The sequence below is a fragment of the Poromitra crassiceps genome (genome assembly GCF_964638095.1).
Source record: "Poromitra crassiceps genome assembly, chromosome: 1".
Lineage (NCBI taxonomy): Eukaryota > Metazoa > Chordata > Actinopteri > Beryciformes > Melamphaidae > Poromitra > Poromitra crassiceps.
In genome coordinates this window covers 117,382,046-117,502,826 of record NC_139623.1, presented here as the reverse complement: position 1 = coordinate 117,502,826, position 120,781 = coordinate 117,382,046, and the positions used below count along the sequence as shown (strand labels likewise).

The 120,781-nt window shown below is 45.0% G+C and overlaps 1 protein-coding gene across 1 annotated transcript; it reads right to left on the bottom strand.

Moving 5' to 3' along the window:
* Positions 1-9,158: 9,158 nt before the first annotated feature.
* On the bottom strand, positions 9,159-96,904 carry LOC310782241 (aldehyde dehydrogenase, mitochondrial-like). Its single transcript, XM_083642922.1, has 13 exons — positions 96,704-96,904; positions 87,200-87,304; positions 86,923-87,063; positions 82,716-82,795; positions 80,827-80,938; positions 64,704-64,832; positions 62,892-63,005; positions 39,279-39,381; positions 34,303-34,487; positions 20,390-20,554; positions 16,078-16,235; positions 14,910-15,024; positions 9,159-9,746 (listed from the first exon to the last, which is right to left on the bottom strand). The coding sequence occupies exons 1-13, from the start codon at positions 96,818-96,820 to the stop codon at positions 9,714-9,716; spliced, it is 1,557 nt and encodes a 518-aa protein (XP_083499048.1). The 5' UTR covers positions 96,821-96,904; the 3' UTR covers positions 9,159-9,713.
* Positions 96,905-120,781: the final 23,877 nt, after the last annotated feature.

Genomic DNA, 120,781 nt, shown 5'->3' with positions numbered 1-120,781 from the left:
GACTTCGTGAAAATCACAAAGAACACCGTGACCAACTTCCCAGAGAGAGAGGAGGTGATTGTGTGCAGGGCCGTAGCTAGCTATGAGATGGGGGAGGTCCGGACCTCCCCTAATATTTCAGCCTGCCAAAAAAAAAAAAAAAAAAAAATTTTTTTTTTTTTTTTTTTTTTTTGCAGGCCAGGCCAGGCCACTCACTGAACAGCAGGCCAGGCGCCGCCTACTGGTTTACTAGTGGTTTTATTACTTTATTCAGGTTTAAAGTGGGTGCATCTCATTGTAAAATTGGACTTGGCCCAAATTGGGCTTCAAATGGCCCAAATCAGGCTTCAAACGGCCCAAATCTGGCTTTAAACGACCCAAATAGGGCTTCAAACGGCCCAAATCTGGCTTCAAACGGCCCAAATTGGGCTTCAAACGGCCCAAATTGAGCTTCAAACGCCCCAAATGAGAGCTGAGCAGGTGGTGACATGAAAGAGAATATACTGAATAATGACATCACAACAGTATAATCCTAATGTTGATTTAAAATGATATATTACTCTAAATATGGCTTAAAAAGGGGGAAAAAAAAGCTCAATTTTTTTTCGGCGGGGCCCTAACGGGCGCCGCCGAATCCGCCTCCCCTTGCTGGACCTCCCCTATTTCGGAACCCTGGCTACGGCCCTGATTGTGTGGTTGTGTGTCGTTATATGCGGCTGCAGTTACATCTTGCCTCTTGGGTTCACTGACAGCATTCCCTCTCTTGCCTGTCTGCACTGCACTATTTCTCTGCCTCCCTCTGTCTCTAGCATCACGTGACCGTTGCGCCGCGGAGAGAAGCATAAATGCAGCAGCATGAGCGACACTTTATTTTTCGTCTGCGACCATGTGCTGAGCGACACTTTCTAATAAGTATAAATTAAGCTTTACTTGACACTGACTACAATGCCCAGTTGGGTGCTTCCCTATTCAACTAAGTGTTCCATTTAAGTTGCTGTGACCAATTCTCAATCTACTTATAACTCTCTGTTCAATCCTATTAGTCCCCCTAGACGGGGGCGGGTCTTCTGTCTTCCTGCCTGAGAGAGCCTGGTGACGCGACATAGAGTGCGAAAGTCCACCATTCATTTTTCTATAGGCATTTCGTAAAATGCTTTATAAAATAGTTTTACTTGGGCAAACAAAGCGATTTAGCTATACATATTATATGTAAAGCCCTCTGAGACATGCTTGTGAATTAGGGCTATCTTAGTTAGTTACATGTGGCTAAGTGGGTGGGATCTGTGGGCTCGGTGTGTGTCCGTCATGATTTGTGACGGAAGTGATGTCACTTGAGCAATTGTCATCAGTCATGTCACTCGAGCAACTGTGATTTGCCAACTGTGATGTCACTCAGGCAGTTGTGATGTCATCAGTGATGTCACTCAAGCAACTGTGATGTAGTATTTAACTGCAGCCACACAGCGCATCATCTCCAGAATCTCCACCCTAGGAATGCGATTCATAGTAGCCCACAAATAAACTTGACTTGAATGTCCACCTGTGTTGGAATGACCTGCCTGCACCTCAGAGAGGCAGCATACTTTTCTTCTTAAAACTTGGTAGTAAGGTGTTTTTATAACTTTTTTGTAGATTTTGTTTTGCACAGATAAGTCTTTGGACATAGGCCCAAAGCCATCTGGCTTCGGCTCACACAAACACACTCTTCAAATGTTTGTCCTTCATGCTGCAAGCAAGGTTATTTTTAAGCCAGGGAAATGTTGATACAAGCTGGGCACAGACCCAGGGACAGGGAGTGGGGATACACAGGAATAGAAAACATGTAGCTTGGTTAGTGTTTCCACACAAGTAATTTTGCTACTATATCCTTTTTGGGTCAAATTAGACAGTACATTGTCATATAAAACAATTTATAGGGAGACCTCTGCCAGTCGAGATGTACCCTTAGCCATAAATTATCCTGAGGTGACTTGAAATGCATTTATTGATTCCAGCCCCCCCCCCCCCCCCCCCACACACACACTTCCAAGAGACCTTCCAAGCCCACCCCACCCCCCTTCCAAGAGACCTTCCTGTGTATCAGTGATCTTCAGTTGCCTGTGTTGTGAATCAGATTTTTTTTTTATCTATGTATCCATATATCCTGTACATAAATGTTACTCTAAAAGACATTCCACTACGGTACTCATGACTGAATTTATGTTCAATGATACTAATGTACACTAATGTATAGATACTTCTTAGTATCACCTTATAGGTCTTCAATATTTTCCCCATCAGACATTCAATTAGCATGCCTACTGTGTTCATTACCTGTTTATTTGTTTATTTAAAAGGATCCCCATTAGCTGCCGCCTAAACGACCGCTAGTCTTCCTGGGGTCCAAACACAATACATTACAGCAATTGTAACTGTAGACAGTAAAGTTCAGTTGTAAAATAACATAGTAAAAAAAAAAAAAATAGTAAAATGCAGTGCAATACAGGAGAATCACAGAGTAAAAACCAGTATAAAATAGGAAAAAAACAACAATAGTTTGGTCAGCTAGTTATGTAGCTGGCCAGCTACATTAGATCAGCTGATCTAAAAAGACACTGTTCTAAGACATACTATTAAAAGAAAAACATAACAAGAGGAGTAAAGTTGTGTGCCAAGATTCAAAGTGTGTTTGCTCGTGTTAGTGAGTGCAGATGGGATGTTAGTTTCCGTTTAAAACCTACCCTCCCCTGGATGGAGGAAATATTTACTGGCAGACAATTCCAGGACATTATAGATCTGTATGTGACAGTTTTCTTCATAAAGTTAGTTTTGGGTCTAGGCAAAGTCAACTGACCGCTGCTCGCCCCTCTGGTGGAGTGTGTGTGAGTACATGAGCTATAAATTATGCTGTCGAAGAGAAAGCCAGGAGTTTGGGTATGAATAACTTTGTGAAAATGTACAAGTAGGAGGGATGATAGTTTCTGCTCAACAGTAAGCCATATGAGACGTGTATGCATTTCAGCTACGCGAGACCTAGGGGAGCACCCAAGGACCAGCCTAGCTGCTTTGTTTTGTGCAACTTGTAATTTTTCAAGAAGACCTTTAGCTGCGGATGACCATACCACAGAGCAGTAGTCCAAATGACACAGAACCAATGAGGAAACAATTTGGCGAAGTGCAGATGATGTAACAAATAATGCACATTTCCTAGTAATTGCAACAGCTCTGCCCATTTTCGCGACCACTTTATTGATGTGATCAGACCATGACAATGTGCAGTCCAGCCAGAGTCCTAGAAGTTTTACTGTTTTTACTTGCTTTATAATTTGATCATCTATCAGTATGTTAATTTTAGGATTCTGTGATAATCTATAATTAGAGCCAAAAATTATGCACATTGTTTTTGATATATTGAATATAAGTTTATTTGCCTTTATCCAGTTACGATAAAAAAACGGAAGCCCGTCTTTATTGTCACACAAACACTACAACACATGCATGCGGCCACAACACACACTCATGCTGACGGTGGCCGGTGAAATATGTCCTCTGCATTTGACCCATCCAGGCTTGTCCTTTCCTCCAGGGGGCAGGCCAGGAGCAGTGGTCGCTTTTTCTTTCCAGCGCCCGGGGACCAACTTCAGATGTTGTCGTCACTGGTCGGATGACGATCTTCTGCATGTTTTTAGTGGGAGTTATGTACGGAGGAACCCCCTGTTATAACCCCCAGTTATATATAATACTTAGCTCGCTAGACAGAACATGGTTAAGTTCAGTACATGTGTGAGCCGCATAATAAATAGTAGAATCGTCTGCATACAGTCAAACTTGCCTTACTGATTGCATAGGGCCATGGCCGTAACTAGCTATGAGGACGGGGAGGTCCGGACCTCCCCTAATATTTCAGCCTGCAAAAAAAAAAAAAAAAAAAAATTTTTTTTTTTTTTTTTGCAGGCCAGGCCAGGCCAGGCCACTCACTGAACAGCAGGCCAGGCGCCGCCTACTGGTTTACTAGTGGTTTTATTACTTTATTCAGGTTTAAAGTGGGTGCATCTCATTGTAATCATGCATGATGCCAATTGCCAAGCTCCCGAAGTCAGGTATGCAGGTGGCTATATGCATGGTTTCAGTTTCATGACCCAATAAGTAACAAAAAGAGGTGGTGTAAAGTTAAAAACAACATAATATATTTTATTTTATTTTTCAATCGTTCCTATCAGGAATAAATAAATGTCCCTCTGTATGTTTTTTTTATTATCGATGATGACTTTGTGTGTTGTGTACGGCTTGGGTTGTGTACCTGTGTTTGTAGGTGTCATTTTGATATGAATTTGGCTAAAACAGTTTGTGTTTGTTAGTTACAATTATGTTGACAGGAGAGCTGAGCAGGTGGTGACATGAAAGAGAATATACTGAATAATGACATCACAACAGTATAATCCTAATGTTGATTTAAAATGATATATTACTCTAAATATGGCTAAAAAAGGGGGGGGGGAAAACTCAAATTTTTATCCGCCTCCCCTTGCTGGACCTCCCCTATTTCGGAACCCTGGTTACGGCCCTGCATAGGGCATATCATTTGTGAAGATGTAGAAGAGGAGAGGGCCAAGACAACTCCCTTGTGGGACCCCGCAGTTCAGGTTCCTACTGCTAGATAGTGCCCCATTAAAATAGACTCTGTGACCTGGCCGACAGGTAGCTCTTGACCCACTGAATTGCAGATGATTTAAATCCATAACACATAAGTTTAGATGTTAAAATTTCATGGTCGATCACATCAAATGCTGCGCTGAAATCAAGTAGAACAGAACCAACGAGCTTTGAGTTGTCAATAGAGGTTAGCCAACTATCACACATCTGAGTCATGGCGGTACAGGTGGAATGACCAGGTTTATATGCGTGTTGGAACACAGTTGTTAATTCATTGGCAGAAAAATAACATTGAATTTGCTCATAAACATTTTTTTCTAGCAATTTGCTCAATACTGGTAAAATGCTGATGGGCCTGCTGTTTGGACCGCAGAAGGTAGTTTTTGTATCTTTAGGAATAGGAATAATCTTACCCTCCTTCCACAGCTGTGGGCATACGCCGCTGATCAGACATCTATTAAAAATGTGACAAATAGGATGAGAGACATGTGCAGCGGAAATCTTTAACAACTTGCTATGAAGCTGGTCCGTTCCAGCAGCCCCATCAACAGGCAGTGAGCTCAGCAACATTTCTACCTTTCCCACACTGACCAGATGAAAATCAAAGGTGCAAATCTTATTTTTCATGATGTATTTTTTTAGAAGTTCTTCAGAATTAGACTTGATAGTGTTGTCCATGTTTTCTCTGAGTTTGGAGACCTTCTTCACAAAATATTCATTAAAATAATTAGAAATATCAAGTGGTTTAGTCAAGTAGACACCGTCCGATTCAACAAAAGACGTGCGGGCGGTCTTCTTACCCATACTTTTATTCAGCACGCCCCATAATTTTTTGCTGTTATCGCCACTGTCAGATATCTTCTGCTGATAGTAAGCTCTCTTATTAACTTTGTTCATTTTAGTTACCTGATTTCTTAACGCACAATAGAGCTTTCTGTCAATAGAAGAACCCGAGAGAGCAGCAACCTTTTTGGCATCGTCCCTTTGAGACATAAGGTTCTTCAATGGGATGTCAATCCAAGGCGCGCTTCTGGCTTTAACTGGGAATTTCTTTAAAGGAGCATGTTTGTTAACAATTTTCATCAAGTAATCCATAAACAAACTCAGAGAGATCTCATCATCAATTGTGCATACGTCAGACCATTTAGTATTCTTGAGATCACTAATAAAATCATCTTCCTTAAATTTCCTATACGATCTAGAAATAATAACTTTGGGACAGGCCCTAAGTAGTTTAGTTATCCTTGAAACAGCCACAAAATCATGGTCACTGAAGCCAACTGGGATCACGACAGATTTAGAGCACATATTAGGAGTGTTGGTGTAAATATGATCAATACATTTTGAAGTGTTGATGCCAATATTGTTTACAGAACTTCTTGTTGGTTGGGAGACTAATTGCGATAATCCACATGTGTCAGTTATGGTCTTAAGCCTGTTCTTCAACGGACAGTTTTCAGAAAGCCAGTTAATGTTAAAATCCCCGAGACAGTACAATTCTCTATTTTCTTTTGTGGCCTTATCCAACATATCACACAGACTGCTTAAATATTGTAGGTTGGCACTAGGTGCTCTGTAGCAGCATCCCACAAGTATGGGCTTAAGATGTGGGAGCTGAACTTGGAGCCATAGCTTCAATGTCACTAGTCATTAGATCCTGTCTAATTTTCACAGGGAGATGCTCACGGATAAAAATAGTAACTCCACCACCAAACCTGTTTCGATCATGTCTGAAGATTGAAAAACCAAAAATGTCAACTTCAGCATCCTCAAAAGAGCTGTCCAGATGAGTTTCAGAAACTGCCAGAATATGAACTGTGTTTGATTGCAAAAATAAGGCGAGGTCATGAGTTTTGTTTCTCAAGCTACATGAGCCAGTACTAGGCCCTTATGCAGGTTGACTATGGTATCCATAATAAACTGTTAATATAATAATAGTGAATTATATAATATATTGCAGTATATATTGCAATAGATAATAGTAAAATAGTGAAGTTATATAATAAGAATATAGCAATGTCTATTTATAAGAAACATTATATAAATATATGATGTGAGGTCTCCAGACCTTTCAAGCAGAAGGCCAGTCATGCATAATCCGATCATCCCCTGACGTCAGTCAAGTTCTAGCATAACGTGGTCAGTCAAAGTCCTAGTATGACATGACATCAGTTAATCCTCATATATATAGCAAGGGTTCTACGCCACCTCTCTCTCTCTGGCCGATCATAGCAGCAGCTAGCTTCACGGCAGTCCATCTCCCTTGAAGCCGTCCTCCGAAGCGTTGTTTTGCCCCACCCACCTCCCCAGGCCGCCACCAACGAGTCTTGACTCCTGATCGACCACGGGGGGGGGGGGATCTCCTAGCCTATGCAGATGCCCTCCTCTTGCCTCAAGAGCAGCGCCACTGGCCAATGGAGTCATGCGCCAAAGTATTTGCCATGCATGCCGATTGCTAAATAAAGTTTGTCAAATCCTACCAACTGGCCTCTCATGATTGAAATAAATATATGCATAGGTGATATATACTATCATGGTTCACAAAAAGTGAAGTATGGTACATGTACATATATACATAAACACATAAAAAAAAATATATGTATATATACACACACACACTCATTATGCACATTCCCAAACATATCTACAAACAATATAGTCCTAGTCAAACCTATCTAATCCAGGTCCAGGCTACCAATGTACAGTCCCTTTGTGTTCTCAGGTGCACCCATGGGTTTAATGAAAACTTTACAATTAGCAGTCCATGTCGACTGAATTTTCCCCTGCTTCCAAAGTTGCCTAGATTTCCACCTGTGTATACTGTAGGGGAGAGTGGGGTGAGTTGTGCCACTTTTTACTTGAGGTGTCTTTAAAGTGAGGGCATGACAGTAATGCCTCCAACTACAATATGTAAATATATTTCAGGATGTTGTGCACCACTGGGAACACTCCCTTTGGATCTTAAATAAACTGTTAAAAAAATATGGCTATTCTTAAAAAAGTGGTCTCTTGGCACAACTTGCCCCCGGTGCGGGGTAAGTTGTGCCTTTGGAGAGAATACGTTGGGGTAAATTGTGCCATTGATTACTGAAGTAAAACAGAACATTTTCATCTCATATACTGTAATGCTATATCAAAGCAAGACAAAATAAAGATAACACTAAAGTCCAGTGTACTATAACAGGGTTAAACAAGGCTAAACGGTAGCAGCAGTTGACCTACATATTTAACATTTTCAGAAATAAAAATTATGTTCAAAATGAACAAAATCAACTATCACAGAGCCAGGCTACACTTGCCAATACTGCAATATTCTTCAACAAGGTCTATTTAAACATTTAAGAACAAAATGAAATAAAATTTCACTAAATCAACTGCAACTGCACTGGCACAACTTAACCCAGGCCTTTTGGCACAAATCACCCCATCCCCACCATTTTAACAAACTTGTATCATATAGCTGGTTTGGAGCTAACATCATGCTAACAGTATAGCCTCATATTGTAGCTTACTAAAACACTAACACATGTGTGAAATGTTCTCAAGCTTGTCTATAATTGTTCAGACACAACAATCAATAAACCTTGATCATAAAAAATTTACTTTGAGAGGCAAAAAAGTTTTTTGAACTTAAATGTGCTTAGCTCTTGTGCAATCTGCCTCCCTTCTTTGCAGAGTGAGTAAAATGGATGCCTCTTCAAAAATGTGTGGTCACATGACCAATTTCTTCTATGGTTTTCTAGATACAAGGGGTGGCACAACTTCCCCACTGGCACAACTCACCCCACTCTCCCCTATGTATTTATTATTCATACTAAGAATTTAATATACCTTTGCACAAAATTAATGATACTAAACAAGGAAATCTGTATGAAGATGTCTTATTTAAATGAAGCAGAAGCGGGGGGGGACCATAGCGACATTAAGTTCAACTCCATTCTCTCTTAATTCAGTAGGAAATCACAAGTGTGGACCAAAGCAGCTCAAAAGGCAATTAGTATACAAAGTGAAAAAAACTGACTTGTGCCACGTATGCATTATACACAGGTGCGGCGGCCGACACCAGCTAACACTGCCTGAGGAAGACCTGCGTGGTTGAAACGCGTTGTGTTTTGTTTGCCTGTAGTAGATTGAAGATATATTCTGTTTTGTAGCTGCTTGTACACAGATATATTACTTATTAAATATTGCCTAAAAACTCCAAGTAGCTCCCCTTTTTTTCTCTTAATTCAGTATCCACAGTGAAACTGTATAATCCATAAAAAAAGACTTATTCCTTCAACTCTCAAATGGTGCTTATTCCTTTTTAAAGCTCTTAGCTGATGAAGACTGATGCACAGTTCATCATAAGTTGATTTGGAGAAAAGTGTCTGCTAAATGACATTAGTAATGTTGAGAGAAGAAACATAACTTTAAAAATGGTAATAAGTGATAGGATTACATCCAGTAGATATTATCTTGTATATATTTAAGAATAGTACAAGTTCACAAACATTTCCTAAATGGTCAGAGATGAAGAGGACTACAGAACAGAGAGAGCTGTGGAGCATCACTGCCTTGCATGAATTTATTACACAAAATTATATTTTAATTCCCAAAGCTCACAGATCAGAGTACAAATATAGACATATGCATATCTGGGACAGAGACAAATCACAGCAATCAAGTGCAAATACCTTTGCAAATGAAAGGTTCTCATTTAAATTCATGAACAACAGCAAAAACAAGGGAGTGGAGTACGGTCATGAACAATAAGAGTGATTATGTAGCAAACACCCAAGTCTGACTAATGGTAACAACTCTGCTCACTCCATCTCATTAATTCCATTTCCACAGCAACAGAAAATATAGTTTTAAATCAATACTTGTCAAAGCTGTCCAATCAGGAACAATCTAATTCTGTTGGATTTCTCACTATTTAGAAGGCCAATGCGAAAATCAGATCTGCAGTACAAACAATGAGATCTTCTGCAAAGCTGTGTGTAAAGACAACAGTAGCACTACAAGTGGAAATGGCAGTAGCAGTATCTGAAGCTTCGGTCTGCTCTCGCGGCTTGCTGAGTTTACAACAGTCCACCTTTGTCAGGCATCACAGCAGAAGTCTAGGAGTTCTTCTGAGGCACCTTGATGGTCACCTGACAGGAAATATGAAGAAAAGAAGATCATTTTCAAGATTTGAAGATGTTAACACATTGACTGCCAGCCGTTTTTTTCTTGCTGTAGGTAGCTTCTGCCAAGCCGTTTTTTGAGGATTGTGGCTCATTTTACAAGAGCCGAGGATTATTTTCTGCTTGGAGTTTGTGAACATACAATATCTCAAAAGTACTAATAGAATGTGTACTTTCTCTGTCTAAAAGAGTTAGTTTGTAGAGTTAGTAGTTATGTAAGCATTAGCAGTTGAATACAGCATGGTTTTAGCGTCAGAAAAAATATTCAGAGATAAACGGCTTTTTGTGAAATTCGATAGAAATGTCACTTTAACCATTCATTTTTGGCTCTCTCTCTCTCTCTCTCCCTCTCTCGCTCTCTCTCTCTCTCTCTCCCTTCCTCTCGCTCTCCCTCCCTCTCTCTCTCTCTCTCTCTCCCTCCCTCTCGCTCTCCCTCCCTCTCTCTCTCTCTCCCTCCCTCTCGGGAGGGAGACGCACTAGGTTTAATCCTAGTGAGAGGGGGAGAGGGAGAGAGAGAGAGAGAGAGAGAGCGAGAGAGAGAGAGAGAGAGGGAGAGAGCGAGAGGGAGAGTTGCTTCAACTCCTCCCTCCGTGGGCGTTCTTCTTGGCTGCAGCGGCCGTCACAAGCTTGTCACCAGTCTGAGTGCTTTGCTGCTGTCCTGTGCCTGTCGGCATGGACTCGCTCGCTTCTTGGAGTTTTGGTTGAGAGAAGCTTTTGCGATTCTGGTCATATTTATGCTGCGTGTTTCAAAGTGTGTTCCACCTGTAATGTATTATGTAAATTTGCAATCCCGCATCGCCAGCAATCAGCGCGAAAACGAGAGCGTTTTCCCCCATCCATTTTCATGAGAATGGCTGGGGTGAGAATGGGGTGACAAGTTAAAAAAATGCTTGCCTTCCTCTAGAGAGCACTGTTGCCACTTAGTGGGTCGGTGGAATGGGTTGTAAACGTTCGGTGGCTCCAATAAGTATATAAGAGATGTAAAAGGGTTAGATGCACATCCCACGGTCAAAAAAAACAAACATTTTTTTGACGAGTCAAGTCGTCGCTGGCAGTGAACAGCTGGATTGTGTTTGACGACTACACTCGTCGTTGGCAGTCAAGGTGTTAATATTGAAAACTACGGTGGTCGAGAGGTGTCGAAAGAACTGCATATCCAAAACGCTTTGCAAATTCGAAAAACACAAGTGCATTAACGGAAAACAAAAATGCAAAAGCCACAACACAAATGCAAAAACCACAACATGAATGGGAAAGCCACAACGAAAGTGAGCAACAATTGAGGCCTATACCACGAAGCAAGATTAGTGGCTTAGCGAGGTAACTTCAGGTTTAACCCTGGGGCTGGCCGTGCTACGACGCTAGTTCACTTCTTACTGAGATAGATCATCATGGCAACTTATGCTGTACGGCTAACCTGGTCTGGAGCAAGGTTCAGAGGATAAGATCAAAACCCAGGAAGACCCACCTTCTGACCAATCAGTTCTCTGGAAACAGCGAGTTGCCATTCATATATAGTATGAAAAATACATTGCATTCAAATGAAAATCACACAAAAAAAACTCCATGAAGGGCTCCTGTTGAATTGAGGACTGAAGTGTTACACTTGTTGTACTTGTTGTGTCTGAGGAAGGGCTTTGCCCGAAACGTTATCCCGGGACAAGTCTGAGGAAGGGCGTTGCCCGAAACGTCACACTTTTCGTGGTTTCCAATTAAATATTTGGGAGCAGCTGCCAGTGTGCGGACTCTATTTTTTATTACTTACTTGCACTTCGGTCCTGCACCTGGTTTTAACCCTTCACTGGATGTGCGTGCCTTTTTGTACTTTTTACATAATTAAATTAAGCCTACTTACCACTTTGGAATATGTTTTTATATTTATACATTTTTATTTGCTCCCAAGCAGCTACGTTTGACCCTGCCGATTGCAGCTGAATGCTGCATGGAGAAATATCACTAATTCACCGCTGTAAAAAGGTTACTATAAATGTCTCCAAAGCACACTAAGGTGCTCCGTGTGCAACAGAGCTGCTATTTTTATAGGCTATTTATATCAATGAAAACGGAAGTTTTAAAGTAAACTGAAGTTCATTGAAATTAGCGAGGCCCTTTTAGGCTTCACTGATTGGATATATCCCCACACGACAGCGTAAGACTGAAGACTTTTATCATATTTGGCGCCATTAACCACTGACACGCCCCTTGAGGTGTTCCTCGATTAGGTCCGTAGGCGGGGTATAAAACCCTGCCTGCCCTTTCATCTGCTCCCAATAGCAATCTTCACTATTGGGGCGCAGTGTGCCACGACCTAAAAGGCCCTCGCTAGGGTTTAGTATTTTTCCCGAAAGTGAGGCATACCGGGGGAAAAAACATGTAAATTTCTTACCGCAACGATTTTATTTTCCATGGAGTAAAAAGAGAAAAATCCCAAGAATAAGAATGGGGGCAATTTTATTGCACGCTCCAGATATTCTTTCCTGGGGAGCGTCTTTCTCGAGAGGCTCCTGTTCACTTACCCCAGTTGTTCCCAAACTTCGGGTCGCAACCCTAAGTGGGGTCGCCTGGAACCCAATCTAAAGGGAACATCACTGTTGTACATATTATGTATAATAAATAATCAAAACGAGGAGGAAAAAATTTTGACTTCATTTTTAGCCTAAGTATTGTCTTGGCTGAACAACATTCCAATCACAGCCACAGCACAGTAAATAGGATGTTAATGTGGTGGTGGGGGGGTTTGCTTGCGGTCCACCCCCCCACCACAACCACAACAACTCAAAAACACTGCAATGGCAATATTGCGGGATCTCTTGTGTGCGTGTGTGTGTGCGTGCACAGTACAGTACAGTATATAGACGGTTTCAACTCGACAACATAAACATCCTACATTTCCCCCAGCTGTTCCTATTGCAGTATTTGCTAGTACAATAACTGATGTGACAGGACATAAGCTAGGTTCCAAACCGTTGCCTAGCAATCTATAGATGGTTTCAATTCGACAACATAAACATTATAAATTGCCTCAGCTTACTTCCTGTTGCAGTGTTTGCTGATCGAAACTGTTGTCTATTAAATGTTGCTTATGGGAGCAGAAGAAAATCTGTTGCGAGCCCTTCTTTTCATTTGAATCTCTTATGCACGCCCACTGAAAATTTGCATGGAGGCAGGTTATGATCTGGGGGCGGTTGTGGGCAGGTTGTAAAGTCCTGGAAGCACCTGGAAAACACCTCACGCCAACACCCCAGCTCGGATTGGGCTGAAATTTGGCATGGCGGTCGGTTATGATCTGGGGATGGTCATGGGCAGGTCATCAAGTCCTGGAACAACCTGGAAGGCCCTGGAAAACACCTCACACACACACCCTGTGTAGGATTGGGCTGAAAATGTGCACGGCAGTGGGTTATGATCTGGGGAAGGTCATGGGCAGGTTGTAAAGTCCTGGGGCTGTGTGGAAAGTCCTGGAAACCACCTGGAATCCACCTCACGTCCACAACCCAGGTCAGATTGGGCTGAACATTTCCATGGCGGGGGTTATGATCTGGGGAAGGTCATGGGCAGGTCATCAAGTCTGGAACCACCTGGAAAATCCTGGAAACCACCCACACCCCACGTCGGATTGGGCTGAAAATGTGCATGGCGGTGGGCTAAGACCGGGGACGGTCATAGACAGATTGTATAGTCCTAGAAACCATCTGGACACCACCATAATTTCTGGTCAAGCAAAAGATACAGTTGTTGCTTTGTGCCTATTTAACATAAGCAAAGCCGGGTATATACACACACACACATATGCACCTCAGTAAAAAAGGTAGGGGCGGTCGCCCCCAAACTTCCCAACCCACTTTGCTGTGGTTGTACCAGCTGTAGTCTCCAGGGGCCGGTTGCACCAACTGGTCTTACACTGGTCTTAAGCTAAGTTGGTCGTAACTTTACGACCTAACAGCTACGCCGGTTGCACCAAGATGGCTTAAGCCTTATTTTCACTACGACCAGGCGTAACTCCTACGCCTGGTCAGGAGGAGGCGTAGAGCCTGCCTGTAACAGAGATCTCCGCGGAGACCTTTTTGACCGTCATCGTCGTAACACCGCCAGTTCGCCGTCTTTGAAAGCACGACGTTAGATTATAACTAACTAGTTGTGTGGCTTAGCCTTCCAAAATGTTGCCGTTAATTTTTTAGAATGTAATACATAGAATTGGGAACGTTACATTCAATTTCATTCAGACTGTCTTTCTGGCTCAATCACCGCCATTTTTCCCCCGGAGCGAGGGAGGGTGGGAGGAGGGAGGGTGTTTTACAGTAGTGGCTGAGAGAGCGTAGTGGCACAGTGTGCTCCAAGCAGGTCGCGAGGCACATTTTTTGCAACATCATCCAATCAGGGTGCATTCCCTGGCAATTCACATGGACGCGCATTGCTACGACCAGCATAGTTAAGACCAGACATAAGCCGTGTTGGTGCAACAGGCGTAAGTCCATGGTCTTAACTAAGACCGACGTAGGAGTTACGACCAGGCATAGTTAAGACCAGTTGGTGCAACCGGCCCCAGATCAATAAGTATAGTCAGTGGCGTAACATGATTGCCATGGGCCCCGGTGCAAATATTTGCTCTGGGCCCTACCTAACAATTATAGAAAATATGGACTCACCTATTATTTTTTTCGTCAGGCAGATTGTTAGCCGTCTATTGTGCGTCAGGACCCCCAAAGTGTAAACAAGAGGGCCGGCTACGCTACGTGAAGGGATATTCCTCATCTCTTGCTCCAACTCCATATATGGTCAATGATGTCACCAGAACCTCACAGGAGACTCCGCTGAGTACACGTTGGAAAGAGAACGCTTTTTCTATTTTCCCATACGGTGACGCCAATCCACTGAATCCAGTAAACTAAACTTACTGTAAAGCTAATAGCATTCGTTAGCCTAGTAAGCTACATGAAGGCAAGTGCTGACTGCATAAACAGCATGGAAGTTTATTTGGAGTGGGACTGCAGCAGAAACCGTAAGTACGTTACGTCTCCCCAAAGCGAGACTCGCTCTTCATGGGCCCTTGACAGCTCTGGGCCCCGGTGCACCGCACGCACCGTCGATCCTTACGCCAGTGAGTATAGTATATGAGTGTTTTATTCATACCGTTTTGACCTCTGTGTAGTTGTCCAGGCCATACTCTCCCAGCTCCCGGCCGTTTCCTGAAGCTTTGTAACCTCCAAATGGAGCCTGGGCCCCAAACACGTCATAGCAGTTAATCCTGCAGATTACACACGCATGTACACACGCACACGCACACACACGCACGCACGCACACGCACGCACACGCACACACACACACACAATTTTGATTATGAACAAAATTTGAAAAGTACAGATGAGCAACATTAGTGTTTACTGCACCAAGGCTTTTATTCAGAGTTGCGGCACGTGTTCTTCAGCCAAAACAAAAAAGCCTACGTGAGATCAGACCCGCATAGCTCTGAGCTGACGAGGTGCAGGAGAGAATATTTAAATGAGTCCTCTCTCACACCTGCCCACTGTGTCTAGCCAGGTTTCTCACAAGGTGCTGAACTAGGGATGTTCATCAGTTATCGGAAATCGATAATTGATCGTTAAGGAATGGAATCGATCATGTGGAATTCTTATCGATTTTGTTATTATTTTTTTATTTTTTTTGCGGACTAGGTTTGGGTGGAATTCGTTCCTCCTCGCCCCACTCCATTGCACAGCCGACTAACGTGAGGTGGAGCTTCATATAGTCTCTAGTTTTCTGGCTGGGCACGGGCCTTTGTGCCAACAAAACTGTTTTAAACATGGGGAATTCCCACCGGCATGCGCCGGGGACAGCAGAGTGTTGGAGAGGAGACACATTGAAATAAAGAGTTCATTGAGGAGAACACGTTGTCTTTCGTATTTTCTGCCATAGTCATTCATTTTGTAAAAAAAAAATATATATATATATATATATATATATATATATATATATATATATATATATATAAAAAAAATATTATTATTAATATGATCGATAATAGATATTTGATCGTTAATTTTCCCCAATTTTCGATTATGGAAATTTTTCAAAATGAACATCCCTAGTGCTGACTGGTACTCTCATTGGGTCAGCCTCCTTCACTTTGAGAAAATTACTTGCATTTAATTTTGAGAAAGTGAAAATAGGTCTATAGAGAAACATGGCATAGATTAAACAGGCCGTGACATACAGTATTTGCTATATTTTGATAGCCCTTTATTAAAGGATAATTAAACAACAATCACATAATAATTGTAGAAATAATAATAATCCTACCAGACTGTGCCAGCACGGAGCCCGTTGGAGAAATAGTTGGCCTTGTCGAGGTCTTTAGTGAAGACAGCTGCTGCGAGACCATATTTAGTGTCATTAGCTCTGTCCATGACCTCCTCCAATGTTTTAAACTTCAGGATTTGCATCACTGGGCCAAAGATCTGGAGAGAGCAGGAGAGAACACATGATGGAAGAGAAAGAAAGTGGTATCTGGAGAGAGCAGGAGAGGAGCAAACATGATGGAAGAGAAAGAAAGTGGTTTGGTAATGGTTTTAACATTGGCGGATCTTAATCAAACTTAAAGAAAAAAGTATTCATATTAAAATATAATTTTAACATGAAAATAATATTTTAACTCATTGAGTGCCAGCCACTTTTGGAGAACGGACGCTCCCAGTGCCAGAGTTTCAGAGCGTTTTCAGTGATTTCTCGAGGCCCACAGAATATTGTGTGATATTACTATGTAAACACCGAACACGCACAAAGAACGATGAGACTCTATTGTATCAGCAGCAAAAAAAAGTTTATTGATATCATTTTCCGTTCTTTAGTTATCAGCCGGAGAAGATAGGTCAAAAACAGAAAAAATTGGCGTTTCCATCTAGAAGCTGAGATATTGAGCCTTTTGTGAAATATAGCATTTCAAGCAAATCACTGACTCTGAAGCTAATATTTTCTGACCTGAAACATCTGAACAGTAATTTCCTTCAATATAACAGCACCCCCACCCCCCGTTACTGAAAACTCCTCCTCCGTGGGTGTGTCTCTGGTGGCTCTGCTCGCTCTGAGTGCTGCTTGTGTCAGGCGAGTCTCTGCTGCCTGGATGGCGGCCGCTCGTCGCGGCAGTCTGGATCGGGCTCGCTCGTTTCTGGGGTTTCGGTTGTGAGCTGGGATTAAGCTGCGTCCGATTCTGGGCTTTCTGCTGCCCTGCGTGCCCCACCCCCCTCCTCCTCCTCCGTGGGAGTGTCTCTGGGGCTCTGCTGCGTTTGCTCTCGCTCTGCTTTTGCTCTGCACTGAAAAGTGCACTGCATCCCCCCGCTTTTTCACAGCCTGTCGCCAGCTCCCAGCTGAGAATAATGTAACTTTTCAGAAAGACGCTGGTGTCGGCAACTAAATCATATGGAGGGGCTATCGCAGCGGAGACGGAGGGGCAGCAGATTGGCAGCAGATTGACTGCTGTTCACAGGCACAGCTAACGTTATGCTTCATGCATATCGATGCGATTTCCGTTTCCTCATGACTTCTTATCTCTTTTCTCCTGGCCTTTCTCTAATCTGGAGAGCACTGTCGCCACCTAATGGGTCGGTAAAATAGGTTATACACATTCAACATACCCCAAAATTTTACAGGAGATGGATCTGGCTTTGATCCACGTCCCACTGTCAAAAAACGTAATTGACGACTTTAGTCGTCATTGGCACTCAACGTTACTAAAGCAATTGACGACTAAAGTCGTCATTGGCACTCAATGAGTTAAAGTTGCCTGTGAGTGAGTGCGCTTATACTGCATAAGCAAACATAATTGCCTCCTAGCCTCTGCAGCATAAAAACAGACACCCTTAATATCCGACAAACCAGGCAAATAAACTGATAACGGACAGATGCACGCTCCTCCATAATGTAAGGTCCAATATAACGCATTTAAAACTGCACTTACACAGCAGATTACCCCTGTTCAAGTCATCAGCCTATCAGAACAATTTTAGCTTACTAAAGCAACAGATACCAACCAATGATAGGGAAAGATCAGCATCTTTTTGAGAAGATCAGAGAATTCTGTTCTGATGAAGCACATGACATCACATGCCCTCCACCTGCATGTCTACAGGCTGGGAGGCTTCGCTAACCAGCCTGAAAAATCCCTCTCACTCCACTTGACTCGTTCAAGGCCCTAGCAATAGACACTGCAGCCCTTTTTATTGGGCACCCCTTCTTATTGGATTAGATTTAGCTAGACTTTGAGAGGTTGAAACAAAGTTGGAAAATAAATAAGCAGTTATTTTGACATTTTTTTACTTTACTTTTTTCCCTCACAACTATTGGTTTGGTTTGTTATATTAAATGCCTTTTGTTATAATAAATGCCTTTTAGGATAATTATATTTTTGTCGTTTCTTTTCACTGTTCATTTTGAACAGTTCATTATCATATTATTCATTACTAGCTCGATTCCTAGCGCGGCCTCGCCCGTCCTGCAGCTCGCTGAGCTGCCCCTGCAGCTCGCCAAGCTGGCCCTGCAGCTCGCATTCGCAACTCGGCTGCTGTGTGGCCAATGAGACCAGCATCACTGATGATGTCAGATTTATGACATCACTGATGATGTCATCAGTGGGATTTATGACATCACTGATTATGTCACAGTGGTATTTATGACATCACTGATGATGTCACAGTGGTATTTATGACATCACTGATGATGTCACAGTGGTATTTATGACATCACTGATGATGTCAGTGGGATTTATGACATCACTGATGATGTCACCATGGGATTAATGACATCATGGTTGATGTCACAGTGGGACAATCACAGTGGGACAGACAGAGCCTGAGCTCCCATTTATGTTGGGGATTACTTGTTTAAAGCGTGATGGTGAATTAAGTCACGTATGCATGATTAAGTCCATGCATTCAAAATCTTACTCTAGCCAGGTTAGGTACCCGAAGTTGGCAACGCTGATTTAAAAAGCTTTTAATGTGAAGCAGTAAAGCAGGACATTTTTCTTCACCGGCAGTAACTTAACAAAAGTGATACCGGAAATCTGGCCAATCAGAATAGAGTGGGCTCTCTCAGAAGTGGGGGCCTTATAGAGACAGGAGCTAAAACAGCCTGTATTCAGACAGAGGATGAACAGAGGGGCTGCATAAAGAGACAGTACAATATAAATAAGGAGTCTTTTCAACTGTGGCTCATGCAAACCTAGTCTAGTGGAGCTAGAAATTAACCTAACAGGTCCCCTAAGCTAGCTGGCAAGCTCTAGTTCGAGAAATGTAAACTGTCAATCAAGCTAGCACGCATACGTATGACTCTGTATGAGACATTTTTATTTATTGGTGTTTGACGCTTGGGACAAAAAAGGACATTGATATACCACCCATGTATATCTTAAAAGCATAAATAAGGGGATGCAAGACCGTAACACGTTCACTGCCATTGGCGAGTCAACTCGTCAAGCAGAAACCAACGGTTGACTGCCAATGGCGAGTCAACTCGTCCAAAAAAAAAAAAAAAAAAAAAAATTTGACGGTGGGACGTTGATCTAACCCTTTTACATCTGCTATATAAATATGGGAGCCACCGAACGTGTACAACCCATTCCACCGACCCACTAAGTGGCGACAGTGCTCTCCAGACTAGAAAAAGCCGAGCCAAAACTGCAGGGGAACACGCGAGGAAACCATTCTCATACTGTAAAATGGATTGGCGAAAACGCTTTCGCTTTCGCGCATTATCGCGCTGGGAGCTGGCGGTGGGGGATTGCAAATTTGCATAATAGATTATGGGTGCAACACACTTTGAAACACCGGCAGAAAGCCCACAATCGCACGCAGCTTCATTCCAGCTGAGCTCACAACCGAAACGAACGAGCCCCATGCAGACTCGCCCAAAGAGCAGCCGCCAGCAGCCAGGCAGCACAGACAGGCAGAGCCTCGCTTGTACCGCTGCAGCCACGGAGGGAGGAGAACATACACGGAGGGAGGAGTTTGAAGGAGAGGGGGGTTTCCTGCTGCTATGGAGGAAATTACTGTTCAAAACTATTGTTTAGATGTCTGACGTCTTACGCCAAAAATAAATGGTTAAAGTGACTGTTCTATCGAATTTCACAAAAAGCCATTTATCTCAGCTTAAATTTTCAGACGCTGAAACCATGCTGTATTCTACTGCTAATGCCTACATAACTACTAACTCTACAAACTAACTCTTTTAGACAGAGAAAGCACACATTCTATTAGTTCTTTTGAGATAATTTGTGTTCACAAAATCTTAGCAGAAAAGAATCCTCGGCTCTTGAAAGATGAGCCAGAATCCTCAAAAAAAAACCTTGGCAGAAGCTACCTACAGTATTGAAAAAACGGCTGGCAGTGAATGTGTTAAAAGCTAAGAGAATAATAATAATAATAATGAAAAAGGCTAAAATTAACAGGCAGCCAGTGTTTCAAAACATGAGTTATGTGTCTCCTCCTAGTTAAAAGACTGGTTTGATTGTGGACATTGGGAGACAAGAGAGTAGGCCAGTATAGTAATCAAGTGTACTAGTGATACAAGTTTATATAGTGACACAACTTTAAGCCATATTTCTGCTAAGCTAACCTACCTCCTCTCTGGCAATGGTCATGTTGTCCTGGACATCTCCAAAGACGGTTGGCTGTATAAAGTATCCTCTGTCAGCAGCCACTCCTCCTCCACACATCAGTTTGGCTCCCTCTCTCTTGCCAGTGCTGATGTAGCCCAGAATCTTGTTAAACTGCTCCTGATCCACCTGTCAAGTCAAGGCAGAGGGGAGAGGTCAACTAGGTGTGTGTGGTGTAGTTTAAGTTAAGACTGTCCATCTAGTTTCAGTGTCTCAGTTTCACACACAAGGCTTTGGGTGCTTTCACAATGTTTTCTCCCACTGTTGTAATTTCCCAGTTGAATGTCTTGGAGCCTAGAGAAGCTATCTAAAGCGATGGATTTTTCAATAAAAAACATGCAGAGGCTGCGCAACCTCAGCCATCAAAGGCAACTCATGACCTAGCTGAGCTACCTGAGAAGTGGGAAAATCAAAGGGGGCTTCACATTATGACATTATGCCAACCACAAAGGTGCATGATAACACCATCTTAAGGCAGATTTCAAACTAGTGTCAAATATTCAGTTATCAAGACAAAATTCTGATAATTTGCATACTTCATCTAGACAACAGCCTGTATTTTATTTTTTAACAAAGATTGATTTCCATAAGTGGAAAAACTGATGTTTTAAGATGCTCTATTTCCATTGGCTGCAATAGTTTACATGAGGGTGCAACAGTCTCTAACACAGGGAACAACTGTTGCCAAAAAACTCATTCTGAAGGAATGGAAGTCCCCCTCTTCATCTTCTTTTCAATTGTGGTTGATGGACATGACCTCTGTTATACGGATGGAGAGACTTAGGTTCCTGAGGACCAACTCACTTAAAGGCCCATTCCGTTGGTTTTGGCGAGAAATAAATGTGCACAAAGTGTTTATTATTGGCACTGAGTGAATGCGCCTTGACGTAACTTAAAAATGGCGACCAGGGGCGTTTCTCTCAGACCAGCCGTTCAGAAGATACATTGAAAAACCGCAGTTTCGAAGTGGATAGCATCTCCCGCCACAGCTAGAGGATGTGACGTCTCGCGCGTTCACGTCGAGCTTGTCTCTTGTCTGACGCTAACAGGAAATGGCTGAAGTAGCTTTTAACGTTACGGTCGTCGCTAGCTAAAAAGGAAACAACAACACAGACTCCAGAAAAAGTCCAGACTAAATAAATAAATATTTATCTAATGAAGCCCGTCTGGCCAGACAGCAGCAATGTGACCGACATCGGGGGGAAACTAGAGTTCAGGACTGTGTTTTCGGTTCATGAAGGAAACTTGCTGCTTGTAGCTACTGTCACGAACCGGGTGTAGTCAGTGACAAAAGGGAGTCCACACATGAGTTTAAATACCAAAAAGTAATTTATTGTAAACTAAATAAGTCAAAATAACCCCAAAACCAACCCAAACCAAAGTATCAGTATTGGAAAATGGTAAGAATCAGTCATGTTTGCAGTGTATGGATGAGTGAAGTATAGTGTGTGTGAGTGTATGGATGTATGAATGTAAAAGTAAAGTATAATAATGGCAGGACCCTGAGACCTGGGATCAGCAGCTCAGATGAGGAGGAGAGAGAGAGAAATGTCAGGTAAGACACGTTAACACATTCAGTGCCACGGGGTTTGCCAAAAGGTTGCTATAAAGTGCCACATAGGCTCCAATGCATTTTAAAACAGTCATATAATTTCTTTAATAATTACTATGTAAACACTGAACACGCACAAATAACGATGAGACTCTCTTCTATCACCTGCAAAAAAAAGTTTATTGATCCTATTTTCCGTTCTTTAGTTATGAGCCGGAGAAGATAGCTTGATTTGACCAAAAACAGCAATTTTTTCTAGAAACCTGAGATATTCAGCCTTTTGTGAAAGGAAGCATTTCAAGCACATCATTGACTCATTGCTAATATTTTCTGATGTAATGACACCTCAAAAATAATTTCCTTCAATAAAAGTGTGAAAACAAAGGAATTTTGTTTGGCCAAATAATATTTTTTAGCTGCAACCAGCAGCGCTGGCCCCTGCGTGCGCAGACCCTACACCTTCTTGCTGGTCTTGATTTACTGCTGGTGGGCATCAGATAGCCTATTCTAGCTTGTTTGCTCTCTGTGCATCGAGCCTGCTGCAGCTGCCTGGGTCTGTTGTATGCTGTAGTGCCCTGCGTGCCCCCCCCCCCCCCCCCTCCTTCTCCCCCGTTGTGGGAGGAGTGTCTCTCTGGGCTCTGCTGTGAGTGCGTTTGCTCTGCGTGTGCTCTGCACTGAAAAGTCCGCTACATCCAGCTTTTTTACAGCCGCGTGTATTTGTCACCAGCTCCCATGCTTCCAGTTGAGAATAATAACAACTCCACATGCGGATGGGCTGTAGCAGCGGACACGGAGGTGCTCAATTGTGACAGCAGATTGGCTGCTGCAGGGGCACAGCTAACGTTATGCTTCAATGAAGCAGCTGCATACGGACGGATGCGATGCGATTTCCTTTTCCCCAACGACTTCTTCTGTGTGTTTTACTCCACGTTCTCTCATCTGGAGAGCGCTGTCGCCACCTAAGGGTTCTGTAAAATAGGTTAGACACATTCAATAGCTCTCATATTGTAAGAGGCGATGTAAGAGGCTTAGATCGACACCCCCCCGTCAAAAAAACAATTTGGAGTTATTGACGCCATTTGGCGTCGCTGGCACTCTACGGTAAATTTCTCTTGACGCCATATGGCGTCGCTGGCACTCAATGTGTTAAGTAGCCTGCCTCTCTAACCAAGCCCAGGTGAGGAATATTAGGCTGACGACCTGCCCCACTCTGCCAATCACCTCCACTGATGGGAGGTGTCAGCCACAAACAGGCAGAGGGGGAGGGCCGTCACACCCCCCTCCTAAAGAATGTGGTTCCACCACATAATCTAAGAAAAAAAGAAAAACAAATCAATTAGACTTCATATTAAAAGTTAAGTCAATGTAATATAAACATTCAACTTGACACCAATTATTTTAGTGAACATGTTTAAATTTTGCCCCCTGCAGCTAAAAAGCTACACAACATTACCCCCAATATTCTAATAAACAAAAAAAATACCATAATTAACTCCCAAAAGCCAAAACGACTGCCCAGCATAACATTAGCAAGATCCCCAGTAATACCTCTAGTCTCCTCCACCACACCACCCCGCTGCCCCTCTATCAGCAACCTTGGATCCTAAGGAGCAAATTAAGAGAGAAGGAAGACAGGACAGATTAACAGAGTAGAAAAATAGACACTAAGAGAACAAGCAAATAGAACTAGGGCATACGCGAAAGTGCATCCGCTATCACGTTCTCTTTACCTTTGATATGACGGATATCTAAATGAAAAGGCTGCAAAAATAATGCCCACCTCATGAGTCTCTGATTGGGATTTTGGAGTGACCGCAAAAATGTAAGGGGATTGTGATCTGTGTACACAACTAATGGAGTTACCCCTGACCCCAAGTACACGTCGAAATGCTGCAAACCCCATATGAGTGCTAGGGCCTCCTTCTCGATAACAGAATAATTAAGTTGGTAAGTATTAAACTTTCTTGAGAAGAACGCAACCGGCTTTTCGACCCCCTGCTCTCCTGTCTGCAAGAGGACGGCACCTGCCCCCACATTGGAAGCATCCACCTGCAAGGTAAATGGATCATTCAACCTTGGAGCAGCCAACACTGGTGCTGAACACAAGAGAGCCTTTACATTTGCAAACGCCTGTTGACATCTGTCAGACCAGATGTACTTGGACTCTTTTTTCAATAGAGCAGTCAACGGTTCCACCACGGTTGAGAAATTTCTACAGAAGACTCGATAATATCCTACCATGCCCAAAAAGCTCAATAGCTCTTTTTTTGTGGCTGGACGTGGATATTTGAGGACTGCTTCAACCTTAGCCTGTGACATACGCACAGTACCCTGGCCGACCACTCTGCCCAAATATGTGACTGTGGCCCTCGCAAATTCACATTTTGCCAAATTAATGGTCAACCGTGCCCAGACTAGTTTGTCAAAGAGTGCTTGAATACGCTGAACGTGCTCACACCATGTATCACTGTAAATGACGACGTCATCAAGGTAAACCGCACATCCCTCCAGACCAAACACAACCCGGTTCATTAAGCGCTGAAATGTCGCGGGCGCGTTTCGTAGGCCAAAAGGCATCACAGTATAGTTGTACAGACCAGATGGCGTAATGAATGCACAAATCTCCTGTGCTCTTTGAGACAGTGGGACCTGCCAGTAACCTTTTAGTAGGTCAAATTTACTGACAAACTTCGCCGAGCCCACTTGGTCTATACAGTCTTCCATGCGAGGAAGAGGATACGCATCTGGCTTCATAACGTTATTAACTTTACGAAAGTCAGTACACGGTCTATACGTATGGTCAGGTTTCTTGACCAACAGACAAGGTGACGCCCAGCTTGAGCAAGATGGTTCAGCCATGTGGTTATCCAACATGTACCGTAAATTCCGGACTATAAGCCGCGGCTTTTTTCCCGTTTTTTGGGCTTTTTTGGCCCCTGCGGCTTATATAACGGTGCGGCTTATCTATGGATTTTTTCCCAAAAAAAAAAAAAATCTCTCTTTTTTAGCACTCTTTCTAACTATAAATCCACTTCTGTTTTAATTTCCTCTCTTGCCCTCTTTTAACAACATAACATAACATAACATAACATAACACAACACAGGTAAGCAGAAAGAAAAAGACGAAAGAAAGAAAGAAGCAATCACCGCCATGAATGAGGAAATGACTCACCTGCTGGAGGCTGGAGATACACGGCTTGGGCTAAACTTTTACTCCGTGAAACACTATCGATTAAGTCCGACATCGCTCAGAGGTTTGAGCAGCTTGAAAACAAGTTTGAAAACGTGCAGAAGTCCATCCACTCACTCACTAAAGAAAATAATGCAACCGTGAACAGAGTTTCTAAAAAAAGCGCATCAGCGCACTGGAGGACAAAAACAACACAGTGAGTCCGAAAGTGGATAAAATGCAAAAACATCGAAACGCTGCACACGCAGGTTGATGACTTAATCAGCAGGAGTAAAAGAAATAACATTCGCCTGATCAATGTAAAAGAGGGAGCTGAGATTGGTGACATGGACGCTTTCGTGGCAAAATCCTGTGTTACATCCTGGACCTGAAGGAAGGCGAGAAACCACCAGAGGTGGACAGGGCACACCGGGCGCCTCGGCCACGTCCAGACCCCGGCCTGCCACCGAGGGCCATCTTCATCTGCCTACTCCGCTGGCCCGACCGTCAACTCATCCTCCAGGCTGCGGGGAAGAAGCCCCTCACCTGGGAGGGTACGCGCTTTTTCGTCGACAGGACCTCTCCGCGTTGGTGCAACAGAAACGCGCAACATACAACAGCATCATCGAAAAGGTTAAAGTCAATGGATATCGCTTTGGCGTACTGTACCCAGCGAGACTCGTCATAACCATTGATGGACAGCGGCGGAACAAGAGCTCAAAGTGAAACTGCCGAATATCTTTTGAGTTGGACTGGTCAATAGTACTGTGAGTAACTAAAATAAAAAAATAAAAAACGGAATTCTCTCTTCTTTAGCACTCTTTCTAACTATAAATCCACTTCTGTTTTAATTTCCTCTCTTGCCCTCTTTTCACCACACCGCGGACACTGTGTGCACTGTAAAAAAAACAAAAAATACCATTAAAACACCCGCGGCTTATAGTCCGGTGCGGCTTATATAAGAAAAAAATAGTCACCTTTGAAGGTGCGGCTTATAGACCGGTGCGCCTTATAGTCCGGAATTTACGGTAATTCACTTCTTGATCAAAATGTTTGCGCTTGTCAGGCGAAATACGATAAAAGCGCTGCTTTATCGGTACCGCACCCTCCACATCCACGTCATGTTCAATAAGATGTGTGCGAGAGGGTACGTCCGAAAACAGTGAAGGATAACTTTTGACAAGAGCACTCAACTCTGCACGTTTAGAATCATCCAAATAAGATAATACGTGACTCAAATTTTCCAAGGTCTCAGAATTTTTCAACCGACCTTGCAACACCCCATCAGGAATGGAGCCCTCCACGGTACTGTCCTCAAACAGACCCTCCGGTGAGGAAGCCAATGAAACTGTAGCGGTGCAGAGAGAAGGATTAACATCACTCTCATTTCCCCCCTCATCATCTGTTAAACGTGAATAATAAGGTTTCAGCAGATTTACATGACATAACTTTGTCTTTTTCTACTTTTTGGCGTTGCAATGCTGTAATTCTCACCAGACACCTGTCGCACCACAGTGTAAGGACCAGAGAATTTAGCTTCAAAAGGAGAAGTGACAATAGGTTTAAGAAGCAAAACCTGATCACCAGGCATAAACTGTCTAGGCTCTGCCCGCCTATCATACAGACTTTTCATCCTTTCCTCTGATTTACCCAACTTCTCTTTTGCCTTTTCAACACCCAAAAACAACCTCTGTCTGAAACTATTCACATAATCCAGAAGATTTTGAGGGGGTACTGTCATTTCCCAACTGTCCTTTAAGACAGCCATGGGACCACGAACCTTGTGACCAAACACCAACTCATTTGGGCTGAAACCCGTGCTTTCCTGCACCACCTCTCTGGCTGCTAATAGCAACCAGGGAAGTCCCTCCTCCCAGTCGCCGCCCAGCTCTGTACAATAAGAATGCAACAAGGACTTCAACGTTTGATGGAAACGTTCTAGCGCTCCCTGAGATTGTGCATGATACGCTGAAGCCTTGTTATGCTTAATTTTAAGCTGCTGGAGGATTTCCGCGAACATTCGAGAGGTGAAATTAGACCCTTGGTCGCTCTGAAGTATTTTTGGAACCCCAAACACAGAAATAAACTGTGTCAAAGCTTTTACCACGGACTTGGTAGTTATTGTTCGGAGTGGATACGCCGCTGGGTACCTGGTTACTTGGCACATGACTGTAAGCAAATACTTGTGTCCCTGCTTTGAACAGGGCAACGGACCAACACAGTCAATAATCAAATGCTCGAACGGTTGATCAACCGCAGGAATTGGACAAAGTGGAGCTGGTTTGATTGACTGGTTCGGCTTGCCGGTCAGCTGGCAAGTATGACACGATTTGATGTATGCAGAAATGTCACGCTTTAAACGGGGCCAAAAACAATGGCGCAGCACACGATCGTATGTCTTTTTTACGCCCAAATGCCCAGCCAGACTGTCATGACTAGTCTGCAAAACCAAGTCCCGAAACTTAGATGGCACAACAAATTGAAAAACAGGATCGCCGACAAACGTTTCTGCATGAGGCACCCACTTCCGAAATAACATACCATCATGGAGGAAATAACCATGCGCAGAGCTATTTATTACACTAAGTGGCGACACTTTGTCAAACAGCTCTGTCAAACCAGAATCATTTTTCTGCTCCGCAACCAAATCAGCATGTGACATTGACTGGAACTGCTCAGGCAAAGTCAAATTTCCATGGGCAATCTCAGTATCTGCCCCCTGGGTGATATTTGGCACAGCACTAGCCAGGGTCATGGCACGCGTAACTGCACAGGCTGGATACACAACGACGCCATCGTCAACACTTTCCAACTGTAATGGAGTTACAGATAAGTTAACTTATCATTAGAACCGACGAGCCCCCATTTGTCACGAACCGGGTGTAGTCAGTGACAAAATGAGTCCACACATGAGTTTAAATACCAAAAAGTAATTTATTGTAAACTAAATAAGTCAAAATAACCCCAAAACCAACCCAAACCAAAGTATCAGTATTGGAAAATGGTAAGAATCAGTCATGTTTGCAGTGTATGGATGAGTGAAGTATAGTGTGTGTGAGTGTATGGATGTATGAATGTAAAAGTAAAGTATAATAATGGCAGGACCCTGAGACCTGGGATCAGCAGCTCAGATGAGGAGGAGAGAGAGAGAAATGTCAGGTAAGACACGTTAAGTAGCCTGCCTCTCTAACCAAGCCCAGGTGAGGAATATTAGGCTGACGACCTGCCCCACTCTGCCAATCACCTCCACTGATGGGAGGTGTCAGCCACAAACAGGCAGAGGGGGAGGGCCGTCACACTACTGTAATGTGGTTTTCACCAGATAACGTTAGCTGCTTTGCTAATGGATTTTCAAGATTCAAGATTTTTACTGTCACTCCGTAGTACAAGTATCTGACCACCTGGTCAGAAACTCTGCTAACATTACCGTCTTGTGTGAAGTAATGCAACCCTAACGTTACTACCGTTATGCTTATGGTCATTGAACATTATTGTTTGACTGTAGTTAGCTGCGGTTGTGAGTCTGCCTATTAGACCCATAGTAACGTTAGCTTGATGCTATACGCGGCTAACTAATAGATTTAGCTATATTTCTAGAAATTACCACCAGCCCCACTAATAACGTTACTGTCTTGTGTTGATAATTAATCTAACAGTCGGAAATATGCCTAACGTTAGCCTACTGTCTGTTATGTTTACGGTACATTGTTTGACTGTACATACAGGGGGAGCAGGCTATTTCCTGGCTTGTGCTAACATGAGTATCCACTTCCCGCAGCCAGCAGGCTCTGACTGGTTGGCTGCAGTGGGACTGCACATAGTTAACGTTAGCTTGATGCTAATCGCGGCTAACTAATATTAATTTACATTTATAGAAATTACCACCAGCCCCACTAATAACGTTACCGTCTTGTGTGGATAATGAATGTAACAGTCGTAAATATGCCTAACGTTACTGTTATGCTTATGAAACATTGTTTGATTGTTCAGTTTGGTGAACTCCAGGCATTACAGGGTAACATACATACAGGGGGAGCAGGCTATTTCCTGGCTTGTGCTAACATGAGTATCGACTTGCCCGCAGCCAACGCAAGCCAAAACACGACCAAACATGCCACAATAACGTCCCCTAATTCATCCAGAATCCTTCCTGGGCATCTCGAGGCTGATCTGACCGATAAATTGTCCAGTTTGCTGTTTTCAAGTGACTTTTATGAGTTAACGTTACAAAGCAACGAACAGCTCTGCTGTTGCCAGGCAACTGCTTGTGCGCGTGCGAGTATGGTGCCCGCGCGTCAGCTCGTTCACACGCTGCCTGCAGTTACACTAACGGCCACCGGCGTCAGTAATAGTGAGTTTTGACGGATTGGGCCTTTAAGAGGTTTTCGGCTGGCTGGGACCCGTTTCTAGCCTACCTCGATGAGGTTAGGGGCGACAGGTGACCCACCTGGCTGGTTTCTCATGGACCCCTTGTGTGGGATCCCATGCATAATATCTCTTACAAGCACATAAACACCTTATGTGGCTAGTAGCACCACGTTGTAATATTGAATGTCGAATATATATGTATTTATTATAGGGGTGGGAATCACCAGATGCCCACGATACGATACTAAAACGATACTTGAGTCACGATACGATAGTATTGCGATATCGCCGATATTGCGATATATTGAATATTGCGATATATTGAATATTGCGATATTTCGATATATTACGATTTCTTACTTTTTCAACTGCAAATGATGTCACCAAAGGAATACTTTGTCAACATCTGGTTTATATAAGAACAATTTTCCAGTCTGTACATCTGACTTCAACCATTTTATTGCAGCAACATTGTCAAGTAGACAGACCAACAACTTTCATAAAGTCATGTCATAGTTGCATGCACCTGACAAACTGAACTGTTTGTTACAGTCTACTTACAGTCCACACACATCCACACTGGATGTGTGTGTGTGGACTACTGTACTTAGGTAGTTTTTGAACAATGCAACTTCACTTACACAAAACATCTTGTGCAGCCCATTCAGTAACTGGGGAATTTGTAAATTACTGTTATGACAAAACTGTTACTGTTAAAACAAAATGAAAATATGCTACCGTTTGTTTACTGCTGGCCTTGGAACTAAAGTTTATAGTAGCCCGGTGGCCTGGCATGGCCTGCAAATATATATATTTTTTTTTTTGCAATATCGATACTTGGCGTCCAAATATCGATGCAATATCGCCAGGCAAAATATCGCGATACTATGGTGTATCGATTTTTTCCCCTACCCTTAATTTATTAGTAGTGGCCGGGCCAGCGAAGCAGCAGGGGCACTTATTGTATTTGCCTGTATTATTATAAAAAAAAAATCCGGGGAAGTTGGACTTCCCATGCATGAAAATAAACCAAACTTTGCACAAAGGTCCAGTCCCATGCCAAACGTCTTTGACGCAAATTTGGCCCCAATAGTCCTAATGGCGGCACTACAGCGACCGTCTAAAGTTTCAAAATTTCGAAATGTGGGCCCAAATGAGGAGAAACTTTTGTACACTGCAACCTATGGCCAATTATGAAGTCTAAAGACCGCAAAACTGCAAAAACTGTAAAACTAATTAAACCCTACTCCTCCCACATTGTTTCTTCGAACTGCCTGCACTGCCTAAAGAGCATCTTAATTGCCCTAATTACCTAGGGCAATTAGGTTGTATTTGTGATGTCATCAGTCACTCGAGCAATTGTGATGCCATCAGTGATGTCACTCGAGCAATTGTGATGTCATCAGTGATGTCCTAAATACCTTCCTGGCTCACCCTATATAAGTGGAAGCAGTGTGTGTTTTTACACGCAAGCATCCAGTCCCATAAAACACCACCAGCAAGCATCCAGTCTGCAATGGGTTGTGCCCAGCCACGACCCCATTACTGCGCGCAGCTATAATTTGTTTATTTACTTTTCCTTTTCTTGTGTCTGAGCCTGTTCATCTGTCCTGTTTGTGTATTTTTTTTTTATAATATATTGAAGAAGAAAAAAGTTTACATGAGGACAGAATTCAAAGTGCTGTTAAAAAATCTGTCTAAAGTTTTTGAGATACAATTCTGAAATGTTACACAGTTCAGTGTACAGCAAAATGCTTGCGCCTCGCGCATGCACAGTGTTATTCGGCCATTGGCAAGCTCACGGACTGTCTGCTCTGGGAGGATACGCAAGCATTGCCAGGCAGCAGGCTAGTGTGGCTTCACCCTGCCCAGTGGTTTGTAAAAAAAAGTGAGGAGGATGTTGGACTGAGTGGTAAGTTCTGAAAATAGGTGCTCAGGGAATATGAAGTGCTTTGAATGTGGAGATAGTCACAAGTGGTTTGCTTGCCCACACAGGCAACATGAAGTCATGAGTCTGTGTGGCGACTCCAGAGCCATTGATTTTATAGAAATTTTTATGGAAATAAAAGATGTACAATTCAAATATTTTGCAGTATAATGTGAAGATTTTGTCATGAATCCATCAACCACACTAGTCAACTCTCATATACATTGGTTTTCAGTTGAAAAAAGTGTTTTTATGGTTTAGTTACAATTTTGAAGGATACAAATTACTAAAATGTGACTAAAACTAATAAGCATTTTAGTCTAAAGACTAAGACTAAAAGTAAATCTAAAATAGCTGCCAAAATTAACACTGATGGGAGAGTATAGGCCATAGCTATCAAACTGGTAACGAATCCGGATATTACACAAGTAAAAGTGTTAAGAGTTAAATGTTGCTTCACAAATTTCAACATGGTAAATGGTAAATGGCCTGCATTTATATAGCGCTTTTATCCAAAGCGCTTTACAGTCAGTAGGTACATTCACCCATTCACACACCGATGGCGGCAGGTTACCACGCAGGGTGCTTGCACACCAACGGGAGCAATTTGGGGTTCAGTGTCTTGCCCAAGGACACTTCGACATGCAGACTGGAGGAGCCGGGAATCAAACCACCGACCTCTTTTATCCAAAGCGATTAGTGGACGACCCGCTCTACCTCCTGAGCTACAGCCGCCCCCCAACACTTGATACAACCTGTCAACTTTGATTCCAATGCCTGTAATGACTTTTCGTCGACTAAAACGGACTACAACTTTTTGCGTTGTCGTCAACTAAAATTAGACAAACTATCAGGGATAGAAATTATTAAAATGTGACTAAGTGTACATTCACACCATACGGCAATCCCACGCCAAAGCCACGCAGTTTTATTTCAGCGTCGTTGTTAACAGGCGACGCCAAACGCCACGAACCGATAGATTGAGCTTCTGTTTTTATTTTCCAAGCATGCTGCGTGCTGATCCCGAGCTGCCAGGCAGGCAGTCAATGCAATTTGTGAGGGGTGGGAGTGGAGTAAAGTAAAAAGTAAAAAGCTCATGCTAAGCTATTCCAGCACTACACACAGTGTCGCATAGGCTTCCACGTCCGTCACGTCACCACAGCCAAATTCATCCTGTTAGAGTGTTGTTACTGTGAGCTGACAGAGAGCAGTGTGTGGGACCATTGCAAGATCACTTTATAGTTGGTAACACTGTCAAACAGCTCCACACGTGTGACAAACTATCTTGCTAGTATTGTTCGTCTTTAACTGCTTCTGATTGGTCAGTGTAGAGGTACTTCACGTTTCTCTAAAATGCTATTGGCTAATGGGGCGGCTGGGCGGTACTGAGTGTTGGGGTCTCCTGAGTGAGAGCCTGGTAACGCGAGGTTAGGTGACAGGAGTTTGTGATAATCATGTGTCAGTGTGTGCGCTGCTGTGCACTGATATAGCGTGTGTGTTTTACTAATACATCTAGTTTGAAAGAGCGAGTGGGCAATAGCTGCGTGACTGAACCGACTGAACCCGGGCTGAACCAGTGAGGCGAGGGAAAGAGAATTTCCGTGTTCGTCCTTTGGCGTGATGACATTATTGACGTATAATCAGAGGTGTAGTGCTATTTAGAGAAGTGGGGGAACGCACCTATATGGGGAACCCATATATGTTTCCTTCTTTCTTCAAGCCGCGAGTTGATGCTGTGTGAATAATTCAGCCCACCTTAAATATAGGACGAATGACAACGTTGCCAAGTTTCACTCGTTTTATTGGCTCGACATGCACACACACACTGACACACACAAAACACCCCTTGGAGAAGTATGGGAACGCCGTTCCCCCGCGTTCTACCGGCACTACACCTATGCGTATAATATCCCCGTCGACTCAGTGTAGTCTCATTTAGCCTCATCTCATTTGCTAGCTAGCCGCCCTTTTAACGGCATGTAAAAGCTTCAGAACTCATAAAAGTGGTCCTCATGTGTGAAGATGATCCTGCTGAACTGGTTCGCGTTTCAATACGCTTGCATTAATAACCACAGACCTCATTTGAAGCATCCCGCCAAAAATCCCATAGGCAGAAACAGTGAAGAACCTCGGAAGTGTTAGCATCCATGTTTTCCGGACTCATTCCTGCGGCTCTCTATTAGGCTATAGTTAAAATTAAATTCAATAAAACATTTGAATAAAAATCGAATATTAAAATAATAAAGCACTGACAATTTAATTGGATTATTGAGGAAGATTGACAGCCCTATGACCTATGGATCAGAGGTTTTAAGTCAAAACATAAAGTTGCTTGTTATAGCAATTGACGTGGATTTCAGAACCTGAGTTGAGACTTTGGACCTATCAGCCAACTTTGGTCATTTTTGGTCTTCTGAGATCCCGATACTTAAATACTTCAATGGAGAAATAACAGCAGAAAACTCCTTCCAAACACAATAGGGACCAGCAACTGAGCTGCCCAGCCCCTAAAAAAAGATATGAATCACAATCAATGATGAGAGTACAACAGAATCAGTGTTGGGGGAGGGATTCACTTATGGTTAGGCTTTGTGCTATTGAATGCTTTTGGACAGAGCTTATTTAGGATGTCTATTGTTATCAGGGCTGAAAAATACATTTTGGTAAGACACAACATAAGTTCTGACCCATGGAGTTCCATTGTCCAATGTCCACTGTGTGTGTATGTGTGTGTGCGCGCACGCGTCTGTGTGTGTGCGTGTGAGCGTGAGTGTGTGTGTGTGTGTGTGTGTGTGTGTGCAATGTGCATGTGCGTTTTGTGTGTGTGTGTGTGTGTGTGTGTGTGTGTGTGTGTGTATTACCTGAGGTCCCTGCTCAGTGTTCAGGTCAAAGGGGTTTCCCACCACGCGTCCTTTAGCACGCACAACGCTACGCTCCACAAACTCATCGTAGATGTCCGCCTGGACGTAAGTTCGAGAACCAGCACAGCAACACTGGCCTTGGTTGAAAAACAAAGCAAAGTGGGCCTGCTCCACAGCATCCTCCACTGGGTGGTAAAGGGCAAAAGAAAGGAAAGAAAGAAAGAAAGAAAGGGTTCATTTGAACATTGCACGGAAAACAATCATTGGAAAACAATCATTAAAGTCCCAACGTGTCGTTTCTTGCTGAGCAGCAACAACAGCAGCCTCTGCTGCCACAAGTGGTAAATACAGATGCTAATAATGCTACATGTCCCTGTTTGTACGTTCAGATCTGTCTGATTTGACTGTTTCTGCATGTATAAAGAAAAAAAACATCACATGGATGCAACTGGGACGTATCATCAGTGATGTACCCTGGGGTCATAGGATGTTTCGGGTCTCGCAACATCATACACCCTCACCCAGGTGACCCAGCCGGGCTTGATCAAGCCCCGACTTACGTCCCAGTAGCTCCCCACGGTCAGCCCTCTTAGGGAAAGACAGGGCCACTCAATCCGCTGCTCTGGGAATTACTCTGCCGGGACTGGGAGGCTCTGGCATGTACATGTACGTACGCTCAACTTTGTGCTAATCTTTCTGCAGTGTTTAGAACTGATTCGCTGGGGGGGACCTCCAACTATCCCCAAATGTTGAAAGGCAGAAAGAGGAGTGGATCTTTTTAAGGATGTGTAAAATCCAACAAGGTGCTCTTTGGTACAGGGGTGGTGCAGTAGATGAAAAAAAGATGGCAACCAAGGCACTGTTGTGGTTTATTGTATGGCTAATGCATAGTAAAGATTAAAAACGCACAAATGTTGTGCCGCAACGCGTTGGTGCGGTTTTTTTAAATCTTTGCTATGCATTAGCCATACAATAAAGGCGGTTACATTTTTTCACCACAACAGTGCCTCGGTTGCTATCTTTTTTTCATCCCCAAATGTCGTTGTCTCGACTTGTTTTATTGAAAGAAGTGGCCAATCACGTGCTAATAAAGCCAGCAAGGAATAAACACATTTCACACATTTCAGCACCACTCCAAGCACGTCTCCATTGCTGCTGTTCTCCAATACACCCATCAAGTTGTAAGGATTTAAAGTGATAATACGGAAGATTTCAGTTTTCTTGTCTCTGACAACACCAATGACCATGAGCAGTAATTGCAGATGAGATCCACACAGTGGTGCATTATGTGACGTGAAGGGTTTAATACATTCAAGTTGGCCAGTGGGGGGCGGTAATGCAACGCTTGGACGCCAACCAGGCACACATCTCAAAAGAAGAAGTTGCTCAGCGGACCCCACTGGAGATCGCTATGACATGTGGGCAACTGGGCGGGGTGTGTGTGTGTGTGTGTCTGTGTGTGTGTGTGTGTGTGTGTGTGTGTGTGTGTGTGTGTGTGTGTGTGTGTGGGGGAGATTTGAGGTGTAAAAAGGGAACAAAAGGCTCACTCCTGGCCAATCCTGGCGCTTGACTGATGCGTAGGCGGATGCAGGATGTGTTCTGCCCAAATCTCCAGTGGGATCATAATAACGCGGAAACAACAGCAACTTGCTCCGACTCCGCCTACCCTCTCTGGCGGGTGCTGGGTGATGGGAAACGGGAACTGTGCGCCGCTTGTGGTATCTTTTTGTTTTTTAGTTTGGGGGGCGGGGAAAGTGTCGCCACAGACACAAGTTCATAAATGTTGCAATACAGAGAGATGAAAGGGCTTTCATCAATGGGCCATAGGCTCAATCACCATTGTGTTAACTGAGTTGGTGATATATAGTGACTTTACAGACATTTATTTAAATGAAAATCTTCCATATTATCACTTTAAAGCACCCTTCCATTCAGTCACGTACATGTGCTACGCTGTAACAACGCATGTCACCATTTGTGCCTGTGTGTGCACAAGGCTTTGTGTAACAAGGCTGTGTGTAGCAAGGCTGTGTGTAGCAAGGCTGTGTGTGCACAAGGCTGTGTGTAGCAAGGCTTTGTGTAGCAAGGCTGTGTGTAGCAAGGCTGTGTGTAGCAAGGCTGTGTGTAGCAAGGCTGTGTGTAGCAAGGCTGTGTGTGCACAAGGCTGTGTGTAGCAAGGCTAGTCATGTACATTAGATATGGACAATCTTGAAAGTGTGCTCATGGTCTTCGGCAACTGATTGGATTGATGTTTTCAGGGAGATGAGTTTTCTTACCCCCCTCCTCAACTAGGCATCTCGCACGCTATGCGCACTCGATTGCGCGGCCTCGCGGCTCTCCTCCTCTTTCTCTCCCCCTCTCCTCTCTCCCTCAGTCACTCTCGTGTGTGTGTGTGTCACTTAGGGCTGCAACAACTAATCGATTAAATCGATTAAAATCGATGATCAAATTCGTTGGCAACGGAGCCGACTACCTCACTCGCCTTGCGCACGCGCAGTAAACGACAAACAACTTGGAAACATGGCCGAGGAGAAAGCAGCAGCTCGACCCAAAACTTAGCAAATTTGGGAGCACTTCATATTAACTGGAAATAAAAAGTCTGTTACGTGCAAAATGTGCAAAGCCGATCTTGCATGGCATGGCAGCACAACGGCCCTGCGTGAACACCTTAAACGCAAACATGTTGGATCATTGGATGGTGCCAAGGGAGCTCAGCAGCGGGGTAAGTTAACGTTATTCTACTACAAACTCGATATGCATGTAAACCATTAATGTTACATTATTAGACCCATGTGTATTGTTGTTTGAAGTGGAAATGTTCGTCTCACAGCAGATAGTTTGTTTTGTTTATCTAACGTTAACAGTCGATGCGCATTGCCCCCGCATCCAGGTCGACAACATTAACGTTATAGCCGACCGGCTAGTTAACGTTACGTTACGTTGCTAACGTTAGTGGTAGAGCAGACAGCAGATAGTTTGTTTTGTTTATCTAACGTTAACAGTCGATGCGCATTGCGCCCGCATCCAGGTCGACAACATTAACGTTATAGCCGACCGCCGGCTAGTTAACGTTACGCGTTAGCTAGCTAACGTTAGTGGTAGAGCAGACTTGGTCTGTAAACTAAGGCTAAAAGAGATGTTGTTGTCCCTTGTTCATTGGTGTGTGTGTGTGTGTGTGCGCGCATCTTAATGTAAGGAGTGAGCTAGGACAAATTTCATTTGAGGCTTCTGTTATATAAAGGCCTTCTTTACATAAGCAATTATCAACTAAATCATCAATGAGTGAGTTTTATTGAGTTTTATGTTAATAGTGCTGTTAGGCATACTCGCTCATACTGTCTTTCTCATTTCAGAAAAAAACAACTCACCATGAGGCGTTTCGTTGTGGGGAATGCGGCTTGTATACCAAGGCAAGCAGCCATCATGACAGACAGTGTCCTGAACATGCTGGTCACCGACATGAGGCCCATGTCAACGGTTGGAGATGCAGGCTTCATTGCCATGATTAACACCCTCCACCATGGCTACACTCTTCCTTCAAGAACATTCTTCACAAAACTGATGGAGCGAAAATATGAACACACATTCCAGGAGCAGGTCCGTTAAAGCACTTTATTTAAGAAGATATGAAGATATCTGGAGAGAGGGGAGGTGAAGTGGTGAAGGGCTAAAGGAAGTAGGCAGTGAAGGAGAGAGGAAGTAAAGTGGTGAAGGGCTAAAGGAAGTAGGCAGTGAAAGAGGAGGTGAAGGGCTGAAGGAAGGAGGCAGTGAAGGAGAGGGGAGGGGAAGGGGTGAATCTGTTATCTTCAATTTAACTTTTGTGTTTTAAATTTAACTGTGATTTTGTGATTCCCATTTTTCTTTGCAAGTTTAAAAGAAACCAGTGTGAATACAGTATACTATAAACAAGAGGGGACAAAGAAAAAACATCTACCACAAAAAAAACCTCTTCATTTTCTTTGCAAGTTTAAAATAAAGTTTACCACTGAATACAGTAGAAGAGGGGACAAAGAAAAAAGATGTACCACACTGATGGACAGTCAATGACAGAAAAAAGAAAAATAGCACTGGTTCGGTTCATGTTCTTGAGTAAATAAAAACAGTTTTCTACAATTTAACTTGGTTGTGGTTTCCCCCTTTTTGTATGCAAGTTTGAAGTGTTCCAATATAAACCACTAATGAATACAGTATAAACAAGAATGTTTTGATGCAGACTTATGTTGCAGGGACTACTAGAATCATCGTAATGTTGGAATTGTATGCATCAAAGGGTTAAATCGAGCATTTCTGAGCGATTTCAATAAATCCGATTAATCGATTAATCGACAACTAACCCTACCGATTAATCGATTATCAAAATAATCGTTAGTTGCAGCCCTAGTGTCACTGATGACATCATCAGCAATGTCACAATGACGTTACAATACCTGAATACCTGTATGACATCATCAGTGTCATCATCACTGAACTATAGCCGTGTGTGTGCTGATGACATCATCACTGATCATCAGTGACATAATCACTGAACTATAGCCTTGTGTGTGGGTGAATTTATGACATCACTGATGATGTCATCAGTGGGACAGACAGAGAAACAGACAGAGCCCTAGCTCTTTATATACTGATGATACAGTAGGTCTCACTAAAACCTAAAATAATACACAATACATAATTCCCTCTGATTTTACATAGGATTTCCAGTTGGGCTCAGTCTGTCTTTGTTGACTGTAGTCTGCAGTTGTTATGCCAATTAGCAATAAAATCTGTTAGTGTATTATGGGTATAAAGGGATATTGCATAATGTGATACAGTTGTTGTACTTACTGTATGTATTGTTATTATGTTATTTATTGTTGTGTCTTTGTCTTGCTATATATTGGCTGCTGCTTTGTACTTGAAAAAGACACTTGGATCTCAATGGGACTCACCTGGCTAAATAAAGGATAAATACGATCAATCAAATAAGGAATACATACTATTTGCATCAGACAGGATGATATTAGGACTCTTTCCTCCCAGCTCCAGAGTGACTTTCTTTAGGTTACTGCTGCCTGAAGCCTGCTGAATTAGATGACCGACCTAATGTAGACAGACAGGGAGAGACAGACATACACTAAAGTGACTACAGGGACTAATTCAGTAGTTTTCAAACTGTTTCAGTTGTACCTTCTTTAAGCAGCTTTTTATCCCCAGTAAAGTATTTGCATACCTGCCAACATTGAGCTGTGAAAAAGAGGGAGATTTTCTGTGGTATCGCCGAATGACCTACCCTCAATGCCTCCCCCCATATAACCCTACACCACAAAATAATAGAACTAGTGCAGTGCCCGTTCCCCCATGCACCACCCCGTGGGCGCTCCCCACCGCACACACACTGCACTCTGTCAGGTGCCCCTAAGCCTTAGGGCCTAAGGCAAGTTTGAAGTCGATCCAACAAACGGTTCTCGAGATATGCGAAGAAAATACAGACAGTCCTGGAGTAAGTCCAAATTGCATGAAATGCGGCACCACACTCCATCAGGGTCCGAGCAGTGCACTCCCCAAGTTTGAAGTCGATCAGATGAATGGCTATGGAGATAAAGCTTTTTGTGTTGCCAGTAGGTGGCACTATGCCAAATTGCACAGAATTCATCTCCCTGCACTCCCTCGAGTCCCCCTAATCACACTCCTCGAGTTTGAAGTCGATCGGACGAACGGTTCTCAAGATAAACCACTTTTTGTGTGGCCAGTAGGTGGCGCTGTGCCTAATTACATGAAATCCAGCACTGCACTGTGTCGAGTTCCCATCGGCGCACTACCCCAAGGTTGAAGTCGATCAGGCGAACGGTTCTGAAGATAAACCACTTTTTGTGTTGCCAGCAGGTGGCGCTGTGCCGAATTGCACAAAATTCGGCACTGTTCTATGTCAGCTTCCCAGCAGCACACTCTCCAAGTTTGAAGTCGATCAGATGAATGGCTATGGAGATAAAGCGCTTTTTGTGTTGCCAGTAGGTGGCGCTATGCCAAATTGCACGGAATTCAGCTCCCTGCACTCCCTTGAGTCCCCCTAAGCACACTCCCCAAAGTTGAAGTCGATCGGACGAATGGCTCTCGAGATAAACAGCATTTTTTATGTTGCCAGTAGGTGGCGCTATGCCGAATTGCATGGAAACCGGGCACTGCACTGCACAATTAACCTTGCTTGCAAGATGGATAACCTCGCGAGATCAAAAGAGATTCTCTCGACGTATCCATCTTGTCATGCACAGGCAGTTAACTCATTCACCGCCAAAGACGTCTTTGACGTGTTATCAGAAATAGCCCTCCCCGCCAATGACGTGTTTGACGTGTTTTTGTTTTTATTACTGCAGCGCTTAGTTCAAACACTTCCCCAGCCTCTGACATAGTATCAGGTCCCTAGCATCTAAGACAACACGTGAACAAACACATACCGCAGCTGTTGTTTTGAAATTGAGCAAGAGGAAAAGCAGAAAACGGATAAACGCTTCTTTGTGCAGACAGGAGAAACGCCATTGAAACGCCGCTCGGCGCGCTGCACGAGCTGGAGTCGCCTTCCTCTGTGCCAGCCGGGAGAAAACGGGAGAAAGTAATCCAGAGAGATGTGTTTGATCATCGGAGGAATGAGGAAATGATCGATCAGTTTGCGAGGGCGGTGAGGACGTGTTGAATAGCCGAGGGGAAAACGGGAACGATCAAATAGCAGGGAGGATATGACAGGGAGACATGGACGAGGACGGGTGGACCAGAACAAAACAAAATAAACACACAAACAGCACAAGGCAGAAGCGGCAGTCACAGCAGCCCGCTGTCTGTTCTCAAGAGCTATTCAGTTGGTTCATGAAATCGCTGGGCTGCGTGCCCTCCAGTGTTGCTCCTGGCCAATCCCAGCGCCACAGTATGGTTATTGCTTATCCTATGTGGGGTTAGAAATCTAAAAGGGGGATCGTGTGTGTGTGTGTGTGTGTGTGTGTGTCTGTCTGTCTGTCTGTCGGTAGGGATGCAACGATTTTTTTTTTTGATCCACGATTATAGTCTGAGAAAAAACCACGATTATCACGGTTTCACGATTATTGTTATGGACGTATAAAAATCACATGAGCATTCTCTAAATAGAGGTTTTATTGTATTTCCCCCACAATCTTAACAGTTGCTGCCTTCCGGAATACTAATGCACGATATGGATTTTTACAGCCGATAGTATAGGCCTACGCTAACCGATAAATATTCTCCTGGCCAATAACCGATACGATAAACATACTATGTTACTTTTTTCACATTTTTGTATTTAAAAAAATAAGTTCTTAACCTGTATTTTATGCACACCTGGGATTAAAAAAAGAAGAAAGGGCAGATGTAGTGAGCAAAGATGGATGATTTAATATTCCATGGCTCTGACCTAATCAAATCTAACTGACATCACTATTGTGAACATAAAACAAACAACATTTCTGATATAATATGATTGTATTAGTAAAGTGTATCACTCAATATTCAATACAAAAAATATTTATTATTACTTTATAGAAGCGAAAGCCTATAGCTGCTTAGTCTGCAGAAAAAAACACAAAAGGCATAGTAACTTAGACTCTTATTGGCATGTTACTGGCAACTAAATGTGCCGTCTGAAATGAATTTTGCATTGGGGTCAGTTCTATTGAAGTGATGATGGGGCAGGCATGGAAAGCCTCACTATAAGCCATCATGTGTCGTTTCACTTTTTACTGGAAAATGCTCCCTCTGGATTAAAGAAAGGACACTCTGTGGTGTTGACTGGTGTTTGTTATGTAAATGTGCGCATTTGTTTTCCTTGTCTCAGTCAGATCATGACTGCCAAGCAGCTAGCTACGTTAGCTTCACGTTATTAGGCCTACATGTAACGTTAGCGGGTTGCTTTTGGAGTTGACACAAACCCTTGATGTTTCTTTTCATGTAAAGCATGAGGTTCTCTATGGTTTAGGCCAGCGCTGGGAGCATGAAGTGCTTTAAATGCGGGGATGTTTGGTCACAACGAGCTTGAGGAACTATGTACGCCAGGCCATGGCCAGCTAGCTAACATTAGCCACAACAGCTAACGTTAACGTCAATGACTGTATGTTAACGCTAAACAAATCCGCTGCCTCTTCCCCACGTTTGGCTTAACGTAACACCAGCTCAGACTTTCCCCTAATCTCAGAAACCTTGCGGGACATGTATTGCAACATTTATGTTGGGCTGGCATCCATGGCTAGGCTACAGACTGGCTACTACTGGGAGACATGGCAGCTGCCTGTGTTTGGTGCCTCCGCTAAATAGTCCGTGCGGAAACGAAGCGAGAGAGACAGGTTCCTCTCCTTCCAGCGCCGTCTGCGCCGCATGGGAGTTTAAACTGACGGACTGTTGTGAAACAAAACACTCGGTGTAGCGGAGCCTCTGCGGTTATATAACCGTGACGTTTTAAATCGTGGTTAATAGTCAAACCGGTTAACCCCTGCATCCCTATCTGTCGGTGTGTCTGTCTGTCTGTCTGTGTGTCTGTCTGCACACTCAATCACACCGAGTAAACTGTATTGTTGAATGTAAAAAAAAAGCACTTCATGTGTATATATATATATATATATATATATATATATATTTTTTTTTTGTCATTTGTGTCCTAACGAATAATATTTACATGTCTGATGTAAATAGTTCAAAATAAAAGAATTGAGAGTGAGTTCTGCCTGAGATTGTGCCCTTTTACAAAAATTGCCTTTTCTGCTGTTTATTTTCTCAGGGAGACCTTTTGGGTGAAAACAGGGTGTATATAAATGGCTATAAGTAGAGTACAGAACATGCTAAAAGCTCACTTTTTTTTTCCTGGTGAACCCAGAGACGTACATCTTCATTTTGAGGTATTGCAAATCACTTTGGTGCTAATAGATAATTTACTGTAGGTCTTGAAAGATGACCAACAATTATGAAAATCTTTGGCCTGTGCTAAATATTGGCAGTCCTAAACTGGCCATGAATGAGTTAAGATGACGAATCAGCGGCAGCCGTAGGCGGGCTCAGGCTCGTCTGGGCAAGTAGAGGGTACATGGTCTTTGTAGTTCTTTTCACTCGTCAACATGGCTGCCGCCGCGGAAGTGACAGGCAGTCTGAATGAAATTGAATGTAACGTTCCCAATTCTATGTATTAAATTCTAAAAAACGACCCTCAACATTTGGGAAGGCTAAGCCACACAACTAGTTCGTTATAATCTAACTAAATGCTTCGAAGGTGACTTTACGACGGTGAGGACTCAATCAATGATAGACAGGCACCTTCCTCCGGTCGCAAACGTGACGTCAGAGGCATGGCGATCTGATTGGTTGAAGTTAACACGCACCAGCGGTGATAGACAGATGGGTCATCCAATCACCTGCCAAGTAGCTTGAAAAAAGTGCCCGCCTCCGTCAGCAGGTCTGGTTACTTCATTCCCAGATCGACTGGTTTAGTGAAACTATGTGGAGCTATACCGTCCATCTGGCAGCGTCAGGTTACTGCACAATAGGGCACACTCCCAAAGTTTCAAGTCGATCCGACCAACGGTTCTCGATGGCATGCAGCAGATGATGCTCATCCATAAGCAGTTGTGGAAATAGCCAGGTTTTACTCTGGGAACCCTACTTACACAGGATGGGGGTTCCCGGAAGTGGCATGGCCCTAAAGCATGGATACTCAACTTGCTTTGCCTGGGGGCCACTTTTGCAAAATGACAGGAGGCAAGGGGCCAGTCAATAAACATTAATATACATTTTTCTGTAGCAGATTGTAGGATTTTGGGGTGTCAGCCGGAGTTTAGTCTCAATTGGGTGGCGAGCAGACAGCCATATTTGACAATTTAGCTGGAGCTCAGTCAAATTTTATTTAACCTTAGTTTTCATTGTGAAATAGGAAATTGTCGGGGGGCCACTCTGCACCCTATCGCGGGCCGCATCTGGCCCCCGGGCCGCAAGTTGAGTATCACTGCCCTAGAGTATATTATTTCCAAATGCGTGACTCATTATAGCCTACCATTATAGCCACATAAAAATCCACATGAATATTAATGCTGCTTATTCAGCTTACAAATACACCATTCTCTGCTCATTTCATGCTGCCCTCTTTGCAAGACATGTTTTAATTGGAACCTGAGGAGGGATACTGGCCGGCCCCCCTCATTCACTCACATCAAAGTAAACAGAGGGTCTTGAGAGTGAATGGGGGCCATTCACTGTCAACAACGCTACGTTTACTTATCTCACTACTGTCAACAACCCTACTTAAAGCTGGGGCTTAGGGCTTGAAGGAGCAGAACTGAAGACAAATATTCAAATATCGAACGTGTTTCGCATCTGAATCGCACGGAAACCGGGCACTGCACTCCGTCATCAGCGCACTCCCCGAGTTTCAAGTCGATCCGACCAACGGTTCTCGAGATACGCGAAGGACAGAGAGACAGACAGTATATCGTCATTATAGTATAGATAGATAAATACAAGGATGTAAAGTAAATCACTTTAAAATTCGTCTTGAATTAATAGCTCACAGTAAAATAACAATAAAATTGAATTAAACAAACACACAAAATGTACACAAGATGTGATCAAATGTCAGCATCTAAAATTTACATCACAAAAAATGAAAAAGATGTTCTTGGCGACTATATGGCCATTTGCCTTGACACATCTCTCATGAGGAACGTGAATAGGCTGTCAGCAGTTCCCCTCTGTGCTTCCACGGCTTGTTTGTGTTTGGCATGTTTTTTTGTGTTTTTTTCTCTCACTTCAGTGGTTTTTATTGCAGCAAAATTGTCAAGTAGACAGACTAACCAAAACTAAAAATGTTGCATGCACCTGACAATTAGATAATAAAATATCACGATACTTGGCATTTGTGCGATACGTTATATTGCCACACAAAATATCACAATACTATGCTATATCGATTTTCCCCCACCCCTATTGATATATATATATATTTTATAATGAAATCTTTATTATTTTTCACAGATTACATCATCATTTATTTAGAACAAAATGAGAGACTAGTAAGCCTATGATTAGTAACCCATATTGCAGCGAAGCTTGTTGGCTTGCTGGGGGCAAAGCTTCTGGGCTTGCCTCGTGAAGCGTGCTGGATCGTGTATGAAGGCTCACGGGCTGTGATCGATCAGAATCACGGAGATGGAGATAGGGACCGACTGGTCGGTCCTGGGACGCGGTTGAAATACCACTGGTATGACTGGGTGTAAGGCAATTGGTCACCAGGGCCTGGCCGGTTGGAAGATGGCCAGGATTCAGTTCGGGTCCGGATTTAGTTGTGCTAATGGTTGACATTATGAAAAGGGAGTAAGAATACCTGAATCAAGCAGGAATCTCTCGGATGTGGTGTAGCGTCACGGAACACTTGTTTATATGGTCGCGTTCCTGTGTATGACATCACGTCATTGGTGATGTCACAACGTTCGAGGGGGCTATGACATCATCGGTGTTATGTCTGACATCACCGATGACCTCACAGGTGAACTCTATGCTATGACATCATTGTCATCGTTGATGATGTCATCATCATTACGTCCTTGGCGCGCCGGCTGGTAGGCATCGACTGCCCCAAGAACAGGCCTGACGGTGGGCCATTATGGACCGTTTCTACAGCCGCTCCCAGATTCCTGTGGGGAATCTGTATTCTTCCAGAAATGGCCGGAATGGCCCTCCAGTCCCACCTGGTATAGGCAGGGCTTGGTTGATTATTCTGGGAGTGAGGGGGGCTGTGGTCCGCCTGGCCACCAGCCGGGTGTAGGCACGGGTCCGCGCGCCGTTGTCCAGTCCCGTACATCACAAGAGCCAAGATTTGGTGACTGTCCTCGTTGGCCAGGATGTGTGTGGGATCCTACTGCAGTAGCGAGCTGTAATGGCCTCTGGGGACTTGAGCTTCCATTTGAGGAAACTCAGCGGCGTGAGGTCAGCGCGGGAGCTGCTCAGGAGCCGGGGGTCTACCCAGCTACTGCGGTAGTGAGGAGCCTCTGGTTCTGGTGGCTTGAGTTTCCAGTCAAGGAACCTCAGCGGCGTAGGGTCGGTGCGGAAGCCATTTGTCTGCCCTCGTTGGAGGGAGGCCTCTGCCCCTAGTGCCTCGTTGGCCGCCCCGTGGAGCGCCGGTGTGGCATCTTCACTGAGGTCACCGAAGGCCGTACACTCCTCCGGCTTGGGGGGAGCCGACCAGAGGCCACCGTAACTTGGCTTCAACTCCTCGCTCTTATCTGCGGTCGTGTGGAGTCGGGGTGTCTTTGGCCAGCGATCTGGGCTGAGAAGAGGTGGTCCGTCCCCCCACTCTTCCCAGGCCTGCAGCAGTGTCTCAGGTAGGACTGGATCATCCCAGCCTGGTTCCCATTTCCATAGGTGCTGTATGAGCAGGATAAGATGGATCCTCCCGAACTGATGGAGGGGCAAATTCCTCGGGCGGGATTCCTGCTGCAGGGCGGTGATGGGGTAAGGTTGCTCGCCTAGACCAAGGTTCGGTTCCGTAAAGGCTCTCTTGGTGCAATAGGTCTGCTCTGGGCAAATTGCCGGCGAGACGATGAGGGAGACGGCCGCCCCGTGAAGCATCTGGGGCTCCTGCCTCGCCGTCCGCAAAGGCATGTCCACTTGCTCCACTTGCTCGGACTTCTTGGCCTCCCTGGAGGCCTTGGCTGGAGTTGTCTCCATGAGCCTGGGCAGGGCCAGGAGGTGAATTCTGGGAATAAGTAGTTGAGATGGCTGGTCCCGTCCTCTGGGGGGGTCCCAGCTGTCGTGTCCAGCTATCTTGTGGGAATGATTGACGCCGTCCGGCTGGCTGTGCCCTGTGCTGTTGGTCCCAACGTTCGCCGTGCCTACCTGAGTGTGGGGTATCGCAGTGGCGGGGTCTGCCGCCCCGTTGCACTGTATTGCATGCTCAGGGTCGGCGACCTCTGTCCTAGGTGGGAGTGTTGGTGGCATTGGCACTGGAACAGTGGGTTCCGTAGTTTGGGTCGTTGGCTCTGGAGCCGCCGTGCTGACCTGACCCTGGTCGTGGGAGGTGAGAGGCACAGGTGGAACTGCCGGGTCCCCGGCAAGCAGACGGGCGCGAGGCCGGGCTGCTACGTGCTCCTGCTCGACTTGCAGCCGGGCACGAACCCGGGCCTCGTGGTGGGCCAGCTCAGCTTGCCGCAGGTGTCGGCTTCTCTCCAGGCGGCGGGTGATCCGCTCTCTAGCTTGGAGGGCCTCCTCTTGGGCCTGTTGGGCCTCTGCTTGGACCCGTTCTCGGGCCCGCCTCGCTGCTCTGGTTTGCTCATTCAGCCGGTCGTACTCCGCATCGGCTTCCTCCTCCTCCGCGTGTTGGCGGCGAAGGCTCTCGGTCGCCAATCGTGTCTTGTATTCCTCGTAAGCTGCCGCTTGGGCTGGGGAATACGCGTGGGCGCGTACGGTTGACCGTGAGCTGGCGCTAGAGTGTCGCGATGCACTATGGTGACTGCAGTAACTGCTGGCGCTATGATAGTGAGAGTGACTGGGGCTCCTCGACCGAGGCTCTGCTCGGGAAGGGGGCCGGACCCCTTGGTACCGGGCTGACCCATACCGGCCTGGGGTCTCCGGATCATAGGCGAGGGCCTGGGCCGAAGATATTCTGTCATGATGGCTTGCGCCCTGATGATGGTGACTCCTGCGCCCGCTAGGGCTGCGGGATACATGAGCGTCTCTGTCGTCATAGGTCAAGCCTCCATGACCTGACCTGTCCCGACTTGACTGGTGGCCAGCTTGATGGGACCTGCCAGTGCGTTGGGATTCCTGTTCAGTGATGTCCTGGTTGGTCTCCCTTTGGCGCACGATCGTAGCATCGAATCGTAGCGTCGAGTCCCTTGCCTGGGATGCCTGAGCAGGGAGTCGGTGGTGGCTGCGGATGAGTTCCTGCCCCGGTTGGATCGTCTGGTGGGAGGGTAGGGGGTCTGGCCCTTTAGTACTACTCCGAACCCTGGATACTCTGCGGTATCCAGATTCGATCTGGTGGGGGAAGGGTTGCTCCTCTGGTCGGTGAGGTGCCGTGACCAGAGCGAGCTCACCTGACTCCTGCTCCATCTCTGAGCGTCGCAAGTCCTCTGATCCCTCTCGAAGGACCAAATTGCAGCGAAGCTTGTTGGCTTGCTGGGGGCAAAGCTTCTGGGCTTGCCTCGTGAAGTGTGCTGGATCGTGTATGAAGGCTCACGGGCTGTGATCGATCAGAATCACGGAGATGGAGATAGGGACCGACTGGTCGGTCCTGGGACGCGGTTGAAATACCACTGGTATGACTGGGTGTAAGGCAATCGGTCACCAGGGCCTGGCCGGTTGGAAGATGGCCAGGATTCAGTTCGGGTCCGGATTTAGTTGTGCTAATGGTTGACATTATGAAAAAGGAGTAAGAATACCTGAATCAAGCAGCAATCTCTCGGATGTGGTGTAGCGTCACGGAACACTTGTTTATATGGTCGCGTTCCTGTGTATGACATCACGTCATTGGTGATGTCACAACGTTCGAGGGAGCTATGACATCATCGGTGTTATGTCTGACATCGCCGATGACCTCACAGGTGAACTCTATGCTATGACATCATTGTCATCGTTGATGATGTCATCATCATTACGTCCTTGGCGCGCCGGCTGGTAGGCATCGACTGCCCCAAGAACAGGCCTGACGGTGGGCCATTATGGACCGTTTCTACACATATAAAAGACAGACACCAAAAAACATAAACACATCCCAATACAAATACATCCCAAAACACAACAAAACATAAACACATCCCAATACAAATACATCCCAAAACACAACAAAACGGCAAAAAAGAAAAGACAACAAAGTGTGTGTGTGTGTGTGTGTGTGGGGGGGGGGGGGCATCACTTTTGTCTTGGATATCCCCCACACACACACACATCATCACTGCTTGGTAGGCTACTTAAACACACATCCTCTCTTCATACACACAACTTTCCATTTCAAGTGAAATGAAAAAGGGTTTCTGGAGCTTTCCACTCTACCGCCGTACTTCCTCTTTGGAGTATATTGCTTAGATCCTGGGGCAGGTAATTTATTAGTAAGATTTTTTATTTATTATCTTTCATTCTGGCAAGTACTCTCAAGATTTCTCTGTACCACTGCGTTACAGATGGGGGTTTGTGTTTGGCATATTTAACGTTAGCATGTTTGTTTGCTAACATCATTTTCCCCACCGTGTTCTACGCTAAAGTCGGCCCGACATAGCTTGTAAAACGCATGGGATTTGCTGATGTGGGTAGTGGTTAGAAATGGGCTGGTCTCACACCAAGTGGATGGAAATTTGGTAGCGTATCTCTTCTTCTTGGGACCCGTTTCATCCATTCCCAGTGGCAAAGCGAGCAGAGCCCTGTGACTGTATACACAAGTGCCTTTTAAACATGAACTCTGGATCATGTCAGGCTAGATAGAGCAGGATATTTTCAGGTTTTGCCTCTCTAAACACGAGGGGTCTTTGTTAAGAAACAACTGGATATGAGCCATTTTTTCTGCCGGCGGGCGGGCAGGGGGAGCGGCGCGGTAGCATGTATCGAAAACAATCACTGTGGTGATTTATTTTACAAGTGGCATTCAAGTCATATCTGACTAGTTTTAAATTTATTTCTCCCCACAAAAGTTTGATAGCCTATCAGTCACTCAGCTCCTCTCTCCGCAGTGTGGACGCACAATGTCACACAACACTGCCTGCCTCAAATGGCTGCATCATGTTAGCGACAAATCTGGAGACTGAAGACTTCAAAAACCATGCCGTTTTAACGGAGTCCATTCCAACGAGGGGTGGCAATGTGCCAAAAATGAGCGCTTCGCCTTTGTTAGGCTACATAAAGTTGCCCAGTCAAAATAGTGGTCGGACTGTCTCCCCACAAAAGTTAGGCTTTTTCTGACATGGGAGCAAGCAAGCAGCGCAGCAGTAAGCGTCCCTCCTGGTGCACTGGACCTGGCTGCCTGCAGCTGAAGCGCGTTGGGATCACACGGCCAAACAATTCAAGTTAGGCTTTTTCTGACATGGGAGCAAGCAAGCAGCGCAGCAGTAAGCGTTCCTCCTGATGCAATGGACCTGGCTGCTGCAGCTGAAGCGCGTTGGGATCACATGGCCAAACAATTCAAGCCGTTTTTGCAGCAATTGAGGAAACCGTGAGTTTGCTGTTGATATAAGCGATTGCCCGAACGATTCATTCATTAATAAACTAGTGAACGTGAAGTGAGGTGAAGTGAGTCAAACCCGCCCACTCAAACGGATCTGCGGATAATGACCTGCCACTGTTTAACATGAGCTGCCATTGCGTGGAAGCAGCTCTTATACCGGCGGTCGAGGTAGATAAGATACGGAGTCGCAGCAGTGCGCGTAGGCCGGCTAATTGTTGTTTAACATGCAGGCCAACCGGCTAGGAGCAGGTTATAATACGGATTCCACTGCATGTTAACACATTGAGTGCCAGCGACGCCATATGGCGTCATTAGAAATTTACCGTAGGCTGCCAGCGACGCCAAATGGCGTCAATAACTCGAAATTGTTTTTTTGACGGGGGGGTGTCGATCTATGCTTCTTACATCGCCTCTTACAATATGAGAGCTATTGAATGTGTCTAACCTATTTTACAGAACCCTTAGGTGGCGACAGCGCACTCCAGATGAGAGAAAGTGGAGTAAAACACACAGAAGAAGTCGTTGGGGAAAAGGAAATCGCATCGCATCCGTCCGTATGCAGCTGCTTCATTGAAGCATAACGTTAGCTGTGCCCCTGCAGCAGCCAATCTGCTCTCACAATTGAGCACCTCCGTGTCCGCTGCACAGCCCATTCGCATGATCAGCCGTGGAGTTGCTTGTTATTATTCTCAACTGGAAGCATGGGAGCTGGTGACAAATACACGCGGTTGTAAAAAAGCTGGATGTAGCGGACTTGTCAGTGCAGAGCAAACGCAGGCAGCAGAAAGCCCCAGAGACACTCCCAGAAGGAGGAGTGTGCAGTTGAGGGGGTGGGGGGGGGAAGGGGGGGGGGGGGCACGCAGAGCACGCAGAGCAGCATACAACACCCAGACAGCAGGACAGGATTAGGAAACGCAAGCTAGAATATCTGATGCCCACCAGCAGTAAATCAAGAACAGCAAGAAGCTGCAACCAGCAGCGCACGCAGGGGCCAGCGCTGCTGGTTGCAGCTAAAAAATAGTATTTGGCCAAACAAAATTCCTTTGTTTTCACTCTTTTATTGAAGGAAATTATTTTTGAGGTGTCATTACATCAGAAAATATTAGCAATGAGTCAATGATGTGCTTGAAATGCTTCCTTTCACAAAAGGCTGAATATCTCAGGTTATAGAAAAAAAGTGGCTGTTTTTGGTCAAATCAAGCTATCTTCTCCGGCTCATAACTAAAAAACGGAAAATGGGATCAATAAACTTTTTTTTGCAGGTGATAGAAGAGAGTCTCATCGTTATTTGTGCGTGTTCAGTGTTTACATAGTAATTATTAAAGAAATTATATGACTGTTTTAAAATGCATTGCGGCCTATGTGGCACAGTACAGCACCTTTTGCCCAAGGGCCGTGGCACTCAAAGTGTTAAGAAGTGGCTATACTGTATGGCAGAGCGCCTCACCCAGGAGCTGCTTGAGTGAGCGCCGCTGGCTGAGTTGAGTTGTCAGGTACCACGACACATATCCTACAAATCGGGAGATTAGCGGGAGAAATTACCAAGCGGGAGCACAGCGGGAGAAAGGGTTAAAAATTGGGAGACTAAATCGGGAGTAGGGATGCACACGATTAATCAAAGCTCGTTTACTCGCTCGTTAAGGATTTACTCAAACATGTGAAAATGTACTCGATCAAAACAACAACAAAAGCAACGTGCATTATGTCAGCAGAACAGTGTTTTCAAATCATTTTTCAATGATCCTCCAGACGGCGCAATGATATCACTGTAACAGACTGTCCAGTGTTTGGTATGCGAGGCTCTGTTTGTCCCCTCAAGAGTTGCCGTAGAACAGGATGTGTATGGGGAACGAGAGTGAAGCTTCCGTTGTCGACGAGCGTATTAGCCGTCTGAGAATAAATGTGGAAGCGTGTTATAACGTTACAGCCTGACTCTCTCCTTTATTGTTTTATTAACAGAGTGTAAGTAATAGGTGGACCAGAAGACTCGGCTACATCACTATAGCCCTTTTCAGACAAGTCATAAGATGCTCTGTCACTTGAACGGTGTTCATTCGGATAAATTGGCTGGCTCCTCTTCCTCAAACCTGGAGCAACCCACCATCAACTCAAGGAATAAGAGGAAGCGTTGCGGCACACGGCAAGCAGAAAAAATAACCCAATCGATCTGTGGGGTTATAGAAAAAGACATGATGCCTATCTGTGATTTGGTGTACACCTACAACAACTGGATCCTAGTCTCACCTGGACTCGAGCGGAGCAACTCGGCATCAGCGTTTAAGAGCTGCAAGTGCGACCCAGGGCGAGCCGAAAAAATAAACAATCTGCGGTAAGTGAGCTGTGATTCGGTGTACTGTACGCCTACAACAACAATCACTTGAACAATGTTCATTGGGATAAATTGCCTGGATCCTAGTCTCACCTGGACTGGAGTTGAGCAACTCGACAAGCAGAAAAAATAAACAATCTGCGGTAAGTGAGCCCCTGTTGGACCTAGGCAGCGGCCGCGGCACGGATTCTGGGCAAATGTTGACAAAAGTTATGCCTCACGTTTTTATATGTTTCATAGCATAGGCTATGCTGTGCAATGCTGTGAGAAATATACAATTATGTTCTTGCTGTATAAATAAAGGTTTTATGGAGGAAAAAATGCATTTGGTATTGTTTGGAAAATGTATTTTTAATTACAATTAATCCATTGATTGATCGTTAACGTTATCAATGATCGATTCCGGAATTGTGGAAAATGTGCATCCCTAATCGGGAGTGTTGGCAGGTATGGTATTTGGGTTGTCTTTTGGACTGGAAATAGGTGGAAAAAGCACCCAAATAAAATATCCTACTCAAGTGGAACCAAGGCTTAAAATACACTACAAGACTTTCCCTCCGATTTTACACAGGATTTCCAGTTGGACTCAGTCTGTCTTTGTTGCATCTCGTCTGCAGTTGTTGTGCCAGTCGGCAGCAAAATCTGTTCGTGTATTATGGGTACAGATTTCTAATGGTCAAGTGTAAACTGCCTCCCGATGCCAGTCGGAGCCACAACGATGATATCAAACATGTTTGAATTTCTCGCCTTGAGTCGCATAGTGTAAACTGGTGCAACGACCCGACTCAACTCAACTCACACGTGCATGTGGAATCCCGTCAATATCCACTGAAAGACTAGGAGGCAATGAGCCAAAAGCAGTCAAAATAGCTAGTCATTCTTCATACAATAGATATTTCTGATACCAAGGCACACGTGAATAATACAGGGAAGCAAACACGCTATGCTGGTTGCTCACAGTTAACACATTGAGTGCCACAGCGCTTCAGTAAAATTGTCTGGAGCCTGTGCCAGATTCACTTCCATTCAGTTGAAAACAGCTATAGAATTTTTTCTATTAGGGCTATATAGACAGGGCTGGACTCTAATGAAACATTGGACACTCCTGCTTCTTTCAAAGAAGAAATTTTGTTTCTAGACAGTTCCATTATGAAATGACAGCCTCTGAAAGAAGAGCACTTTCAAGGGTTTTCTGCTGTCTTTTTTTACTTTTCAAGATAGTCACTTTTATGAATACTTTTTGCACTCTAATTTCAAGCACATTCACTGACTCTAGCTACTATTTTCTGATGTAGTGACATGGTGTAGTTCTGTGCAGCCTGCGTGCCCCACCCCCCTCTCCCCCCCTCCCCCCCCCCCTGAGCTGCGGGCTCCTCCCCACACGCACACAGTCTGCTTTCGCAGCCTCCGTTTTTGCCCGGGCGGATCCCAGCGCAACAAGGAAATGGCAAACGGGACTGAAGGAAAAGGTTTGGCCGTTCGGCTTCGGGTGCTGCCTTTCTGGCAGGGAATCGTGTGGAGAAACTATATGCAGACAGATAGACAGAAGCAGAAGAGCTCAGTTGTGGGCGCGGATCGCAGGCAACTGTCAGCTCAGCTGCAGACAGAGCAATCTATATGGCTCTGGCTGCAGCATGCATCGGTTTCGCTTTGATCACGGCTTTCTCCGCTTTCTCCTGCACAAAGTAAAGGATCTGAGGTGGGTGGCGCAGCTCCCGTGTAGATGTTTAAGGTGGCGCCGTGTGATCCCTTGAAGGGATTCATGCTCACTGGCTGGGTACGACCTTAAACAGCAGAATTATGGAATAATATGAATTATGATTTTAGGACGTCCACAGACGTCCTTGGCACTTCTCGTTACTTTTTTTTAGGACGTCCACAGACGTCCTTGGCACTCAATGTGTTAAAGTCGAGCTGAACCCAAGAATGACTTTTCTTTTCTTTTAGTTCAAATACCTGGGTATGCAGTAGGGGTGTCACGATATTTCGTCGCACGATATATCGCGATATCGAAACGTCACAATATCGATATCGTCAGAAAAAAATTATATCGTAAAAAAAAAAAAAAAAGATTTGCTCCTGAATAATAATAGAACAAATTTAGCAGAATCAACACGCATGAGTGAAGGGGTAGACTACTACTGGCATGGCAAAACAGCTCAAGGGGTACATAAGATTACTGTACATAAGTTTAGGGACCATTGAGCATGAGTTATTTATGAAATAGATTGTATACTTTATTTTTCTTTCACCATGCAACAAACATTTAGTTTGTGACAGTGTGACATTCTATTGCAAGAGAAGCATTATCTTCCATGTTGTTTTCTAGTTATTATAATAACAATTTCCAAAAACAGCATTTGTTTTGTATTTTGTGTACCGGTATTTCAAATGAAAGACTATTTTTCCAGTATTTTCCCAGGGCTCCCTTGAAAAGAGGTTTCAATTTCAACGGAACTCACATGGTTAAATAAATAAATTAAATAAATACATAAAAATTATTTACTTTTGTTAAAAAAAATATTGTTAAAATATCGTATCGTATCATTATCGTGAACCCAATATCGTGTATCGTATCGTATAATTAGTGTATCGTGACACCCCTAGTATGCAGTGCACCTATTTAATAATGTATACAAAACAAATTACAACAATCTAATTTATTTAGTTTTTCACACTTTTTCACATCAAAAGTTTGTTTTTCAAGATCTCATTGATAACAGTAATTTACAGTTTGCTGACGTAACCCTGTACTATTAAATTTCTACCCCATTTCAACCAATCATATCACGACATGCAGCTGTCAATCAAATCTTCATTTCTGGATAATTTTCTCTTCCAAATGATTTGATTTGATTTGATTTGATTTATTTATTTAGACGGGACAATGCAAAATTGATGAACACAATAACCATGGAACAGATAAAAGCATCTGGAACATAATAAAAGTGTAAAAATCGCCGGATTTAGCGCGAGGCTAGTTTCCATCCGTTGTCCCCGAAACATAAAACACAAAAACATAAAAACAGAATATATAAAACAGCAAAACATAGGCATCAAAGTGCTTTACACCCGTAAAACAAGTATACATGTGCAAAACAGCAAAACACAAGCAGCAGTAATACACTCAAAAAACACAACAGTATAACATCTACAGAGAGATTCAATAAAAAAAGAAAAGAAAAAAAAGTTCAGAAGTTGACCTTATTACCTGTGGCCACAAGACTGGTGGCTTTTCAGCCATTCCTTCAGTGAACCCTTAAAAGTGGCAAGTGTGGGACTTTCCCTTATGGAGACTGGCAGACTGTTCCACGTTTGGCTGCCTTTAACTGAGAGGACGTTCTGACCAAACGTGGTCAGTCTGTGCTGGACCTTACAGTCACCTCTAGTTTCAGACCTCGTGCCAAGTCCACTAGTTCTGTTTCTGTGAATTAATTCATTTATAGGCGGGGGAGCTAATCCATGAAGGCATTTGTAGAAAAAACACGCACTTTTTAAGACCTTGATATTTTCAAAGGTCAAAAAGCAGTGTTGTTCCAGAATGTTACAGTGGTGGTATGACAATGGTTTTCTAGCAAATACCTTGATGGCTCTATGGTAAAGTTGTTCAATGGGTTTTATGACAGTGGCACCTGTGAACGACCAGTTTGTGAAACAGTATTCAATGTGGGAGAATATCATGCAGTGAAGATACGATTTTGCTGCATCAGTGGTTAGGAAAGGTCGAATTTGTCTAAAATTAACTAGATTGAAATTAATTGTTCGTTTAACTTTTTTGGTGTGTTTCTTGAAGGAAAGGTTCGAGTCCAAGATGACCCCGAGGTACTTGAACTGGGAGACTAGTTCCAGTTCCTCCCCCCCCAGAAACACATTGGACCGGGTGATGCCAACTGGTCGTTTGCTGAACATCATACATACCTTTTTTTTTGTGTTTAGCAGCAGGCACGTATCTTGCAACCACTGTTGGACCTTGCTTAGAACATTTGTAAGGTACCGTATGAAGTCGAAAATGGCGCCTAGTGCCTGTCATCTGGCAGAATTCATATCCCATAAACTAACTACTAACTTGGCCAATTGTTAGAAACATGGATAAAAAACAAAAACTATAATCTCTAAGAATGAAAAGAAATGTAACTGGCTCGTTAAAACGCGCATTCCAGGGATATCGTATCGTTATAGCAGCGATAATGGCGCACGCATCCGAGAGCTTGGTTGTCAAGGGTTGCACCTCGGAGATTCCAGGCCGACGTGCTGCACTCTCCGCTCGGCAACACGAAGGCAGCTGGCTGCCTGTGGCTCGCTGAGCTCCACTCCTCCCGTCAAAAGGCTCTTCCCGAGGGGAGCGCCACAACAATACTGAATCCCACTCGATTTGGAGGCGGAACACGCCAGGATTGGCCAAAGCCCAATCCAGTCCCCAGAATTGTCAAATAAAATCATCGACATGATACTATGACCCGCCTCTCAACCTGTCATCTTAGACAAACTATGTTTTTCAGTCTGAAACGGACTCATATGCACGTGACGAACAGGTTCAGTTCGACTTTAAGTCAGAAAGAATCAAACTGAAACTTCCCGTTACAATTTTCAAAATAAAAGTATACCATTGCAACCGTTGTGTGTGTGTGATCCGAAATACCCCACCAAAGAGGAAATAAAGAACACATGTGCATAGAAACCTGTTTCGAAAAGTAAATTTTAACCCGTAGTGAGTCATGCAGTAATACATTAGCGCTTTTATTTTGAAACTGAAATTGTCTAGCTTCCGTATGGTTCGTATGGTCAGGTCAGTTTGCTAGTTATTTGTGTTGTGGGTTCAAGACACGGTCTTATAACTTGAAAGACGTAAGTTTGCTGGGTGCACAGTTGGGTAGTGTATTTTGAATCAATTTCCATAATCGAAATTCGGGAAAATAAACAATCAATTATCGATTATCGATAATAATAATAATACTTTTTTTTTTTTTTTACTCTGGTCTGGTAATACCGTTGCGCATTCTCGGCCAGCTATAATGGCGATGCCGCTGTGTAGTAAGAATATCAGACACTAGCACTGTGGCTAGGTAAACAAACATGTTACATGTCAGGTTACATGATTTAAGGCAATCAGCGTCTTCCAGCTTAGCTGACAGCACAAGAGTCAAATCAACAGGCGGCGCGTCCTTATAACGTCATGAGTGCGCCTGCGGTAACGTTGACAACCACACAGTCACACAGCCTTACACTAGCTAGCTAGGCTACTGTACTCACTCACATTTTGAAAGTAGGACTCAGGCAGCTCACCGGCCGCTGCTTCCAGGCTTATAAACCCGCGACAAAAACCTCATCTGTCCTGATGGTCGAGTTCCATCCAGCTGCTCTCAGAATCCGACGCGTGGATATTATTATTTGCCACGAGATGTGTGTGAATTGATTCAGTTGGGTGTTAGCAGCTAAAAGCTAGCTGAGTCCATGCTGACTGCTGCTACATAGTTCATAACGTTATAAACAAATAAAATCACTTGAATTCACTTAAACACGTGTACCATTACTCACACTTTGTTGGAAATTAGGAGAGAAGTGTACGAAGTGTCATAGTTATAACAGCCTCACTGAGGTCCGCAGACCGCTGGGTGCGTTTGTTTGTGTCCGCGGCGCATGCCGTTGTGAATTCCCCATGTTTAAAACAGTTTTGTTGGCACAAAGGCCCCCGCCCAGCCAGAAAACTAGAGACTATATGAAGCTCCACCTCACGTTAGTCGGCTGTGCAATGGAGTGGGGCTGGGGCGAGGAGGAACAAATTCCACCCAAACCTAGTCCGCAAACAAAACAAACAAACAATAATAGATAAAAATTCCACGTGATCGAATTCATTCCTCAACGATCAATTATCGATTATTGATGAACATCCCTAGTAGTGTATTTTGATCTGTGATTCCAGTCGTGTAATGTATTTCAGTGAGTTTTTCAGTTGTGATAAAAAATCTTAGAGATACTCAACACTTTTCCCACTTTTTTCTGCTGAAAATCAATATATATTGGAAATTAGCTGTGTTCTTGAGGAATCCAGGTCAAAGTCCTGACATTTACTGTAAATCTGAGTAATTCCTCTTCTCTTCTCACATACCCATGCAGTTCCATACAAACCAAAAAGGCCAGCTGTAGACTCCCAATTTTCCTCCCTTTCTATTGGCTGAGCTCTTGATCTGTGACGTAGCTCGATCAGTGATGTCACCAAACCCAGCCCGCCCATCTCTCGTGCCTAGGCCCCTCCCAGCCAAAGTTTATAAAAGTGGCTGCACACCATGCTGGGACTATGGAGTGTGGAGAATTGGTGAATAGAGAGAGAGAGAGAGAGAGAGAGAGAGAGAGATTTGTGGAGTGTTTTGATTAGACTGCATATTGTAAATTGTAGTATTTAGTAGTTTAGGTTTAGTTTTAGAGTATGTCAGATAGCCTAGGTTGTGTTTGTAAAAAATTAATACAAAAATGAATGGTTTGTCTGTTTGCATTGGTATGTGAGAAGAGATGAGGAATTACTGTTTTACAGTAAATGTCCGGACTTTGACCTGGATTCATCAAGAACACAGCTAATTTCCAATACAGTATATATTGATTTTCAGCAGAAAAAAGTGGAAAAAGTGTTAGTTTAGTTTTTAGTTTAGGTTTAGTTTTAGAGTAGGCTACGTCAGATAGCCTAGGTTGTGTTTGTTTGTAAAAATAAATGTTCGTCTGTTTGTTGAGTTTAGTGGCCAGGGACAGGTTAGGGATAGTCATGGGTCGAAAGTGTTGTGTTCCCGGGTGCAAAAGCTACAGCGGTGTTCACGGAGACTTGGACATCAGGCTGAAATGGCTGCAACAACTGGGCCTAGCAGCTCCGCTACCTCAAGAGGGTGTTTGGCTGCAATCCTGCATTCCCCCAGGATAGTTTATCTAACCCACTGCCCCAGTAGAGCAGCGCCGGTGTCACAGCCACCACCAGCAATACGCTGTGTTTTATGTGAAAATTTGGGCTGGTTAGAATGCATTTCAAGAAACTGCTCTAGCTAGCTTTCATTGCAAAACTCCGGCCAATGCTAATTAGCCGACTCTTGTCTGCCTGCATCACGCTAGCATGTTAGCCAGGCTAATGTGCTTGAGGCTAATTAGCCTCGAGCTACACTGAATAGACCCCGGCAGCTTTGACTGGTGTTGGCTCGCTCCCCCAGTGGTCCCGATGCATCCATATACTTCTATACCTTCAGATAAAGGTTGTAAGCTCACCTGTAACTATCGGTGACAATAGGCTCGTTTGAGTTGACTGCCGCCTCGCCTCGAAAGCAGGCGAGCACAGTCAAGGGCTCGATAGCCTCTCATAGCCGAGGCGAAGGCTTTGGGATGGGGGTGAGAACAGTCTGACATAACATAACGTTAACGTTACTTTATTCTCGTCAGAAACCACTCAGATTTGCATGTTAAAACAAGTTTGCAGCCTAGGAATCACTGGAAAACATTTTATTGATCTATTCACGTCAGATGAAGCCAGGATTAAACAAAACGATATCTGAAATACACAGCCCATCTGCCGTGTGTCTTTTCCGGGCTTCCTGCGGGGGAGGGGGCAGGGGGGGTACAGACGGTGGTGTTGGCTCGCTGCCCCAGTGGTCCCGATGCATCCATATACTTCTACTACCTTCAGATAAAGGTTGTAAGCTCACCTGTAACTATCGGTGACAATAGGCTCGTTTGAGTCGACTGCCCTCGCCTGGAAAGCAGACGAGAGCAGGCGAGCACAGTCAGGCGAGGCGTCAACAAGTCGAACACCCCCTGCAGCACTCACAACAATGAAGAAGGCTCATTCAGGCTTAGTTTTATAACTTTTACCTGCTGCTGCACATCACAGCACAGGATAAATGATGCGACATAAATATACATTATGTAAAGTCATTGCATAAATGTGTTTTTATTGAAAAAGTGGCGTCAAGTAAGCAAGTCTTGTTGCAGTGGATATCACAGTGTGCAACCATGTTACGTTACATGTTACAAACTACCCATTTCCCTATTCACGTTGTATTTGCGAGGGGTATATATACTGTACACTCACCGGTGGATGTGTGTTTCTCTTAGGGTTTCAATTTCATTTCATTTTATTTTGTCCAATATTAAAATATTCCTGAATTGCATTTTGTGTTACAAATAAGTATTATTTTTATCTAACTTTTTATCCAGATTTGATAGTTTTCTTGTCAAAAGTCGGCCGCCTCAAAGCCTTCTGGGTAATATCCAAACAATAGAGAGGCAAAGTGACCACCTACTTCCTGCTTCAGCACTGAACCAGAGATTTTCATCTGCCATTTATTTTCCCATACACATTTTGTAAAATGCTTATAAAAAGTTTTACTGGTTCAAACCAAATGGTACAGATATATTTAGAAACAGGGGAGATCGCATAACATCTCACAGGGACCAAAACGTTAAAAAAAAATGTGTGTTTAAAGAAAATATTTTTTTTAATGTTTTTTAAAGTTTTGGTCGGAGTGAAATGTTCTATGGTCTCTCTTATAGCGTTAGCTGAACCGATTGGTTCGACGAAGTAAAACGGTATGCTGGTGTTTGGACTGAGAGAGCCTGGTGACGTGAGGTTTGGACAGGAGAACAGGAGAAGTGAGGGGGTGGTGGAAGGGAGAAACATCACCAGCAGATCCATTCACAGCGCTAGCTGGCTTTAAAGGAGAATTTCGTTTTTTTTTTACCTGGACCCCCCTCCTCACATTAATTATGATCTGACGACTCACCCAGTGATCTCCGCAGCGTTTCTGGCCGTCCTAGCGTTGTTTTGAGATCAATAGCGTCCAAGCCAGTTGTAAAATGGAGCTCCGAGGGGGCCAAGTGGCAGCCTGTCTTTCCTGAATCTAAATAGCCAGTTTTATTCCCGTTTTCACCACATATCGTCATAATCTCATCCCGCCACCAACAACCACCAGACTGATATTTCCCCCCGGGCTGTTCCCTGGAGTCTCCCAGGGATCAAATTACCTCATTCGTGATCTCGGTCACCAAGTCTCGTCAAGACCCGCGATACTTTCCTGCCGGCTGGCCAACTACCTGTAGTTGGCCTGGCTATTTAGATGCAGGAAAGACAGGCTGCCACTTGGCCCCATTTTACGACTGGCTTGGACGCTATTGAACGCTAGGACGGCCAGAAACGCTGCGGAGATCACTGGGTGAGTCATCAGATCATAATTAATGTGAGGAGAGGGGTCCAGGTTAAAAAAAAAACGAAATTCTCCTTTAACTGAAACTACACATGCGCAAGCAGGAAATGCACAGAGCTCTGCCATTGGTTCTGAAATTTGCCCGCCCCACAAAAGCTCATCCTATCCAAATGTGGAGTGGGCGGATTCGAAAGCCTGAAAACTCCCCGCCCTTTTTTGAAAAACTGACCAAATCTGACACAGATCTGACTGTCTGGCTCTCCCTGTTGAGTATCTCTTTAATGAAAAAGTCGTGTAGTATAAACTCCCGTCTTTTCATAATCAGTTAAGATTTCAAAGTCGTCTAGTGTATAGGCTATAAGAAGTGAGTTCTGAATGACAGTGATGTTTACATTTGAATTGTTTCTTAACATGCAAAGTATCAAGCACTCTCTCTCACAGCTTTTGGTATAATGCCGTACTTTTATTCTGAAGGGCTAAGTTACGCTAACTGTGCATGCAGCAGCATAGAATCAACATTGGCGAGCTAGCATTAGCTTTAGCTCCCAACTCCAGAAAGCTGCATTTTTGGAAAAACAAAAAGGCTTCATTGGAACTATGATGTATCTAAGACCGAAGAGGCAGGGTGAAAGTTTGGCGGAATTAGCCGTTTAGACTACACACAAAAATTGAAAAATTGAAGTCGAAGATTGAGAAATAGTACAATTTACAATTTCCCATTTGGCAGAGGTTTTTATCCAAAGCCACTTACAAATGAGATTTTAATACAACACATGGAAGGATCTGTAAGCTGCATAGTGTAAATACAATGAAAATGGTCTAATTTCCTAGATTTTTTTTACACCCCTTTCAAAGCCTACCCAACTTTCTACAGTACCAAGATGTTTTTTTACTTTAAATAGATAGTAAGTAATCCTACCTCTGTGGATCCAGTGAATGCCAACTTGTCAACATCCATGTGCCTAGCAATGGCGGCGCCCGCTGACGGCCCCAAGCCAGGCAGGATATTCACAACCCCTTCTGGGAAACCCACCTAGAAATACACACGTCATGGTTTACTCCAGAAGCACATTACTGAATGGAAATCAAAGCAACTACACACAGTGATATTCATGGTTTTGCAAGCTACAGCTAGCTAGATAAAAACAATTTCACGCATTGTAGAAGTGCTAATATCAGCCATAATATTAGTACCCATTAATATACAATACTATACATTGAGAGGGGGGGTCTGATTGGTCAGGTTTAATGCCCATTTTGTGTAAATGGGTTAAAGATAAATTAATAGATTAATACGTAAATAAAAACAAGTCAATATGACATTTCTTTTCACATTTCACCTTTACTTTACCTTTACTAACCATATTTACAAGGTGAGGACAGGGGTAACGTTGCACAATTCCAGGAATATTCAATGTTGGGTACTTTCCATGGGAATTAACAGGACTAAATAGGAATTCACAGGAATTAACTGGACATTTTTGTGTAATTTATACTACTTTACTTTGCTTCATTTCGCAGACGCTTTTATCCAAAGCGACGTACAACAGAATTACATACACCACAAGCAGTAAGATAGAATACACCATGAATAAGAACATAATTAAAAGCTATAGGCACAAACTGCACAATGCATAGGGCTAAACAAAGAACGAACATTATACACATCCATTGATTCCGTTAATCGTGTCCATTAGGGATGTCACGATATTTCGTCCCACGAAATTTGCTTGAAATGGGGACTAAACCGACCGTCATTAAATAACCGACAAGATTAAATGCGCTATTTATAGACTAATTAATTCCCTTGGCTGGCGAAGTTTGCGCAACACTTATTCACATTTCCCTGTGCGGACCGCGTGTTTCAGTGGATGACAGCAGGGCCCACTGACTTTGTGTGTCTGCCTCTGCCTGCACTGATCCATAAAGTCGATCAGACAAATAAATTAAAGTTTCGTTAAATATACTCCTTGTTAAATGGCAAATCAATTATTTACGCTGAAACATGCTGAAACAACGTTGACATTAGTAGGCTAAATTACCGGACATAATAATAAGCTTAAAAACCTGTCAGAGGATCTCTCTATCGCTGTTTTTCGCGCAATACGCCCGCAGCAGTTTCCACCTTTTTTTCTTGTCTTTTTTTGGGTGGGTCTGCATCTGTGGCGACTCGTGGTCTCCAGGTGAGAATATTCTGTCAGTTCTGTCAGTCTCTGCTCAAAACAATACATCATATTTGTATTCCCTTCCAGCAGGTAGGCTACAGCTGTTCACATCTCCATGGCAACGATAACACCTCCTTTCCTTGCGGAAAGCCGCATTTCTGTGTAAACACACCTAGAAATTGCTTTCTGTGTAAAAAGGCAACGCTGGCTTATTTGCGGGCCTTCCTAACGGTGATATTGCAGGATTTCTGTATAAATAGGGCTACTGTCACGTCAATCTACTGGTTTAGTGTCCAGGTCGCCTGCAGACAGTAAACTGAAACGCCCGCTCTGGGGGAGCAGCTGAATGGGCTGGGAGGCGATGTGAATGGGTCAATGGCGTTTACCACACTCTGTTTACCAACCTGTGTTGAAAAAAAGTGTATCAACGGTAATTTTTATGTAAAAAAAGAAGAAGGTATAACAGAACTCGTGACAAGTAGATCTTCCACCACTTTAGTAAATATATACATTTAATTGGATAAATTAATAATTTGGCTACATTCACCCAAGCATAGAGCATGTACCTCTTTGATAAGGCTGGCCACATAGAGTGCCGTGAGTGGCGTCTGCTCCGCAACTTTCATCACCACTGTATTACCAGTTGCCAGGGCAGGGCCAAGTTTCCACGCTTGCATCAACAGAGGGAAGTTCCACTGCAGGGGGAGAGAGAGAGAAAAAGAGATTTCTATTATGGCACAAGTCCGATTTGATAGCCTGCAGCAACCAGCCAGCAGCTCAGTCATTCAATAGATAAGCTCTAAATGTTTCTGTTGCAAATAGCTGGGTGTTTTTCACTGTTTTAGAATATATGGCCTCATTCAACGTCTCCCACTCAGGCAGCGGATGGAGCTCGCCTACCCATTCTCCATCATCAGCAAACACCAGCAGAGTTGAAATGTTCTTAAGCATACAGTATATGACAAAAGGAGCTGCACAGAATAGGTCAGTACTTTGCCTTTTTGTGTTAATTCACCTGCCAACTGTGCATTCACACTAGGGATGGGCATCGAATTTCGAATTTTCGAATAATCGTTGTTATTATCAAGGTCGACTTTTATTATTGAAATTCGAAATTCGAAAAAAAAAAAAAAAAAAAAAAAAAAGATTTGAGTGAAATGTTGCATTGTCTCCCCTGATTCTAAGTATAGTCAAATCGCTTGGTTTGAGCAAGTAAAACAATTTTTATAAGCATTTTAAGCAAGGTTTATGGAAAAATGAATGGCGGATGAAATCCCATGAAGAGGGAGAGGGGGTGACTTTGGCACCCCTTTGGCACTCAGACCTGAGCCTACTAAATATTTAATGAACCACTCATGATTGTCAAAACTGTTTTTTATTTTCGAAAATGTCAATGTCATGTAACATGTTCTTTACTTCAGTGGTGCAATGCTTGTTTGAGCTAAAAATCCACAGCAGAAGCTTTTTATATTAATTAATAAAGCCGTAGACTTAGAATCAGGGGAGACAATGCAACATTTCACTCACAAAAAAAAAAAAAAAAAAAAAAAAAAATTACATTTTTATTTTTATTTTCGAATTTCGAATTAAATTCGAATTTGGCCAGCGAATTTCGAATAGTGTTTTTGCTAGAAATGCCCATCCCTAATTCACACTTAACTGTGAAGCTGAGCGACCAAGAAAACTCCACTGATGCGTCGACTAGGGATGTCGACGGTTAACCGTTAACCGGTTAACCGCCGACAACGTCATTGGTCGGTTAAGCATGTCGGTCAAACGGTTAATTTGCATATTAAATTGGCATACAACGTGTTGCCAATATGGTGTTTTTTTTCCTCCTCCGCTGTAAGCAATGTTAACCTGTAGCAGCAGGATATAGGAATTAAAAGCTCCTGCCAGAACAACATTAATTTAGAGAAAGGCTTTTCCAAATGTTTGAGAGAAAAGCCATGTGCATTGTCAAGCAGCACTGACTTCTCTGTCCGCTCCATACATGCGCCACAGCCCCGCCCCCCTCTGCTTTGACCAGACAGGAGAAGTGCGATACATTTCTCCCCTGACGCGTCGCCCTGCCTGCCCTGTGCAGACTACAGCCAGCCAGTCACTCTGCTGCTTCTGTGTTCCAGCCGCTGAATGAATGAAACGGCTTTTCAGTTTGGTCAGGACAGGAGCGCATGGCCTGAAACCCGACACCTTGCTCATCTCACAGCGTTCAGCGTGCACTGCACTTCATTCGGTTTCACTCTCTCTCCCTCCCTCTCTGCATGCATGTTCATCATGCACACGCATGCATACGCTCGCACTCAATGATCAAACAGTAGTTTTTTACCGTGTTACAAAAATGCAGACATGCGTCTAATTGACGATTGAAAAGTAACAATTAACGTTAGTCTTTACTGTCCAACACAGAGCAGTTCGGAGGAATTGTTTCACAACGAGAGACGGATTGTTTGTAGACTGCATTCATTGACACTTTCAAAGCCGGTGTGAAAGCAGCTACTGACAGCTACATGTGGAGCCCTGCAAGATAGAGAGAGCATAGCCCTCGTTGCGTGCGTGAAGACAGAGGGAGAAGGAGTGAGACCAAAAGCAGGTATTATATATTGCTTAAAGTAGAAGATACTGTAGTGATGCACGCGTTGTCAGTGCGCCTTGCAGCCCCTGGGCTGTCGTCCACTCAAAGTACTTCACGGGGCGGCTGCGTGTCAATTGACGTGTCCTTAATATGCAAAGCGTGCAGCTCTAAGCAGTATAGCCTATCGGAGGAATATTTTTGTTTAGATGGCTGGAGGATTCAACTTGTCTTTTCGTTAATGTGTTTTCTTCTGCTTGTAGATGTAAAAATAAACGCTTTCTAATGAAAAAAAATCAAGCATTTGTTGTGGTAAGGGTTTAATGGGGCACAGACAGTCAAAATGCGCATTTTAATCTTCTCGGTTAACCGACAATTGTCGGCTAATGAGGGTCGGTTGTCGGTCAAAGAAAATTATGATTTTCGACATCCCTAGCGTCGACGGTCAACAAGCTTTTCAGCTGAGAAAAGGTTGGTGGTAGAATGGATCGGCCAGAGGAGGTTGGGTTTAAGCATGAGGAGTGCTGATTGGTTGGGTGGGTGTAAGCATGAGGCATGACCAGAGCCGTGTAGATAGAAGAGTCCCGACATCTCCATTCACTCCAATGGACCAGTTTTTTACTCTCAAGAGTTCCAGGAAGTAAGGTCCTGGATTAAGCAGCACTGTCGAGTTGCAGCAAAATAGACACTTTGTGTTGTACTCTGAAAGGGTTTTTCCCCCCTTGAATCAAATTGTACATTATCAGCTTTATTTTAGCATGCAAAAGTAGCGCGAGACCCATTCCTGGCTGTTCATTGGCTAATGAGTCTTGCATTTTGATCCTCCGCTGACGCCACTCTCTCTCTAGAGGACACTAGGCATGACGATTTTAAGATTAGAGTATAATATGAGGCGAAGCCAATCGGAGGCAGACTCGTCCCTCCGGCCGATCCAATCTAGCAACGACCCTGAGAAAAGTTGGTCATAGCTGAACATTTCGCAGTCACCAACCGCAGTCATCAACATTTCTTCCTCGTTTCCCGACTGATGTGTGAGAGGTTGATTACAGCCATTCAAAGGATCCAAGTTTTCCACAACTTTTATTTGAAAGACCACAGGAACCTGCCAGAATACATGTGAAACAATCTCACACAAGTTGGAAGTTTATCTTTAGTTCTCTCTCTCTCTGGCAAATCTGCATTTACACATTACCTGCTCATCTACCTAACTATGTGTCTTTTCCTCATCCCTGTTGTAACCTCAGCCCATAGGCGCCGTAGACACGGCATCTTCAGGTGTAGTAACCCAGGTAATCTTTCCTACCCTATGCGCACAAGTACTCCTTTTACTATTGCCGCAGGACTCTGGAACTGCCAGTCGGCTGTTAAGAAAACTGAGACCATCTCAGCTCATGCTCCATCTCAATCCCTCCTTCTCACACCCCCCCAGAGCCTCTGGCCATGGAGGAGGCACTGGTCTCCTCATCTCTCCCAAATGGACCTACACTGTCACTCCTCTCTCTCATCTCGCTTGGTGACTTCCTCGACGAGATGGACACCCTTCTCTCCGTCTTTCCTGAGGATGGTACGCCACTCATTCTTCTGGGCGACTTCAACATCCAGCCGGTAACCTTGCAAACTCTGCCTTTCCTTAACTTCTTCTCATCCTTCGACCTCTACCTCTCTCAAAATCCCCTCCAACTCACAAAGCAGGGAACGTGCTTGACCTGGTCTTCACCAGATCCTGCTCCACCTCCAACCTCACTGTGACTCCTCTTCCTGTATCCGACCACCTATAACCTTCCCATCGCCCTCCCCACCTTCCACTGTTATGACCCGGTCTAGGGGTTTTGACCACAACATAAACTTAGGAGGAGCAAGGAGGAAGCATGGAGGGCCAGTGTTAGCACCACTCAGCTAACACCAATCCCCCCAGCGCCAGCTTGAAAGCACAGGAGTTATATGGGGGCCTGTCCCTGGAGTGGCCAATCCCCAGCAACGATGTCATCAGCCAATCTCTACTGGCCAGCCAATCCCCTACTGCAAACACACCTGCAGGGAATAAAGGTGCTCACACAGCAGAGTCCTCACTCTACACCACACACAAGGAGCAAAGATCCTCCTACAGAAGTGAGGGCTCACTCCGCACAGAGTTACAGAAATGCACGAGGAATAAAATACTACAATTACGGCCTAAGGCCGTAACACCACCCATCACCCCTTCACTCTATCAGCACCCGACGCAACCTAAAAACTCTCACCTAACTCCCTCTCTTCTGCTGTCCTCTCCTTGCTTCCCTCAGCCGAGCAGTTCTCTCTCTTGTCTGCTGAGGAGGCTTCCACCACTCTTCTATCCTCTCTCCTCCGCTCTTGATTCTCTCTGCCCACTCACCACTAAGCCTGCCTGATCCTCTCCCCCTGCTCATTGGTTGACTGAATCTCTGTGAACTCATCGAACAGAGCTTCGGGCAGCTGAGAGGAAATGGAGAAAATCACATCACCCTGAAGATCTCTCTTCCTACCACCTTATCCACTCCAACTTCACCTCTGCTGTCTCAAAAGCAAAAACCTCTTCTTCATCTCTGAAGTCCAGTCCTCTGCTTCCAACCCCAGCAAACTGTTTTCCACCTTCTCCACCCTCCTCAACCCTCCTCAACCCTCCCTCCCCTCCCCCTCTGCTGATTACTTTGTCAAAGTCAAAGTCAAATTTATTTATATAGCACCTTTCACACACAAAGGCAATCCAAGGTACATCTCCCTCTCTGGTGTGTGAAGGTGGATCCCTGCAGGTGGAGACAAGCTGAGATGTCAGCTTGTGAAGATGGCCGCGCTGTGAATGAGCTGCCAACCGACCTCGTACTTTTGTACTCTTTTATGCTATTTCCAAGCCTCCGTTTTAGCCTGTTTTTATATATATGTTGGTTTTAACTGTCCTCTTGACTATTATAAAAGTTTGTAACGATCGGCTGCCAGGATCGTCTCCTCTTTACTAATTTATGCCAGGCCCCTGTCTGAGAGGGTGCTCACTCGGATCTGTTTTTAGCTTAGCCACAGGCTAATCAATCCTACTGACGTTTTATCTTCATCGCTACCTCCTCCATCCACTACAACAACGTGAGGAGAAACCCATGACCGGATCGACATATGATCACTTGCCAATACCATATCAACGCAGCAGGCCCGGTTATACGGGCCTCTGTCGGTAAGTGATCAATTACTGCTCGGGGCTACTGCCGCATAGCACTATCCAGCTAACGCTACCCCACGGTCCATCACCAAAGACACCTGTACTGGCCGTTGCTTTCTGCTTCTTCTCCACAGAAACCACTAACAACAACCTTCTCCGGATTGACACGATAACCGATCACTTGCCTATACCATCTCAACGCAGCAGGCCCGGTTATACGGGCCTCTGTCGGTAAGTGATCGATCACTGCCTGGCCTCCTGTCTACCTCACAGCAGTATCCCGCTACCTCTATTTACTACCAAAGACACCTGTACTGGTCATTGCTCTCTGTTCCCTCTCCCCAGATACCACAATCAACCATCTCCCGATTCTCTCTCACTCACACACACACACACACACACACACTCACGCACTCACTCACTCACTCACTCACACACACACACACACACACACACACACACACACACACACACACACACACACACACACACAAACAAACCATGCCTTCACTTACCCTTTCACCGTGCTGCCCTGGTTGTCATCACAAAGACGCCAGGATATCCCAGCTGGAGGAGAGAGTAGCTCTGCTCCACCAGCTCAAAGATGAAGAAATGTTCATGGACTCCCTGGTCAAATCCTGCATCCCGATCTCATCTCCACCTACTGCCGAGCTGGACTCCGACTCTTTAATTATTGTGGGTCGCGCTGCCGCTGTTAACATCTCTGCAGCCCTGGCAGACACTGTTCTGGACCCAGACATTGATATCTCCCGGACTGACAAATACGAGTGGCTAGGTAACAAGCCCAAAGTCCTATCAAACTCCACCCCCGCTCAGAACCAGCTGTGGAAATCAGCAGGCAAGGGCAATCATGGTGGGAAACTCCTTCCTCGCCGTTCCCCACCGGAGAACCGCCCACTGCCCACTTTCAACAGGTTTTCCTCTCTAAGTGAAGGAACAACATCTCCTCCATCCACGTCCAGTCCACCTGCTGTCCCCACTGTCCCATCATCCCGACGCATCCCTCTCGTCCATTCTGCTAAATTCGTTTTCACTCCCTGTCCCTCCCCCAGATCGCCCCCTCTGTCCGCTCCTCCAGCACTTGTTCTCTCCAAGCACGTTATCCCACCATCATCATCCAGTAATAATTTGTCAAATACCCTCCTCCCCCCCTCCCGCGTCTCATCCACAAACCCCCCCGCTCATCCTTCTCACTCGCGTCCATCCCTCCTGCCCCGTCTCATACCTCCCACTGTGCTGATAATCGGCGACTCCATAACCCGGAATCTCCGCTTCATTAACACAGTCACACATTGTTTTCCCGGTGCCACCACGACGGACATCATCAATAGACTCCCAGCAATCATAGTCACAATGCCGCCAACAATAAAGAAAATAATAGTCCACATTGGGTCCAACGATGTCAATAAGCAACAGTCTGAACTGACGAAAAAACATTTTGTCACTCTTTTCGGCCTGCTCAACAACACTGGAAAATCCATTTTCCTCTCTGGTCCCATTCCAACGTTCCGTCGCGGCGACATGTACTTCAGTCGCCTGCTCGCTCTCCACACCTGGCTCCACTCCGTCTGCATCACTCACAGCATCACTTTCATCCACAATTTCACTCTGTTTTGGGAGCGCTCCTCTTTTTATTCTCCCGACGGACTTCATCCGAGCATGCTAGGCGTACAAATGCTTGCTGCCAATCTCCATCGTGCCCTGGCCGTCAAAGCGTCCGCTACCCCTCGCGCTTGACTTTCAGGTCCATCTCCCCTATTGGTCACTTCCGGCCAGTTTCAACAAAACACTCCAGCCCCCCCCTCCCCCGCTACCCCCCCCATATCCACAGTCAACATCCATCCCAACCTGATCTCAGCAAATCTCCCCCGCCCTACTCCCCCCTCCCCATTATTGCACTGTTTATCTCAACTTCGCTCCCCCCCCACCACACCGGGACGGCACGGTGGCTCAGTGGTTAACACTGTTGCCTCACAGCAAGAAGGTCCCGGGTTCGAACCCCGGTCCGTCCCAGGTCCTTTCTGTGTGGAGTTTGCATGTTCTCCCCGTGTCCGTGTGGGTTTACTCCGGGCGCTCCGGTTTCCTCCCACCATCAAGAAAGACATGTATGTTAGGGTTAATGCTCCTGTCAATGCCCCTGACCAAGGCACTGGCAAAAGAACTGGAGTTGGTCCCCGGGCGCTGCACAGTGGCTGCCCACTGCTCCTAGTTCTAGGAAGGTTCCTAGTAGAGGATGGGTCAAATGCAGAGGATGAATTTCCCCATGGGGATAAATAAAGGATAACTTACTTACTTACTTACTTACTAACTTACTTACTTACTTACTTACTTACTTACCCCCGCCCTCCCCCTTCACCTTTAGCCAACATCTACCTGAACACAGAAAAACTCCCCTGCCCTGCTCCCCCTCCCCCATTACTGCTCTACCTATCCCTACTCTGCTCCGCCCTCGCCCCCCTCCCACTTACCTTCACCCTGCCGAAATTTTTTCTAAAAAAGGCATTAATATTAACAACCTCATATCCGTCCCCTCCTCCCCTCCCCCCCCTCCACTCTGTAACAACCTTTTTAATATTGAGGGAGGTCTCTGGAACTGCCAGTCTGCTGTCAATAAACCGGACATCATATCTGCCCACGCCCTTTCTCTGTCACTTCACTTTCTTGCACTCACTGAAACCTGGATCACTCCCGAAAATACTGCCACTCCTGCCGCCCTCTCATCTGCATTCTCCTTCTCCCATACCCCCAGACCCTCCGGACGCGGGGGTGGCACGGGCATTCTTATCTCCTCCAACTGGTCTTATTCTGTCTCACCTCTTTCCCACCTTTCTATTTCCTCCTTCGAATCCCACTCCGTCACTATTACCCTTCCCATCAAACTTATCATAATCATCATCTACCGCCCACCTGGACCCCTCTGCACATTCCTTGAAGATCTACACACCCTCCTCTCCCTCTTTCCTGAAGACACCCCACTGACCCTCATGGGAGATTTTAACATCCCACACTTAACTCTTCTCTCTACCCCCTTTCTCAACTTCTTTTCATCTTTAGATCTGTCACTATCTTCCTCCCCTCCCACCCATAAAGCCGGTAACCTCCTTGACCTCATCTTCACCCGTTCCTGCTGCATCTCCAACCTCTCAGTCACCCCTCTCCATGTTTCCGACCACTTCTTCATTTCCTTCTCCCTCCCAATCTCCCCTCCCACCTCTCACCCTCCCCCTTCTCTCCCCATTTCCTCCCGGCGCAACCTCAAATCTCTCTCACCCTCATCCCTATCCTCCGCCACCCTCTCCCTCCTCCCCCCCGCCGATCAATTCTCTCTCCTATCCCCCGATGAAGCCTCACTCACCCTCATCTCCTCTCTCTCCTCTGCCCTTGACTCCCTCTGCCCACTCTCTACCAAACCTGCCCGCCCCTCTCCCCCTGCACCCTGGCTCACCGAACCTCTCCGCACCAACCGCTCCCGACTCCGCACCTCAGAAAGAACATGGAAAAAATCTCACAACCCCAATGACCTCGCCGCTTATCACCTCTCCCTCTCCAACTTCACCTCCTCCATTTCTTCTGCCAAATCCTCCTTCTACATTTCCACTATTCAATCCTCTGCTTCTAATCCCCGCAAACTCTTCCAGACATTCACGTCCCTCCTCAATCCGCCTCCTCCGCCCCCTCCCTCCTCCCTTTCTGCCAACGATTTCTCCTCCTTCTTCATCAATAAGGTCGCTGCCATTAGCTCATCATTTCCCTCACCATCCCTCCTCACCCCTTCTCTCACCTCCTCTTCTTCACAACCTCCTGCCTCCATGTCATTCTTCTCTCCCCTCTCCTCAGATGATCTCCTCAAAATCATTCTTTCAGCCCGTGCCACCTCCTGCCCCCTCGATCCTATCCCCTCACCCCTCCTTCAGTCCATCTCCCCTGACATTGCTCCCTATCTCACCTCCCTCATCAACTCCTCCCTCTCCTCTGGTATTTTCCCCTCTGCCCTAAAAACAGCCATAATCAAACCACTCCTCAAGAAACCGTCCCTCGACCCCTCCGCCATCAACAACTACCGCCCCGTCTCCCTCCTTTCCTTCATCTCCAAATCACTCGAACGCACAGTATCTGGTCAATTATCCTCCTATCTCTCCCTTCACAACCTCTCTGACCCCCTTCAATCTGGCTTCAAACCTGCACATTCCACTGAAACAGCTCTTCTTTCTGTCACCTCCGCCCTTCACTCCGCCAAAGCTTCATCACTCTCCTCCGTTCTCATACTTCTCGATCTGTCTGCTGCTTTTGACACCATCAACCACCAAATTCTACTTTCCACCCTATCCGACCTTGGTATCACCGGCTCTGCACTTTCATGGTTTTCCTCCTACCTATCTACTCGCTCTTTTCAGGTCCTCTGGAGAGGAACTCTTTCGGACCCCTGCACTCTCACCACGGGTGTTCCCCAGGGTTCTGTCTTAGGTCCTTTCCTCTTCCTTCTCTACATGAGATCTCTGGGTCACGTCATTTCCTCTCACGGGTTCTCCTATCACTCCTACGCAGACGACACACAACTCTACCTCTCCTTCCCCCCCTCGGACTCTAATATCTCTTCCCGTATCTCTGCCTGCCTCAAAGATATTAGCAACTGGATGTCGTCTCACCATCTCAAACTCAACCCCGACAAAACCGAACTTCTCTTCTTCCCCTGCAACGACTCCCCCCTATCCGATCTGTCCCTATCCATCGACAACACCACCGTCCTCCCCTCCCAATCTGCCAAAAATCTCGGAATCACCATCGACAATCAACTATCTTTCTCTGCCCACATTACAGCACTGGCACGTTCCTGTAGATTCTCCCTCTTTAACATTAGAAAGATCCGCCCTTTTTTAACCTCAGAAGCAACCCAAATTTTAGTCCAGGCCATGGTTTTATCTAGACTTGATTATTGCAATGTTCTTCTAGCCGGTCTCCCCTCCTCTGCAATCCAACCCCTTCAACTCATCCAGAATTCTGCTGCCCGCCTTGTTTTCAACCAACCCAAATTCTCTCACGTCACCCCCCTCCTCCGTGACCTCCACTGGCTCCCCATCCTGTCACGCATCAAATTCAAAACCCTTGTCCTCACATTCAGAGCTGTCCACTCAACTGCCCCCCAATACCTTCAAACCTTGGTCACGTTCCAACCCTCCCACCGCTCCCTCCGCCCCTCCACTAGCGCAAGCCGTCTCGCCCCCCCCTTGCTTCGCGGGCTTAGGGGCCGCTCTCAATCTCGCCTCTTTTCCTGTCTCGCCCCCAAATGGTGGAACGAGCTCCCCCCCCTAGTCAGGACATCCGAATCTCTCCCCATCTTCCGCAATCGGTTAAAAACCCATCTCTTTTCCCTCCATTTCACCTCCCCCTAACCTTCCCTTTCCATCACCCTTAACATGCTGCCCACGTACCTTCAACTGTCTGTTTATTTGTTTGTTGGCTTTTATTGTATTTATCTTTTTCCCTTATCTCTGTTTCCACTATGTATGTTACATGATTTTATGGTTGTTATTTTTCTGTATGTACGTCGCTTTGGAGAAAGGCGTCTGCCAAATGAAATAAAGTTTACAAAAAATCATTGAAAGACAAGCAGCAAAGCAATGCATAGCACACAAAGAGAAATACGGTAATAATAATAATAATAATAATAATAATAATAATAATAATAATAATAATAATAATAATAAAGAAATCAACAGCATATCAAAACACTTTAATAATTAAAATAGAACAATAAAACCAAAACTGCTACACGCTAGCAGTTTGCCTAGTCGGGGCTGGTACTAGCCTCTTCGCCTAGCAAGGAGGGTGATGCGGGTTTAAACCTATGGTTTAAACACTATCCACCTTATTTTTGAAAGCTCCACTGTAAAAAATAATTGTGGGTACAAGGTCCGGTTTAACGTGACTCATTGTTGCAGCTTGCCATTTCCTTTGTTATACTCGGCTGCAGACCCGAATTATAAACCAGAAACTGGAGGACGTTATAAAAGTTATAAATATAGTCACGTTATAAACAACTAACCAACGCTGGGGGTCCGTATGGAAACAGTGTTACTCGAAATGGTAAAAAGTTAAATCAATTTGGTCATTCAGTGGCGTTTTACTGCCATGTAAAGTAACTATTACGCTAGCTGCTAGCATTAGCCACAGTAGCCGACTACCCACAATGCATTACGTTATCCCAGCACCCGAACGACACGGCTGTAGAGCAGAATTGCTCTGCTGTAAAATCCTCATAGACGTTTTTTTTGTAAAGTTAAAACCATAGACTGTAAAACAGTCTATTACACCGGAAGCGGAAGAAGCACCCATCAGGCATCATGGCAGCTAGAAATAAGGTGGATAAAACAAAAATAAAATAGAGAGTTCCGGTCTATGTCAAGAGAGTTCGGCTCTATATTAATACGTTTTCACTTTACAAGCAAAAAGGTGTGACGTGCGTGCGAGCGTCCTTCTCCTGTGACTCTCTCTCTCTCAGCCAGAGGGGGGGAAAAATAGAACAATAAAAAAAATTGAGTAGAATTAAAACTTCAGTAGTTTAGTAGCAGTTAAAAGCAAAAGTAAACATAAAGGTCTTTAGCCTGGATTTAAAAATAGGCAGAGTAGGGGCAGATCTAATGTCTTCCGGGAGTTTATTCCAGCTATGGGAGGCATAGTGGGAGAACACGGCTTCACCATATTTTGTTTTGGTCCTCGGAACAATTAGCAGATAGGGCTGCAACAACTAATCGATTAAATCGATTAAAATCGATTATTAAATTCGTTGGCAACGAATTTGATTATCGATTCGTTGGCTTTTTGGCAAAAAAAAAAAAAAAAAAAAGATTTTTTTTTTTTTTTTCATATTTCATTTGAGTTAAATTCAGATTATTGAAACTGGATTAGCCTGACCAGTTCTACTTGTTTAACAAGCTGAAGCATATGCTCTGCCTGTAATTCAAGAGAAGTCTGCCTTTTAATTTCATATTTGATTTTAGTTCAATTCAGATGATTGAAACTGGATTAGCATGGCCCCAGTTTAATTAAAAGTTATGACCAGTTTAACTAAAAATCATATAGCCTGCCTGTGATTCCTTTTTATTTCATATTAGAGAGAGGAAGTGAAGTGGTGAAGGGCTAAAGGAAGTAGGCAGTGAAGGAGAGAGGAAGTGAAGTGGTGAAGGGCTAAAGGAAGTAGGCAGTGAAGGAGAGAGGAAGTTAAGTGGTGAAGGGCTAAAGGAAGTAGGCAGTGAAGGAGAGAGGAAGTGAAGTGGTGAAGGGCTAAAGGAAGTAGGCAGTGAAGGAGAGAGGAAGTGAAGTGGTGAAGGGCTAAAGGAAGTAGGCAGTGAAGGAGAGAGGAAGTGAAGTGGTGTTGGTGAAGTGTTCATGTTCTTGAGTAAATAAAAACAGTTTTCTACAATTTAACTTGGTTGTGGTTTCCCCCTTTTTGTATGCAAGTTTGAAGTGTTCCAATATAAACCACTAATGAATACAGTATAAACAAGAATGTTTTGATGCAGACTTATGTTGCAGGGACTACTAGAATCATCGTAACGTTGGAATTGTATGCATCAAAGGGTTAAATCGAGCATTTCTGAGCGATTTCAATATATCCGATTAATCGATTAATCGACAACTAACCCTACCGATTAATCGATTATCAAAATAATCGTTAGTTGCAGCCCTATTAGCAGACCAGTCCCTGATGACCTAAGAGATCTAGAAGGTTCATAGTGTAGAAGCAATTCAGAGATGTAATGTGGGCCTGACCCGTTAAGAGATTTATAAACTATTAGCAGAATTTTAAAGTCTATTCTATGACATACTGGTAGCCAATGCAGAGATTTGAGAACTGGTGTAATGTGTTCAGCTTTCTTGGTTCTTGTTAAAACTCTAGCAGCCGCATTCTGAATGAGCTGTAGTTGTTTAATAGCTTTTTTGGGAAGGCCTTTGAAAAGACTGTTGCAGTAGTCTAACCTGCTAGAAATGAAAGCATTAATTCGTTTTTCAAGATCTTGTTTGGACATATAGCCTCTAATCCTTGCTATATTTTTTAAATGATAAAAGGCAGATTTTCTTATAAACTTGATGTGGGAGTTAAAGTTCAGATCAGAGTCAATAATAATGCCAAGACTTTTTACCTGGTCCTTTGGCTTCAGAGATAAGGATTCAAGATAATCAGTAACTTTGAGCCTTTTTTCTTTAGCACCAAAGACAATTATCTCTGTTTTGTCTTTATTTAGTTGGAGGAAATTCTGGCACATCCAATCATTTATTTGCTCAAGGCACTGACACAGTGCGTCTATGGGAGCATAGTCATCCGTAGGGCTATATAAAGTTGGGTGTCATCTGCATAACTATGGTATATATATATATATATATATATATATATATATATATATATATATATATGGTCATCTGCATAACTTGTAACCTTCTTTACTAAGAAGGTGGATGACATCAGCTCTTCCTTCCATCCTCTAGATACCATTAACGGCACTCCAGACTCCAATCCTGCTTCTCTGCCACTGTCCCCGGGTTTAATTCCTTCTCTCCCCTTTCTCCCGGTGAGGTGCTTAAACTCGTCAGCTCTAACCGAGCTACCTGCTGTCCCCTCAATCCTATCCCTTCCTCTCTCCTCCACACCGTCTCCCTGACCTATCTCCCTTTCTCACTACCCTCATCAACTCCTCTCTGTCCTCAGGGCTTGTTCCAGCTGCTCTAAAGACTGCTAGAGTCAAGCCTCTGCTTAAGAAACCCTCCCTTGACCCTACTGCTATTCAGAACTACAGACCTGTCTCTCTTCTCTCATTCCTTTCCAAAAGCCTCGAACGAGCAGCTTCCGATCAACTTTCTCTCCATCTCTCCCAGAATTACCTCCTGGACCCTCTGCAGTCCGGTTTCAAGGCTTCTCACTCTGAGACAGCTCTTCTTGCAGTCACAGAGGCCCTTCACACTGCTAAGGCCTGATCCCTCTCCTCTGTCCTTGTCCTCCTTGACCTGTCGGCTGCTTTTGACACAGTCGACCACCAAATCCTTCTCTCCATCCTGTCTGACCTAGGCATCTCAGGATCTGCAGACTCCTGGTTGGTTTCCTATCTCTCTAACCACTCATACCGGGTCTTATGGAGAGGATCTCTCTCCAAATCCTGCCCTCTTACCACCGGTGTCCCCCAGACCCCCAGATCTCTTGGCCATGTGATATCATCTCATGGCTTTTCTTATCACTGCTACGCCATTGACACTCAGCTTTATTTTTCCTTCCCCCCCTCAGACACCCAAATCGAGGCACGCGTCTCTGCATGCCTCAAAGACATCGGTGACCGGATGTCTGCCCACCACCTCAAGCTCAATCTTGGTAAGACAGAGCTACTCTTCCTCCCAGGGAAAGACTGCCCTCTCATAGACCTCTCTATCTCCATTGACAATACCACTGTGCTTCTCTCCCAAACAGCTAAGAACCTTGGGGTGATCCTTGACAACCAGCTGTCTTGCTCGACCTACATTGCTGCGACAGCATGCTCCTGTAGGTTCTCCTTGTACAACAGCTGCAAAATCCACCCATTTCTCACCAGGGAAGCGACACAACTCCTGGTCCAGTCACTTATCTCCTGCCTGCAACGTGCTTCTGGCTGGCCTTCCTGCCTCTGACATCCGACTGCTTCAGCTCATTCAGAACGCTGCAGCCCGTCTGGTATTCAACCAACCCAAATTCTCTCATGTCACTCCCTTCTTACGGGACCTTCACTGGCTTCCCATCTCGGCACACATTAAATTCAAGACACTGGTTCTAGCCTACAGGGCAGTACACCAGACAGCCCCTCTGTACCTACAAGCTATGGTCAGGCTCCAAACCTCTCACCTCTATCCGCTCCTCCACCAGTGCAGGACGCCTTGCCCCTCCTCCGCTACGGGGGCTCAAAAGTCGCTCATCCCGTTCGCGACTCTTCTCGTCCCTGGCACCTCAATGCTGGAACGAGCTCCCACCTTCGGTCAGGACGGCCGAATCACTGCCGATCTTTCGGCAAAGACTAAAAACACACCTTTTCAGGCTCCATCTGGGCCCTTCTTGAACTAACATCTTTCTCTCTCTAAAAAAAAACGGACTTTACCACTATTCCTTCAGAAGTTGTAGCTGTCAGACTGTGTTGCATAGTTGATTTCTCTGACAATTTTTTTTTATTGTAAGTCGCTTTGGATAAAAGCGTCTGCCAAATGACGTAATGTAATGTAATGTAAAAGACTATGGAAGAAATTATGCAAATGTATTTGGCGACAAATAAAATCTCCTGTGACCCGCCTGTGGGAGACGTAATGTTAATGTAAATAAAGACCGAAATAAGCTACGTTGTTGCCGTGTCTGTTGGAGACATGGCTTAATGTTAACATTTAATATGAACCGAATATCAGCATGCGCTCAGCTATGTACTGTATACAGGAAGTAGACTGGATATTATTTTTCTTCTTCTCTGGGGTTTAGTAAACCGGATATTCAGGGTTGTGACCGTTTGTTATTGTTGTCAAGTTGAAAAACCGTCTATAAGACTTGAGCTCTGACAAATTGATCTCTCTTCCCAAATATCTGCATTATTTTGTTGTTTTTGGATGATTGAAGTTAATTGTTATTGTTCCAGCAAAGTAATTGCACATTAATGTGAAAAACGCACACAGACTGATGGAGCAATCTAGTTTATTTGCCATTTACTTAAGAAGAAAAGAAAAAGAAAGTGGTTTGATAAAGCTGAAGTGGAAGTTGCTATTTTATTTGCACAACATAAATTATTAAAAGAAAGTTTAAAGGAATGGTCATGATCTTGATGTCATTTCAATAAAGTTAAACTTGGCCCATTTTGTCTTCCTCCAAAGGGGGGACATGACAGAAAAAGTTTGACCCACTACAGTAATGTGATGTGTCCAAACCCCTCCTTACCGGTATGATCTGGCCACAGACTCCAATGGGCTCGTGTCTGGTGTAGCAGAAATAATCTCCATCGATGGGAATGGTCTTTCCCTCCCATTTGTCAGCCCAGCCTGCGTAGTACCTACACACACACACACACACACACACACACACACTTGTGTAACAAAAGCTATGTATAATACTGTAGCGTGTTTGAGTTTGGAGCTACTGTATTTGTTTGTGGTGTTTATGTCTAACTGTGTTATGTGGGGATTTAGGGGGTTTGTGTTAGACAAGTGGAGGCAGCGTTCAGCCAGTGGGTGGGGGGAGCGTTAGGAGCTCACCTGGGATTGGCTGGGAGGCAGTAGCTACAGTATGTGTGGGAGGGGAACAGCTTGGGGGAGAGTGAGCATGGAGCCTGAGGGGTGGCAGTGTTGTGAAGAGCCTAGGAGAAGCTAACGACGACTAACAGGGGTTTAGCTGGGTGGGTGTTTTATTGTTTTATTTGGCGTCTATCACGGCCTACAGTGATCTGTTCTATTGCACTATTAAAGAGCTTGAGGATAACGCCTTGACGGTGTCATCCTTAAAACGCTACAATACATAGCTTATATATATATATACATATATATATAGTACAGAATGTCAATGGAGTACTCAAAAGTGGCTTTTAAACATGAAGTCTGGATCATGTCTGGCTAGCCAGAACAGGATATTTTCCGGTTTTACCTTATTAAACATGAGGGGTCTTTGTTTAGAAACAACTGGATATGAGCCGTTTTTTCTGAATTTGTAACCAAACTCCATTCAAAAACATGCCGTTTTAACAGAGGGTCCATTCCTGGCATTGTGCCAAAAATTAGCGTGGTCGCACCGTCGTCAATCACTGTGGGTGATTTATTTGACAAGTGGCATTCAAGTCATATCTGACTAGTTTTAAATTGATTTCTCCCCACAAAAGTTAGGCTAGGCCTATATGTCTCAATATAGGCTGTCAGTCAGTCAGCTCCTATCCTCTCAGCAGCTGTGGACGCTCACAGTCACACAACACTGCCTGCCTGAAATGGCTGCCTCACACAATAGAATTGGTTGCATCCAACTCGAGAAAACGTCTCAGAAGAGACTAACGTTAGCGACAAATCTGGAGACTTTTTCTGACATGGGAATGATGGGATTATTACCAGCAAGCAGCAGTAAAAGTAGGCAATGACGATAGCTGGGTAAGTCCCGCTAGCATCGATGCTAAGTTAGCAAAGTAGCCTACAGCAAGAGCGCAGCTGAAGCTAATTAATATGGACGTTAACATCCATACAATATATAGCCATGTGCTTGCGCGATGACATCATGTATTGGCAATGTCAAAGGGTGGCGATTGATGATCTGACTGAGGTCAAGATCGCGCAACTCTAGTAGGCTATCATCTCTCTTGTTGCATTTTTAAACTGGCAGATGGGGGATTCAACTTTTAGTTGTTTACTCACCTAAATTGGCTCTCTTCCAAATAATCCAGCCACGTAACTAACGCGGCTGGAAATAAAATAATTAAAATAATGATGGGACATTAATGGTTTGTAAAGTGCCAGCACGCGCCCTCACATACCAGCTAGATGATCTGGATCATGAGCTGCCAGAGTTAAACAGCACCCGCTTTAGCACGAATGCGGACCCTACACCGGCGACCGAGATGAATATGATACGGACTCGCGGGAGTGAGCGTAGGCCGGCTAATTGTTGTTTAACATGCAGGCCAACCAGGTAGGAGCGGGTTATAATACGGATTCCACTGCATGTTAAGAAGTGGCTCTAGATTGTGGAAGAGATAGACTGTTTGGGAGACTAGAGTGTGTTCAGATCACGGTTGATTGAGCATTAGACCATGTGGGGAAATCTGTGTGTGTGTGTGTGTGTGTGTGTGTTACCTGAAACATTTAACCACAGTGGGGAGATCCACACTGTAGGAAATAGCATATGGCTTCCCATTGTCAAGGGTCTCCAGTTCCTATGGCAACAACACAATATCAATATCACGCATTAATACCCTATTGAACAAAGGAGTACCGGTAACTAACTACAGCAGGGGTGACCAAATGTTTTTGGTTGTGGGACGCATACATAAAAATATAAGGAGTCACGGGCCAAACAATATTAAGCGCAGCAGTTTTCGCGGCAAAAAAAATTGGACCAGAAAACCCTTGTGCCATCAAAAATTTTATTTATACCTAAATAAATATATGAGACATAGTTTATTGATGTGCTCACCTATTACAATGGCTATTTCTGTATGTTTTCAAATATTATTTTCCTGTGCCAACAGGTTAAGACAGAGATAATTTAACATAACATTAGTATTAAACATTCATTCAGTATTAAAAATGTTTAAAAATAAATAGACCAGGTCAGGGTCTCAAGTCTAACCCATTTTCAATTGTTTTTAAATTGAAAAAACGTTTTTTCGTTTTCGTCTTCCATTTTAAACTTTAAAACGGAAAAACGTTTTTAGCAACAACAAAACTTTTTTTGTTGTTGGCTGGCCACTTAAAAACGGGCAGCGGGCCGCAGTTGGCCCGCGGGCCGTAGTTTGGCCACCCCTGAACTACAGGGTAAACTGAGTAACATTGAGGTATCAAGTCTGACTTTTATTTGGTAGTACAGTTCTTATGGTATCTCATACTTATTGACATTGTGTAACACTATTGTAACAACCACATCCTGTGGAAGTTCCATTTATGAGGTTGAAAGTATTTTTTATCTTACCCTGATAATGTGAAATTACTATCCTTGGCAGGGTTGTAGCCAGGATTTCATCACGAGACCCTAATCTAGACTGGATGTTGGAGCCAAGGCACTTCCATTAAACTGAAAGTGATTACTTCAAAATCTTACAATACTTTTATTTTTGGATGTGGAATTGTGTGCATGTGTCAGTCGCTGTTATTTACACTACACAACTTGCAGTCTTTGGGTCGTTGTGGTTTTCACACTATAGCCGTTTTCCCACATGCATACCGGAAAATTACCTGTAAGTCAATATCGGACATTTCCCTGAATTTCCCTTCACACCTTAGCGTTCGCAGGTGGGAATCTAGTCGTCAAATAGCCGGGTATGTTGGGGGGCGGGGGGAGGGGGGAGCTTATTTGGGGGGTCGGCAAAACTTGCCACACAATAAAATCACACTCGTTTGACTCAAGAGCAGCGTCAAGCCAGCGTAATAAACACAGCCGATTTCCCCCCTCCCCTCTGCTCGAGAGAGGGGAGCAGCCACACAGGACAGACACAGCGAGAATGGCAGAGGCTTGCAAGCTGCCCAGCCCAACGCTTGTATGTATGTAGAGAAAGCAAATGCATGAAGCGAAATGTGGAAGTAGTTTGCTTTGATGTGCACGAATGATTAGATGATGCACGCTGGAAGTGAACGTTAAGCAACGTGTGTACACCTCGCCCACATGAGAGAAGGACCGGTGTCGCGGAAAATGACTGGATCCGTTTCTCACTTGTATCCGCTATAGCGCATACCGCTCTTCTGACTGGCTCGAAACTGGTGAAATCTCCGGGACGACGGGGTCGCGCTTATACCGGCTAGTGTTGTCACGGTACCAATAATTCAGTAGTCGGTACCGGTACTAGTGAATTTCCACGGTACTCGGTACCAATTTCGGTACCACGGTAAAAAAAACAGACTGATATTTCTTGAACATATTCTCCTTTATTAAAGTATGCAACCATTTCCAATGAACAAATGGCATGTAGGCTTCAACTTTAAAACAAAACAATGTGCTTCTGCTTACTTCTTACATTCAACTATGTATGGCAGTGAGTACAGACAGTGCAACACATGAAGCCCTCAAGTATTTAATTGTATTATTATATTAAATATTATAATTTAATTTATTTCACAGAATTGCTGGAATCCTTTTTTTTCTCAACGGTGTATATTGGTATTTGATCGATGCATAGGAATTCTGCCAATGCCCTATCACACTTTCTTGCTTCATGTGAGTTCTTGTCATATTTCCTCTGCTTTTCAAAAACATCAGGAATTGTCTGCTGGGTGGTCTTTTGGGCTCCGCGACTTGTGCCTTCCTCTTCATCTTCATCTCTCGCATACTGTTAAATGGAAAGTAACGTCAGTGAGATTTACTAAAATAAAGAGATGATAAAGAGAACTGCACATACACACATGTAGAGTGCAAGCAATTTTATGTAGCTAGTTTTAATTCACGGACATGTTTCACCCGAAAGAAGCTTGTATTTATTTTGATGCCATGTTGAACTATGGCTAAGTTCGGCTATTAGCCGTGTCCCATAATGTTTCCATTACAAACATTGCATTGCACACGTGTTACACTATGCTAGCTAACGCTGTACCAGGTATTAGCCGGGTCCCATAATGATTCCATTACAAAACACGTTACGTTAACGTTAGCGCAAACGTTTTTTGGTTACACAATGCATTGCCAGCTATCTCAAAAACGAATGTGACAGGATAAGGTCTGTTTGATATGTTGTTAAACGTGTTATTTTACACCGTTTGAAAGAAGTAACCCACCTTGAATCATTTGAACAGGTCTGGGTGCCTGTCTTTCAGCTGCTTGGCGAGATTGGATGTGTTATCCTGTTTGGTTTGGAACTCCCTTTCACACTTTTTGCAGATGGGACTTTGGGGACTGATATTTCCAAATGCGACTCTTTGCATTCTTCTTCTCAACAAGTTGAGTTGTTGGAATAGGACAGGAGCAGCCGCTCCTGCTGTAGCTGTTAGCCATTATCTTCGCTGCCTGTGCGTGCCCTCCAGTGTTGCTCCTGGCCAATCCAGGCGCCACAGGGCGTGGTTATTGCTTATCCTATGTGGGGTTAGAAATCACGCGTATGCGCAGTATATGTATGTATGTTGATCAGGCAGACAGGCTAACGTTAGCTGGCGGGTCCATGAAGCCAAGCCATGGTGGCAAACTAAATAGTAAATTCGGTACCCTCGGTACCATGAAAAACAGGTCCCGTTCAGTACCGTAGCAATGTAGTACCGTCCAAGTACCGAAGTACCGAGTACCGTGACAACACTAATACCGGCACGGCGACTTTCACACTTGCAGGCATTAGACCACGTTGCGGTCATTTTGCGGTATAAAGCGCATGTGGGAAAAGGGCTGATAACTAAAGAACGGAAAATGATATCAATAAACCTGTTTTTGCTGATGATAGAAGAGAGTCTCATCGTTCTTTTTGCGTGTTCGGTGTTTACATAGTAATATCACACAATATTCTGTGGGCCTCGAGAAATCACTGAAAAAAGCTCTGAAACTCTGGCACTGGGAGCGTCCGTTCTCCAAAAGTGGCTGGCACTCAATGAGTTAAAGTGTAATTTACCCCCAAAACACTTTTTTTCAGCTTTTAACCAATATATATGGCTTTTGGGGTGGTATGTGAAGGATTTTGGTCAAAATCTCCACATTTGAGACCAATCTGTTACAATTTTACAAACCCCTATCATTTCAGCAGCATAAGTTCCCTCTATGGGTCCAAACCTGCTTTTTTTGTGCCCTCAAATGAATTGGAGATTTGGTACATCGTGACGTCACGGTGGTATTTGCGCGTGCCCCACTCATGTGCAAAAAAAAAAAAATTCCCATGTGATTATTACTGTAGTTCACACGGCGCGAGCCCTTTAAGAGCAATGCATCCATGGGTAATCGCCTACTGTGGCTAATATTAGCAACTAGTTAGTTATGTTACATGGCAGGAAAGCGCCACTGAATGACCACATTGATATAACTTTTAACCATTTCGAGTAACACTGTTTCCATACGGATCACCAGCGTTAGTTTGTTGTTTATAACGTGGCTATATTTATCATTTATCGTTCTCTATCGCTGATACACTGAAAATACTGGGAGGCGGGCCATAGTGTCTCTGTCGATGATTTGATTTGACAGTTCTGGGCACTGGCGTTGGCGTTGGCCAATCCTGGCGTGTTCCACCCCAAAATCGATTGTGTTCTGGCGCAAAGCGAGTGGGTTTCAGGGTTAGGGTTAGAGTTAGCTAAAACCGAGCTAAAAAAAAAAACTGCTCTCCGAGGGCTCTGAGCGCCTAGTGTGAACTAGGCATAAGGATGTGTCTAATTGTCTCACAGCAAGGTAGGCGGCATCCCTCTCAATAGCATCAGCCAGCCGGCTGAGCAGCAGGCCACGGTGAGAGGCATCCATCCGTCGCCACGGTGACCCCAGTCTGAAAGCATCGCGCGCCGCTTTCACCGCCTTGTCCACATCCACCTGCGAATATAGGACCATGACATAATGAATTCATGAGTTGGCCTTTTTAAAGCCCCCCACACACACACACTGCAGCATATTTGAATGGAAGTGCAAATCAGTATGTAGTGACTGTGAGTGAGTCTATATACTGTACCTCGTCAGCCTCGGCAACTTGACAGATGACCTCACCGGTTGCTGGGTTGATCGTGGGGAAGCTTTTCCCACTCGCAGCATCCTGCCATTGGTTGTTGATGAACAACTGGGGAAGAAAAGGTGATGACAAGGGCTGCATTTACACTCGTGCTGCACAATTCATCGAATCCCAATCCCAATGTCACTTTGTGCAAATTCTAATCACAAACAGCTGCAATTTGATTAAATAAAAAATTGCCACCGATTTTACTGGCACTGAAAAACATTACAAGTGTTTTAGTTTTTGTATTCTTATGCTAATTTAAGTTTGTATGTTTGAGTTGAGAAAAGGCACATTTCAAAATGATCAGTAAGTTCTGCATTTTCCTTGATAACCAATAAAGTGTAGACTGATGATACCAGAAACCATGGCTAGAAATGTACGGTCTCTGCTCAAAAAATAATCGTTTTTATTATCGAGATCGACTTTATTATAGTTTTTTTTATTATTATTATTATTTTTTTTTAATTACCCGCGCCTGTCTCTTTAAGAATGACGCCATTTGTCAATGTGACATTGCCGTAGGAACTGCGCACCAGAGCTGCGCACTGGAGCAGAATGGCTCTAGGTTCAGCTGACAGTAGTGCAGCACTCAGTAGCTCTAGAAATGCTAGAAAATGTAGTAGAAATGGTCTTTTTCATCAGCCTTTAACACATTGAGTGCCACAGCGCTTCAGTAAAATTGTCTGGAGCCTGTGCCAGGTTCACTTCCATTCAGTTGAAAACAGCTATAGAATTTTTTCTATTAGGGCTATATTGACAGGACTGGACTCAAATGAAACATTGGACACTCCTGCTTCTCTCAAAGAAGAAATTTTGTTTCTAGACAGTTCCATTATGAAATGACAGCCTCTGCAGGAAGAGCACTTTCAAGGGTTTTCTGCTGTTTTTTTTTACTTTCCGAGATAAACACACTTTTATGTAAACAAAGGTCACAGAATGAATTCTGCTTCAAGTGTGATAAAATGCTATACCTAAATGAAAGGTTGGAATGTCTACTTTACCTTGGGGGAAAAAGTATGTAAAAAGAATGTTTCATTGATTTTTTACAAATATTTGAACACAGCTTAGTCCAACTTCAAGACGCTGCTTTTTATGGCATCAAGGTGTATGTTGCAGGCCATCTCTCCATAAAGAAACATGATATCAACTTCTTTTTTTTTGATGATGAAAGTACACTTCCTAAGCTTTCATTTGGTGTGTAACAATCAAATATTCCACCACAACATTTCATGCAGTGTATTCTTTTCTTCAAAAAAACCTTCAAAGTAGTTTCCAAATAAAACACATTTTTATGCATAGTATTTTCATAATAGCCCACAGAATGAATTCTGCTTGATAAAATGCTATACCTAAATGAAAGGTTGGAATGTCTACTTTACCTTGGGGGAAAAAGTATGTAAAAAGAATGTTTCATTTATTTTTGACAAATATTTGAACACAGCTTAGTCCAACTTCAAGACGCTGCTTTTTATGGCATCAAGGTGTATGTTGCAGGCCATCTCTCCATAAAGAAACATGATATCAACTTTTTTTTTTTTGATGATGAAAGTACACTTCCTAAGCTTTCATTTGGTGTGTAACAATCAAATATTCCACCACAACATTTCATGCAGTGTATTCTTTTCTTCAAAAAAACCTTCAAAGTAGTTTCCAAATAAAACACATTTTTATGCATAGTATTTTCATAATAGCCCACAGAATAAATTCTGCTTAGAGTTGAACAAAATGCAATACCTCAAACGAAAGGTTGGAAACTCAACACATTTTATGAAAAAAAGGCATACACATGACTGATGCTATTACTGTGTTACAACTGCTACTATTCTTGTTACAGTAATGACACTGCTATTGGACGGCTTGACAACAGTCAGACAGCAGGCAGTTTGTGTTTGGAGGTAACGTTACTGTAGTCTTGAAGGACTGAATCCCGCTACAGCTTTCTCTCCAGTGTTTCCGGGGAAAGTATCACTGTGAGTGATACTCAAAGTAGCACGGGTACAGGCAGAGAGGTACGTGGTCACAGCCAGGGCAAACGTACTTGGTCTCTTTTCGGAGTCCCTTGGCTGCGCAGTGCGCACATTTTCGATACATTTTGGTTTTGGTGGCTGGGACTTCGACTGGCAGTGGCACATGTCCCGCGAAGTCCACATCCAGCCTCGCTGAAGCGGACCGTTTGCGTGGGTGGACTGGTGTTCTTCCTGGAAGAGGAGGTTGGGGAGGGGCCGGAGGAGGAGGGGGATCTGCGGTCCAGGATTTGACCACAGACAGGATGAAGTCTTTCAGGGTTCTGCAGCTGGTCGTTGGGTTGCGTGCCCTGTACACAATGAACGCATTGCTCATTGCGATCTGCATCAGGTACATGACAAACTTAGAGCTCCATTTTGCAGTCTTCCTGATGAAGGGGTAATAGGAGATCTTCTGGTCCAGGCGATCCACACCACTCATGTACTGGTTGTACTCCACCACGCATGCTGGCTTCCTCTGGGGGACTCTCTCACTGTTTCCTTTTTGTCTCACCGCCACAGTTGTCATCTCATCCTGGTGGAACGTCGAAATCATCCGGACGATGCGTTTGTCTCGCCATGCCAGGACCATCACTGTGTCATTGTGACGAGCGCGTTGTTCACCTACTGCCAGGTCAGACGTGGTTACCTCGCGGATGGACGGCGGTTCTCCCCTGTTCACACGGAGTGTGCCAGCTGAGTGGATCTGGAGGCCGAGGAGAAGACGACACATTGACTCGCTGTTATAGAAGTTGTCCATCCACAAGCGATAGCCAAAACCCTCAAGGCCGGCAATGAGGAAGCGCACGGTGTCCTGCAGGGTACTGTGAGTTCCACAGTATGGCTTCATGGCGTAGCAGTAACCATTGGCTGAATCACACAGTATGTAGCTCTTGATTCCATACTTGGTGGGTTTGGCAGGATTGTAAACACGGAAACGTAGTCGTCCTCGAAAGTGCAGCATCCCTTCATCCACCGAGATGTTTTGTGACGGCTGGTACAGCTCCTTGAATTTGGAGAGGAGCAGATCAAGGACAAGACGGACCTTGTGGAGCCGGTCGCTGCCATCGACCTCCCGATTGTCGCTGAAGTGGAGAAACCGCCAAATGAGCTGGAACCTGTTGCGTGGCATTGTGCTCCCGAAGTATGGTGTTTCAAGCGCCACATCAACAGACCAATACTCGGCCCAACTCGGCTTCTTGACGATGCCAGTAAGGAAAAGCAATCCCAGAAACCGCTTCAGCTCCACCAGGGTCAGCGGTTGCCAGGCGTTTACCCTGGAGTATGGCAGACGCAGCTCCTCTATGACAGCAATACACTGTTCCGCGTACTTGTTGGTCTGATCAACAATCAGCAACATGAGCTCGTCACAGAGGAACAGTTCCACAAAGTCGACAGGCTTGTCGGACTGCAGTGATGCTGCCGCACTGGGACCTGGCACTGCGGTGAATGGCAGCGTTTTGGGGCTCCAGTCAGCCATATCCCGCCAGCTCGGAGGATCCAGGGAGGGACGAGACTTGCCCGCTGAAAACAATGAAATAAAAGGTTTTTCTTCAGACAATTGTGATATGTAAACAAGCTGTCTTTTTGACAAAATCCAATAATCTTCTCACCTCTTTTGCTTGAAGATGCCGGCAGATGCTGCTCTTCCTCCTCCTCCTCCTCCTCCTCCTCCTCCTCCTCCTCCTCCTCCTCCTCCTCCTCCTCCTCCTCCTCCTCCTCCTCCTCCTCCTCCTCCTCCTCCTCCTCCTCCTCCTCCTCCTCCTCCTCCTCCTCCTCCTCCTCCTCCTCCTCCTCCTCCTCCTCCTCCTCCTCCTCCTCCTCCTCCTCCTCCGACTCTTCTGTATAGTAAAAGTGAGTTTATAAAAATATATTGACATTTCTTGAAGGAAAAAAAGTTTGTTTTCAATATCAGATGAATAATTGTAATTCTAAAATGGCCTTCATCTCACCATCACTGGAGGTCAAGCGCGCACGACGTGTGACGCTGGGGGGACGTGTGACGTCGTCGTCATCTTCCTCCGAGCTGTGCTCCAACTCTGAAATTGAATATTTTACATGGTATTATTAGTATGCTAACTAATTGCAGGATCGTTATTCTTACCAAGCTTTGTGTTGACGAAAATAAATTGATGAATAATAAAAGGTGTGTGGGTGTGTTTATTTTATTTTTTACATTTCTACCTCCTCTATTTTTCTCCTGCTTCTTTTTATTATTAGACATTACATTACATTACGGCATTTGGCAGACGCTTTTATTCAAATCGACTTACAATATCAGAACTTACAATATCACATTTTTGTCAACAATCGAGAAGTCATCTATGCATACAATCATCTGGCATTTACAGCTTTAGTAGTAATAGTTTCCTGTAAAGGATCAATAAAGTAGGCTATCTATAGCCTATATGTAGGTTCTAACCTCTGGAAGCCGCCTCGTCCAAGAATGTTCGCCTCTTAGGTCCAGGGCCAGGGGGCTGCCATTCCTCATCTCTGGCGTCGTCAGGAGATGATGAAGCCGTCTCCTCGGGCTCATCCGTGTCTGTTTCAGGGAGATCTCTCTCCCGAACAGCACGGCTGAGAGCCTGTTGCAGTGTGAGCTGCCCAGGCCCTGGGAGCGGCCCACCACGTTTACGCCTGGCCTTGGGCATGACAGCTAAACTAACTAACGCTAGTCTAACTGTACACTAATGCTAATCTAAGACTAACGCTAGTCTAACGCTAGTCTAACACTAACGCTAGTCTAACAAAACAGACACACAAGACAGACAGACAGACAGAGACACACAGACACACAGACACTTCTCACACACACTCCATACAGACTGCAGCGTCTCACACACACTCCATGCAGACTGCAGCGTCTCACACACACTCCAGGCAGACTGCAGCGTCTCACACACACTCCAGGCAGACTGCAGCTTCTCACACACACTCCAGGCAGACTGCAGCTTCTCACACACACTCCAGGCAGACTGCAGCTTCTCACACACACTCCAGGCAGACTGCAGCTTCTCACACACACTCCATGCAGACTGCAGCTTCACACACACACTCCAGGCAGACTGCAGCTTCTCACACACACTCCAGGCAGACTGCAGCTTCTCACACACACTCCAGGCAGACTGCAGCTTCTCACACACACTCCATGCAGACTGCAGCTTCACACACACACTCCATACAGACTGCAGCGTCTCACACACACTCCATGCAGACTGCAGCGTCTCACACACACTCCATACAGACTGCAGCGTCTCACACACACTCTATGCAGACTGCAGCTTCACACACTTCACACAACGCTAAATGCTAAATGCTAAATCTAACACAGGCACACTCGCTAGCACACACTCACACACACCCGACACAACCCACCCACGCACTCACCTCACACCAAGCACTCGAATCCACTCACTACACAATCTCACAAACTAATCTACTAATCGCTATGTTACTAAATTCTACTAAATGCTACTAAATGCTATAAATCTATTCTCTGCTACTGCTACTGATACTGCTATTGCTACTGCTACTGACCACTCCTACAAAGAGGCTCTGAGCGTCGCAAGGTTTTAACGTGGCTGCACTGCGCAGCTGCGATGTGATTTTTAAGGTGGCGCCGTGTGATCCCTTGAAGGGATTCATGCTGACTGGCTGGGTACGACCTTAAACAGCAGAATTATGGAATAATATGAATTATGATTTTAGGACGTCCACAGACGTCCTTGGCACTGAACGTTACTTTTTTTTAGGACGTCCACAGACGTCCTTGGCACTGAATGTGTTAAATAATACAATGCAACCTCACATATTAGTAGAAAAACTTATAAATTATTTTCACTTGGATCATCAATTTATCAGATGGATTATTAGTTTTCTTACTAGTAGAACTCAGACAGTAAGTATAAATGGAAAAAGCTCCAAATCGATTTTAATTTCCACTGGGTCACCGCAGGGCTGTCTTCTTTCTTTCTTCCTTTCTTTTTATTTTATACACAAACGACTGTCTTAGCAAATATAAAAATCACCATATTATAAAAATTAGCTGACGACAGTGTTATCTTATCTCTTCTCAGTCAGTCAGACCAATCACATGGACCCATAATACAAGACTTTGTAGACTGGTGTGGCCTTTTTATCTCTTCTAGATTTAAATGTGTCCAAAACCAAATAAATGGTAATCTCACCAAAACACATAGACATCGCTCCAACAACCATCCACGGAGTGCCAAATATAAAATATTTATTTACGGTATATCATATTTATAAAATGCTTATAAAAATAGTTTTACTTTTTACGATTCAACTATACTTAGAATCAGGGGAGACCATGGGCTCTATCGTTGCATCGGCCTATAAACTGCGCTTAGTGCCAGGCGCAGCCCAGATTAGTGGGTGTGGACCAGCGCACTCGATATCTTGGTGTCGGCGCTACACGCGGCCTTAAGCATTATAACCACGCCTTTTAAGCGTAAAATTATGCACTATCTGCTCATTGGAGAAGTGCAGTAAACCAGTCCCCAGCTTGCCTTTTAAGCTCCAATTCCATGGAGCAATCCAGTCCGGTCAAAGCCAAGCGCTCTGCTCCCCCGCTCCCTTTCATCCCCAAGCGCTCTGCTACCCCCCTCCCTTTCATCCCCCTCTGTCTGTCTCTATATATAGGCTATTATTCCATATTATTATGCTTCTCAAACCAATCTAACCGCAGTTTAAATACTGCTAGCATGTAAATATGCTACACTATAGCAAGATCAAAGTGAAAAGAATGTTCTAAACGCATCGGCTAGAAAAAAATAGTGTATCCCTATGATGAGATTAGATTGGTGAAAGTTTGTCCAGAATGATATCGTTTTCTCTCCCCGCTGCACAGGTAGGATGATGCACATAAATATAGCCTACATTATGTAAAGTCATTGCAGAAATGTGTTTTTATTGTAAAACTAAATGTGAAGTAGGGCCAATTTATTGGAGCAGACATCACAGTATAGCACATGACAGTAGAACCGCGTTACGCTGTCACTTATCTAAATCACGTTAAATCTACGAGGGATATATATAGGCCAAGGATGATATATATGTTTCACATAGGGTTGTGTTTGGATTTCGCAATTTTATTTTGTCGAATATTGTAATGTTCTACAATTGCATGTTGTGGGAACATTACACATTATTTAGATCTATTTCGATGTACCTTTCTATCTATTTAGGCTAATTTGGATGCCATTTATTATCGAAATGTATTAGCCCAATGCATGCTGGGAGATTTCACATGTGTGGCTGTTGGAAGCCAGGCAGTGAATGTTTGGCCAGAATTATCTCATTTTCTCTCACCTTCACTGCACATTATGCAACAGCCTCTGAATGTCACGGGCTCAAAACTGTCATGTTAGAAAAAATGTTGTTATACTATGTACGGTATAACAACTTCTACCTATAGGGAGACATTTAGTTTGTCATTGTAAACCCACAGCACAGTAATGATGACATGTTCTTCATAGATCTATCCTTTTAATTTTGCTCTTAAGCTTTCTCAAAGTACACCAAATTCATGCATTTTACTTTAAAATGTTTTTAAAAAATCTTGCGGGGGGGGGGGGGCTAGAGGGGTGCCCCGGCACCCCTCTAGGGGGTCTGCGGTCCCCCACCACGAATACTCAAAATCCTGTGGGAAACACTGTAAAGGCAGGTAGAAACAAATACACTACGGCTCAAAGTGCAATAAAATGCAGCAGAGCAAATAATAAAAAGATAAAAAGAGAAGGTAGACCAGAGTAGCAGCAGTAAGTAATAAAATAGATAAAAGTAATAAGATAAATAAAAGGCGCAGAATAGCAGCTAACTCGTGTAGAAGGCCAGGGAGAAAAAGTGGGTCTTGAGCAGGGACTTGAAGGCCTCCAGGCTCTGGGCTGATCGGATAGGGAGAGGGAGGGCGTTCCAGAGCCTGGGGGCAGCTGCAGCAAATCCTGATGGTGTCGTTATGAAATAGGGATAATATATACAGTCAATAGGGGTGGGAATCACCGATGCCCCACGATACAATATTATCACGATACTTAAGTCACGATCCGATAGTATTGCAATATTGCGATATGCTAGTATTGCCATATATTGAGTATTGCGATATATTGTGATTTATTACCTTTTTTCAACTGCAAATTTTGTCCCCAAAGGTAAAAACTTTGTCAACATCTGTTTTATCTAATCAGATAAAGTTTCCAGTCTGTTCATCTCACTTCAATAATTTTTACTGGAGCAAAATGGCATTGTCAAGCAGACAGACTGACCAACACTGCCATAAAAATGTCATAAATGTCATGCACTTACATTTTGTATAATAAAATATCACGATACTTGGCATTCGATAGGATACTACATATTGCCCACAAAATATCAGTCCCTAACAGTCAATAGGCCTACACCTATCCAAATTACACATGGGAAGAATTACAGCATGCCTCACGCAAACTGTATTACATGGACAGCAAGACGGGAATCTGGTTTGAGGCATTGCCAGGCCACACCTGTGAATAATTCTGGTGGTTAACACCGCCTCTAATCTGCGTTTGCCCCCGTTGTTGTGACGAGTTATGCTTCCCCCCACCACCATGCATCGCCACCATATTTTGGGGTTGCTTTAACTTAAAAACAGGGGGGTCACGTCTACCCAAACAAGTATATCATTTTTAAACAGTTATGTTTCTGTATAAATCATTACAATATGTTCCCGTGAGGTGGGGATGCGTTTTGCTGCTGCCTGGCGGGGGTGCAAAACATAACACCTGGACAGCGGACTGCAATCATCCCTGCTTTAAGGCAGGCGCAAACAGCTGCACAAGCGCTAATAGGGGATATCACCTGTACGAAGATGGGCCCACAGTGATTTAAAAACCCAACAGAATCTGGATCAAGTAGGCTATCACTCATTCAAATCATAATGTACTCGTGTCTGTCTCGATTGATTACTTCTGGGGCTACCCTGGTGTAGGCTTGTGTCCAATTAAGCAATCCAAAGTTAAACTCCCATGTTTGCAATGGGAGTTTGGCCGAACTTTCTGTCCCACGCTGTCACGCTGTCCCTTTCTACTAAACAGGAGCAATTTCTCGTTCCAACCCAAATACAGGCAGGCAGCAGCGTACACAAATTAACAGGCAGGAAAACCAGAGAGTGCTAGCGTTAGTTAGTTAGTTAGTTAGTTAGTTAGGCCAGTTATCATGCTGCTGTAGTTTACGGCTGGACCTTGGCCCTTCTGCCTCTAGCACGTCTTTTCAAGCTAAAGGAACCTTTAACATTTATTTAGGCTACCTGAGTTCATAACGTCTACATATTTAGCAGCACAGTAACAAACTTTGATCTCACAGGTACCATCACAATGGCATTCATGTCGAGTTGTTTGCACTTGTTGATCGCTTGCAGGCGCGGCACGGTGGCGATTCTGGCGAACATCAAAGTAAACCATACCTTGTTATATTGGACCTCGGGCTGGGTGCTGGGCACCGGGATGGCGGCCGCAGAGTAGTGACACGCTGGGACTCGGTACAGCCCGGGAAGAGCTCGAGAGAACACGGCACGGAGCATGGTGCTTCTGGTAGCAGGATGACAGGACAGTCAGGCAGGCGCTGAGAGGCCAGTGACAGTGTGCCGAGCTGACTAGTCTGGGCACCTTTCACCCCGCTGTTTTTCATGGGGGCGTAAACCACCGAACCAGAATGAACACCGGAAGGAAGTGCGCCAAAAAACGTCTTTGTTGCCGTTAGCTTGACGTCTCTTTCCTCGATTAATTTTCTGATGCAAAGCTTCTGTATTGGCTTAAAACATGTGAGATTGTGAATCCGCAATGTTTCTACAAGAACTTCTTCAAAAACTTCGTTCGTTACGTCCATCTTTTGTTTTGTTGTTTGCCGTTCTGATGGTTCTGATACATGTGTCAAATTGTCAAGTTAACGTAAACGTTGACGAGCTAGAAACGCTGCCTTTCCTGTCTAGGGCGGGCTCTAGGCCGGAACCAGGTAGGGTGACAAAATCAATTGTGAACGGAAGCCAGGCTCTTTCTCGCCGAGCCTGGTGACGCGAGGTTACGAGCTGACTGACTTTATGACTTCCGGTCAGGATTTTTCAGAATAAAAGCTGTCATTAAAAATCGATAAAATAGAGGGTATGCACACCCACTGGAAGACGGACGCCCCCTCAATCAGGAATGAGTGTCAAATTGAGTGTCAAATTCCTCCCTGAGCAGCAGGTGTCAGTTATCTAGGCTGATTACTGCATTCAAGCTCAGTCTTGCTGTGACTCAGTGGGCGTGACCCCACAGTGACTTCTGCCTCTGTGACATCACGTGCATACCCTCTATACACAAATTTAAGTGATGTCACACAAATTGAAGTGATGTCACACAAATTGAATAAATACCCATGCAAACTACACTCTAAATCAAATATATGTCAAATTCACTCTTGTTGATATTTGAAACATTTTACAGCCTAAGGCCACACAGAGTCCACACATATGGGTTTGTAAACAATAGACAGAGGCTTCTTGTAGCTTTAGCTTGATTTGATGAATCTCTCTTGAGGCAGCATGACATGTCAGTAGGCTACTAGCAGGAAACACATACTGAGGAAGTAGCTTGACACTTTGCTGTTGCTGTCATACCGTAATGGACGCAGTACAGCGCATTACACTACTCCCGTAGCCTATATACTACCGTATATGACATCTCCCTCCTTTTCAAGTGTTATTTCAATAACCTGCAAGGAAAACTTAAACAAGAATAACTGTTCTTAACAGCACATATTTAAAACTGAGACATATCAACATTTTAGCATAGCCTACAGTTCTTCTGGTCCCTTTTCTTTAACTAAACCAAGGCACTGCAATACGACTCTTACAGGTTAATTTCAATTCACCTCAATTTCAACAATACTGTATGAACAATGCAACATTAATGTCCACACACATATTCTTTTGACTTCTTTTCTCACACTTCCTTTTTTTTCCTTTTTTGTGATATGTGTGTATCCCCATTTTTTTCTTTCCCCTCTCCTCCCACTTCCCAAAGGCCATAGAGTGACACCTTAGTGTCTACAGGTCTAGCCTGTTAACCGGCTTGGACACCCGTCCCGATCTGGTCACAGTCTGACTGGGTGGAGGAGTTGTAGCCGCGGTCTGACTGACAGGAAGATTCAAGATTCAAGATTCAAGATTCAAGATTCAAGATTTTTATTGTCACTCCATGGTACAAGTACCACGTGTGAAATTCTTGTGCAGTGGACTCCGTTTACGACATAGTACAAATAGGCAACAGCAATAAGTAATAGGCAATAAGAAATAGGCATCAATAAGCAATAAGACAGCAATAAGGCAATAAGAAATAGGCATCTTATAAGCAATAAGACAAGTCGGTGGCTTATACGACAGTGGCATATTCATTGCACATAGGTGCACATGTCATGTGCATACGTTAGACGTGTTCAGACATTCCAAATTCGACGTTTTATACATACATGTGCAAATAGCATGTACCTTATTAAACATACACTTAAATTTACAATTAAACGTTAGGCACCTTATTAAACATACACTTAAATTTACAATTAAACGTTAGGCATCCGTAATAGTAGCAGCTGCAGTACGGTACTGCGGTACGACTACTGCACTATTTGTGCATATTTAGGAGTCTCGTGGCCTGCGGGAAGAAACTGTTCCTCAAGCGATTTGTGCGTGTTTTTGGAACCCTGTATCTCCTCCCTGAGGGTAGCCGGGAGAACAGGCTGTTGTGGGGATGGTTTGTGTCTTTGATGATCTTCAGGGACCTCCTGAGGCACCGCTGGTTATACAGTTCGTGCAGTTCTGGCAACTCGTCTCCTGTTACGTGCTGGGCCGCGCGCCTCACCCTCCGTAGCGCCCTGCGGTCCATGGTGGTACAGTTCCCGTACCAGGCGGTGAAGCAGCCAGTCAGCAGGCTTTCAATGGTGCCTCTGTAGAAGTCCCTGAGGATTTCTTTCCTTAGCCCAAACTTCTTCAGGCGCCTGAGTCCGTGTATTCGCTGTTGGGCCTTTTTGACAACAGTGGCGGTGTGGCCGGCCCAGGTCAGGTCCTGGTGGATGTTGACTCCCAGGTACTTGAAGCTGTCCACCCTTTCCACCACTGTGCCGTTGATGGTGATTGGGGGGTGTGTGCCCCCCCCTCTCCTGTAGTCCACAATGATCTCCTTGGTCTTGGAGACGTTCAGAGAGAGGTGGTTGTCCTGGCACCATTGTTCCAGGACCCTCACCTCCTCTCTGTAGGCCGTCTCGTCGCCCCCCGAGATCAGCCCCACGACTGCTGTGTCGTCTGCAAACTTCACGATGGTGTTTGAAGTTTGAGTCGCCACGCAGTCGTGGGTGTAGAGGTCGTACCAGAAGGGGCTGGAGACGCACCCCTGGGGTGCTCCTATGCTGATGGTCAGCGGGGAGGAGGTGAGGTTGCCCACCCTCACCACCTGGCGGCGGTCTGTCAGGAAGTCCAGGATCCAGTCGCACATCGCTGTGTTTAGTCCCAGGTCCCTGAGTTTGCTTACCAGCCTGGAGGGTACTATGGTGTTGAATGCTGAGCTGTAGTCCACGAACAGCATTCTCACATAGGTGTCCTTCCCCTCCAGGTGGGACAGGGCGGTGTGGAGCACGTGTGCCACTGCATCCGCTGTGCTCCTGTTGGGGCGGTATGCAAACTGCAGCGGGTCGTGGTCCGGGGGGAGTGTGGGACGGATCTTTGATATGACCAGCTTTTCAAGGCACTTGCTGGCTATTGGTGTGAGGGCTATAGGGCGCCAGTCATTGAGGCTGGTCACTTTTTTCTGTTTGGGAATGGGGATGATTGTTGCTGCCTTGAAGCAGGAGGGAACTCGTCGGAGGGAGAGGGACTGGTTGAAGATGTCTGTGTACACGGCTGCCAGCTGGTGGGCGCAGGCCTTGAGGACCCGCCCAGGGATGCCGTCCGGGCCGGCCGCCTTGCGTGGGTTGATACGCAGGAACGACCGGCACACTTCATCCTCAGTGATGGTGAGGGGGCGGTCTGTGGGGGGTGGAGGGTGGGTGGGGTTGGTGGTTAGGTGGGAATGGGGGGGGGTGCGGGGGAGGAAGGGGGGAGGGGAGGTGATCGGGGGGTGGGGGGGAGGAAGGGGGGTGGGGTGGAGGAAGGGGGGAGGGGAGGTGATTGGGGGGGGGAGAGGAGGAGGGGTGGTGGGGGGGCGGCGAGGGGGAGAGGTGATGGGGGGGGAGAGGTGGCAGGGGGGGGAGGAGGGGAGGAGAGGGGTGATGGGGGGGGAGAGGTGGGGGGGGAGGAGAGGAGGGGGGGTGGGGGGGAGGAGGGAGGGGGGGGTGATGGGGGGGAGGAGAGGGGGAGAGGGGGGGGGGGAGGAGGGGAGGCGCTCTGGCAGAGGGGTCGAACCTAGCGTAGAACGCGTTGAGTTCGTCCGGTAGGGTGGGTGATGTGCTGGGGTTCTGTCGTTTCACCTCTTTGAAGTCTGTGGCAGCATGGAGCCCTCTCCACAGGTGTCTGGGGTTGTTAGTGTCCAGTTTTGACTCCAGCTGCCTTCCATAATCTCTACGTGCTATTTTTATAGCGGTCCGGAGGGCATATTGTGCCTGCTTGTATTGGTCAGTTGTGCCAGAGCTGAAGGCGGTGGTCCTGGCGTGGAGGGCAGCCCTGACGTCGCTGTTGACCCAAGGCTTTTGGTTCGGCATTATTTTGACTTTTTTTGTGGGGACTATGTCGTCGGTGCACTTCTTTATGAAGCATGACACCGTATCTGCATACTCGCCCAGGTCTCCTGCAGCTTTGAACTCCTCCCACACCACTTGGTCAAAGCAGTCCCTCAGGATGTCGTCTGATTGGTCTGACCAGCAGTGGGCGGTTCGGAATGCTGGGGGTTGTCTTTTTAGTTTTTGTTTGTACCTGGGTACAAGTAGGATGGAGGCGTGGTCCGATTTGCCGAAAGGGGGGCGAGGGACGGCTTTGTAGCCATGTCGGATGTTTGAGTAACATTTGTCCAGTGTGTTACTGCCTCGCGTGGGGAAGTGAATGTGCTGGTACAATGTGTGCATTCTGCCTCTCAGGTTTGCCCTGTTAAAATCCCCAGTCACCACCAGGGCCATTTCGGGTTGTTTTGTCTCCTGTGCACTGATGGCGCGTTGCAGCTCTTTCAGTGCGACAGTCACGTTCGCTTGTGGAGGAACGTATACACCCATGATGGTGACTGTCGTGAATTCCCTCGGACTCCAGAACGGCACGCATTGTACCATTACATATTCAAGATCTGCTGAGCAGTGTTTCCCAATGTCTGTGGTGTTTACACACCAGTTTTCGTTAATCATAAGACATACGCCCCCTCCCTTCTTCTTACCGGATTGTTCGTTTCTGTCTCCTCTGAATACACTGAATCCTGGTAGCGCGATAGAGTGGTCCGTTGTGTCAGGAGTAAGCCAGGTTTCCGTTAGGCACAGAACATTGCATCGCGCTATGTCTTTTTGGTATTGTGCACGCGCTCTTAGTTCACAAAGTTTATTCTCCAGCGATTGAACATTTGCCAGCAGTATGCTTGGGAGAGGTGGTTTATCCGCGCGCTTCCTCAAGCGGGCGAGAAGCCCCCCTCTCTTCCCCCTCCTCCAGCGTTGTTTTTTGAGTTCAGGAAAATCCGTAAGATCTGGAGCTTGCCAGTTGCTGTTGGGATATATCCGTTCTTTCCTGATTTTGATCAGCGGAACAGTCTCTAACGGGGTGGCTGTGTCAGAGCGGATGTCTGTCCCTGCGTTGTCATCAGTGTTGGGCAAGTTACTTTAAAAAAGTAATATATTACTCATTACTCGTTACTATTTTCAAAAGTAATATTATTACTTTACTTATTACTCCCTGCCAAAAGTAACTCGTTACATATCCGTGATATTACTTTTCCGTTACATCCAACAAAATTGGTAATTGCATCCTTCGTCATCATAATTCACACTTTGCATGTGCATACATGTGATCACTTTGCCGGTGCCGCAGCTAATAATGACCAGTTCAGCCTATATGAATGAATCCATAAAAGTGACATGCTTGATGAGAGCACACCTGTTCAAAGTGATGAGACATATCTTTTAAACAGCTTCTGTTTTAATAACACGTTTGTAACATCAGCAGCAGTGTAAACACATGACGCATAGACGCATTCTCAATATAAAACCAGGAGCTTTTTCTGATACACATCCTCCACTTGCTCTGAGGCCACAGTGGAGCAGCTCGCCTTGGTCCAGACTGCTGTGCACTTGGCTATACCACTTCTATGGGTAGCTCTCGTATCAGGACTGGCTGACAACCATTTGTCAACATCATTAGTAGAGATCAGGTTAATGGTAGGCTATGTGATGCGCATCTGTAATGGGGCGGAAGGACAAATTGATCGTCACGTTCATTGGCGTCGGCGAGGGCATCTGTTAAGTCAGTAAATGTGACATCATCTTCATCATCAGCCAGGGCTTCCTCTTCTTCAGAATCAGAGTCAACAGACACAGGATCTGTTCAATCTCCGCAGCGATCACGTTAAACGTGTGTCTCCCCCTGATCCGTTTGCATGCCAGGGCAGCTTTCTCATGCTGCAATGTAGCCTTGTTGATCCAGTGGACTGTCATCCCGAGAAAAATGTTATTGTTTGTAAGTCCAGATATCGGCAGTTGTGGAGACATAATCCATCTCATTACATGCTGTTTTCAGTTCAGCTTCCATCAACGCGTATTCCTTTTCCAGATATTTTGCAAATGTTTTTTTACACGGAGGTCTCTTGTTGCCTGTGACCTGTATTTTTCCAAGGATCTGTCTGAAAGAACGGGACTCAATCGTGGAGATAGGCAACATTTCGTCCACCACAAATCCAGCTGCAAGCTTAACCAATTCTTTGCTGGTTGTTGTTTGAGCCTGCCGAAAATCCAGTTTGGCTTGTTTTGGCATAGGAATACTGAAATCTCCCTCATCCTCGGCAGCTCTCGGGTCTACTTCCACAAGTTTAACAGTAGCGTGCTTTACTCGTAGGTGTTTCAAGAGGTTTGATGTCGTGTTTTTCGCCGTAGAAAGAGTTTTGCCAGCAAGAGAAAGAACGGAAATGTAAGGAGTCCTTTTGTCTTGGTAATATTATTACTTCTATTCTATAGTAATTTGTTACACTACTCGTTACTTGGAAAAAGTCATATTATTAGAGTAACACGTTAGTAACTCGCCTGTTTTGTCTTCTCCCTCCTGTCCTTTTCTTTCACAGCTGTTCTGCTGGGCCACTTTGGCAGGAGATTTTTCTCCAAGGTGGGGAGTGTGGTATGGATTTTTCTCCCCATCAACAGCTCAGCTGGGCACAGGGTGTGTGGACCTATAGCTCATTAGAGCCATTACCGGGTCCTTTTGCTTGAGGATTTTCTTGGCCGTCTGCACGGCTCTTTCGGCGTGGCCATTTCCTTGTGGGTGGTGAGGGCTGGGTGCAGTGTTTGAAGTCGAGCTGCTCGGTGAGCTCTCTGAACTCTGGACTTGAAAACTGAGGTCCATTATCGCTCACCACTTTGTCTGGAATGCCAAACCTGGCGAAGACTGTTCTAATCTTCTGGATGACTTGTGCACTAGTTGTAGAGGGAAGATGCATTATTTCTAAAAACCTTGAGTAATAATCAGATATTACCAGGTAGTTGTGGTGATTGTGCTCACCTCTGGGAGAGGTGTGGGAATGAGAGGTTCCTTCTGTTGTGTTCTTTTCAGTTCACAGCACACTTGGCATGACATCACAAGCTTGTTCATCCCTTCTGTATGAGCTGCATGACAGATAGCAGCTCAGCGTCGGCTGCTGTCGCCCTTCTAATTTCATCCATCTTGCTTGTAGACAGGGGTGAAAGTGGTTTGAATTTCTTACAGGAACTATACTACTCCAACCTTCATCGTTTCATATTGTCCTACCCCCGCCCCCAGCTTCATGCATCCCTGAACACACACATCCATTTTTTGAATGCCTGTATGGTGTAGAAATTAGAAACACTTGACAATATGTATAGTAAATTATTTAGGCCTATTTAAACATTACAACAACAGACTCTCCTATGTGGACTATCATGTGTGATTTCAACTCTCCTTTTTGACCAAAACATTTACCACACACTGAACAATTAAATTGTTTCTCTCCTGTGTGAACTATTATGAATAACCGCGGTAGGCTACATTGTATGCTTTGGTGCAATGTAGGATTTTGTCTTTCAATAATATATCCTCATTGCAGCCTCGCTGTAGTTGTTGGTGTTGTTGCGGTTATTTGACTTTCTGACCACTCGCCTCAGTGCTTATTATGAGGCCAGAATAACAGATGCTGCCCTTGGCCATTGGGGAGGCTAACCATTTACTTTTGGGTTTATTGATTGTGTATGATTCAACTTTTTATCTATGATTTTATATTATTGCATGTTTTTGTAGATTGTTGGGACTTCACTGGCCTGGAACAAACGGCTGGACTGGGGGGAATGAATAGCTGTGCCAAAAAAAGAAGAAGCTAGGCCTATGTGCTGTAGCCTATTGTATTTTTAATTTTATATTTTTTATATTTTTCATTTGCAAGTTCAACTGTCAGCTGAGCTCTGTTATTGAAGCTTTGGCTAAAGCCCTGCATTTTACAATGATGTTTTGAAATAAATATGTTTAAAAATTGATTGTGTGTTAAAAGCTTGTGTTACGTTTTCATTAGCGTTAATATATTACAGTAATTTATTTTCAATGTCCGCTATCAAGAGCAATTTGGTTAGGCCTACTAAAATCGCTGGGCTGGGCGAAGTGGGCACAGTGTTTGTGGTGTGGGAAATGTGTTAAAAGCTTGTATTTTCATTAGCGTTAATACACTAAGAAAGGTATGTGACCATAATTCATTACAATGTCCGCTCTCAAGAGCAATTCAGTTGGTTCATGAAATCGCTGGGCTGCGTGCTGTGCATAGTGCTGCAGTGTTCGTGGTGTGGGAGATTCGAGCTGTCAAAAGAAGACAAAAGACTAGCCAAGTTGCAGTAGCAGCAGCCGCATTCAGAAGCTGCGTGCTTATAGCCTACACAGCACGGATTAAAACCACAGGTCTAAAACACTGCATTGGAACAATTTAGAAGCAATTTATGAGAGAGACTACTGTTGTTTATGTTACCCTAACGACATAACGTCAGCACAGATGTGTTTCCTTGTTGGAAATTATGCAATCGTGATTGCTTCTGCAGCAATCGGATTTTGATTGACAGCAGCTGCGTGTCTTCCAGGAACGTCGTTCAGGCACATAATTTCTTAAAGGGGCCCTATTATGCATTTCTTAATTTTGTATCATATGTTGTTACAATCTTGGATGGTCATATTAAACATGGGCTAAGCTTCAAATAAATATGTGAAAGTGTTTTAATGTTACCCCCATGAACCTAGCCTAGGTAAACCCAGCCACCACGTGACCTGCTCTCTCAGTTCCCAGTGACTGAGAACAGGTCTGAGAGCAGGTCACGTGGGGGATGGGTTTACCCAGGCTACCATGAACCCCCCCTCCCGCCCATGAACTCTCGTAGGCGAGATGACATGGATTTATGCCGATTTTGTGCGAGAACCATAGTTCTTGGTGACATCAGGCAGGACTTGTTACCCTGGCAACAAAGCGTTGCCGCTGGCCGACATTGCTCCAATACACTGCCGAGGACATGTAGCCTACACTACCGACCGACAGTAGCGCTGCTAATTTCCACTCGTCTCGGCCGTATCTGCCTTTCACTTTATTTGTGTTTATCTGAGTATCTAGTAGTTCTTGATAGAAGTCCTGGTTAAAAGTTGTAGCGGTAGTGGCCAGTCCATAGAGCCTTCATCCTGGCCCCCTCTCTTCCCTGTTCTGTGCTTCAGTAACCTAACCCCGTGTCACCACTCACCAGGCTCTCTCCAGCCTGGCTGTCTGGGACTAAACTAACACAACAGTAGTCTCATGGAATAACGGATTCCAGACCGCAAAAACAAGAAGACGACATGGAAGTGAGCCAGGATGTAGGACTGAAGTGGTAAGTTCTGAAAATATGTGTCTCATTCCAGCATCGGTCCAATGTGCTGCTAGGAAGCGCCAACGTTACTTACCGGCTGGGTAACATTAGCACTTGCTATTATGTTAGCCTAGCAGCACAACTGCCTTATAGACATATACAGATGAATGACGAAAGGCACACATTTTCAGAACTTGTAATGTTAGTCCAACTTGCTGACTTCTCCAAGTCCTCATTTTGGTTTGGTCCGTGTAGCCTTTGCTAGGAGAGGCACACTTATAGTCACAAGCATTTGGGAAGTTAGCTAACTAGCTACATTAGCTGGTGTGAAGCTCCCCGGGCAGGGTGTAACGTTATGGCGACCGCGGTAATATAATCCCTGCTCGGCCAGGCCCCGAAGGAAATGTCCGGGTGCAGCCCGGGCCTAGCGGAGCTGTAGATAGCTTGCTAGGGGGATGTTGATATATCAATTGATAGCTTGCTTTACGTCCAAGTCACGTTTTTCATCTATGGTCAAATTCGTTTTGACAATCCGTTGCTCGTTGATATAATTGTTTTACAACTACCAAATTTAGTAGCCAAAGCAGAGATCGCCTGTCTGTTTCTGTTATGCATGACTATCTATCTATCTATCTATCTATCTATCTATCTATCTAGATAGATAGATAGATAGATAGATAGATCGATAGATAGTTAGATAGTCAGACAGACAGACAGACAGACAGTCTCGCTTCTACAGCGCTAGCTCTCTGGGCAGAAGTTTGCAAACACAAAAACTCCTCGCGCTGCCCTCCTGGAGTATTTCCCGGAGGGTGGGGGTTAGGGTAGGGTGACCAGACGTCCCCGATTTTCGGGGACAGTCCCCGATTTCGGTGCTCTGTCCCCGGCTGGAGCTGTCCCCGAAAATGTCCCCGATTTTGGCCACAAAGTCAAATAATAATACTGGCAAGAAACTCGATAACAGAGCATTTGCGGCACCACAAAAGCCTGTCATTGTGCACGTTGTGCAAAGTGCTGCCTGTGTGTGACAGAGTAGATCACAGAGTAGATGTCCTCCCTCTGCCCGTGCCGTGGTTTTCCCAGGACCCAGCCGCACGCAACTGAAGCCCCAGAGGTGGCGAACGAGAGGCGGAGTCTGCTTGCTGCTTTTGCTATCGTCCTTGTTTACCGGACCTCATTCAGCGGGTTATCCATCCCAGTTGTTTTGAATAGTTAAAAGTACAGTAAAACTATCTGGTAAGTAAGTGCAGTAACTAACTCAAAACGTTTTTGCAGAGAAGTCAGTAACGTTTTTATTTACACCAAACTCCATTGAAAAAAAATGACAATTTTTAACATGATTGGCGATGGATCATTGTTATCTAGTCATTAGCCTACTGTTCCCTAAATTGGCCTTCAGCCATCAAAACTTTGATAACCCCTGGTTTAAATTAAACACAATAGGTCATATTTATCTCTAGATTACAATTTTAATCATTAAAATTGCCTTTTAGTATTAACATGATTTTTTTAATTATTTTGTCAGCATTTAATATTAAATTAGCAGTTAATATGGTCATGTGGCCATTGAATACTTGAAACTGGTGAGCGACACCCTAAACTCAAGGAAAGTGTTTACTGAGGTAATAAATCACTACTGTAATGTTTTTGTTTTGTGTAAATAAATTATCCACCAGTTGGTGAGGTCAAAGAGAGAAGTTGTCCCTCTCTTCCTGCCACTCTACACAATACACCAGTAGCCTATTTCCCATGAATTACCTAGGCTGTCTAATTTGTGGTAAATTGTGCCAGATAACTAGTAACCATTGTAAACTGCTTCTTTTTCAATTGTTTCAAAATCACAAAGTTCTTCATAGATCTAGCCTCTTACTTTTGCTCTCAAAGTGCACCAGATTTATGCATTTTACTGTAAAATGTACACAATTTTCGAAAAGCCGGGGCCCCCCTAGCGGACCGCTAAATGTCCCCGATTTTCATTTGAGAAATCTGGTCACCTTAGGTTAGGGACAGGACCTAAAACAGAGCGTTTCAGACAGAGGCTGAACTGAAGGGGGCAGTGAGAGCCAGTACAAGATAAACAATTAGTTTTTTCAACTATGACTGATGCAATAAGTTACTCTAGTGGAGGCCAACAATAAAATAATAATACAAATATGGGCCCTTTAACGGAACTCAGTTCCGGACGTTCCGGCCCAATTTCACCAGTGCTTGTAGATGCAGGGATTCCCCCCACAACACTGGCCACATAGTACGCCATGTCACTGTCTGTGTCACTCACTTTGCACGCGCTGGCCAGGGGACTGCGTGCCAGGGTGTCCGTGACCAGCAGAGTTTTCCCTGGAGCGTACTCTCATGAGCATGAGAAGACGCTGACACCGTATGGGAACATTGTCCAGGCTGCGGGTGTTAATGAGAGGCACTAGTGGCTTGTGGTCGGTTATCAGCTTAAACTGCTCCAGTCCAACGAGATATCTGTCAAATTTCTTGCACGCCCACACACCAGCCAGCCCCTCCTTCTCAATTTGGGCGTAGCGTGTTTCTGCTTCAGTCAGGCGTCTGCAGCAATACGCCACTGGTTTCCACAGCTCCCCGTGAAGTTGAAGCAGCACGCCCCCCAATCCATAACTGCTTGCGTCGGCCGACACAGCAGTGGGCTTGGTCACGTCGTAATAGGCGAGCACTGGTGCAGTTGTCAGTAGCTGTTTAATTTGTTCAAAAGCTGCTTGTTGTGGATGACTCCATGTCCACGTGTTCTTGTGTTTTAAGAGTTCATCTTGTATCTTGCGAGATAATTCACCATTCCCAGTATCCGCTTCAACTCGTGCACATCTTCGGGTGGTGATAACTGCTGTATAGCTTCCACTTTGTCCGGGTCCGGCCAGACCCCGGAACGGTCAATGAGGTGCCCGAGGAACCGCAGCTCACTCTGCTTGATGGAGCACTTTTCACGGTTGAGCTTCAGACCAGCGCTATGCGCTGCATCACCTTCTCCAGGCGACCATCACGCTCCTCTTCTGTGGCACCATAGACAAGTATGTCATCCATAAACGCCTCAACACCCTCCAACCCCTCCAGGGTCTCCAACATCTTCCTCTGAAAGATTTCGGGTGCGCTTGTTATCCCGAACGCCAAAACTGTAAGACAATGTAGCTAGCATGCAAAACAACTGTACCAGTCATCACATAACACTGCAGACAACCAACAACACATATACAGAGAACAAGAAGGTTTCATTAATCTCCAAAACACATTGTTGAACACACTACCCCCAGAGCATGCTGGGAAACTCTGCCCACTTCCCTCAGCATGCTACACAGCCCCCACCTAACTGGTTAGCTGTCCCCAGCAACCCACACGCCCATCACATAGTCCCGGAGGTGTTGGGGAATCCGACGCTGGCGCCGAGCTGGAGTTAAAGTTCCCCCGGTCATTGTTGGAAATGAGGGAGGAGTCTGGGGCTGGTACTCAGCCACTGACTCCCCCCTGGACAGGGCCAAGGGTTGGTAGGGTGCAAGCCGGTCATGGTGGAGGACCACCACACGATTCCGTTTGACCAGTCGCAACCTGTACACAACGTCCGACAGTCTGTCAAGCACTGTACAAGGTCCAGCCCAGTGGCTCATCAGCTTTGGGGAAAGGCCCTTCTTCCATTCGGGGCTGTAGACCCACACTTGCGCACCGGGGGCAAAGTCCTCCCCCTTGCAGTGAGAGTCGTAAGCCCGTTTCTGTCGAGACCCCGCATCTGAAAGGGACTGCCTGGTCAATTCGTGCACGAGTCGGAGCCGTTCTCGGAGGTTGTAGAGGTAGCCCAGGCCAGGCTTACCCCCAACCTCGGGCTCAGGGGGGGGGGGGCAAACATCAAGTCCACAGGGGTGCGAAGCTCGTGCCCAAACATGAGAGCTGCAGGTGTGCACTTGGTAGATTCCTGAACCGCCGTGCGGTATGCCCACAAGACCAAAGGCAGGTGCTTATCCCAGTCTCGCTGCTGGCGGCTGGTCAAAATGGCAAGCTGTGTGGTCAGGGTGCGGTTGAATCGTTCAACCAGCCCGTCGCTCTGGGGGTGTAGTGGCGTAGTACGGGTTTTCTTGATGCCCAGCCGCCGGCAGACCTCGCCGAACACTTCAGCCTCGAAGTTCCGCCCCTGGTCACTGTGTAGTTCCTCTGGCACCCCGAAACGGCAGAACATGTCGCTGACCAGGCGCTCGGCAGTGGTGGTGGCAGTCTGGTCAGGAACCGCATACGCCTCAGGCCACTTGGTGAAGTAGTCCATGGCCACAAGGACGTAGCGGTTACCTTGGTCGGTGGTAGGGAAGGGCCCTAGAATGTCAACGCCCACCCGCTCCATCGGGGCCCCCACTTGGTACTGCTGCAGGGGAGCATGTGAGCGCCGGGTCGGTCCCTTCCGAGCTGTGCAGGAGTCACATTGATGAACGTACAGCTCTACGTCCTGACGGCACCCCGGCCAGTAGAACCTGGACCGAAGTCGTTGGAGGGTCTTGGTGACCCCGAAATGACCCGCCCCCACTGAACCATGCACCAGCTGGAGGACCCTGGGTCGTAGTTGGCGGGGCACCAAGAGTTGGAAGATGTCATGGTCACCCCCGAGAGCCTGCCAGCGGCGATAGAGGACGCCATGGACCTTGTGGGGGACTGGCCACTCCCTCACTGCAGCTGTCTTTGCCGGGTTTGGTGACACCCCTGCAGCACTGATGACATGACCTAGGAAGGATGTCTCTTGCCACAGTAGATAACACTTCTTGGGATGAAGACGCAGACTGGCCTGTCGGATGGCATGGAAGGCACTTCTGAGATTTGCCAGAGCACCCTCGAAATCTGCAGCGTGGGCGAGGAGGTCATCCAAGTAGACAACGCATCGGCTTCAGGGAATGTCATTGTCAGCCAGGACCCTCTCCATGAGACGCTCAAAGGTGGCCAGGGCATTGCAGAGTCCAAAGGGCATCACTTTGAACTGATAAAGCCCCTGACCGAAGGAGAAGGCGGTCTTGGGGCGTGCCTCTGGTGCCAACTCCACCTGCCAGTAGCCGCTGCGAAGGTCCAAGGAGCTGAACCAACAGGACCCAGAGATGTAGTCGAGGGCGTCGTCAATGCGGGGCATTGGGTAAGAGTCTTTGCAGGTGATGTCGTTGAGGAAGCGGTAATCAACGCAGAAGCGCCAGGTGCCATCCTTCTTCTTGACCAAGACGACTGCAGCTGCCCAGGGGCTATTGGAGGGCTCGATGATGCCCGCTTCAAGCATCTCTTTTATCTTCTGTTCTGCCGCAGCCCGCTTAGTGAAGGGCATGTGGCGGGGACGGAGGCGGATGGGACGTGCACCACCAGTGTCGATGTCGTGCTGTACCATACTGGTTCATGTACACTCCTCATCCCTGGCTGCAAAGATGTCGGTGAGCAGTTCCAGTACCTCTTTCAGCTGATGCCTCTGCTCTGCATCAAGGCCTTCACAACTCCTCTGGTACAGCTCATCTATAGCTTGCTTGGTCTCAGCTGATGGCGCTGGACATGATGGACATGATGTGGCGACCCCCTCGACCAGTGGTGGATTTCCTGGCTGGCAACATGGAGGACCCTCTGGCTGGCGACGTGGACCCCTCGGCTGACGGTGTGGTGACCCCCCTGGCTGGTGACTTGGACCCCCTGGCTGGCGACGTGGACCCCCTGGCTGGCGATGTGGAGGACCCCCTGGCTGGTGACGTGGACCCCCTGGCTGGCGATGTGGAGGACCCCCTGGCTGGTGACTTGGACCCCCTGGCTGGCGACGTGGACCCCCTGGCTGGCGATGTGGAGGACCCCCTGGCTGGCGACGTGGAGGACCCCCTGGCTGGTGACGTGGACCCCCTGGCTGGCGACGTGGACCCCCTGGCTGGCGATGTGGACCCCCTGGCTGGCGACGTGGAGGACCCCCTGGCTGGTGACGCGGACCCCTCGGCTGGCGATGTGGAGGACCCCCTGGCTGGTGACATGGAGGACCCCCTGGCTGGTGATGTGGAGGACCCCCTGGCTGGTGACGCGGACCCCTCGGCTGGCGATGTGGAGGACCCCCTGGCTGGTGACATGGAGGACCCCCTGGCTGGTGATGTGGAGGACCCCCTGGCTGGCGACGTGGGTGACCCCATGGCTGGTGACGTGGAGGACCCCCTGGCTGGTGATGCGGACCCCGTGGTTGGCGATGTGGAGGACCCCATGGCTGGTGATGCGGACCCCGTGGTTGGCGATGTGGAGGACCCCATGGCTGGTGATGCAGACCCCCTGGCTGGCGATGTGGTGGACCCCCTGGCTTGTGGTGATGTAGCGGATCCCTCAGCTGGTGGGGGTAAAGCTGTCCCCCCTCCCCCAGTGGTATGGAGTGCTATGGCTTCAGAACCCAGGTAGAGTACAGCTCTGGGTACGTTCACCACAGCCCCTCACTTGTCCAGCAGATCCAGTCCGATGATGCAGGGGTCTTGTATATTGGCTAGCCAAAATTGGTTTTCAATGACGTGGTTAGCAGCAGTCACTTGGAGAGATCTTTTCCCACGCATCCTGGTGCGTTCGCCGGTGACGGTGGTTATACGAACCTTGGTGGGCCTCCAACCCTGGGGTCTGGGGCCGACTGTACCAGGTAGCACTCCAGGGCGGACCAGAGAAATGGTAGACCCCGTGTCCACCAGGGCCCTGCATGGGGTGCCATTGAGGTTGCAGTCAAGGTACAGTCCGCGTGCCCGGCCCAGACGGCCTACCCTCAGTTGTGAACAATAAGCATTTTGTCTTTTAGGAGCATTGGGCCAGCGTGCAGCGCTGTTCCAAAACGTGTCAATGTGTTGTTGCCTGGGAAACGCAAATCCCATAATACAACGGTTCGCATTGCATCCCATAATAGTATGATGATAGGATGCCATTGCAAACATAGATGCAAACAGGTTAGCTAAAAGTTTAGCATCGCCAGCGAGGGCCCCCATCGTTGCGGGGTACGTTTCGAAATCCCTCTAGCCCTGAACATTTTTCTAGGGGAAACATTGACTTATGCAAAGAGGCAACTGTTGTCACCTCATGGTCCTTAAACAAAGCTGGTTGAACATTGATGCAGTGTTCCTTTAAGGGCAGTAAAGAACACATCAGGAGCTTTTTTTCTTTTTCCCCAAATATCTTTTATTGCATTTTCTTATGTACAAACAAGTAAACATAAGACATAGACCAGGCAGTGTCTGATCCTTGCACATTTTTGAATTGCTCTTTTGTTTATTCAGATGCTTTGAACGTTTATAGTAAAGTGTTTCTTTCATTATTCTGGAGATATGTCAGTATTTTTGTATTACTCTATGGTGGTCATCGAGTATCCACTTCATTCACATAACCCTGTCTATTGATATATTATGCGCTTTTGCACGTCACTCAGTTAATAGGCTGCCTATAGTCCACACCATGTGTCATAGCAAAACAGTATCAATACAATATCTGTATACTTGTGAAATTGTATATATCAGAAAATTCTACAAATCAGATCAGGAATATGATTCAGAGTATGCACTGCATTATCATTACTCTATATATACTATATAGAAAATGGAGTTTATTTAATTGTTTTATTCATTTGACTGCACTATTATTTATTTTAATTGATTAAATCTTTCTGTTTCAAATTGAAATGTATATTTTCTGTGTATATGTACGATGTACAAAATAAACCTTTTTCAATGTCTTTTAAAAACATACATTCTCACCATTTATTTTGAGTGATGAACATCCAATCCATTGATGGGTATCATGGGGGCTGGGGTGGGTGGGGCTCAGCTTAACAGCTTCTACACATACATTATTTCATTGTAAGATATCGATCAACAATACAATCACACTAAGGCATTATAAATAATTTAAGAAGGCGGACGGCCACGCAGCCATTTCTTCAAAGAGGATTTGAAGCTAACAATGGAATCAATCAATGTAATGCTCATTGGTAACCCGTTCCACAGGATGGCAGCCGAGTACAGGAAGGTGTCCCTCCCCATACAGCCAGTGTGCGAACTATACTGTGGCTTTCGGGGGAGCCACTACAGCCGGAAATTTGAGGCAATTTGAAGGCCAATTTAGGGGTATAACTCATTTTAAATCAGCACGCTCAAAGACACGAATACAGCTCTTGTCGTGTTCCACTTTTCTCTCCAAGAGAGAAAAGCGCGCTGCGCACACAGAGAGGGAGGGAGGGTGACAGAGCACAGAAAGGCAAAACGGGAGCACTGCTCTCCATATACACTGCATCCACAAGAACATGATATCTCTGCCCAACACTTTTATCCACTCCATAACGCACATGTCCCACTCACTGTGAAGTTCCTGACGCACACCATCTCACAAACAGTCCTCCATATGCGGGAGGACTCGGAGGTATTCCAGCTTCACGTCGTCACTTTTTCCACATCTGCGTTTGAAGTAGAAGCGACTTGTTGCTGTTCAACTGACGGCTGCTTCCATTTCTTCGTGAATGTAAAGTTTGTCAAACTGCCTTGTTTTCTTTTTTACATCTTGCTGTTGTTTTAAATCTGACCTGACCGCGTGAGTGACGTTTGATTTGCACCTGCGCCGCCACGCTTCGATGTGGTGATGATAAGAATAACATGCATGTCGGGGCTTACAGTGAATTTGACAGTGATTGAGCACACTCTGAATCATACGATTAAAATAGCGTAATTTTACGCATTATTCACTATGAAGGTACAGAAAAAGAAATAGAAAATACATGGGGTAATATATATTAGTCAATAATTTAGAGACCCCCCCAAATTTCACAAGTCATGCTTTCAGGGGGTCTACTATTTCTTTAAGGGGAGCCAAAGCCCCCCCAGCTCCCCCGTAGTTCGCACCCTGCATACAGCTCTTGAACCTAAAAGGAACTAAATCAGTTGGGCTCCTTCTTGTACCATAATTGTGATTTTCCTTTTCATTCATTCATTCATTCATTCATTCATTCATTCATTCATTCATTCATACTTTGGGGCAACATTACGGACAATTTTGTGAGCTAAACACAGTTTAATCTGTGTAACTCTCTCTTCCACTCTCAGCCATCTGAGGCTGATAAAGTGAGTGGGAAGGAGATGCGTCCTTGAAGGAAGTGTTAAGATCAAACGTACCAGTTTATTTTGTGAAGTCTGCAACTTCTTTTTGAGACTCATATAGGTGCACTAGTATACCAGGAAAGGCAAGCATAGTCGAAATGACAATGTACAAGAGCCCCTGCTAGAGTCGCTAATGCCTTCCTATCCAAAAAAAAATGAAATTCTGGCCAGAAATCTGATCTTTTGGTTGACCTTATTGAGAACCAATTGTGCCATACTTTCTCCAGATAAGTGTCCATCTAGGACACAGCCTAGGTAGGTAACCAAGGCCTTGGCTGTGACCTCAGTGTTTCCTACCACTACCTTAAAAACAGGATCCTTCCTTAACTTAGCCTTAGAACCAAAGAGTATGGATTCAGTTTTGCCAAGATGGAGTGACAGCTTATTGTCAGCTAGTCATCTACTGACATTGTGTAATTCTGAGAATTACACAATTGCACATAACATTCTGTTATGTGCTTACCCAGCCTCACGTGCTGCTTCCTGTCAGTCAGGAAGTCTGTGGTACCATCTGCAAATGGGGCGGGCACGCCCGGCTGGCAGAGTTTCTCCTGTAGCAGGGCTGGGATGATCGTGTCAAACGCCGAGCTGAAATCCACAAAGAGGATCCTGGCATAGGTTCCTGCATTGTCCAGGTGTGTGAGGATGTGGTGGAGGGTAGAGCCATATGAAATCCGCGTTAACAGAATCGCGGACGGAATCACGGAATTGACCAATAAAAATGGAATCTACTGTAAAACGTGGAATACTGCAGAATTGGCCATAATTGGGCTGAAATTCAATATATAATGTTAATAAGGTGACGTCACACACACTCTCTCCCTCTCTTCCACACATGCAGCTGCCTGCCCTTACAGTGGACTGCAGTAACGCAACTATAGTTAACGAGCGCACTAACAAACCCATTCCAAGCATTCTAGCAACGTGCAGAGACAATAATATGGACATGTGTGATGGGGCCAGTTTTTACACAGTTACAGTTTTGTCCAACCGCGGCAGAGGGGTGACGTCATGACTCACCCCTCTTCGAGTGAAGTACCCGCTCATCCCTTGCTCCACTTGTTTTCTATGGAGGCTGCCATTGCCATCTTTTAACTTGTTTTTTTAATTGCCCCGGACATTTTATTCCTTTTACTATTGTAGGCTCTCGATTTATCGGTTATCTGTTGTGATGTCTAGAAGTGAAGGAGCGCAGACTTATGACGTCAGAGCGACGCTCACAGGTGGAGTGAAGCAGCACATTGGATTAAACGGAGGCGGTTCATGACGCTCCAATCTGAGTAGCGAGTCTTTATGGTATTGTCTATATGAAAACTATAATCTATACAGCCCGAAACCTCGGACGCTACACTATTTATTAAATTAAGCCGGTTTTTATTTTATTGGTCCAGCCACTTTTTGCCACTAGTTTTAGTCCTATTTTTGATTACATGCCCCGACCACTCAGGCCACTGTGTCCCTTTTGGAGTGCTGTGTTCCCTAGTATACTCCCTAATCTAAACCGAGTGCAGTGATTTGCATGAAAGCTTAAAACCTACGGGTTCTTGAGTACATATAAAGTTTGCAGTGACAGTGTGCTGTGGCGTAGTGAATAAGTTACTTTCAAGTTGTAGGCCTACGGGCTCTGGCAGTTTGACCTGACTCTGGGCCTGAGTACTCTGGGGCATTGGTGGTTGACTCCTATGTTGGTCCCTCTAAGGAAAGTGGTGGGCCGGAGTGGGACTACCTCGGACCAGTGGACGCAAGGACGTGGATGGGCTTTGGGCTGGGTTTGGGGCACATTTTTAATCAATAAACATTGTTACTTTTTCTACCCTTGGTTTTAGTCATTTTAATTCTGCTCAACCCTGGTGTAAAGAACCTGTGTAGCCTATTAACAGTCCTAGGCTCTTGGCAAATCCTAGGTGGCGTTGTCGGACAACACTTTCAAAAAATTGAGAATACATTCCAAATAGGTAATTTTGGGCCACGTGACACATGTCAATAACCCTGTCTGAAGTGTGCGTGAAGTAGCCTATAACGTTAGCGTTAGATGTCAGCTGTGAATGATTCTGCCTCATTAGACCTCACTATTCTATTTAATTCTGTTATGATGTTCGTTTAAAACGTTAGCATAACGTAAACTACTTGCAGATGGTCTTGATCACGTTAGCTCAATTGACCATATAAATACTTTCTAGACGCAGTTATATTGTTGTTGATGTTACTTGCCTTCCTAGTCAAAGCCTTCTGACTGTAGTCTAGATGGCAACAGGGAATGAAAGACGAAATATCCACTTTTGCACATGATGAAGCTGGAAAAGTTTCAATTGTTGCTGTGTATTCTTATTCAGTTGATACATGCCGGTTTTACACAATTCTTCTTTCTCTAGTAGACTCACATTGACTCGTTCAAGTTAGCAAAGATAAACACCACCACTTCCTGTTATAACTTTCAAAATAAAATAGTATTTGAAGCATTTTCTGATGTTCGAAGTGAAGGTTTTGTTCAGTTTTTTCTTTACTCGAAGCACACAATGAGAAGCAGAAAAGGACTTTACAAACATACAAATTATATAGAATGTTTTGTACAGTCATCTACTGTATTTCTGACTTGAATCACTTGTTAAAAATGAACAAAAACAAACAAATAAAAGTGTAAATTGATTGTTATATCTTATTAAATTGTGGACATTTATTCATTCCCACATATTAGACACTATTTTCTGATAGAGCGGATAAGCACAATAATGGTGCACTTTTTGACAGAAATGTGAAATTTCACACATAGGGAATACCATAAAATTTATTTTAAGATGTGCCAGCCACTTTTGGAGAACGGACGCTCCCAGTGCCAGAGTTTCAGAGCGTTTTCAGTGATTTCTCGAGGCCCACAGAATATTGTGTGATATTACTATGTAAACACCAACACGCACAAAGAACGATGAGACTCTCTTCTATCATCTGCAAAAAAAAGTTTATTGATACCATTTTCCGTTCTTTAGTTATGAGCCGGAGAAGATAGGTTGTTTTGAGCAAAAAGACACGTTTCAAATTAGAAGCTGAGTTATTCCGCCTTTTGTGAAATGAAGCATTTCAAGCACATTCACTGAGTCTGAAGCTAATATTTTCTGATGTAGTGACGTGGTGTAGTTGTGTGGTGCCCTGCGTGCCCCACCCCCCTCTCCCCCCCTCAGCTGCAAACTCCTCCCCACACTAACACACAGCCTAACACGCACCCAGTCTATTTTCGGAGTGCTCCGTTTTTGTGCGCCGGCTCCCAGCGCGACACGGAAATGCCAAACCGGACTGCAGGGAAAGGTTTGGCCCTTCGGCGTCGGGTGCTGTCTTTCTGGCGGCTAATCGTGTGGAGAAACTATGCAGACAGACAGACAGAGGCAGAGCATTCTATATGGCTCTGGCTGCAGCATGATCGGTTTCCCTTTCATCACAGGGCTTTTTCCTGCTGTTTTCCGGACCTTTCTCTAATCTGGAGAGCACTGTCGCCACCTAATGAGTCCGTAAAATAGGTTATACACCTTCAATAGCTACAATATTTGTACAGGAGATGCAGGAGGCTTTGATCCACGTCCCACCGTCAAAAAACGCAATTGACGAACATACTCGTCCTTGGCACTCTACGTTAGTATCTGAATTGACGAACATACTCGTCCTTGGCACTCATTGAGTTAAGAGGGAAATCGGATTAGATCAAAATTCCAAGATGGCCGCCATTTCCCGCATCTAATATACAAATGTGCTTATAACAATTGTGCACTTCTTCAAAAAAACACTACATTTCTCACATAGTGAGTGAATACCATAAGGTTTATTTTAAGATTGGGAGGGAAGTCAGATTTTACCTCAAATCCAAGATGGCCACCGTTTCCCCGAGTCCAATGTACAAATGTGCTTATAAAATTGTGCACCTTTTAAGAGAACCATGACATTTCTCACATAGTGAGTGAATACCATAAGGTTTATTGTCAGATGTGGAGGGAAGGCGGATTTGGCCTCAAATCCAAGTTGGCTGCCATTCCCCCGGGTCTAATGCACAAATGTGCTTAGGCTACAACACTTGTGTGTGCACTGCTTCAAAAAAGCATGACATTTCTTACATAGTGAGTGGATACCATAAGGTTTATTGTCAGATGTGGAGGGAAGTCATATTTGGCCTCGAATCCAAGATGGCAGCCATTATTCCCTAGTCTAATGTTCAAGTGTGCTCATACCATGATAAAGGTTTCACATATCTGAAAGTATTTCTTGGTGAGTGTTGGAGAAAAATATAAGTTCCATGCCATTTCCTAATCAATAAGCTATATTTGCATACACATAATTATGCTATAAGTTAACATGACATCTGACACATAGATTCACCCATGACATCTCACACATAGAGGACTGCTCCTTTTGCTGAGACCTTGGTCACAGTGCGTCGTGTACCATAACAATTGATAACAGTCTCTCAGTCAGACTGGAGCAGCGCACACACATACATTCCTCTCCCCTCCTCTCTTTGTTTCTCTCTGCCTTCCTTTGCCTATAAAGCGTATGTCAAATTGTGACATCGCGGCTGAATATTTGACTCTGTACATTGATCAGAAATGTGTACATTGAGGTTCAGCCCTCTGACAATACATATATTGCAGAGAATGTTATGGTAAATAAATATACTTTTATGAAGACATCTTCCTAGACTCATGGCTTCAATTTATTTGGTTTAGATAAGCTGTTATATATACATTTAGCGGAATGTAGAATTTTATTCTCTATCAGTTGGCGTCACTTTGCAGGCTATCTACGGCAGAGCGGGTAAGTCTGAATTAATTTCATAATTCATTACTGAGCTGTCGTCTGATATTTAAAAGAATCTGAAATATTTGCATGTTGTGGGTTTATCAAAAGGCTTTTGTGATATGGATCTATAAATACTGTAGGTCCAGCAACAGGTCCAAGGAAGCAGGACCAAGTTGATGCTTTTGAACAAATGGGTCTTTTCAATATGGATCTCCTTTTAAATGAGGTCCAGCAACAGGTCCAAGCAAACAGGACCTAGTTGAGGCTTTTGTGAAACAGGTCCAGCAACAGGTCCGACGAAGCAGGACTTAGTTGAGGCTATTAAGAGGACATAACAAGTCCAGCAACAGGTCCAAACGCAGGACCAAGTTGATGCTTTTGTAAGATCCCCATAACCTGCCACTCACTCGGCGGGGTGTAGCCCCATGGCGCGCTGTAGCCCCATGGCGCTGGCTAGGATCGGCCAGAGATATTGAGCACCGAGCGAGACTGGGAAGCAATCATAGTTGTATACAAGCAATATGGTTGATATGTTTTTTGAGATTCCCACAATGTGTAACAAACAAAATGTAACAAGCAACCAAAAAGAAGCAGCTATTTCATTGTAAAACAAAACAATTTCATCA

Excerpts from the sequence above, each read along its gene's own strand:
- LOC310782241 (XM_083642922.1), bottom strand. The coding sequence starts at position 96,820 with ATGCTCCGTGCCGTGTTCTCTCGAGCTCTTCCCGGGCTGTACCGAGTC. Across the intron at positions 34,488-39,278 it reads CATCCTGTCTGATGCAAATA|TGGAGGATGCTGTGGAGCAG; the intron begins GTATGTATTCCT and ends TTTACCACCCAG. Across the intron at positions 20,555-34,302 it reads ACACTGAGCAGGGACCTCAG|GTGGATCAGGAGCAGTTTAA; the intron begins GTAATACACACA and ends TTGACTTGACAG.